At 42.4% G+C, this 144,179-nt stretch overlaps 2 protein-coding genes across 6 annotated transcripts; both read left to right on the top strand.

The window, feature by feature from the left end:
- The first annotated feature begins 13,455 nt into the window (after nucleotides 1-13,455).
- CPEB4 (cytoplasmic polyadenylation element binding protein 4) lies at nucleotides 13,456-56,870 on the top strand. Of its 4 annotated transcripts, XM_086471239.1 has the most exons (10): nucleotides 13,456-14,655; nucleotides 24,737-24,847; nucleotides 25,151-25,175; nucleotides 42,290-42,313; nucleotides 44,329-44,502; nucleotides 46,849-46,938; nucleotides 47,565-47,683; nucleotides 48,567-48,681; nucleotides 48,892-49,073; nucleotides 52,419-56,870. In XM_086471239.1, exons 1-10 carry the CDS (start codon nucleotides 13,534-13,536, stop codon nucleotides 52,644-52,646), a joined length of 2,190 nt encoding a protein of 729 aa, XP_086327365.1. In that variant the 5' UTR covers nucleotides 13,456-13,533; the 3' UTR covers nucleotides 52,647-56,870. The 4 variants fall into 4 exon arrangements, with proteins under 4 accessions (XP_086327365.1, XP_086327367.1, XP_086327369.1 ...); XM_086471241.1 differs by lacking the exon at nucleotides 42,290-42,313; XM_086471243.1 differs by lacking the exon at nucleotides 25,151-25,175 and having other exon boundaries at nucleotides 24,737-24,818.
- A 26,929-nt stretch (nucleotides 56,871-83,799) lies between these two features.
- NSG2 (neuronal vesicle trafficking associated 2) lies at nucleotides 83,800-119,192 on the top strand. 2 transcript variants are annotated; one of them, XM_086471021.1, is made up of 4 exons: nucleotides 83,800-83,928; nucleotides 97,318-97,437; nucleotides 117,315-117,425; nucleotides 119,001-119,192. In XM_086471021.1, the coding sequence occupies exons 1-4, from the start codon at nucleotides 83,800-83,802 to the stop codon at nucleotides 119,190-119,192; spliced, it is 552 nt and encodes a 183-aa protein (XP_086327147.1). The 2 variants fall into 2 exon arrangements, with proteins under 2 accessions (XP_086327147.1, XP_086327149.1); XM_086471023.1 differs by having other exon boundaries at nucleotides 97,318-97,401.
- The last annotated feature ends 24,987 nt before the right edge of the window (nucleotides 119,193-144,179 follow it).

The following is a 144,179-nucleotide window of genomic DNA, read 5'->3' on the forward strand; positions in this document are numbered from 1 at the left end:
TTTTCCCTTGAAAATCTCCAAAAAATAAACAACAAATCATTATCATTGGAAAGATGAAGTGCTGAATCATGCCTCCCACGCTTTAGAACTTGTGTTCCACTCAGTCTAATTTTTCACACTTGCTGCATAAATCTTTGAGCAGTCTCTTCCAAGAATATTCATGGTGAGGGTTGAAAAAGAGAAAGTTGTGATGAACAGTCTAACATGGGGACAATGGTTCTGGTCAATCTCACTGGAACCTAATGTTGACTTACCTTATAGGAATGGGATTTTACTTGGCCCTAAACAACCTCAAACAAACTTGAAATTGCCATGAGAAAAGTACAGTCAACGTGCAGCTGACTGGGCATATAGAAACTGCAAGAAAATGTTGAACATATTTTTAAGCATTTTAACCAGTGCCTTTTGTGTATCTGAAATGAGGTGAAAATATGTTAAAATCCCAGCAGATCTCTCTCTCTCTCCTTTGTTGCAGCCAGCATGCCCTTAACAGAGCCAGTGGGTGTAGAAATGAGAAACTACTTTTTGCTTTTGCTGGGGTATTGGGGATGGGGAGTTACTATTTAAAAAAAATACAAAAAAATTACTAACCTACAGCAAATTCAGGAAGGGCATGTATCAAGTACTCCACAGCTCTTAATTCTGAGAAGGAACTTCAATGCTCTGGCGTTGTTTTCCCCTGTGCCATTCTTATCTGACAGGTAGTATCAATTGCCAGAAACGATGTGGGTTTATTCTGTACTTTGTATTCTAATATAAATGGAGCTGAATACTTGTCATAGTCCTTTGGGCAGGGCTCCTTGCTGCTGCAGAGTTTAATATTGAGATTGGCAACAAGTTAGCTGATGTAATCCGTTCCATTACAGATATTTACGGCACGCCATATTACAATACAAAGGCAGAGGTTTAGAGACTAGAAAGATGTGACAAGCCAAAAAAGCCAACCCATTCAAGGCTGAGACTGGCACTGCAGGGGTCTATTCCCCTCGCTGTACATTCACAAAAATTTCTTTTAATGGCATTAGGAGCATATGCGATGCAAAACTCAGATCGGGCGTAAAGCAAACGGCAACTCCACTGATGGCAAACAAAGCCACAGTTACACACACCGCATCTGACTGTAGATCTGTCTTTACCATTAGCCAGTGACTCACGATCACCAGCATGTATTGTCCAAAGTCACTCCTAGGTTTCCCCATTCTTTGGCCAAACGTCACAAACCTTGGCTTATTGTAACACAGGGGGAAGGAGCAGCATAGAGGGGTGTTTGTTCCCCTTTCTAGCAGCCTCTTTATAGTCCTCCAGTAGCCCAGGAGCTGTTACATTGATCTGTGAGTTATTACAAGTCAGAAAACTATGTGCAGCTTGCTTATGCTTTCAAAGTCTTGGATATTCCCTTCTTGAATTTCTTTCTTGCTTACCTCTAAGTCTCATCAAGCCTCATCAAGCTGCTCTTTCAGATTCAAGGGTAGAAGCGGAGTGACTCCCTACCTGTTTAAAAGCCCATTTCTTTTCTACAGTTCTCCTGGAGGATCTGCTGCTTCTGTTGTGCAGAATCAGCACTTTCATTAGTCTTAATAAAGCCTCTTCTTGTGGAAGACACTGGAGAGGCTTCGCACGTTACTGAGGAATTTGTATTACAGACCATTGAGGAGATACGCACCGCACACTGCCTGGTGCATCTGATTTGAAGTGAAGAAAATATTGATAATGTGGTACGAATGCAGTGCTGTGTTTCCAATACAGCTGTGCCCAAACCAAGAGCTTGTCTCCCTCAACTTCTTAAAGTTTAAGGGAGGTTGGGGCCAAAGTGCTTAACTGAACAGTCTAGTTTTGTGTTTAGTTTTATTTCTCATGGAAGTGGCAAAATTTGCTTTATGAAACAAATGTTGTTTGCCATACCATTATATCAGTTTCTTGCCTTTTGCAATGGCTTCTCAGTGCTGTTTGTAAAAATAATGTTGCTTTTCCAGCGTATCATGTAAAGCGATTTCAGCTGCGTATTTTCCATTCCTGACCTCTGCAATGCTTGCATTTTAGACAGTTTTATACACTTATTGATTACTTGATGTAATTTCTAGGAAGTAAGAACATAGCCCTTAAATCATCCAGTCCCTGAAATGTTTTAATTTCCTCAAGTAAATAGAGCATATTTTGCCAGGAACCTTAAATGTATGATACATGGATCTGATTCCACTTTTACACTGGTCTTGTACACCTCCCTTCACTTCAGTGAAATTACTCCTGATTAGCATTGAGAATCAGGTCCAGAAAATATGGAGAGGAGAGCAGTTTAATGCCATTTTTTCTGACACTCAGTGCTTTAAGCACTCTGAGACTGTAACCCTTTCCCTTCTCTCAGTAAGTGCCCTCTGAGAGGACTGGGAAGGATTGAAGAGCTTTTAGCCAGTAAGTCACTTCAGGTCTTTCACAAAACAGTAGAGATTTGGCCATTTCTAGCTACTGGCTATTTGGCGATTATGTACAGTCGGTAAGCTGCTGGTCTCAGCCACCGGCGGACAAGTGTTCGTACCACAACCGCTGCTATCGAATTAGCTTCCTTGCTGGCAATCTGGGAAGAGGGTGAACGGAGCACGGGTCTGGTTCTCTTCCCAGGCTTTGCAAGTTTTCCTGTCAACCAGGAAGGAGAGCGTTTTACAAAGATGCTTTACAAAAGCGTATTATTTGCCTCATCCAGAATTGTCATGCTCCAGCGCCTAAATACGAAGGCTGATATTCTCTAACAACCCCGCCAAGCTCCCACACTGTACATGACTGCTACAAGTTATAAGCACTCCCAAAATAGGGATGGATTTTCACAGTGATAATTGAGAGCCATAACTTTCCACCAGGGAGGCTCTGTAGGTGGAAGCAACAGCAGAGACAGTAGTATCAACACAGTCAAGGCTTTTCACCAGGATGTTATCTAATTTTATTATACCGTAGTCCTATCAATGTATAGCCTTTCTTTAGGGGATGTCTCCCGTACGCAGTTACGGACCCATCTTTGCCAGTGTGAGAAGAACCCCAGGGAAGCTAAGACAAAGACTTTTTTTTTTATGCCTGCCCTAAGCCCTGGTTCAGGAAAATGTTCATATGCAGGACTGTGCTTAAGCTTTATGGACACTGTGGAATTGTGCTGGCTTCAGTGAACTGATGACTAGAAAAAAAAAGTTTGTGCAGGGTTTTGTTTTCCTTCAAAAGAATGAAAAGGTTACTTAGTGCTACCACCACCAAGGAAAACCTTAAACCACCACCAACCACTCATTAGCTCAGTTCTGATGTAAATATCAGAATATTTAAATGCAAGTTAAATAATCAGAAGCTAAACAGAGCAATATTCTCAGTCACTGTAAGCAATAATTGTTGTTCTTTTGGGACTACATGGCCAGAAAGACTGACTCAAAGAACACTTCTGGGTCATATTCTTATCTGGTATACCGCCACCTCAATCAAATAACGCCAGAGTTGCATTGCGGCAATTGCTGTTGAGATCAGAATCTGCATAGAGATATTCTGTCTCTCAAGTTCTAAAAGTACTGTTATATTTCAAGTCAAAGAGAAAAGAGAGAACAAATAACACAATTATTGCTGCAGATTATTTTTATGCCTGTGTGCGCCATTTAAGAGAATAATCTGTAAATGACTTATTATCAAGAAAAGTTATTTGTTTGCACTAATCAAGCCTTAAACTTGGAGGCATAATATGGAACTAATTATTTTTAACTAACTAATCAACATGTTTCATTCATAAGTTGGGATTTATCAATATAGTACATGAAAGGAGAGAACATATTATTATTTCAATTTAGATAATATGCAAAAAGCACTGTGTTTGTAATGACCTGCTTTCACTGAATATAATCAAGCTCCAAAGCTCTATTACAGGCTGGAAATAGCAGCAGCTTACTTTAATGAGATTTCTGGCTCTGGGCCCCAGCTGTTCTACGCAAGGCTCTCCCTTTGCTCTATGACCTACCAATATGTGCTGTCACCAGTAATGAGACAGGACCTATTTCCTAACATGGGGAAAAATTGGAAAGCATGAGTTCATTCTGCTCTGTTGGTGGAAACACACCCTCTTTCCCCTGCAAGGCAGAAGGAGGGGAACACTGAATACGCAATGCCCACCCCCCCCACACCCCCCCCCGCCTTGGCAGTGGAAATATGACATGAAACCCATAAGGTAGAGAACTCAAAGGTAAGACCAAAACTCCCTTCTTAACTCGTCCCCCCAGCACATAGAAGACCTATACTCATTAAGCACATACAGAATATGTCTCTCCCCTGTGAAGTACCCCAGCAGAGGACTTTCTATTATCCGCAAGGCATGGGGAAGGGGGAACAGTAGCAGTCTTAGGCTCTGAATTTTATGGATTTTGTGGAATTACGCTCATCTCAGAGCCGTGTTGGGAATGTGCCAGGAGCCAAAGAGCTGCACTTAATTTGCCTAAAATGGAGCAGATTACCACTGCTCTCCTTTTCAATAATGGAGATGCAGCCTGGAGACTACAGATTCCAGCAAGCAACGTTTCCAAATGAGCCAAGCAGCCCAGGTGCTGTGCTGGAGACAGAGCATTGCACTCCAGGACCCAGCGCCGAGGGCTGGGTCCTGAAATGCTGCAGTAAGGGGTGCTGTGACTCCTGGGTGGAAAAAGAAAGACCCACCTCATTTTGGTCTGTCTGAATTAGGCTTTCAATATTGTTCTCTCTGCTTTTTTATTATTATATCCCACACTTTTCAGGAATCCTGTTCTTGACAATGTATGATTAGCTAACATTTGGGGGGTTTTATGCTATTTTTATCCTTAAGCTGTCACTTGGATTCGTTAACACTTTGCACGTGAATCTGTTTTTTTCTAGGACAAGAAGCCAGTGTTTTTCCCCCTGAATAGCATTGTTAAGTATTTCAGGAATCTAAAATCCACAAACTATTTCTGTGCCCTGAATACAAACCTCTTTGGAAAAAGATGATGAACATTTTAGTCAGAAAATTGGAAGGTGTGTGCTTAATGCACTTTGAAATTAAATGATTTGGTGCTTTTCAATTTGTCTTTTTGCCCTTCCCAAATACCCAAAGGCACTAGCCCACTTTGTGAATGAATAGGCTATGAAATCTTATTTTGAGAAATGAAGGAGTCACTGAGTTGCAGAAAAATTATACTTAGCACCAGTGCACTTTGTAAGCCTGGACTAATTGGCCCTTGCAACAGCCCTGATGCATTCCGCCTTTATTAACAGGAATGAAATAACCGGTTATTTTATTTTAGAAGTGGAAAAAACCACCCCAAGCCCAAAGAGATTGAGAAGCTACATCTCCATAGCATAAGTGGCTTCTTTCCCACTAAATGCCCTGAACAACTACTGCCTTCCAGATGCCTCTTGGACAACTGCTCCGTGGACAGGCTGTCCTGGCACGCCTGGGGCTGGCTCGCCTACTGTGCTCAGGCTCAGCCTCCCAAATATTTGGAAAAGGGCACCCTGGCTGTGCCCGAGGCTGTGCTCGCAGGCTAACCTGAAAGGGGTTTAGGGCAGCCCTTAGCATACAGACCAGGCGCCAGAGAGGTATCTCCCTCTTGCTTCCCCCATGGATGCAATGCTGTGATGCAAACGTGACCAAAATTTAGGACCTTTCAGCTTCAGAAATCTCATCTTAGTGCAGAGATACGCTGGGCTCTCTGCGAAAGCCTGCAGCACACAGACAGATACCACTCGTGTGCTTTTTTCCTTCTACAATTTCAGAAATAAAATTATGACGTTAGCTTTCAAATTTGCATTTTAAAGCTCTGTATCTGTGTGGAAATTTTTGTCTAGCTTGAGGAATCTTTAAATAAAAAAGAAAACACATTTCCAATGGCCACATCGCCAGATTCTGAAGTACAGTGGTAAGAACACCACTGCCTTTGCAACACTACCTATTTCTTCTTCTAAATTATTTACGTATTTATTGTATTTTACATGAGCCATGGAAGCTAGAGGCATTTTTGCAGTGTCAGGTCATTCTAAAGTACATTCCATACAAAGAATAGGGCTGGAAAATACAGTTGTATGTAATATCGTTCATTAATATTACATAATTACTGCACACAAAATAGTTCTCTGGGCAGTGATAAGGATTTTTTTCATAAAGACTAAAGACTCCAAGGCAATGTATTCCATTAAGGGGTTGCTTAACATATGAGGGTATATCAATATATGGTGCCTTCATCCAGTTGCAGAAAAATGACGAAGCCACCTTAGCCAAATGAAGCCACTAGCATGTATAAGTATAATGTGTTTTACACAAGAGTTGAATGGTTTACCTGGTTTATAAAATCATACTTTGATATTGCAATGACCAAGCCGAGATATGATCTAGCAAACAGCAGTTGTAGCTGCATCAGCACAAAAATGAACTGTTGGATTTTCTCTGAGGCCTAGAGAACATTTTGTGCAGTCTTTGACAATTGCTCTGGAATAAAAAAAACTTCTCAACATGTAGGCTAATATCAGCTACCGACAGCTTGCCTGGAGTTTTTAGCTCAGCCTTCCTGGAGAAATTGTTTAGGATAAAATGTTGATGCAGCTTTTCAGGTCTATTGGTTGCCTTTATTACCACTGAACATGAGAAAGTCCTGTGTCTTATGTGATTACATTAGAGCTAAAGTAATGCAGAGTAACACCTGAGTGACTAATAATCCCCCAAATGATCCCTTTGAATTTTAGCATAGCCCAGTGCACCCTTCCTGAAGTCCCTGTGCCGTAAGTACAGTGTTAATTTTGACTTTTAATTTGATTTCCTAAATTGTGTTAATAGGCTGTAGACTGCTGTATGGACAAGATACAACAACAGTTATTGATATAAAACTGGAGGTCTGGACATCCTGATAGGGCTTCTGACATTCAAGAAAACATCAGGCCTTGTTAGTTTTTGATACACAAGATACAGTTGATAATTCTGCTCCTAGAAAAGAGATTCTTATCCTCTTTCTCCTCCTTTTTCTTTAAAGCAGAAGATGACTTTAAACGTACGGCAGTGACACTTGAATTCTCAGTTTCCCCACCAACAGTGTTAAATAGGTGCATCAGTCTGATGTTTCTGCAACCGGCAATGTGTGCAGTGTTAACGTTTGAAGTTCATGCACTGAGTCACCGAGGGTTCACCTTTCTTTCCAGACAGCGCCGTGACAGCTGTGATCAGCAGATGCACGAGAGCTGACAGTCCTTTGATTTTAAAAAGAAGAGGGTTGCTGGCATGGCATTTCCCATAAGGAGTTCCTTCTAAGCTCCGTAAGTCATTTCACTTCTGAGCTCAATAGGACCTTGGCTCGATAAGGTGTATCACAAACGGCACATCTGCTCTCCCGGAGTCTCCCAGGATAAGGGGTGTGACTGTGCTGGAGAGGCTGCTTCTTGGAGACTCAGTTTTTTTCAGGTTTAGCTAATTTTTTCAGGTTTCTGTGAACTAATTCCATTAAATTATCACTAATGATTCCACATCTGGTGGGTCACATGACCTTGTCAAGGCTATGCGGCCCACCTGACCAAATTGTTCTGTTTTGCCCTGAAGATTTTCCCCTCTGCTGTGTTTCATTGGGTGTGTAACACCGAAAGTTGAATGGGCGCTACACCAGACCCAAGCAAACCACAGATCTCGAGATCGTTTCTGAATGAGCAAAAGTGAGCCAATAGATTTTTCTACACCAGTTCAGCCATCCTCAATTTTTCCTGTGACCTGAGTCACAGTCAAGCACTTATTGGGTGACGTGTTACAGTGAGACTGTCAGAATAAAAGCAGGCTAAGAAAGCTAATCCTCAGAGGAGCGCAATGTGCTCCCACTTGTGATTTAGTCTCACAGTGAAGAGGCTGTCAAGGGGTTTGTGATCCTGGAGACTGATTCTGGGGGGAGCCTGCTTAGCGCACGGTGCCATTGGCAGTCATCAGCTAAAGCTGCCTGATGGTGTCAGCCGGAGTGGCCAGGGGAATCCTCTCCTGTAAGGCAGCCAGAAGAGTTCAATTGCTTCCAGAAATGAATCCGTTAAGTGCTGATGGTGCTTAGTGGAAGGTACCATGATGACTAAAAGTACTTCAAGTGTAATTCAGTCTGAAACCCCTTTCAGGTGAAAGGTGTTGGATACATCACGGTCGAGCTGTGGGTACCTATCTGGTGGATGTGGTGGGGAATGCAGGCACTGAATCTCACTGCTGGATGTGAGAAAATGCTACTGAGAAAATGTTCACCCTTTCTGCCTGTTGAAAATATTCTTGGATATTTATTGTTGAGGTAAAGGGAAATTTAGGATTAAATGTCTAAATTTGTTAGATTCATATTATTTTGATGCCCAAGGGTTTGTTGGTTTTTTTTTTTTAAATTATCTGGCTCTTATGTTTCAGGTTTCGTAAGCTACAGGAAAATCAGTATGTCACTTACTACATGATAAAGGTTTAATTCGACCGTACAAAGATTTGAGAGATGGCTTGAGTGATTTAAAAAATCTTCTTTATACCATTAGCTATCTGTTGAATTAGAGCAATAAGAAAGTTTTTAGGAATGCTTGTCACTATTTTAGTATGTCTGTAATGAAAAACAACAACAACAACATCTTCATCACTCCATGGAAACTAGCTTGGTTTTGCAGTGTTAGACAGCTGGGCAAGGAAGATTCTCTGCCATAAAAAAAGGTGGCACGTGAAATTCTATTGCTATTAAAAGTAACTTATTTTTAAATGTTCAACAGTTTTAAACTGATCATGTAGTTGATTTGATGATTATTTTCTGCAAAACTTATGTGGCAAATAAAAAAATCCTGTTGGTTTTCATGCATGCCAAATAAAGCTCAGACATATTATTTGAGGCTCTTTATGTCATCCAGCCATCGAAGTGGCAACTTCCTCACAGGTTGTTAAATGCACTTATTTATAGACATTACTGACCTTCTTCAGTGACTTATTCTTCTTTACTGCTAACGCAGTGACTGCAATCCCTACATATTGTTCAGGCATTTTTCCTCAGAGAGGTTGGATAAAATGACACAAATCCTGCTGGGCAGCTGATACCATCAAAATGTCAGCTGTTAAGAAACCTCCCATGGTTTCAGCAAACCATGTTTGCCAAGCAAAGTGATTAAAGTCAGATTTTGGAAGTTCTGCTCATATCACTCTAGCTGATCTGCATCTACCCTAATGCATTGCAAGGGTGTGCCTGAAATTCAATTAAGGCCATCTACTCAGTCTTTCCCAAACTATTCATGTAACAGCAATCTACCGCTGGAGCCAGGTTCATCGCTTCTTCACTGAAGTGCTTGTTAACCCTGAATCTGATGATGATAATAACAGTATGACTACAAAAATACAGAGGAAAATAATACTTAGTATCAGATGGGCTCACATAGGTTGCAAACAGTAAACAAAAGGGGAAATTATAACCCAGTAATTACACCTTCACAAACAAAGATGTTTTCACCATATGTTAACAAGTCCATTTTCACACATGGAAACAAGGTATATATGATTGCAAAAAAAAATTTATTTAATAAAATTGTTGAGAAATACTGGGTTTAGTAAAAGCATCTGTATCATCCACACTTACAATCAGGTGACTGAGTAGGCTGGAAAGAGTCTTGGAGGAAGTAGTAGTGGACACCCCACTGCTAACCAAAAATGATTTCAGGAAATGTTTCTGCATCCATTTCCACTTGATTTTTCTACTGGTGTATCTACATATAGCTATTTTATTTTCATTATTTATGGTTATTTAATTTTTAACTACACTTCTATTTTAATTTGTAGATGTGCAAAAAAGGCCACCCATTCCAGAAATGAACTACTTTACAAAATGGATCTGTAGTAGACAAACTTTTTGATGCTTGCCCTTGAACAATCCACATTGCTGTGCAAAAATGAATTTTAAAGCACATGTCAGTTTTGGACCCATGGTTGTGCCCATAGACCACATAACTGTGGTCAAAGCGCCAATCAGACGTGCAATGTGTGGTGTTATCCATCTGGTAACCGCAGCTGAAGTAAAACTGGAATTTCACTTTGTACACCTGGCAGCAGGGGACAACCAAGCCCATTGCTTTTATCCAGACTTGCTATGCCTGACGAAGTCATAATCACTAAATGTTTAATAAATAACAGAGCTATATAAAATACATGCTGATTTAATATTTTATGTTGTACAACTTGATGTAATATGCATTCACTTTCAATCCAGGACTTCCTAAAGTATATTGGAAACTAGGGCCCCTTCATTAGCTATGGGGACAGAACTTCTTCCTGGGGCAATCCTGTGCTAAGGTACCACGTTCTCAAGCCAGTTTTAGTCCAGGCTGAGGTGAAGGTGTGGTGGTCCAGGAGGAACTACACGAGCCACAGAAAAGGTATCAGAGTAACACAACAAAGCTCCTCTCTTCCCACCGCCACTCCAGCTCTGAGAGCTGCACTTCAGTGCGAATGCGTCTCTGTAATCCCCTTCCCCATAAACACCTCTATTTATCGTGCTTAAAATGTTGCAATGGCCTCACTCATCGTCCCGAAAGATGAGCCTTGCTGGCCGTCACAGCTCAAACCTCCTGCCCCTTCATTGACAAATAGGCTGAAAACCAGAAACCCCCCTCTTCAGCCCACACGATAGGTAGCAATTCCCCTCGCGCTGGGTGGGGAGGACCTGGCCGGCATGGTGTGGGCCCTGCAGCAGAAACCATCCCTGAAGAACTCCGATATACTGCCCCTTTATTTGCCTCTATCTGTTTGTATCTTTCACTGTTTAGTTTTTTGCCTTTTCTAAAACCGACATAACACAAGTTATTTGGGAAAGCCTTCAAAATACCTCCATGCGTTGCAGCTTCAAAAGACCTTCAGAATGACAATCTCAGAAAACTCCCAAAGTTTTTCACTTATTTTTAATACAACCCTCTGTCATCAGATGCGAGTTCCATGTTTCAAGAGCTAAAAAGCAAACTGAAGTCAGGTATTGTGGTATTTTCTCCACATAAGTTGCCCTCCGAACATTTTATTGCATTATTTTGCTGGCTTGCTGTTCCACACCTGAGAACACGGCGGCCCGTGCCTGGGCGGTTGAGGGAGGGGAGGCTCGCTAGAGGGGCCTCAGCCCTCAGGTGCCGAAGGGCGTCACAAACTGTCAGCGTTTCGGGTAGGATTTGATTTTTAAATATTAGCCATGATATTACAGCGGAGAATGACTGTCAACGAACACCGGCCTGGGGGACCCCCGACCAGCCCGGTCTGTCAGGGCCCAGTCCCGCCGCCAGCCCTGCGCCCAGGACGACGACCTGCCCCCCACAAAGATGGCCGCTCGCGGCGGGAACTGCGCTCCACAGTCCGACATGGTCGCACCGCCGGCATCCGTCTGACCTTTTGCCCTTACTTAGGATGGCTACCAAACCGCGGGCGACGCGCCCAAAACAAAGGTGGCAGCCCCAGGCAGGGTGTTCCCTGCCCTTACCAAAAATGGCGGCGCGAAGTGGCAGCCGGCGGGAGGGGCGGGGCGGGGCCTCCGCCCGGGGAGCCGGGCCCGGGGGCGGGGCGGGGGCGCGCCCGCCGCCGAACCGGAAGTGCCGCGCTGCCTCCGCCAGCTGGTTGTCATTTCGTGCGGCAGCTCGGTCCTGAGGAGACGGGGCTCGGCAGCGGCCGGGCGGGGAGGAGGGAGGCACCGGCTGCGGCACCGAGGCAGGAAGCGGCGGCCGCTGGGGGGGTGGGGGGAGGGGAAGGAGACAGGAAAAAAAAAGAGAAAAAGAGGCAAAACAAGGCGGCGACAGCAGCAGCAGCAGCAGCAGCGCCGGCGGAGGCTTCGCGCGGAGGACCCGTCGCGGTCAGGCTCGCCGGCTACCGAAGCGCCTCCCGACTGCCCGGAGCCAGCGTCGCGGCAGCCCTCCCCCCCCCTCCCGTCGCTCTCGCCCGCGGAGCCTCCTCCCTCCTTCCACCTCCCGGCAGCAGCGTCCCCCGCGGCGACCCTCCCGGTGCCCGGCCGGTTTACATGAGGGGGAAGGAAGCCCGCCTGGAGCCGAGAAGACGCGCAGCAGGGGAAGGACTGCTCCGAGGAGCCGCCGCCGCCGCCGGATCCCGCGCCCCGGTTAGTCCGCCGGGTCCCCCCTCCGCTGCGCCCAGCGGCCGAGACCCTGTCCCGTAATCTCCGGGCGATTTGGGACAACCGGTTAAACACCTTCCATGGGGGAGAGAGGAGCCCGGCCCCCCGCCGCCTGCACCTTCCCCTCCCTGCCGGAGGCTGCTGCTCTCCTGAGGTAAAAAAAAAAAAAAAAAATCCCTCCTGCCTTCCCCGACACCAGGACTCTTGCGAGGGAGGGGGGACACCGCGGGGGGCACCCCACAGAGAGCCGGGGCCTGGCGAGCCGAGCCTGCCCGCGCCGCCCGCCCCTGCCCCGCTGGATGCCGAGTCCCTGAGGAGGAAACCCACATACAGGCATATCTGCCCGGCCCTGCGGCCGGGGGCTCGCTCCTCTGCGGGGAACCCACGTATCTCGGTGGAGGGAGGCGAGCCCCGCACCAGAAACCACCCTCCCGGCGGCAGCGAGAGCAAGAAATTCTCCTTCCCCTTCCTCCTGCACAACTCGCTGTCCCCTCCCTTCCCTTTTCCTGAATGCTGATTTCTGAGATGAAAATCTTCCTCTTCGGACAGCCAGGACTCGTGTGAAGGACACGCAAATATTGGATCATAAATAAGAAGCGAGTCTGGCAAGCTCAGAAACCCAGCCCAAAAGGAGCAGCATCAAGAATCCACCCTTCTCCTGCACAACTCACTCCCCACCCAACACACATAGAATACTAATTTCCTGAGATAAGATCTTACCCTTTAAACAACCACACACGCGAATACACACACACACGCACACACAGAGGGTGTATATTATTACTAAAAATAATAGGTTAAACCCAGCAGCACGGGAAAAAGCCTCTTCTGCAACTCACTCCCACTTTTCACCCTTCTGAATGCTGAGATCCTGAGGTAAATTTTTCCCTTACCCACAGCAAAGACTTTTTTTGAACAGGACACAAATATATATTCGATTATAGAGATGTATTAAATTATTCCAGATTTAAATCTATTTTTTGCTGCCAAGGGGTCAGGGGACCAGACATCGTTGTATATTTTTTTTTTTCTTCCCTCTTAACTCATTTATGGGCGAGTCAAGGCTGCTGAGGAGGAAAAAAACAGGATAGTTGGAATCTCTTTATCCTTATTCCCCAGAAGCTTTTTCTCTCATTGCTGTGCATTTCCTTTAGAAAAAGGAAGCCTCTTATTTTGTGAACCAAAGATTTATTTTTCCCTTCCTCCTGGCCAAAGGAAGGAAACGAACACAAATTGACACATTTAAATAGTTGAAGAGATCTGTCTTTTGCAAAAAAAAAAACCAAACATCTTTATCCAAACCTGAAATAAATAGTGTGGAGGGAGAAACTGGAATATCTAGCTAAAACCAGGATACTTACTAATCTCGCCTCAGAAGAGGACGAGGTAAACACTAAACATCAACTTGTTCTTACAGGGAGGATTCAAACCCTAAATATAATAAATGGGGGATTACGGGTTTGGAGTGTTAGTGCAAAACAACACTGGAAATAAGTCAGCTTTTCCAGTCAGATTTCATCCACATCTGCAGCCTCCACACCATCATCAAAATGCAACCCCCAGCCCTGCTGCTTTTATAAATAATAACACAGCTGCCAATGGCAGTAGTGCTGGGTCAGCTTGGCTCTTTCCTGCTCCAGCTGCCCATAATATTCAGGATGAGATTCTGGGGTCAGAAAAATCCAAAACTCAGCAACAGGAAAAGCAAGAGTCCCTAGAAAAACAGCAGCTTTCCCCTGGTCAAAGTCAGGAAGCAGGCATGCTCTCTGAACCTGAGAAAGCTAAAACTGAAGAAAATCAAGGCGATAATTCTTCAGAGAACGGCAATGGAAAGGAGAAAATAAGAATAGAGTCGCCGGTGTTAACAGGATTTGATTATCAAGAAGCTTCGGGGCTAGGTACTTCAACGCAGCCCTTGACATCCACTGCATCTTCTCTGACTGGTTTTAGTAACTGGTCTGCAGCTATAGCTCCTTCTTCTTCTACAATAATCAATGAAGATGCAAGTTTTTTTCACCAGGGAGGGGTCCCTACTGCCTCAGCTAATAATGGTGCTCTGCTGTTTCAGAATTTTCCACATCACGTCAGCCCTGGCTTTGGTGGTAGCTTTTCCCCCCAAATTGGACCCCTCTCTCAACACCACCCTCATCACCCCCATTTTCAGCATCATCACAATCAGCATCAGCAACAGAGGAGGTCTCCTGCAAGTCCTCATCCACCTCCATTCACACATAGAAATGCTGCTTTTAATCAATTGCCTCATTTGGCTAATAATCTTAACAAGCCACCTTCTCCATGGAGCAGCTACCAAAGTCCATCGCCTACACCATCTTCATGGAGCCCTGGTGGCGGTGGATACGGTGGGTGGGGTGGGTCCCAAGGTCGAGACCACCGCAGGGGACTGAACGGAGGGATAACACCCTTGAACTCCATCTCGCCCTTAAAGAAGAATTTTGCAAGCAATCATATCCAGTTGCAGAAATACGCTCGACCCAGCTCGGCGTTTGCTCCAAAATCGTGGATGGAAGACAGTTTGAATAGAGCTGACAACATTTTTCCTTTTCAGGTGAGCACACTCTGTCATATCCATAAGAAAAACCACACGTAAGTGCATTAAAATGCCCTAGAAAGGGTCGGGTGTTTGAACAGTACAGTCTGATTGTAGGACTTCTGTGCTTGCACCTAAAAAAAAAAAATATACACGGCTAACTTGAAGTGTCATAGTGTGAATTATGCTCCAGGGTGTGCACCATGGTTGGTTGGGTTTTTTTAATAGTGGTGGTCATATAAATATCTGTTGCCCACCAGACATCTGTATTAGCCAGTTTCCTTCAGCTTAATGCACGCGTTCAGAAGTAGTCGATGAACTATATTCAGTTACAAGTAGCAAGTCTATCTACAAAAAGGAGTAAGGGCAAAAGTGCTGCCTGATGCAGTATGAAATATCTGAGGCCTTCTGAAGTATTTGAGAATGTACCACATGTGAGAAAAAGTATGAAGTGATTGTGTTTTGTTTTACAGTATCATATGGACTTGTAATGCAACGTAATTTTTGTAGTGTTTTTTGGGGAATTTTTTATTCTTTATTTTTTACATGATGATAATCAATGCAGTTTGCTTTCCTCGGTAATGGCAGCAAATTTTGGTTACAGGCCATTAAATCATCACCAAAAATAGATCTGGATGAGTGTCAGCTGGTGGTCTCCTGTATTTTAATATGGCCTTATCCTGGCAGGAGGCAGGTTGTCTGGCAGTTCAACCTCTCCTTCTAGGCTGGCTTTTTGTGATTTGAAAAGAACTGTCTAATGTTGAACCTAATTTGCAGTAAAAATTAAACCAGAAGTACTCTTCATCTGACCACTAGTTAAACCTAGCTTTTATGTGGTGTGCCTTTTGTAAACTCCTTTAGGGTGAATCCAAAAACCCAAGAGCTCTTTTACATTTAGAGGGTTGTTTTTCAAGATCTTCAAATGAGGGCAAAAGTAAAAATTTCAAAATGATCGCAGTATTTCTAGCCGTGCTGTAAGAACCAGGGTGACCTACTTTAAAATAATTTGAAAGATCTGTAGATTAAAACTGTGCAATACATCTCATGTTATAAACCACCCTAAAGAAACAGAAGTATATTTAATAATGACTTTGTGGATTCAGACATAGGAACAGCTCAGTTCTTCATCAACTGTGCAGTTTCTGTTCGGTTTGCAGGGCCTGCCTACGCTGCAGCCTTCTGACAGCAGAGCAGCTGCTGGCAGTTACTTCCCATTAGAGACCTTTTTTCTATTGCAGAGCTACTAGCTGGTTCAATGTCAGGTAGAGCCCTTGTAAATTTAGAATGCATGGTAATAATTGATTTTAATGTCAGGATTTGTAATTAATATAATGAACCTGTGTCCAGCACACTGAATGTATACACTGAAACCATTAGAAAAAGGGGCACGGCTGGACGGTCTTTTTTTCAGCCTCACTGCAGCGAGACTTGGCTCACAGTTTAATTCATTCTGTACCCTGACACGCAGCTGATGTTCAGAGTGACAGAATGAGATCAAGGGTGTCCTGGCTGCTGTGTATAAGGCCCAGATATATATACACAGCAATAGAAATATGCTTGGTTTGACATCAAGGAAATTTCAGGAAATTGGCAAAGTCAACCTCAACTTCAGGGTTGTGTTCCAAACATAAAATATCAGACACGCGTATTTTGATCACGGTAAAGAAATAATTTTTGTGTAGCATGTTGGTATTTGTTTACATAAACACTACGATGAAGCTGTACATGTCAAGACCAAGTCTGACACTCCTTCATGCCAAGAAAAGGAAAGTGTTGGAGCGCAGTGCTTTCCAGTCTGTTACTATCACTTCTGTGAAGAAAAGGGCAGGGCGGCTAAACAGGACTTCAGCGCTGCAGACCTAGAAAGATGCTGATTAATTTTGAAGCCATCTTGGACAACTGCTTTTTAGAACTTTTTTTTGTATAAAATCTTTAGCTCCTTTGGGGACTTAGTCATGTGTGTTGCAAGCATACTGAATTTTTGAATCGCTGGAAACAAATGAAGTAAAACTTGACCTTTGGTATCTTTTTATTTTTTCTTGGTTATGCTGACTGTGTGCCTGACTCAAACCAGAAATAAGGAGTTTTGCTTATTGTATATTTCTGTTCATGCATATATATATATATAAAGTACCTTTGATGATGCAATCATGCACTGGACAAGGCTATTTTGTTACTGGAATCTTCTTAGATTTCTATTTAGGAAATAATTGAAAGCTGTCTTTGCTGCAGCAACTTAATGGAGTAATTTGATACAACTATCCCTTTCATTTAATATTTATGTTTTGCTGCTTAAATCATTAACAAGTGTTGCTGCAATCTAGTGAAAATTAGTTTCTTTAGAAACAAGATGTAAACCAGCAATTGTGAATATTTGGGCATCACTTTCGTTTTTCTCAAAGGCTGTCTCTACTCCAAAGGTTGGTGAAACACAGAAGTCTGTGTTTTGATGGAAATCTTAGGGTAACCAAGTGTAAGTGCTTGTTTCCTCTTTGGAGAGGACAACATTGCGTAATGTCCCTATAAGCCACTAACGTGAACTATTGCTACTTCAAATATTTCTGCCTGTGGCCCTTAGATGCTTGCGATGAAGTGGGCATTCCAAATGGCACAGGGGAAAGGAAAATACTGTGGCGATCTGTTTGATAAGCTCGCGGTTTGATGACTGCTAGCTCGGTATTGACAGCTGCATGCAAAACACTGTGCTTCTTGTTCTGAGTGGTTTTCATTTGAAATTCTGTCTTGTAACAGTTCAGAAGTAGCATGTCTGTAGGAACCAGAGATGGAACTGGAAGCAAGGTTGGAGAAGACCAGATCTGTTACTGAAATTAAGTTTTGATACTGTGCTTTAGCCACTGGGCAGGCTTCCCCCTTCAAAGATCTTTTGAAAAGAGAAAAGCCATTGTTCTTTGTGCCTTCATTTGAAAAGGAAATGGTCTCCAAATGAAAAAATGGTTCCTGAATTAAAAAAAAAAAAAAAATTGAGTCTTTTGGATATAACAGCCTTCATGAGAATTAATAAATGAAAATGCTTTGACTGTGACTATTGCATCTTACAAAGTTACTGATACTTTTAAAGAATTCCTTCTACTTCCCTCCCAGCAGCATGAACAAACTAAGTGCTCAGTAATTGCTTTTTACTGCAGCATTGCCCTCAAGATTGTTTTGTCTTTCCTTTTGCTATGTACTCGCACTTCCTCATGAGCGGAACATCCTGCCTGTTATGCAATGCATAAATCTTGCTTTGATAGGCATTTCCAGGTTTCCAGATCTCATCTTCAAATGCCTGATGATGTTTTTTAAATGGGTCTTTGAAGGCACAAGCAAGTTAAGCAATAGTGTTCAACTTTCTGTGAAAATGCTTAAAAATCATTTGCGTTTCTTCCTGGAATCAGGCTTGAAAACGACTGCCCCTTTCAAAGAATTTTGCACATGAGAGCATTATATCCACTTGTTCAAAATGTTTTTTCCTTTCTTCTACAGTGGCTAGTTTCCAGGTATATAACCCCTTCCAAATCCATTGAGGGTCTGTGCCAGAGAGACTTTTTCTTCCCCCAGGCAGATACGGAATGTTTGAGAAAACACATACGTGATTACAGAATGTATTTTAATTCTGAGCTATACGTCATGATTTGTTTGCCCATAGAAATGGGTTGATTTAATAAGTGCGTTAAACATTCATGGGCAACTGGCATTGAAAAAACCCCTCTTGAATGCATTTGCCAATTTTTCCTCTTGAAGGAATTTTGCAAATAAATTTCTTTACCATGCCTCTTTATTTTAATGGTTTTTTCTTTGTTTTGAGGAACCTTTTCATAAATCATGCTGGCTGGTTACATAAGACGAGGCTACTTGATTCGCAGAAAGTTGTGCCGAAATTTGTTTTTATTCTAGGAACAGCAATTAATCAAAAAATTTCCGACTATCATTTTAAAATAGAATACTTGAAGTTGGATTTTTAAATATCGGGTCACCCATTTTTCTATAGCTACATCAGCTGCGTAGTAATTAGTATTTTGCATGCTGTTCCCCACAGCTAGTGATGTGTGGAATTAGAAGCACTCTAATGTGGTATGACATGCACGAGTTAAGTACTGTGGAAGTTAACACTGTTCTTGTTTTATAAACTTACTACTGACGTTAATACTTCAGCTTTGGCCCTCCTGTGCGTTTTTGACCTCAGGGTTTCTTTTTAAAGAGAGCTTTTGTTAGAAGCTATTTGAATTATGTTTGTATTTTCCTAAGATTAAAAGGAGTACTCTTATTAAGCGTTTTGCTTTGAAAAATGCATACTTAGCAGCCCAGCATAAAGATTGAGAACACAAGATATTGTGGAAAATAATTTATAGAAGATACATAAAAAGCTTAATATGTGGCTAAAATAGAACCAGACGTGTTACTGGAAATTTTTGTAAAGGTCTGTAATTTCTAACACTTAAAGTTGAACTTTTTTGGGGTTTGTTTTGTTTTTTTTTTTAACTAAACCAGAAGTGCTCCCTTCCAAAAAAAAAAATCCTATGTTATGCGTCACTTAACTTTTCCAGTTTTTTCTTATTGTTCCCTGGCGAAGCTATAAAAGATGATCAGGGCAGTGTACAGCAACATCCTTTCAGGAAAAACCTGTTTATTCAAAGCCTTTAATTCACTGGATACTGGACTGGGGAGCTGGAATACAGCATTTTCAGGGTGGTGGGAAGGAGGAGAAGCTTACCCAGAAGCATAATCAAGTCCAAATTTGCTTTGCAATTAAAAGAAAAATGTGAATCTTGTATTTCATACCGACAATATTACCTCTCCCTACATACTTTACTTTGTCTGGGACATGAGGCTTTTGAATTGTGGGTTTCAGCAAGTTTCAGGCTTCCTGTGCTATAATGAGGGCAGCAAAATGAGTTTGCTAATTTTCACAAGGATTCTGGTTTGACAAAGATTTAAATATATAAAATAAGCCCCAGTTTTACAACTACACCTACTCCATAAATACTGCTTAATCACCTTCAATACGTTGCTTAACACACTGGCATACTTTGCATTATTGTTGATGCCCTGGTCTTTGGAGAAACTGTATTTTGTAAGATTAGGCACAGCCTTAGCTACCAGCAAGTGCTCATACCTTGCCAGGCTTTACTTTTTGTACTGTTTGTTTTTTTTAGCATTGGGAGGCCTGTCGTGGGAAGCATTGAATAGAAACTCTCAGGTTCTGTAATCTTAATTGTTCAGGTGATGACGATGCTGTGGGTGAAGATTAAATATAATGAATCTGCACTTTAATACTTAAGTTAGATGTACATTTTTCTAATGCACAAGAGAATTTAGGTATGGGATTTCTAAGTGCAAAGTATGATCTTCCTGTGTGTGAAAAATTAATGTTTAATTTCTTTTGCATAAGAGGATGTCCCAGTATATATTGTACACGCTTAGTACCAAGTGACTTACTTTTTGGAATGAAATGTCTTTGGACTTCGAAAAATAAAATTGGAATGGAAATTAGAATTTAGTGATTTCCTATTTACAAGTGGCTCCGTTTTTTACATAAAATAATCTAAACATAAAAAAGTCTGTCTGGGTGCTGGTGGGGAAACCATTGTAGTCACAGAGGTGAAGTGGTTTGCCCAGGCTGTATGAATCCAATGACAAAAGTTGTGACGTGAAATCCTGGGTTCTATTCTCTGTGCTCTAATGATGAGATTGCATTACTACAAGCACTCTACATACTTCCAAATGATTTCTAGAGACTAGGACAATCAGAATGGTTTTATTTTTCTGCAGACAGAGCTGGCCAGTGTATAGTTCGAAACTGTTGTGTTTGCTGTTGTAGAATATTTGGTCTCGATAGTGCTTTCTTAACCACATCTGCTAGCTGTCACTTCTTGGATATTATTGTGAAAACAATACTGCTTATTCAAAATGTTCAATGAATGTCTTTTGAAATGTTGGCTGAGATTTTAAACATAGGCATGTATTAAGACTGCAGGTTGATTTCTTTCTTTTTGGTTGTTTGTGTTTGTGTTGTTTTTTTTTTCCTCTGTGGCCTTGTGTTCAACCTGTTGTCTTTCTGCCTCAGTTCTGCTTCCCAAGGATAAATGTGTGTGCCCTTTGAGCCCTCTCGTAAAGCAAAATTTTAGATGCCCTAAACAAACTTGTGTAAAGCCATGTTCTTGTGATCAACCTGGGTAAATAATATCCAGCTGTGGTTAACTTATTTTGTTACTAAAGTGTACATACTCTGCTTTATTCCAGAGTAGTCATTACCACTATATCTTTTATTTATAAATAAATACAAAAGTATACAGTAAGCAGTCCAGCTCGATGGAAGGCACTGTAACTTTGTGAATTGATCTATTAAAAACACCACCATATTGTTGTTAATTCTCTCTACATGAAGCCTTTTGAAGAAAACATCACTTTTTTCGTTAGTGTGGCTTATGTGCTTTATAACTCCTAAGTAACATATATCTGAGAATAGCTCACATTTAGTTACCAGTTAATGATGAGTATCTTGACTGTTATGGCTTTTTTGATGTTACGGAATTAAATGTATAGTTCCACATTTCTTCAGCAATATGGCCACTACCACTAACCTGTCATCAGTCTTTATTTTTATGCTAGGTATAGAATACATACATATATTTCAGATATAATAACGTGCTTTTGATAAAATGTGCTGACCGTCTTGGAAGTTAAGACCAGCAAAATCTGTGCTCCAGTTTTCAAAGCACTCTCACTATAAAAGGCCTTTAAATTATATAAAAATTCTAAAAAAACTACCAATAGTGACTTTCTCTGGTAGTGGGACCCTTTTAGTATCAGGGCAAGCAGTTAACTAAATTAATGTTCTTTTATAGTAAGCACTGTGCAAACCTCTGAACCAGTTGAGCATGGCATTTTGGCTGGTCTTTATTTAAGGCATACATGACTGACGTCTTTTCATTGGATAGATGTATACAGTTCTTGAATTACTCTGCATTTCCAGAGAGGTGGACTGCTGCATTAATTTCAGGAATATATCCAAATTCAGTGTAACTGTAGTAGTGGCTCTTAGTGTTGTGCTTAGCATGGTTTCCTATCTTCTAACTGATAAGCAGAGATATGGAGGAGCAAACGGTTTCAAACAACCCAGGAATGAGACTGATCTTCCCAAGGGTGTTGAGGCTGGGGGAATTCAGCACCATGAATTGACAATGATGATTAGGTATGCTGTAAGCACAGACACCTTTTGTTGGAAAGATAGGCAAGAAATAGATAGTAACATATCAGTGTTTTGAGGGTGCTCTAGCCCAAGGCAGTCTTCTCCATTGCTATGTCAAGTTACTGGAACCATTGGAGAGCATGAGTATGAATGTGGGCCACGTTTTAGACAGTCCTTTTTATGTGATTGCTGATAGCCACAGGTAGGAGAACAACCAGTTAACCTTCTGTATCAGCGTGCAGGATCGTGTTTTAGAATGTTTGCGGTATGATTAGAAGCTTCTGGACCTTATACTACAAAAGTGACAGCTAGCTGGTTCACTCAGAAGGGGAAAACTATAGACTCCTCACTACAAAAAGCCTCCATTGGAGAATGTCCCTATCAGCTAACCTGTTCAATTCTTTTTTTTTTTTCCCTCAAATGTTTAAACTCTCTGTTCTCAGTATTAAAAACTTGCCACTGCAGCAAAACGCTCTGTTCATTACTATAGCTCAACCCAACATAGCACAGAAGTTTGAGAGACAAGAGGCTATCTCCGGGTTCGCATACTCCAGTGCACATGCAGCACGATAAACTAGCCATGACTTGGCCTGGGTTTCTTCCTTCATGTCTCTTGGACAACTGAAATGTTAAGTGCTCCGAATTCAACAAAGACTTGGAACTCCTGAGGTTCTGCACTTTGTAAAATAAGAATTGTGTAGCTGTTTGTGGATTGGATTTAAGATTGATTCCACACAGAGAAACACAATACACTAGGAAAGCCAGAATGGAAGAAGGAGTAGCTACCGAGGGATGCCAGGTTTTCAGAACATGCTCCCACCTGTGTTTTAGGCTATTTTTGTCATGTTGTGAGGACTGCTGAAATGCAGAGATTGTGTTCTAGCATCCATTCCTGAGTTACACAGCTGTTGGATCCTGATGGGTCCAGGCCAGAGACCCACGGACTTTTACTCTACCCTGCTAAGGTATTTTACTGTATCTAGAGTAGTTTGAAATAGTTATGAACTAGTAATGTATGAACCAAACAATAAACTAAATACTACTAGAAAAGGAAGAAACTGGTAGGAAATGTCTGAAAGTAAACCACAGAATTTAAGAGTTGAAGTGCTCGTGGTGGTTACTCTAAGGTGTCTCAGTTACCTTGTAATATAAATGACCAAAGAAATAAATATTGTGGAGAGACCGGGCAGTGCTATGCTTTTTGTAGCAAGTTTGATATTGGGCTAGACTAATAAAGCAAATAGTTCCAAACTCAGATATTTCTAATGCTGTTTGCAGTGCAGCATATCTGGATAGAAATACTTCACCTGTTCTGTGTCAGTAATAAGCTGTTCTGAAGAGAGGAACAATACCAGAATAAGTTGTTGAAAAATGGTGGTTTGTAGTGGTCAGAATGTAACTGATGAACTTGGAAATGGATCAGGACTCTAGGAGCTAGTGGATTCCTGCTCTTAAAATAGTATTAGGTGTTTGGAATCCAAGATGACTGATGATGGTCTGATATAAAGAATGCCTCTTGCAACACTGCAATCGATACTGCTTTAGCACTTCATCACTGGAAGTAAGGGACGTTATAACTTGATACACAACAGTCTTTGTGCAATACCGTTTTTTAGTTCACCACTGGTTCTAAAAATGATCAAAGCTGGATCTGTGTGCTTTGGAGAAATTTCAGCTTCACAGCTAGGGTCAGGGACAAAAAATATATTCACTGCTTAGTAACAACAGTTGTAGAGAAGCAGTTCAGAGCAAATGTCTGTCTTGAATAGCTCACGTTTTTGTTCTTATTTGAGCAGATGCTTTCCATGCTTGATCTCAGTTCAGAGGTGAATCTCTTAGAACATGAATGAAATAGAATCTTTACAACTGATGTTAGAGGAGTTCTTGGACACAGAAAAGTTAAATTCAAGTTGGATTAATATTATAAAATTCTATCCAGATGTTTCTACAAATGTTCAAATGTCCAAATACATAGATAACATGGATAGGTGAATAGTTTTGGGAATGAGTGTGGGTTTTTTTGCCTCCATTAGTGACCTCTGATGGTACTGTAAAGATTTCAAAGTTTATATATAATTTCAGTTATTCTGAATTTGCTAATTAAAATAATGCAGTGCCAGGATATTTTATGTTGTCTTACGTTACTGTAGCATCAGATTTGTGCGATGTGGAACTTACTGTTTTAGTTAGGAAAGTCTGAATCATGCATGTGTTAAATGATGGCTTTGGTTAATATGAAGGAGAAATATTTGGTAAGTATACTTCAGGTGGTTTGAGATAATGAAAAAGTAGGACATGACACATCTTGCCTCCCGTTTGTTGAGTTCTCCTTCAACTCTAGTAATGCTTGGAATACCAAATTTGGGAAGTCAGGGAATTGAAAATCAGAGCTAAGTTGTCACCTAGTAAACAGGACTATTTGGAACACTGTTGTTTGTATGGAATACTTTATAATTCTGCGGTATGTGAACTGACTGTGCAGAATTAGATTATTTAAGTTGTTGGGGTAGTAGTTTAGGTGAAAGAAATTCTTTGTGGTTCTGAAATTTACCTTGTCTTAAATTGGGGTTGAAATACCTATTTTATGATTTCTCCTTGCAATTCTGTCTCCCAGGATAATGTTATTACTTCCTGTGAAATTATTTTTAATAAAGTTTAACTGTATAGCAAAGAATACAAACTAAATATTGAATTGGGTTTCTTAAATGATCGGCTATCATAAATACAGATCAGATTCATATTTAATAATATTCTGCTTTTCAGTATTCCTATATCAGACTGACTTTAATGATGTATGTGTTTCTGCTTAATTCTGCTGTAGTAGTGCAGAACAAAACCGAAGTTTTAATGTTTCAGATGGTCTTGTTTAACACTGTGTGTTGCCTAAACTGGCTTTGTGTTTGCTTGCAGGATCGCACAAGGACTTTTGACATGCATTCACTGGAGAACTCGCTAATTGACATAATGAGAGCTGAAAATGATTCACTGAAAGGTAAATTTAGAAAGAGACTATTTCCTGCAGTAAATAATTGGGAGGACATGCTTACTTAGAATAAGAAACTGCAGTTTTGGTCAGGAAAAGTAAAGTTACATTATGCACCTCATGCACGTTGGACAGCTCGGGTAGACATCTTTTTTTTTTCAGTTGTCTCTAGATGAAGCTATTGCAACACACAAGCACTTGAGTGTGTTTTGTCTTTATACAAAACAATGCGAAACACAAACATAAGCTGATCTTTTGTTTAAGTTGCCAGTGTGTTTTTAATAGATACAATGTGTGCAGCCTGTAAAAATGATCAACTTCAGGAATCTTGTGCAGCTCAGTGGGACGTAACTTTTTTGCTTAATAGTGTTTTCCTGCTGAAATCATAGTTCTTTCTGTCGTGGGGAAGAATGAGGTTTAACTATGTCATTTTGAGAAGAACACTGAGTATTTCATTGCAGTTTTTTTTTTTTAGTTCTTTACCTCCCTTTTTGTTGCTGCCTTGAATTGCAGAATTCTTTGTACCAAAAGGAAAAGGGGGTTGAACTGACTTGCAGTTAGGAGTTGTTTTTTGGTTTTTTTTTTTTTTTTTTTAATTGGCAAAGGTAATCTTTCTTTGAAAATACCTCAACTTAGAAAATATTCAAAGCATTGTCTACATATTTTATCTAAACCTGAATAGAAACTGCTTAGGGTATACAATTCGGAAGTCTAGTTTCTTATTCTTGATCTGTATAATGAGTAATCTATTTCAGTTTGATGGTTACTTGTATAAGTAAAAGTAGTCAAACTCTTACTTATGCTCATTATCTAAGCATTCAGTTTTGTTACCAGTCATGAGACCACTAAAAAAACCCAAAACTGCATTTGTGGTTTCTGAAAGTAAATTTCTTTTGATATCAAGGCTTCTGGTGTTAATGAAATCTGGCTTGCTTGAGTAGTGATTCTGGCTCAGAAGACAACCTTTGATAAACTGGCAATAACTTGCATTTTTTTTTGCATTCACTGTGGTCTGAAATGCAGCTTGTGTTTCACTCCCCAGTACTGTGCATTAATTCAGGGTGAAACACCAAGAAATCCACTTTCCCATTGAATTGACAAGGAGAGCTTGATGTAGATAAAAGTAATGCCAAATGAATTAAAAACCCAAAATACTTTCCTTCCTTATGTAGTGGGTGCCAGGCTTTTATTAAAGACAAGTAGTATAGCTTTCATTTCTTTTATATGCTGTCCGGCAACATCCTATGCCCCCAGCATTGTATACTGAACCAAGAATCAGTGCTCTTCCTTGACTGCAGCACCTGGGCTTTGCCCTGAGACCTTCTATTCAACTGTTTGGCAGGCCCAGCTCAGGTTTTAGCTGCTGAAATCTGGCAAGATTGTCCCCAAGGTGACAGGGCTATAGAACAAATAAAATTTCCCTTTAAATTTGAATTTAACAATGTTGGGGTCATATGTATTTATATTCAGCAAGTAAACAAGGGTAGTTCTGTACAGTATTGTGACAGGTAGTTTAAATGGTTTGAAAAGATTCTTTGCAATTGAAATATTTTTTGAGTGCTTACCGTGTTTTAAGAGTGATAGAATAAGTGTGTCAGCAGATAATATGTATAGTTCTGATACACGTTAATTCCTGCTTGAGCTTGATTGTTAATCCCCTCTGCAGATTATCTATTGTTTGTCTAAAGTTTTATGTGCGTTGTATCATACTGATCGAAACACAGTAATATCAATCAGGTATTGTTCTGGGAATTATTTCTTAAGTTCTTTATAAATTGTTCTGTTTCGGTTAATAGTTATAAAACTCTGAAGAAAAAGCCTCAAAACTAAGATGCAAAATTTAAGTGATCCTACATGAAATTCTTCATTGTGAAGTCTCATTTTTCAAGTATTTCCTGAGTAAAAACATTGTTTGCTTATAGCGAAATATGCAGTACACTGCATTTTGCTGCAGCTTATCTGGCACGCCGTACAGTAACTTAGTTGCTGTCATATACTTAGAAAAGGATCTTTATTCAAACTAGCATCTACTGTGTTGTGGTAATGCTGCAGTGATTGTCCATGAGTAGGGCAGGATTTGTAAGGAGAGGAAACACCTTTAGTTAAACCAACTGATATAGCTGGAAAAAAATTGTAACTGGCTGGTACAAAACCTATTTCAAGCCAAGTCTGAAGAAGGGCTCATAGTCACACGCCTTTTGTGTTTCTTTTTTCCATCTCTATCAGTTGGTGTATGATTATGTCTTAACACAGATTCTGTCTCTCTCTTGTTTTCACTTTTTTCTTCTTGCCTCATCTTCATTTAAACTAATAGAAAAGAATCTTTAAAAGCCTTGGATCTAGAAATCTTAAAATTTGACAAATTATGGTTTCAGTTCAAATCTTGCTTGTCATTTCAAAACACCTGCAGTTAAATAGGCCGATCCATAAGAAGTTTTTAGTTTTGCATTCTAAATGGGTTAATCAGTGCATACAATGCTTTTAAACTAAAGATGGATACTCTCAGAAAGGAAAGGCTTCTGGGTTTAGGACTTTAAAAATAGCCTGGGCAAGACACTAATAAAACATACTGTAGAGAGCAATCTCAGAATGGCATGGAAATAATTTAGATGATCTAATAGGTCTCACTGCTTTCTTGTGAGTCTTTGAGAGGCTGTAATATTGACTCAACATGAGTTTAGTGTGTAACACTACCACCACCTGCTTTCATATTGTAATAGACTTCAAGAGAAGGAGGTACTATGTTAAAATGTACCGTCAAAAGAACTTAAAGAGTATGGACATGATAATAGATACCAGTCACAGTTTGGAACCCGCTGTCTCTTGGAAATAATTTCTATCTTTAAATGGTATGTTCAGAGCAGCAGGTTTTGGATCCTGTAATAAAATTGTAAGTAGGAATTCTTCAAAATTTAACAAAATCCATTCACAGTGTGTACTTCCTGACCGAGGTGATTAGGCTGTGCTAGCCTCGGATTTGTTTAGGACAGTAATAATTATGTACTTGGATTGTCTTGCTGTGTGAAATAAATAGCATTTCCTGCTTGTGGTTCAAAGGTGAATCTGAAGTATCACAGATTCAGTACATTCAGTACTACCTTTTAATGCTTTTCATAGGCATTTTACCATTTTTATCTCTTTTTAAGGTATATTTTTATCCCTGCTCAAATCCTCTTCCTTTGCGGAGCAGCTGCCATTTCAATATGTTATTTTTATCTACACGAGTGAGTGTGCTGCATGCTGCATAGCCAATGACAGCCTGCAGAAGCCTTTCCCCAGAGACTAATTGCATCTTCTTTACAATGTATTCGGCCTTCGTGAGCTGAGCCTGGGATCTAGAGACTGATTTTTTGAATCTGGGTCTTCCAGATGGCAATTTGAGCATTACTGTAATAGTAGTAGATTGACTAAATATTTCCTTGTTAAGTGACACTGAAATGTCTTTAAATACTTTATAACTGCAGACTGTTTTAGTACTGAAATAATCCTATGCTTCAGTTTGGAATATAAGGTTATTGCCTGGAAATTATGCAAGGTGAAATGGATTAAAGAATCAGGCCAGTACATCTCCTTCTAGCACTGCAAAGCACTCCTCTAAAATTTAGGTGTGAATAGCTCAGTATCTGCGTGAATGCTGTAAGTGTGACACAGACTCTAAAGACTAAACATACTTATGCACGAAAAAGGAAGGTTTTAGAAGTAGCCTAAGTTCAGAGTATACATACAGACACTGGGAGAGAGAGTCGAACAGCAGCTCTAAATTTGAGAGATGGAAAGCCCGAATGGTGAGGACTGGCACCATTCAAGATTTTTCAGAGCAGGCAGATACACCTAACTGTATTTTGAAAGCAATCACCTAAATATTGATCTGAAAAACTATTTCAGATGTGAAGAAAGTAGGTAAACCTTATTGGATAAGAAACTGAACTAGTTGTTTCCTTTCTACCTGTACAGATTATACAACATGTTCATATTAATTGAGGAGAATGGGCCATTTGGTTTCCTATATGATCCAGAAAATGAATGAGAATCAGTCCCAATTATTGCTAAGGGCTAAATAACAAAGGCTATGATTCTTTTTAGGGAAGTGGTTCTTTATATATGCACAGGACAAAATCTGAGCTATTTTTTAAATGTTAAAATAATAGATTTTTGAGGTTTTCCTTAAATTTTAAAACCATCTTTGTTGTCATAGCAATGAGGAATGCTTCAGGATGGTGGCTAAGATCAACCTTTCTTCCCTACTCTTTGTCTGTGTGAAGAGTTACATGATCTAGTTAGAGTTCTGAAAGTCAAAGGCCTCTGGCAAACGTGTACATCTGTAGTGATGCCACAGTCCTCTTCGTGCCTCCGCCGCCTCTTGCACATGAGCGGGCTTTCACGGGGCTTTCATGTGGTGGTCATACCTCGGACTTCTGAGAGCAGCATTGGTGATTGATCTCGTTTGTGTGCCTTCTCTCAGAACAATCTTACCTAAGGATTACTCGTTTGCAACTTTTTAACGTATCCAACTTGGGATAAAATGCACAAAAACTTTTGTTTCTACTGCGCCAGGCTGTAGACAATTTTTCGTAGACAATTAAGGTTTGCCGTAACGGTCTTTGGAAACTGTTGATGAATTACTGCCTTGAATGTTTCCTACTTAGGATCTTCTTGAATTTTACCTCCTATGCAGTAACCAGGAAAGGTTAATGGGATTTGCAGACTTGAGTGCATATTAATTAAGAGGAAAACCAATTGTTTCACTATCTCAAAATATTGCTCAACTGGGTCTAATAGCAGTAAACTACAACCCATGCTGATGAAGCTGTGATGGCGGAAACACAGTCTGTGTGAATTTTATTTGAACTCAGCAGCTTCCATTCCTGTTGCAATCCACTACTTTCAGTTCGGTTAGAGTAGAAGTATTTTAAGTGCCATTAAGGAGTAAGGGCATGCTTTCCTTCCAAATGCAGCTAATATTCCAAATTTTGGGGCAATATTTGGTATTTTAATTTTTTAGTCTTTTGGTATGCTTTTTCCCCCCAGTTCCTCTCTTGGGAATAGAAAAGATTGTTGATTTATCCCTACCTTTCCAATATCTGGCATTTACCAGAAGCTTTGTTTAGAAACAGCCAGCAATCCAGTAAGAAAATGAAATCACCTGGGCAACGGGAACAGACAAATCTTCTGTTAATAAATACTGAGGTCGGACCGTAGAGTGGATTGCAACCTGACAGAGAAGCAATCACAGCCGTAGATAATGTATGATTTTTCATTCGTTGGCTATTATCTAATAAACTTCCAGCTTCCTCATTTAAATGACATTCGGGTTTGTGGCTTGAAGCCAGTGCTTCTTTGTAAGAGAAGCTTAATTTGATGAGGCTTAGGCAGGCAAAACTCAATTTGGACGAAAAAAAAAAAAAATCATGCCTCAAACTGGTAAAAACACCCCAGGCGGAGTTGGACATCGCTGGTGCGCGGTGAGAAGCCAAAGCCGGAGCCCCCCGCAGCCTGCGCTCGGCTGGAGCCCGCGGGCCCGACGGTCCCTGCCGCGGTCCCCGAGCGGCGGTCAGCAGCGCGCCTGGCACTACCAACTCCTCCGCGGGGAGGTGAGCGCCTGTTGGATGTCAGACAGAGGGGAAAAGATTTTTTTTTTTTTTTTTTTCCCTCCAGCGGCAGCCCACCGAAACATAGCTGAGTACAGTTGAAAAGCCAGCCCCCTCTGCCCGGCCGGTCTCTGGTTTAGAGGGGGCCGTCAGGACGGAGGGGGCGCACGACCCCCCCGCGGCTCCTGCCTGCGTGGGCCATCCCGAGCGCGGCCTGCGCGGCTGGCGGCGGTGCCGGCCCCGCGCTCCCGCCGCAGGTGCCGCCGCCGTCCCGGCGGGGTGAGCCCGGCCCCGGGCGGCCCATGGCTGCGGGCTGCGGCCCGGCCTTCGCGGTGTTCTCCAGCTGGTGCGAGCGGACGGGACTCGGGGTGAGGACGGGGGAGAGGGAGACGGTGTCGAGCGTCACCGTCAGCGGCGGGTCCCGGCGACTTGGTTTGGGGCGTGCTCTGCCGTGGAGGTCGGCGCTCGCGTGGGGCTTCCTGAAGGCACGGCGAAGCCTGCGTGCTCTTCCCGGTTTGTGTACTGCCGGTATTGACAACAATGGAGACTTAACATGGCCGTGTCCTCACCGGCAGCCCGCCCTTCCCCGAGTGCAGGCCTCTGACCCCTCCCCTGCGGAGGCCCCGGGCCCGGCGGCAGGGCGAGCGCAGGGGCCGGGGTCGTGTGCGTGGACGGAGACAGAGCGTGGGGGTGTGCGGGGTGTTCCTGACGGCTAAAGCCTTGAAACTAGGCTGAGTGCTAAGTGACCAAGTGATCGCCTGGCTTTGGGGCATTGTATGGCCTAAGAAAATGGGGTCAATTTAGAAAAAAGGTTTTTAATTTCTAGCAGTCTGGAATTGGCAGCATTTAGGCGGGTGTGAATGAAGGAGAATTTGCCTCTTCTTTGGAAAAACATGTAGACTGGAACACGGGTTGCCCTGAGGCAAAGGTAGAGTGTAATTTAGGTTAAGACTTTAGAGAATTTTTTCCTGATTATTCCTTGACTTTGTCACCTTAATTTTCTGTTACCAGCTGCAAAAAGCCAGGACCCGTTTATACTGTCTTAGAAATTGTGCGTTACGTAATAAATAATGTAAACAATTTCTGTCCATGTGCACTGATGCATATGATTTAAAAAAATAAAGCAGTAGTTAAGTTACTGAAGTTTGTTTTACTATTTGCTGCAAATGCTCTTATTGTGATGAAAACTGCAAAAATCCCAGGACAGGTATGCAGCATTTAAGATGGTGTAATAAATGTTTTTGCAATCATCTGGAATAATTTGGGAAATTATAGCACAATCCAAGTTATATACTGAAATGTAGCAGTTTAGTATTTGTTTTCGATGATGGAAAACATCAGTTGGAAGAGGTGAATTACAGTTGACATTAAGTTAATTCCCTTGGATTTATTGATATTCTTAATTTTAAGTGTGTGGGAAGGAGTTTGTAGATCATAGTGCTGCCCAGAGTTTGGGGAATTTTTCAAAATGATGACATTTATGTGTCTTTGGAACTGCATTCAGAACTTCAGTTTGACTTATGTAAAAAATATATATAACGTTAAATATAGTACTGGAAGAAAATAAGGTAAGGGAACAGACCCTGTTGGTTACCTATGCTGGTGCTACTTTTACGTAAGAATTACTGACTAGTTTAAATTTTCTGATATTTTATAGAAATACAGGTTTTGATAATGCAGATGTCAAACAACTAGATGTTTATACTTCACTACTGCAGGATTTCGAGGTAGGGTACTAATTCAGCTGAGGAGGAGCAACACCTTGATTTATGTTATCTGTCTAAAATGGAGCCATTGAGCAATAAGCTAGAGGGTATTAATGTAACCAGCCTTTGAGGCCAGGAAATTCCTTCCCCTGCCACCACGGAGCAGTACAAATATCCCAGGGTTTTCTGATCCTGATCCAGCTTTGAAATCAGTGTCAGGATTCCTGTTAACTTCATTGGAGTATGAGACTTACCGGGTTTTTTGTCTGATCTCAAAACATTTCTCACAGGCCCCTTGCCATGCCGTCCCATCTCCAGAGTGTGTGGAAAATTACATGCCTTTCGTACTCCTTAGACATGATATTTCCTAGGAATATATGTGCTGCAAGTGATGTGGCAGAGATTTTTAAAACACAAGACATTGAAATACTGCTAAAAATTGTAATGTCTAAATCAGTGATTTGATCTTCAAAAGTGTTACAGCCAACAAAATTGTGCTGAATTCCATGACAGCACCCTTGCTAATCTGATTTAAACCTTTCTAAGGTTTTCTTGCTTCCTTTTTTATATTTTTGTCTTTGTTAAATTAATTCCATCCCCTTTTTTAGAAGTGTGTTTAATCTTCTGCCTTGTCTAATATCACTGTCCACCAAGTGGTGGGGGTTTTTTTGGTGTTGTTTTTTCCTTTTTTCTTTTCTGAATTCTTGCTTTGATGATCTCTGACCATTCTGGATCATCTTCAAAGGAGCCTTTAATTTCGAGCTGTATTCGATGAGTAGTGTCCATTCCTTGTTTTAGAAGGCAGAGAGCTCACTTGCCTTCCCTTCCAAATTGCTGAAACTACCTGTCTTTTGTCCTATTGCTCACTTTGTTCGCTTTTTTCCTTGATGTTGAATTGTTAGCTCTTTGAGGCTTTTGTTAGCCGTGTTTTGCATACTCTCTACCATCACGTTTATCAGGCTGGAAATGGCATGAAAGGAGCAGAAAGAAAAGCCTGAAGTGCTTTTCTTAAACATGGAGATAAAGAAGAAATGGGAGGTGTAATGAGAATAGGGATGAGTTTTAGGCAAAGATAAGGAGGTGACCGATGAGGTATAAGTGTAAAGGGGAACAAGCTCCTAGGGAAGTCACGCAGAAACACTTTTTAGTAGTGGGCGATCTTTGCATATACCCAAGAGTGACTATGCAGCAGCCTGGAGTCTGATGTCAAGTACTTAAGATATTTTGAGAAAGAATTGTGATGCATATAGAATTCGTGTATTCAGTATCTACTTACTTTAATTCAGCGTTAGGTGGAATGATGAGAACTATTGATGAGGCAAATCTGAAAATACATCTTACAGTAGATTTATCCATACTTGGCTTAATGTATTGTTTGTTGGGATGCAGTACTGGTTAGTTGTGGGGGTAGGTTTTTGACAGTGTTTTTTTTTTTAACTATAATGTTGATAGTTGGACTGTCAGAGGAGTGGAGCAGTCGCCTGCTGTCTCTAGATATGCAAATATCAAGTGTCTTCAGAGGTGCAGGGAGTGGTATTCTTTCAGCTTTACTTAGAAATCCTATTAACAAGAATCCCAGCTCAGCAGTCAGATTGGATAGGTATGAGAAAAGATAGATTTTGCTTATGGAATGTGGAGATACTTGTGGTAGATAAAATCAAATATATAAAACAATTTATAATACATTAATAAATTCCCGGTAATTTATACTACTGTTACATACAAATCTTCATATTGTCATTAGTGTTAGTGCACAAATGATGAGGGAGATGGGGATAGCTTTCTGAAGGCATTCTGAAGAGCATCTTGGTTGTTCATGCATCATTTTAAATTGTTATAATGAGTATTGTTGGTGTCTGGTCCTGTATACCGTTTTGAATCTGGGCAGAGGAAATGAAGTGCTGATTATTTTAAAATGCAGTTTTTTGTTTCTCTTCCCATTTGGATTGGGTGTGGGGGAAGTGTATAGTACATTTTTTTTTTCACATATATTCCTGGAAAAATCAGTGTCTCATGATGTTTACTGTAAAAATGAAAAATGGGGAAATGTGGTGCTGCAGAGGCTTGAGCATGCTTGATGTTGACTTGCCTGTGTTACTATTTCCTTATTGTTTTGGTGAAGTAAGAGGATGCTTAAAAAAGGAACAGAGCCCTCATGTTGTATTCCAGGCTGTCTTGTGATCATTCCTTCCATGGACAAAAATAAGTTACTTTGAACCTATTATTGTACTTACAGAACTCTGGTTTTAAATCTTGCTGTATGTAAGTGTATGCCTGTGTAAATCCAGCTCTTGCAAGTCACGTGCAGGAATTCTGTTTCAGGTTATTCATTAAGGCGTGGCAGAATTTATGGTGTAGGATGGATGCTATAGGCAGATAACAGCATCTCTTGAGGGAAATGCTACATATAAAGAATCCAGCAACACAGTGCGTATGAACCGTGCCTGCAAATGGCAGGTTTGTGAAGTTGTTGCACCTTTTCCATATGTTTTTAGTTGTTCAATAAATTCTATAATAGCTTCAATAAATTGTTCTTGTCATTTAAAAACTAAGTTCTGCCTAGCAATTTTTAGCATATGACATCCCATTCTTTCTTTTCCTCCTGTCAGAAAGTCTGTCATTAGTGCGTGTTTTGGAATTTACTGAAGTTACCACGTTTGAAGTAGTTCTGTGGCTGAGAACCTGATTTGCTCTTTGTGGGCAAAGCTGTGTAATGCTTTCACTTCTCCCAGTTGCAAACTCCGCCTTTCATTTTTTGTTTCTAAAGTGAATGTAGTAGTAGTTTAAGTGTTCAAAAGATAAATGCTGCCAATTATTCCATATTGTAAACTGGAAGATGTATTGAGGGAAAAGATTGGATGTTTTTATAACTTCTTGTCTATTCTCCAGAAGTCATACATTAATATAAAATAAAGCTCAGTGCCACCAGCAGTAGGGTGCCTGCTTTTTTGAAATACACGTGTGATTCCAACTAACGTCCAGTCTCCAGCAGAGGGTTGTGCTCCATGATTTGCTTTTCTGCTTTTGGTTTCTTATCTCTGACCCTGTGGGGGTTCCTGGAGGAGGGAAAAGAGTTATATTCAAATACGTATGATATTTAAGAGTTCCACTTAAATTGATTTGCAGTAAGCCAGTGTAACGTAATTGGAATTACAGAAAAAATATTGATACCACGTAGACAAAGCTGTAGCTATGTTTAGGGTTTATAGCAGGTTTGTCTAGGAGAAGATTCTTCTGTTTGATAGTGAAGAAAACTTCAAAGTTAGCTTTGAAGCTTCTGTATTTTTGAAAGCAGTGAGACTGGATTTGGTTTGTCACCTTTCAGGAGTGGTTAAGTGGTTGTTGAAAGGTACAAGAGATCATCTCTTGAGGTTCAGTCCACGTGACATTGTGTTAGTCCGGCAGACTACCTGAGAGCATCAGCAGTAAAGGAATAGTAACAGTGGTGGGTTTTAAAGCTCTCACACAAACTGAACTGCAGTCTTTTCATAGTTAACGTTTTTTTTTTTCTGTTTCCCCTTCAGTCTTATGCTTGAGTAGCACGCTGGAAGCATGTCTAGGACTTTTTGTCTCAGTTGTCCAATCTGGGAGTTAGCTTGAGCTTCTCACGAGGTGGGTTTGAACCGATGCTGGGCTGGACTGTCTGAGTTGGAAGCCTGTGTGCCTCTGCCCTGGGGTCATGCTGTGGCAGTGTCTCTAGGTAGCACTACAGCTGGGTTTGTGCAGTGCATGGGAATGAGAGGCATTAGTGGTTTGGTTGGCATTCCCCCCCCCCCCAGATTATTCTTTTCTGGATATAACTGCAGAATCTCTTCAGTGAGGCGGTTTTACTTTAGGTAAATGAAAGCCCTAAAAACTTGGAGCTCATTGCACAAGCCTTGGAAACAGTAGCTTTCACTTTTGCTGTTTTCTCAGCTTTGCTCCCCCTCCACCCCCCTGGTTATTTGATGTATTAAGTTGTCAACAATCAGACTATTAGAAGTTATTATGCTGATAATCTGCTTTGTGCCATACAGTCAGGTTCTACCTTTTTACCATGTGAGCACAATTAATTGAACATACTAACAGGTAAAACAGTGTTACCATCAGAAGAGCCGGCGCTAAAAGGCTTTTATAGGTAAAATCTTTTCAGAGTTGTAGAAGAAAAGAAACCTGTTTGCTATTTGTATGCCGGTTGTGTTTTGTGACAATGACCTGGAATTTAAAATGAAAGATTCTAATCAGACCTGTGCTTGAATGCTACGGAATACCAGAAACTTCATTTCATTAGTGTTCTCAGTAGAAGGAATGGGTAAATACTTGTCTTCAGGCTTCTGCCTTCACTTGAAATAAAGCATGATACTTGCATCAACAGTAGTACTCTTGTTTTTTCAGCATTGTTTTGGACATTTTGGACGTAAACTAGACCTATATTTCTCATCACATGCTTTTTTTTTTTTTTTTTTACACCGTGTTTCTTTAAAAATAAATGAGGAGAAAAAAATGCAGCTTTTGGCATCTCTGCCACTTAATTTTGCAAAATCGGTACTCTAAAAGTGTTAATCCTTGATTTTACTGTGCAGCCAAATGTAATCTACTTTTCTGGTTTCGTGCTGACTTTGACATTGCTAAATGTGTGACAAATATACATTCTCCAGATGTACGTATAGAGGTGTTTAATTTTTTTAAGTGTGTCTGAGATTACAAAAATACTATTTGAATTTTTTTCATTCTTTGAAGTTTGGTAGTGTCTGAAATCCACAGAACAGGGAATCTCTCATATCCCTTTTTAGTAGCTTATTTTTGAAAAAAATTTTTAAAACAGGAATGTCATTTGACAATATCATAAAGATGGCTGTGACTAAGGTGCAAAGTTCTGAAGCAATAAGTTCACTGTCAGTGCAGATTTGTTAAAATTTTTGATCAGTTTATTCTATATTGACAGAATTTATGTTGGATCACCGGTCATGTGTTGGTGCCACTCTGCCATGCATCATCTGTTGTTCCACAGACAACATACTATGTGCTTGGGATAGTTTGCCAGAAATTAGATTGTGTGCTTGAACTGGGCAAAGTTTTTCCCCATATGCACTTGTCTTATGTTAACAGTCATGGAACTGTAGCCTAATCCTTTTGTCCTTAATATTTTAGAACTAAAGTCAAGGAATGTGTAAAAACCAGTAAGTTTTTGCCTGCCGTGCAACACTTTATGGCACTATCTGCTTTCCTGTTGAAAATGTGATCTAAGACTTAAGTTGTAAGGCTCTTTTAAATAGGAAGACATACCTTTGTGTATAATACATATAAGTAGATAGGATTTTTATGTTCTAATTTGAAAAAGTATATATACCTCTCCGAAAACACTTGCCTTGGTCTCTGAATTTCTCCTTCATATACACAGATAATTTAACCAAAGGTAGGTTAAATATAGATGTTATAATTTTCATTTTTCTGCTTTTGGTTTGGTTAAGAATATTATTAGATTCTTCACTAGTGAAATAAGCCTTGAGGTGACCTTATAGAACTTCTTGTGAAATATACTGTTACTTGTGGTAGAAACATGTGGTCCATGCATCACGTATGAAATGCATTGTGAAACATGAAGTGATGATAAAATCTAACTCTGGAGTTATAATCAACTCTACCTGCCCTCAGGGAGCAGTAGGGGAAAAAAGGTAATAAAATACTATCATTCCTATTTTAATGGCCTTGTGCATTGTGCAATGGCCTAATGTCAATCTTGCTACAATTACAAAATATAGTTTAGTGGAGAATAATTTAGAAGTAAGGCTTTGCTGTTGGAATAGCAAAACCAGATTGTACTTCAATTATTTTTCTGTAATTTAAAAATAACGAAAACATAAATATTTTCTAGAATAGATTCAAGGATATCTAGCTCACATTTAGAAATAATCCCGTGAAACTAAGATACTTCTGTTTCTCTAAAAGTTAAGTCCTAAGTGAAACAGAAGACAGACCAGCACCGAATTACCTCCCTGTCTTCCATTTAGGGGAAGAAAATGGCTAGCAGAGTAAACAGTTTCAGCAAAACCTTGAAACTGTGTTTGTGTATTGACCGTATTTGCCTTCCAACATAAGAAAGTGGCCACCTATGACCATCTACAGTTTTTTGGTTTTTTTTTTTTTTTAAATAACAGGGAAAGGTTTCAATATCGTCTTAGAGAAAACCTTATCTCCCTTTTAAAAAAAATAGGAACTCTTATACTTTTCTCCATTTATATGGTATTTAACAAATAGCTGATGATGGTATAGAGGCTTTGTTTTCCCTTCTACTCTTTACTGCTTTCATTTGCAAGAGTTTTAGCCCATTTCCCTCGTTTGTACCACACTTCGTGTTTCCCTTGTGTTCCTTCTTGTTTGTCCCTTTTTGTCCCTAAAAATCAGCAGTTAAAATCACTGCTTTGTTCATGAAAGCTTATGAAATTGGGATCGCTTCAGCAAAATCTTGTTCAGCTTGAAAATTTTTCCTAGAGCCTGCATGATTGGTGTAGAATATGAAAGAGTGTATGCAAATTGTCAGAAGTTTCCTAGTTTCCTGGAGCTGGATGGTGGGAAGCTGTCTCAGTGGTAGAGCTAATGCCTGGTGGAAGAGTGTGATTGGGTCTGTCCTGTTCTCACAGTCAGGTTATGTAAAGAGTCGACATGAATATTTGTCCCTTTTAAATCTCAAAATTTTTTCTCTGGTAACTTCAGTGATTAATGTGCACGGAAACCTGAAATTCCTTGGAGCTCACTAATGAAACTAGTCTGGTTTGATCTTTGTGAGGAAAGAAATGAGAGCATATCAATGACTCATGTAAAAGATTGCAGTGTGTTACTACATTGGCCTCTGCCATGGTGAAGAACAGATTCCTTGCCATGAGGAGCTCTTGGACTAAAGATGGGAATTAGGTACAGAACTGGTACAGAACCGTTACATCAACCTGGACTTTGCATGCCTTGAAACAACTACAGCAAGGTAGTGAGAATGAAGGTACAACCCTAATTTAATTTGGAGTGTTCGTTGCTCTGTCCATTGCAGGGTTTTATGATGTTTATATTAATATTAACTGTGGATGCTTGTATAATTCTCCTAGTTGTAATGTGGCCTTAGAAAGTTGGGATGACATCCACAGGAGATACAGATCTTGCTTGCTGGTCCTTGTGCTTTAAACAGGCTGCTCTTGAGCTGACCTTTTTATGTAAATCTTCCAGTTAATGGCACAAAATACACCTGAAATTGCAGATTCCATCCTGCAGACTGGAAGGCAGCAAGAACCGTTAAAGAGCATCGGGTGCTCAGCCTGAGCGCACTTTTTTTGCAGGACAAGCTTATAGTAAGTTTGGGGTTCAAGTGATTTAGGACTCCTGCATACATTTTTTCATGCTTCTTCAGCAGAATATCTTTGTCTTTGGGAACTGTGTACTTTGTATAGAACTGGATGTGTGATTATACACGACATGCTAACAGTCTATTTGGTGCTCTCTATAGAGAGAAGAAAGCTCAACACATCGAATTGTTAGACACAAAAGATGGGATTTTTTTTTTTTTTTTTTAAAATAAAAGAGAGAGAGGGAGATGGCCAGGAGCCCCTTAAGTGTCTCAAATGAAGAGAAGGCACAAAAATTTGAGTGGGTTGCTTATTCATTAAGTTCCTTAAAATGGAAGACCGTAAAAGCAGGAGATTTTTGCGAAAGATCATTGGCTTTCTGTATGGCTTATTTCTTACATAGAAAGGAGTGTTGCAGGGGAAACTGAGGTGACAAAATAATTGAAGCAGCTGCTAATAGCATTTTAAATTTCAGACTGATTTTATCGGAAAAATATCTCTGCATAGGTTATTAATAAGCAGTTGAACTGGTTGCGTAAACACTTTATATTTTTTAGGTTTTGTAACTTAATTCTTGCTCAAATATCTCATGAGATTAGTAAATCTGTCTGGGCCCTTTATGTAATGATCTGAAATGTTGAAGAAATGGGGAAAGGAAAAACAGATCCGAGGAATTCAAACCGATGTTATAGTTGTCTCATTTCTCAGCAGGGGATAGGCAAGCATCCTCATCTTCAGAATTAAACCTTTTTCTCTGCTTGGTAACAGTTACCTTTAAGGCTTCATTTATGTTGCGGCTTATGTAGGGTACTCCCATAGCAAAGATTTCTCTTAATATGAAATTATGAAAGCCAGAGACAGAATTGGTAATCACAGTTAGCTGTCTTCCTGGCCTGCCAAAAGAACATTCTTTAGTTTCAATGTTGTGTATTACATTGTGTGAAATTAATGGCATGTGATGAGCTCTGAATTCTGTGAGCAGAGAAAGTTTGTATCTGTGCTGTACTGGGGCAGTTAGTAAACTGTGGCTCCTGAGAAATGTTTTGAAATGTCAAATGTTGGTATTTTGTGGGTTAGATGAAGCAAGTGCAGAAAATAAGAAGCAAATTAAGAAGAAAAAAAAATTATCTTAGTATTTGGTTCTCAAAACCTCTTCACTAGTATTTGGCACTGGAAATACTTCCTAGCTGTGGCTGAGCATTTTTTGTTGTTTTCCGTACTGGTAAAGGAGAAAAATCCTATTGCCTTGAGTGGCACAGGTGGCAAAGCAGTGAGGAGTCTGTGACCTAAATTGTGGTCACAGATCCGCAGTGGGAATCGTGTCTGTGCTGTGTGCTTTGTTGCCAAGAACGGGTGTACCAAGTGATGGAGTTTGTGTGGTTTTGTTAGTCATTTAGAAACCACAAGCAAGACTTTTACAGCTTTATAGGCAGAGCTGGTTTTGAAAGTGCTTGATGTTTTCCAAAACATGCGAAGGCTTCTGAGCTTTATTAGAAATGCAGTAAGATTGCTGATTGTTTTCCATGAAAGACAAGTTCCTTAAAACTTTTTGAGGACTATTATCAGGATCTTGGATTTCTAAATCCAAAATTACTGTGGGAAAATGATACTTGTAAATGCATTCAGGCTTTAAGATTCTCCCATAAAGCCCATCCCTGTGTGAACACTCGAGAATATGCTCCAGTCCAAAGATTAGGGCTTTGTTGTTTTGTATTCTTGGTGTTAATTGTATCTCCTTGGTGTTAATTGTATCTCTATCAGCAAAAGATCAGAGAAGTAAAATGATCTTACACATGTGAAATAATCGTGAAGTAAATTGGATTGATATGATTTTTATTTTGAAAGAGGAAACGACTCCCGTTTTGTTGTGGTTTACAAATATTTAAATACTTAACTAATTGTCAAGCTCAATTTTGAATGAGGAAGCAAAATAAAATGCATGATGTGCTCAGAGTTTCTCATAGTACTTGCCAGGAGAATCCAAGTTTTGAAAACAGTTGGCCTGCTTTCAGATACAGATTTTAATGAGATTAAAAGAGAAAGAATGTGCAAGTTTGATTAGAAAATTTGGCCATATTCTGACAATGGGTCCTGGAAGTCAGCACAGAAAAATGTTCTGGTTTTTAGTGGTAGAATTGATTTGTTTTGGAAAATGAAAAGTAGGAAGCAGTGGGTAACTGTCAAATAATTACAGCGAAGTGTACAAAGTATGAGAGAATCTATACTGTTGTACGCAGACTGCAGGAGGTCTGAAAGGCAATTTTAGGAGATGTTTTTTCCTTGACTTTAAGTTTTTCACCTGGTTGTTTTCCAGTAAGAATTTAACCAAGGATTTTGTGGGTTGTGCAAACCTTTTATAGCAACCTAATTTCAAAACAGAAATTAACATCCTAGTCCTCCATTTTCCTTGTGTTAGGGCTTTTTCTACAGTTCAGATGAAGATTAGTGTTCGAGTGTGCTTGCACTTGGCCAAGTAGAGAGCCTGGTGTGTTGTAGAATGTGTCAGGAGACCTGGTGCATGAGAAGGGATCCATTTACTTACAGACGTACACCCAGCAGAGGATTAAGGAATAGATTCAAAAATAAATGTGCAAATTAAGAACTAAAATTGTTTTTAAAAAAGTCTCTTTGATTATACATATATACTTTATCAGCCTTTTATCAACATGTTTTGTCAGTAAGTAACAGAAGTGTGGTGCAAGGAAGGCCTGGTGTTGTGGGTGGTGGGGGAGATCAGCTTGTGAACACCATTTTTAATGACCTGGAGTATGAAAAGGCTTGAGAATCACTGAGTTAGTATAAAGGCGATAAAACAAGGTCTTTTGGTCCTTATAACAATGATTGAAAGGCTGTTTTCTTTCTCATTTAACATGCAGCAAGGACATATGGGAGAAGGCGAGGTAACAATATTCCTATTTAATTTTCTAATGTTGACAATGTCTCATGGGAGAAATAACATTAAGTTGTTACTAGAAGGCAAATTCTAAAATTTAAGATTATAAAGGATCAGTTTCACATAAGTTTATGTAGTCTGCATGCCATAAATAAACATATTAACTGGATTAGGTAGTGCTCCACAGTAGTGCTATTGAGGCTGAAATGATCACCATCCTTACAGTGGACAGCATCTATATGAGTTGTTACACTGGAGGGCTACGTTGCTGTGTTTGTGTGTATGTTATGAATGCCAATGCTGGAGGAGTTTATTTTGGTTCTTTTGGGTGCTGATAGTTTTCTTGGTGCAGCATAGACAATAGTGAATATATGTCCTGGCCTGCTCAGTTAAAGAACCAGGTCCTGCAAGCATGCATGTTGAATTACCCAACAGCAGCAGTAATGCTGACGAATCTGAAAAGGTTGTTTAGGTGTGGAGAGCTGCTCCCTTCCAGCAATACCTGCAGGACTGGGGTCTTATGAGATGAAACAAATGAAATGTACATCAATTGTTTAGGGGAAAATGAAATCGCATTCAAGTCTGTATTACAATATTTTTATTACAGTAGGAACCAGGTTTGCCTAGCTACAGAAATAGGCCTGATTATAGTTGACTTTTATTTTAATTAAAGGCGTATAAAGATTCTTGACATTTCAAATAAAGCAAGCTGAATGAGCCTTCCAATTTTTATTTGTATAAATTCTATGGACTGTGGATTTTTTTGTATTTTTTTTTCTTTCAACTTGTTAGCTGTTTGATTTTTTGCATGGAAAATAGCTGGATATTGGAACTGGTGAAATTTTCTGTTTTCAAGATGATTTTTTTTTTTTTTAATCAATTTATTTCAAGGGAAGGAAGGAAGAGCAGGATAAAGTAACCTTACCAATACATTACTGTGGTAGATTGTAATAAATTCTGAAAAAGCAGACATAGTATATGACATTGCAGACAAAAGGAAATGTATCTTAAAACCTGTAGCACACCTTATTTGTTTGCTTACTTTCCCTATATATTTATTTATTCTTAAAATATTTTTTAACTAAGTAGAAGTCTATTCAGTTTGTTGTCTAGATGTTGAATACCGTAACTGAAGGGTGAATTCATGGAAGTGATCAGCTTGTGTGCTCTGTTTATGATATTATGCAGTTGCATTTATAAGTCAAAGAATCTTATTTAAAAGTAATAAATATTATTAAGGAAGTCTATGGTAAGGATTATCACGGAAGAATACTGGGCTGTGCGGGGAAGCATGCTTACGACATTTTCTCTTAGAGTGAGTCCATTAACGAAACTCTGTTGTAACATCTAAGTAACTTGCTTCTAGGAACGACACAGTGTTGCTTAGTTTTCAGTCTCCGTTTACAGTAAATTACAGTGGGTCTTCCTGTTTTTATCAGGATATTTTTGTTATTTACAAGTGGGTGATTTCTGATATGTTTTGATATCAGGTAATTTAAATGTGTAATATATTTCGCTGGTAGATGTCTTGTTTTCCCATCTGCACCGTGAAATTGTATCTACTCATTGTAAGAAGCTGTTCACTGGAGAATGATATCTACAGCTTAGGTTTTAGTAACGGCTGCTATTGGTGAAGTCCCAGAAAAAAAATTGGCTTATGTTCTCTCCTGTTTTTACACCTTTTTAAAAGAAATCTAATTGGAAACATGAAATATTGTGGAAAATGGTCAACTTGAGCGTCCGTTAGAAGTTCTGGTTTGTTTCAAATTTTCATTAGTTGTAGTGCAGTTAGGAAGGTAGCAACCTTTTCTCTGAAACAGTGCATTTGAGTTACTGAATGATACTGAAAACTATAGGGTTGTATGAAATTTAGAACGTAACTGCTTATTAAAAGGGAAGATTGCAAAACAGTTCTCCTGCTAATGCAGCAACTAGTGAATTTTTAAAGAATCATTTAAACAGTGTGTGTTTTGTTCTGTTAGTATGGTTTTTTTCCCTTTTTTTTTTTAACCCCCTCTTCAGGTCAGTCTTCACTGTTCCCGATGGAAGACGGGTTCTTGGATGATGGACGTGGGGATCAGACTCTTCACAGTGGTTTAGGATCACCTCACTGCTTCTCCCATCAGAATGGAGAAAGAGTGGAGCGGTATTCCCGTAAAGTCTTTGTCGGGGGACTGCCACCAGATATTGATGAAGGTACACACAGAAAATCTTATCCAGAAAAGCTCGTTCTGGCTTAATGACAGAACTGTTGTGTGAAACTTTTTTGTCTGTTAGCTAATGAATGATTGTTTTCCAAACTCTATGAAAAGGCTTTGATATGTAAATGGGTCTTGGCATATTACCGCTTTCAGTCCATGGCAAACTTGAGATAAATCAAACTAGTTTAGGAACAATGCCACTGAAGAACAAAGTCATGTGTTACCACACATTTAACTGACTTCCACAGTATAAAAATTACAAAAAAGGGATAGTGGAGCAAAAATAAACAAGTAAATATGCCTATTGAAACTCATAAATACATTGCAATTGTTTTATAGGCACCGGAAGCCAGTAGTGGGAAAACTGTTGTTAGTTTTATAAAATTTGTATATATGAATCTGTGCAGAGCCAGTTGCATACAGTGAGGAACCAGGAATTTGTGGTGGGTCTATCATACAGATAAAGGTGACAGAATACTGCAGTTGTTGTTTTAAAAAAAAGAAAAAAAAAATCATGCACAAATGTTGTGACGCTTCACTTCACCTGAGTTCAGTATTCTGTATATATGAGCATGCTGGCATAGTGGTTAAAAGAGCTACAGCAACTATGTATCTCAAAAGTTGCTTTTTCTTAATCACAGAATGGTTTTAATACCCACTTTTTGTGTCAGGGAGGGTGATTGTAATGCGCTGCAGTGTGTACTACTGTGATGTGACAACCAGACTTTCATGTCAAACATAAGAGCTACTTTATTGCTAAAAGGGCAAATGTAACATGGTGTGTACAAGAGGAAAAATGATCTTACAGTCTCTCTCTCTGTTGTTGGGGTTTTGTTTTTTTAGCTTTGTCACCTTTGTATTTTAAAAGCAGATTGAGCACATGAATAATTTGGTCTCTGTGGACACTGGTTATTGAAGAATAGGGCCTTTCCTAAACCTGTGCTAGGAGGGTTAGCTTGAATTTTTCAGAGTTGCTTCTGTCACTGCTCTTCCTGTTAAATGCACAACTGTGAATTAGAATAAGGAGTATATGATATAAAATCTACATCGCAGCTGAATTTTTGAGGGTTGAGGGTTTTCTGATCCTTTTTCTAGAAAGCATTTTATGTATGTGCTTTAACATTAAATTTGCGTTAAGTGCTGTTCTGAAAGGAGATCTATTTTAAGAATAGGTCTGTAGTAATTATTGTTCTCCTTGGTTTATATCTTCATCAGCGTGTAACCTTAACCCTCAACAATTGCTGTATGTGTTGCCAGTGATCTGCAGTGTTCAGAGAAGCTGTCAGTACAGTGGATTGTCAGTTGCTATTTTGTTAGCAATGTCATCAGAGTGTAAACAAACTGAAAAAGACATAATTAGTAACACCTTTTCAGATTTCTAACTGAATTTTAGAATGGGGAAGATCCTCTAAATTGTGTATTAGGAGCCCCTAACAGCATGCTAGTATAGAACGCCCTGTAATAGCATGAACAGAACAGAGCTGAGCAGTGTGCCGATTCAGGTGACGCTTCAGCAATGTGAAGTTTGTTCTTTTAGTTTCAGTTTTTTAATGAAAAATTCTTGTCCAGGGAAGTTTGACTAGCAGTGGTTCAAGTGTGTTTGAGGAGAAGGCAAAGGGAATAATCACTCAATTTCAAGAACAGAATTGCAACTAGAAGACTTCTATGGGACTAGTGTATGCAAATTTATACCGGTAATTTGAGGTCAAACTCAGAATTGAAATGGATGCAAGAATTGCTTCTTGATATAGTACGGTGTTCTTGCCATCTCTCTGTGTGTAACATGACACAACTACGTCCTGCAAGTTACTCTGTGTTAGTTTGACCTTAGGCTCAGATGGTGCTTGCACACGTGGCGCTGGCGTGTGATATGAACAGTCATGGCTGGGTCTTGTGATAGTCCCTTCATTCTTTTCCAGTCCTTCTGCAATTGTAAGGCATGTTGGCAGAGCTGCTTGCTCACTAGCAGGTCAGCAAATTGTCTCTAAACTGTTTGTGGGAGAATAGGTGAAGCTGGGTTATGATAGCTGTATAGATGCAGTGACTCTATTTCTGTGGATTTGTGGGTTATCAGCTTTTATTTATACTCAGCAGCAGAAAGAGAACTTGATCTTTGACCTGTCTTGTTTTCTACTATGTGTTCTGACTTGTCATAAAGATTCCCTGTCAGCCAATAGCTGTCAGCTCTTCCCCGTGAGTGTTGCTATGAGCTGCTGAACCTTTAGGGTCACAGAATTGTTTATTTGTAGGGTGAAGCTACCTGAAATCAGTGTTCTTCAAGTGTCTTGCATTCAATTTCTTTTCATTTCAGTTTTGTGCCTTTTCCTTTCTCTGTTTACAGATGAGATCACTGCTAGTTTCCGTCGCTTTGGGCCTTTGATTGTAGACTGGCCACATAAGGCAGAGAGCAAATCTTACTTTCCTCCTAAAGGTAAATATCTCATAACCAGTAACAGGTAAGCATTTTAAAATAATTTTTCTTGATAAAACTCTATTTTAGACAAGATTTTTTTGACAATGACCCAATGTTTAAGGGAAAAAAGTTGGATCTTTGGGATTGTTATAAGCTGGTGGAATTTAGGATGTGGCTTTGCAGTTATTCTGCACTAAAAGAATTCTTCCTTAACTTCCCGTTTTTAATTTATTCCATTTTCCTTTTTCTCCCTTGTTGTTCTTAATTTTTTTAATAATAGTCAATATTAGTCCTCTTTAAAGGAACTAAATGCCCTCCACCAAAGCTGGGAAGGATTTGTGCCTTATATTAACAACCATCCTGGCAGGTTTCACTCTACAGCTGTGGCTTTTGTGTGGTTCATACTGCTGGCTTACCGTTTTCAAAGAAAGCGTGATGATCAGCAAGCTCCCTGCTTTCCTTCCTGTCTCTGCGCAGGACTTGCAGGAGGCTGCCTTGGAAACGTGTGAGAGCACCTTAAAGTTTGTCTCTTACTGTATGGTAGCATGATGACGTGATGCCGAGCATAATTTTGGGTTGAATTATCCTATTATCCTATAGGCAAATAGACAAAAGAAGTTATGTGTTTGTTTTCACTTTCGTAGGATATGCATTTTTGCTGTTCCAAGATGAAAGCTCTGTACAGGCACTGATTGATGCGTGTATTGAAGAAGATGGAAAGCTCTATCTTTGTGTTTCCAGCCCCACTATCAAAGACAAACCGGTAGGTAGAATTGTCAGGCCTGCACCACCCCTGTATGATAACCAGAAATTGTTCTCTTCAGATGCCTTCTTTCTTTCTTTCTGTCTTCAGAGTACTAGTGTTTAAATTTCTTTAAGGTGTCAAATTAAATTCTCAAAGTTTACTTATTTTTAAACTAGACTTTATGAAGTTTTTTAATCTAGTTACAATTCTTATTTTTGTTAGAAAAATGTTTGCTAAATTTCACCATTGCTGATGTAATAAATATATTTCCAGACAGGTATTTTATGCTTATTATTGGTTAAAATGTAGAATTCGTACTGTCTGAGTGTTGCATGTAACAGACAAAAAAACATAACGTGGCATTGAACTGTTAATTGTTAGTACAGGTGGTTTTGGGGCTGTGAGTCTGTGAGTAGTTGGAGAGACTTCTGCTGTATTCCTGTACTTCAAATTTGGCCAGCTGCAGGCAAATCGAACGCAGCAAGTTTTGCATGGAAAATAAACACCCAACTTTTCTCACTGGAGCCTGTTGCATTGAGATAACGCTCGTCTAGTGCTTACACTTGGCTAGAACAACACGAACAGCGTAGATACGTATGCACCAGTGTGGTTTGTGCAGCACAGTTCAGTCATGATTAGTAAATGTGTAAGTAGAGGGTGAGTTTTTTCCCAGAAATTTGGGTAACAAGGAAGTGGTGAAATTTAGTACGATCAAGTGGTCTGTCTTAACAGAGCTTATTACCATTTCATTTTGAGAAATGATTGCTGAACAAGTAGAAAATGAGTTTAGACAGTACAGCCGTTTAAGAGGTTTTCTTCTTTGTAGGATACTGTTTTAATTTATATTACTGAGATACTTTGAATTGTGAATCGTTAAAAAAAAAAGGCTTTTTGTCCATAGGTTCAGATCCGGCCTTGGAACCTTAGTGATAGTGATTTTGTTATGGATGGTTCACAGCCTCTTGACCCACGAAAAACCATTTTTGTTGGTGGTGTTCCTCGGCCTTTACGAGCAGGTACACTGCGTGTTCCGCAGCACTGGGCATGTTGAATATGCAGTCTGAGTTGGGGAGCAACGGGGGAAACCAGTTATTTCAGCAAGGGAAGTATGAAGTGTTCTTGACACTTATAGCGGGGGACATGAATACAAATGGACTGTTTCATGTGATGTTTCTAGAAAAAATTACCGAGTCTACACTGCTGTTCTGTTTTCCTTTCTGGTTTAGTGGAACTTGCAATGATAATGGATCGGCTGTACGGAGGGGTGTGCTATGCTGGAATTGACACAGACCCTGAGCTGAAGTACCCAAAAGGAGCTGGGCGGGTTGCGTTTTCTAATCAACAGAGTTACATAGCTGCTATCAGTGCTCGCTTTGTTCAGCTGCAGCATGGAGAGATAGATAAACGGGTAAGGTCTTCAAGCCTATTCTATTTTTGTTCAGTGCTTTCTCTAGAAATGCTTTTCCATGTAAATGTGTGTCATTGTGAAGACTGTAAATGTTATATCAGATTAATTGCATATTTAGGGCTAGATTGTGCCACTTCGATACAACACAGAATAAAAATGAAGGAGCAGTACAGAGCTGTTGCTTCTGGAACGTGGGAGGCAACTGTGAAGCAGACTTTCTCAAATTGCTTAGCATAATGGGAAGCATGTCAGCTGCCTTGCCCTTTTATAAGAATATTGCACTCGTCATATACTCCCACTGCAAGTATTTGCACTTGCAGTGTTTGTATAATGTCAGGGAGTAAGGTATCTGCCAAGGATGGAGCAGTTCTTACTCCTGTTCTGTGTCTTTTGAGAGGGTGGGCAGAGTCTGGCCCTAGTGTTGCACATTGTTTGCTGGGTGCTCCTAAAGACCATCGTAGTAATGCGTTGCAAACTTGTTAGTGTGTGTTACAGCCTCACGGTCATCCTTCACAGCTTGTGTAAAGGCTGTGTCCAGTTATTTTATTCCTTTATTATTGTAAATTAAAGGACTATGACAAATGGATCTGCAGTTTGCTTGCCTCTGCCCTCTTCTTCTATATAAAATGTGACTTTAACAATTACAGGGATCTTCAGGCCACAGTTTTAAGAAACTCATATCTTTTCATCCACCATTCTGGCTAATTCATGCTTTGCCTCTGGATTTTTCTTACCTGACTGTCATTATTGATCTTAATTTTATAATTGTTACAGAGGAAAATCCCCAAACTTGACTGATAAGCTGATTATAATTTCACTTCTGCTTTGGCTATAAAGCTTGGGTAGAAAAATTGTAACAACAATTTGACTGTGGGGCTGTGAATTGGAATGTCTTTGTTCTAATCTTGGCTCTGAAATAAGTTCTGTAAGGCTTTGAACAAATAATTTGGGCCGCCCTTGTGCAACTTCTGCTTGCATAAGCAGATACTTGGGTGAATAGGTCCATTGAAGCTGGTGGGACCATGAATTAAGTAAGTACTTGTGAACTCTAGCAAAGATTTGGCAATCTATTTCCTCTTCCTTCTCTCCTCTCACTCCTCATTTCCCCATTTTGTGTGTAGTTCAGAAGAAATGCAGGGAGGTAAGTGCTCAGGGAATTCATTATAAGAGGAGTTGGGCACATGAGAGAGATAAAAGTACAAAGTGGCAATACTACTTTTTATTAATAAGGTACTATTTATTAATAATTGTTCTAATAAAGTTTTTCTGTTAAAATAATTTAAAAAAATTGGTAGCAAGAAGGGATTTCCTGTAAAATTAGGCAAGGAGGTGCTGCTAAAGGGTGTGCCCTTCAAAGAGGTTCTGTAAATTAAATACTCCGTGGCTGGCAGCACCCACCACTGCGGGGCTTCTGATGAGTGCTGCCACCCTAAGCATGCCTGATGAAGTTGCTGTAATTTAAGTTTTTTCTCTGTAGCTGGGAGACTATACCTGGCACAAGCAACAATTGCAGGCCATATTTGGCACATAAGCACACACTGAATAAATGCACTGAGGACTCTGACTAATATCTGTGGGTTGCAAACTTGCACAAAAACCAGTGCTGCAGTAACAGGCTAAAGCAAGCAGAGGTATAATTACCTGTATTTGGCCTCTGAATATGTCTGAGTAGACATAATAGAGCAGGAGAATTGCCGTGTTAAGAAGACCTGCATTGCATATTTGTAGGTTTTCCTCTTAGCACTTACAGAAGACAACACTCATCAATGAATACTCAGCCTCAAACTACAGAGCAAACCAGGTGATGAATGTAGAACCTGGTGTTCGGAATATTTGTCTGCCTCTCTTCTTTTACAAATTCATTCTTCTGAGTTGGCATGGAGGGGTGTTTGAGAAAAGCAACTAGCAGCGGAAGAGGAGAAAAACTGAAAAGTGAAAAAACCGTTTATATGTAGTATAAGCACAAATGACATCAAACTACTGCAGTGCCTTGTCTGGACTGTGATAAAATTGGGTAAGTTTAAAAACACAGGAACTTGTGAATGTCCTTATTTGAATGAGCTGGCATACCTCTGAGGCTTGTGGGATACAGAAAGGACCATCCCTAAGCCAGATGCAGAGATAGCAGGTTGACAATAAAGACACCAGTCACAGTCTGGATATTTGGAAATGTTGGTGAAAACGTCTAATTAAATGAGCTTCAGAGAAAGCTCACAAACGCTTCTAGAACAGGAGCTTGTACCTATACTTTTTTAACGTGAAGTTTTGTGTTGTGCTTCTGATATGTCACATGGACCTTTCGCAGTTCTGTGGAGCAAAGGAATGGACGTGGTTACTGGTTTTGAGGTGAATCTGAGCCTTTAGGGGATGGCAGTGCTGCAGTTGTGATTTAAACACGTAGGCAAGTCTAAACAAGTTGTGCTGTAGCCAGCTTGGATACTGCAAGCAGCAAGCTTTGCCCTGCTGTCACAGAGAAAGCGCTCTGGAGTGCTGTGAGCAGGGTTTTGTAGCCCACAGTACAGCAGGCTTGGTTTTGGGAGTGCAAATGCCTAGATTAAAAGCTAGTAGCCTGCAGATGTTGCAGTGTGGATGTATCCTTGGAGCACCAGCTGGTAAGTTCCTGTGAGTCATTATCAGTTAAGAACTTGAAGAAATTTTTATTCTACTTTCTTGTCTGCTGTAATGAATTCCTGCTCATCATCTGGCCCTTAATGCCAGCAGCGTAGGTGGCCATCAGTCCCATTTTAAGCTTCTCATTTGATCCTGACGAGATTAGGTGGGTTTCCTTTTGCTGAGAGGACCAAGAAAACAGAAATGTGCTGTTTATTGAAGATAATAAATGAATTTTTTTAGAAGTTGGAAATTCAGGCATTGAAATTTGCAGATCACGTGCGTATTTAATCTGCAGTTACAGCATTGTGTAAACGCTTTACATTCCCTCCTGAAAGGGCAGGAGCTTGATTGTGCACCATTCTTAAATGCCCAGAATGCCTCAGGGTTGCGATGTGAATCTGTGCATCAGTTCTGTACCAACAGGTTGACTGGTCCTTTCCGTAAATCAGTGACAGCACGTGTGACGCTGACGGTCAGCATTGGTTTCTGGGTTTTTTAAGGATCAAGGAGGACAGTGGGAGCCGGATTGTTCTCAAGTTCAGTGGCTGCAGTTTTGGGTGTTTAGTGGTGATGATCATGTGTAATGAGGGGGAAAATTCTTGTGTGTGATGTTCACTACTACAGAACTGTGATTGCAATCCTGCTTGAACATGGGTGGTAAATAGTGTGCAACTGTCGTTATCTACATTGTTGTCAAGAATGGTAAACTTTCTTTTCGTTTTCTGAATACAGGTGGAAGTTAAGCCATATGTCTTGGATGATCAGCTTTGTGATGAATGTCAGGGGGCCCGTTGCGGTGGAAAATTTGCTCCATTTTTCTGTGCTAATGTTACCTGTCTGCAGTATTACTGTGAATATTGCTGGGCTGCTATCCATTCACGCGCTGGCAGGGAATTCCACAAGCCCCTGGTGAAGGAGGGAGGAGATCGCCCAAGACATATTTCATTCCGCTGGAACTAAATGATCACTGCAGTGCTCATATGCAGGCCTCAAATTAAGTGCACTCTTCTGTTATCCTGATTGTCCCTACCCCACCCTACCCTTTCTCTTATTCAAGATAGCATGTCCTTTTGTAGTAGTCTGTAATTTAACAATAGTATAATGAAAGAATGACCTATAATATGGGTATTTTGTAGAATCTTGTCATTGAAAACTGTATTGGGAACTCCTTTTCGTATTGGTAACATGTTGCAAGTGAGTTGCATTCTCTTGTCTTTACTACCGAGAGAACACTTAATTTCGTGCAACATTTTCTTAGAGGAGAGAAAAATATTAAGAGAATTGAAACAATAGAGTATTTTGGTTTTTTAATTAAATTATTGTTAATAAAGAACATAAGAATACTTTTATTAAAATAACCATGTAACAATAACACTATCAGTCTGTTCTGACACTTTTCCCCCAGGGAAGCCTGTTTTTGCCTCTCTTTTTGTTTCGACTTTGGATTTTTCCAGCAACAGATGAAGTTAGCATTTACCTGCCAACAGGAAAGAGCATGTTTAAAGCAACAAAAATGCATGAGCAAAGTTGAAGCAGCATTATAATAATGATCTTTTTTTTAAAAAAAAAAAGAACTGTTAAGGGTTTTGAGGCTGAAATTTTAGCTCGGTATGTATCTGACCGTGCCTCTGACTACCACCCACATCCAAATTATTAATGAGATAGGCAGAGCTTACTATATTTTCATCGAAGTGATTACATTTTAAGAATTCCTGAATGTAAAAGTTGAGTAAAGTTACTACTGAGGGGGGAGTGCACTTTTCTTTTTTCCTTTAAGAGAATCCAATTGTCTGGTTACAGCCCTAGAAATCCTACCAAAGCTAGAGTAATGACAACTAGTTAACTGGCGTTTCCTCTCCTGAAGGATAAATATATAGATTTTATTTTTGATGGCTATATATAACTCTATATCCTAATATACTAACATTCATCAGGGGCCAGCCTTTGTTCTCCATTTTGACATGAAAAAGTAGAAAACCTAAAGATACCTCAAGGATATCACTGATTTTTATTGAAGTTTTGCTATTCCATTGTGTCACACAAACTAAAATTGGCTGCTTATTCGTTTTCCATCTTGGATTGTAAAGTTAGTTTTAAATACCCTCTAACTTAGTTGTAACTGAAGGCATGAACCTAAGTAGTTTCCAAGTCTTGTTTTGCACTATTTTCTGGATTTGTGCATGAAATGGTGCAAGTGTGCGTATGCCTTTCTTACTCTTCCTGTAGAAAGAATCCCAGCTAAGGTTCCACCTCTTCAGAACTTAATATGGGGAAATAAAGAAACACAGGTATTTGAAGTGCCAACATTGCTAAGTTAATGCCTGCTTTATTATAAATAAGTTCTACCTTGAGAAGCATTAACACAGTACATGTTAATTGAGTGATAAAGAGTGGGTGCAGGGGTTTAGTTTGAAATAGTTGAATGAAGGAGTAGTTCTGAAAATTATTTTTATTACTTTTGAACTAATGCCCTGGCCAACTTCTCAAATGATTATTTAGCAGTGTGCAAACAAACGAATTTAGTGGCAATCTTCTGAACTGCCCGAGTGGCGTGGTACCATCCTAGATTCTCTCAAACCAAAGACTTGCCTCGGCACTGCTTGGAAAACATCTGCTCCGTTAAAAGCCTTTCTTGGCCCCCCTCGTCCCGTTCCCCTAGCCCAGATTATCTTTATGAGAAGCAGTTTTTATTTTCAATACAGGCTTTAATGAACTATATCGTACCAAGTTCCAAAGGTCAAAATGGAGACATTTGCTGTCTACTAGTCAAGTATAGAAAGGGAGCTGCTTTTAATGAAATCCCTGAAAATATTGACAACAGTAATGCAAATGCAGAGTGCTCTTGTGTAGATTGTCAGGGACTTTTTTTTCTCTGAAGTACATAATTATAGTTGGAATGTTCCTTTAATTTTTTTAATGCTTGTAGGTGGCTTGGGGTGTGCTATTGTGCCGATCCTACCCAGTAAACAGGTGAGATGGGTTACCATTACAAGAAATAACACTGTTTGAGAACTAGCTTTGAATAATAATTTTCCCTTTGTACATGACCTGCTGAATTTCGGTACAGTGTTTTTGTAGCTAACTTATTTTGTCATGCACATAATGTATATTTGTTATGCACTACTTTTGTATATCTTGTTTTTCCAACAGTGAGCATTTTTAGGCACACTTTTCACTGACGGGATATCTCTTTATGCAATACCTCAATTTTTCATATTGCAAAGAGTAGCTTTTTGTACTTTTATTACTGAGAGATCTTCATATACTTCATTTTTTAATATAAATAATTTTAATAAATTTTATTTTCTTATATTCTGCTTTTTATACATTTCAGTGCTCTGCATACATTTTGAATTATGGATGTTGTGCACTGGCAATGCTATTTTAGAATCTGCAGAGAAAAGAAAGCATGTTGCTTAAACATCTTAGCCCAGCACCAGGTATTTGGTGTACATATAATTTAAGAAATAGTATATGTAAAGTTGAGAATTAAAGAAGAAAAGCATGAAAGTGACAAATGACACTGTCTTTAGACCCATGAAATTTAAATGCATAAATATAGTGTAGAAATTTAAAAGTAAAGAAACATCAAAATTGTCTACCGCTTCTTACTAAGTTTTTAAAAATTATACACAAATGCAGACGTTTTTGGTGAATGTTTAGCCATTTTTAATATTAATAAAAAAAATTGATGTTAGGTGTTTGATGCAGAAATGTGTCTGCTCTTTTAAATTCTATTTAAAGAGTAAAAGAGAGCCTGCTAGGTGGCAGGCATGTAATGTTAGTATGCATGACTAATGTAAGAAACTGTTATTCTACTAATATTCACTTGTGATTGTGTGACAAGCGTGTTTACAGATTATTTGGTTACACTTCAATTTACAGGGCATAAACAATTATATACATTACTCTGTACTTCAATAGTGATTACATGTCCTTCTGATTACGTGGGATTTGTAGTTGGGGTTACCATGTAGCTCCGACCATAACGAACATGTAATTGGGTTACCGGTCTTAGGGTATCACTTCAATTTTCAAGGGGTTAATAAGCATGTAGTTTTATCACACTAGCATGGCACCGGCCATGTATTTACAATATAGTTACAGAGTAATTACATGGTTATTTTTGCAATGTAAAATAAAAGTGTTTCTGATTATTTTATATGTAAAGGAACCCCACTGCCCCGTGCTTTTTGGTATAGTATATACTTCTCCATACACAGACCTCTGCAGAATGCAAATTTAAAACTTGCAGTGAATGAATTTAGCGTTTTATAAGGATGCTGTTGGAAAGACTTGATAATTCACCCCTTTTGTTTTTGAAGAGTTAAAACCTTCTGTTAAAAGGTGATTTGAAACTTGAATGTGATGAATTGTGGCAAGTTAACTTCAAGTTATGTGCAATACCTATTTCAGACTTCTGGAAGATCTTTGCAGTGTAATTCTTTGTTTTTAATTGCAGACATTTAAAAATGTCATTTTCTACTGTTCTAGTAAATCCTCTTTCTTGCTGGTGTTTCTAAAGAAAAGAATCAGAAATCAATCTTTCTACTAATGTAAATTTGAGATTATTTTTAAAAAAAATGGAATAAAAGGTTTTGGTCATTTGCTTTATTTTATTATCTTATTTTAAAGCTACTGTGATAGCATTGTAAGAATTGGGACAATATTGTATTCAACTGTTTTATTTTTTATATTTTTAAATTTTAAAGTATAATTAGTTTTTATAATTTTCATCAGATTTTTTTGTTATATTTTTTGGAAGTGAAACTTTTAGCAAGTGGGTGTCTAGTTTTTACTAATCCCTAATATGTTTTTCCCCCAATGTATTGCTCATATTATCAGAAGGAAAAGTTATTTAAGTATGTCAGTTAATTGTACTACTTGGCTGAATTTCCATATAGTTTTTACTGTGTATGGGGAGGTTGTAGTATTTATTATAGCATTTTAAATAAGGGTAATTCATTTTTTATTAAAGTCATTTTCACGTTTAAGTTCATATTTTTGTATGTTCTACTCTAAGTTATATAACACAAGTTACTTTTTTTAAAGAGTTCATTTGTTGAAGTGCTAGTGAAAATTAATGTTATTAAATAGTTTGCAAATGACTATTTATACCAGTATGCATATAATTTTTAAATATTTGTAATGTGAGATGTTGAATGAATAAAACTTTTAACTCAATGTTTCTTCTTAACCTTTTTATTTTAAGCTTGCTGTAGAAACATGTTCCTTTGTGGCTGAAGCTCCTGGGGCTTGGGGAAGTGATTTTGATGAAGTGTACAGCACACGTCGGGCTGTATGAGGTGTGCAGTGCTTTGGGCTGAGTTCTGCAGGCCTGTTGGGGTGAAGACGCGGAGCATGGTTTTGTAAGGGGCGGTGAGGGAGGGTGTAACCACTTGAGGGATGCCCAGTGCCCTGAACACCGCGTTAACTTGGCACCAAATCAACGGGCAGTGCTGCAGAAACGGAAAGGGCGATGTCTGGAGGGCTGTAGAACCGCTCTCTGTTGAATCAGGCCGTATGAAGAACCCCTTTTACCGCTTGTGTCCAGGTGTTGTCTTTAGCGAATGTTGAATGCTAACTGCTTCATTTTGTGAGTTTGCCTGTTGAGGATGCGTTAAAACCACGTGTAGCTTTGGAAAAGCCTTTCAGCAGCTTCAGCACCGTGGTTCCGATTTTTTGCACAGCCCCAAGCATATCAACCTAGCCAGAGATCTGAAGGTGGGTCACTTGTTTCTGCTTGGTGCTTGCTGCAGCTCATTCATAGGGACAGAGATGGAAGCGAATACACAGCTGCGAAACCAAGCTACCGGGGCACGTTCAGTGAGAACGCCACCACTGAGGCACGTGTAATGCATCGTGTGAGTCAGAAACCACTGTGCAGCTGGGACAAACTGATAACCAGACTAGAGCCAGAGTAGAGCCGAGCAAGGCCTGGACAGACGAGGATTCTTTTTTAATTGTCTCATGGTTGTGATCTGATATTAACAGAAGGAAAAAGTCTGGCATTTTTAAGAGCTTGCTAGTGTCAGCCTTTAATTTAAAATACATACACCTGAAATGTCTAAAATGTCTTGTGAAGTGTTACAACTTTATGTATCTGCCCTTCAAGGACTATTCAGCAGGAGCTGTGCATAAAGGATTCAAGAGTTTTGCATCCTCAATAGGTAGGAATCCCCCGAACTTTGTTGGTTTTCTTACTTTGATACGAAGAGCTAAGCTTCAGTGAAGTATCACTGATTGGCCTGGAAGCAGCTCTGCTAAGTGGAACCGCGAGTTGGAATGTGGACGTGTACCTTGTAAAAAACTGTTGCCCGCAATACAGTACTGCAGTAGGAATCAAACGGTGCTCGATGCACTGAGCGGCTCTTTGCTGTTGGCATCTGAGCCTCTAATCTCTTGTGCCGGCGTCTAAGGAATGGTGGGGTAAATGTTAAATGGATGTTGAGTATCGTTCTTTTCTGTGGGTGCTTCAGGAACTGCAGATCTTACAGAATTGAGCTATAATGGGATTAGTTCTGCAAGACGCTTATCACTTCAATTCCCACTGGCTTCAGATGATGCAAACTTAGAAGCTAATGCCTTTAGAAGCCATTTTTTAACAAGAATAAAGTGTTTCGCTGGTGACTCTGTGCGTATACTTCCAATCCCTTCAAATGGCTATTTAAAAATAAACAGAAAATGCTGATCTCCTCTGGATCAAAAATACAGAGGGTAGAAATGCATTGTCTGCCCAGCGCCTAATGAATTCCTCGGTGCTGCCTTCTGTGCCTGCCAAACGGCACCAGACAGTATTGACCAGTTTTTAGTGTGTGACTTGGCTGGTAAGGGAAGCATTATCTCTCCGTTCTCTGCATTGGTATTGTTAGGAAATAGCCAGAGTTCAGCCTCTCCTGATGTGGTAACAAGTTCTTGACATTGTTTTCAAGTGCAAATGTTCTTTTAGAAGGCATGTGCTTATCAGTGGTTTATTTGATAATGTTTTTTAACAAGTACTGTAGACTTGAAATTTGGTTCTTTTGATGCCATGGTGGTGGAATTAGTGATGTCCTTCAGAAACAAGGCACTGCCTGACTGATTTCAATTCAAAATGCTATAAACTTAGAGGTGTTTATCAGGATATAGCATCTGATTTACAGCTGGAGATGTGTATATTCATTCTAAGATTGCAAAATACTTTGTTGAATGTTTAATAACTAAAATTCTGTTACATAGGCAGAGGCTAAAAAATTCAACTCAGTAAGATGAAATGCCAAAAGTCTGGAGCGTTGAAAACTAAAATTAATCACTCTTGGTAGTGATGGCCTTGGCTGATTCTGAATTGCTGAGAAGTAACTTTCTAGGAAAGACGATATAACAAATCCCTTTTGGGTTTCAGTTTGTCCTGAAACTATAAATAAATGCTACAGGCAGACTCCAGAAGATGGAGGTATGCCTGCTGGGTGGAATTTCAGAATTTCCACAGTACATGAATCTCAACTATTTTCTTTCAGCACAAACTGCTTGTCGAACACAGTCAGCCACCAGCTTTCTCTTGGGTGCTACTTGGCTAAATGAACTGCTACATTCCACATCAGTGAAGAAACTCCGTTTGGGTGGAGATGAGTATAACTCATCTAGTACAGATTTAATGGCTAAGGTATATTTTAAAGAGAGTCTCAGCTGTCAGGTTGTCGTTGGGCAGTTTCTACTGTCTGTCCCGATTCTCCAGCTGCTGTTTGTTCAGTGCTGTGAAAGCCTGCTCAGCCACAGTCCAAAATGCACATTGCTTGCCTACAGGAAATCTAAGGCAAATAATAGCCTCAGAAAGGATGGATGAGGAAAAAACACTGACATCTCTTCCTCTGTGTAAAATAAGCTGATTCAGTCTGTCAGTATGAAAAACAGCCTCTGGGATAAGAATATACTTGCAGCTGTCCTTGCAGTCACAGAAGTTGAAGGGGGCAGGGGGTTGAATTGGTGCTCTAAATGCATTACTGAACTCCCCATTTAAGATGGGGAGAAAGTCTGTCTGAAACTTAATGCTCTGATCAGTGCTATCAGATATCACCTGCTTTCATGACTCATGAGCTATCATTTGCTGACTTTTTGCAGGGTTTGTCAGAGAGACCATTTGATACTAAATGTTAATTTATTTGAGTATGTCTATCACTAAGGGAAGGTCCCTCAGTCACCTTGTTTGTGGAGCTTGGGAGACCATAGTGCAGTACTATTCTGTTAAGGTTCCTTCACAAAATTTGCTAGTCAAAAGTTCTCAGTCCTCCTTGTATATATACATAATATGGAAATACATAAGGTTTGTGTTATTCTTTCTGAAATTTAATTTTGGTGAGTCATGAAAGCTGAGATTAAATCCTCTGAACACAATGCGAGTGCGGGCTAACTGTGAGAGCACCTTTAAGTTTTGCATTAAAGTTTAAAATGGACTTAGTTTTTTCGCTCGCAGCTATGTGGCTTTTTTTTTTAATTCCAAAAATGTGTGGCAGGGTAAGTTGCCGTGCTTCTCATGAGAATGAACATCAGTTTTAGTTAAATGGCGGACTGGCAGTGTAGATGCAGTTGACACATGCTATGTGCCTTAGTAACTCTTCACACGGTTTTGCAGTCTGTGGAAGGGGAGCAATTCACACATAGAGCAATTCATTTAAAAAAAAAAAAGTCTCCACCAACCTTCTCCAACCCAACGTTTGAGAAAATGTTTGCTCAGCCTAAATCACCATCTCACGCTGCTGCTGACTCATGAACCAGGATCAGTTTGCTTAGTGCTTGTTTACGCCTTGCTGTGCCTGTGAAAGCATTAAGTTGTGAATGTAGCGAAGTGTCATTTCTCAGGACAGTGCTTGTCGCTTTAAGCACGTGCCCGGTACTGGCTGGTCTATGGACCACATTCATGCCAAGCGTTTCTGAATTTTCTTTCAGCGAGATAAACGTGATTTCTTGGGGTTTTGAGGAACGTTGTCATTGTAAGCAGCAGGCAGTAGCCCCCAGTTTTGCTTCAGCGGGCCAGCTGTTCCCAGGCAGATGTTGCTCTGTACACACTGGCAGAATCAACTCGACTCTTCAGTCAGTGGCAAGAAAATTTGCTCAAGTGTTGCTTTTACAGGGGGATGTCATTGGAGGAATGTGATGGCAGAACAAAGCAGTGACTGCTTGAATTTCTTTGCACAGCTAGCAATCCTTGGAGACAGAAGCCTTGCTCTGTTCCTTTTCTGGCGGCATCCTTATGTCTCTGGGGGTAGGGAGGGCGTGAATGTTCAGTATCTGGAACGGTTCTGCGCAGACCCCAGTACCATTACAAAGCGGAGTTACTGCTGAGGAATGAGTGTGTTCAGTGGTATTTATACTGGAGTTAAATAGGACTGTCTCATGTACGCAGACAGATGTACTGGTGATTACGTTAGCCTGCAGGCACACTCTGGCCTGAGATCATGTTAGATTTCAGAAGAGAGGCTAAGAAAATGTGAGCTTTCTGTGCTTGGACAGATGGTCTTAGAAGACCTACATTACTGCTGAATCTAAGGCTGATTTAGTGATTTTTGCTTTTTGTATCCTGTACTGAACCAGTATTGTTCCAGGATGTGAGAGAACAGTATCTGGTGGTTTATTGTAGGTAGGACTAAACGTCCTCATCTGTGTGTACACGCAGGCACATTCCCCAGAATAGCATTTAATATCATAGTCCCTGCAGCCTAAAATTTGGTAAAGTTTTACTCTCTGATTTGGAAACAAAGGATGTTGCTGTTAAACACCAATAACTTGCACATTTGTGTGGAAAAATGAAATGAGAGAAACTGAAGTCCTTGCCTGCCTTTTGCTGTAGCCACTTGACTACAAGGCTTTCCTGGAAACAATGCTATTTAATTCTGGCGTTACTGTCAGTGCTCATTTTGCCTCTGAGTTTCCCCCATAGTTTTATTTCAGATTGGCAATCCCCATTTAAATACTGCAACACAAAGTTCTTCTAAGCCAAGGGTTTCGGTCTCATTGACTTGGGTTTTGATTATAAAGTCTATGGATCTTCTCGGTGATTTGAAAATCTCTCAAGGGGAGGCTCAGGCTTTTATGTAACAAACTTAGTTTATAGTCTGGTAAATATTTTTATGCACAGCATGGAGAAATGGGAAAATATGCCTCTCCTTATGACTGGTGTGGATGAAGTGATTCCCACATGTACAGTTGGTAAAGCAATCTGCGATAGGCAGGTTCATTAATATGAAATGCAGGTGTGTTAAAATGGCAGCTGGCCATTTTATCTCTCTGCTGCACTGCGTTATTGCTTACATAATTAACTGTGAGATCCATCGTAAATTATGAAATTTTACAAGTAAGCAAAAGCTGAAGGCATAATGCATTGCTTCGCTTTACCAGAAGTGGTGAGTTTTGTTTTTATAATGATTTCTAGTTATACTAATAAATGGTCCCCAGTGTATTCTGTAAAGTAACCACATTCTAATAAAATACCTCACTCCAGTGACTCTTATTAAATATTATGTGAAAACGAAGGAGATACAGTAATTGTTTGTGCTACTGCTGGGGGTATAATTAACAAGGTTTGACTGTAGCTGTTGTCAGAATTAGCATACTTTCCCTGTAAAAATCCCTGTTAACAGTGTTAAGATTCGTATTTCAGCTGTATTCACAATTTGCAGTTGATCGAGATAATACAATACTTAATAGGCAAACTGCCTTGCCTGAATTATGTGGAAGCAGTGTGTACTTTGTTTAACCGCATTGCAAGAATCCTCATTAAAAAAAATGAATCTCCAACAGCAGGAGGAGTTTCCTTTTTGTAGGGGATCACTAAGGAATCAGGGAATCACTAAATGTGCATGAAGCAATGTCCCATCGGCTCCTTCCTTCCTTCTCCTTGGCATAAGCTGTAGGCTTGCTACCACCAAAATCTACCCTATTTTAAAACAATAGTCAGGGTGAATAGATGATGATGTGTACTTGGCCAAAGTAAAACTGAAACAATAGGATTCAGAAAACAATGCAAATTCTGAGCTGGAGAAGCTGACATTTGAATGCAAAACAAATGGCATGGTGAGGTGCAGGCTGAAAGAATCTGGTCTATTTTTATCTAGACAGTTGAACATGTGGTGAAAAGCTGAGATGTTTGTTCAAAGTGATAAATACAGAGATAGTGACTAGCTGGTAGTCAGTTCACACACGTGGAAAGGAGGATGAAGAACAGTGTGCAGCTAAAATAGCTGAATTTTCCAGTTCTGCAGATCACTCATAGATTTTAGATGGCATTGATTTTTTTTCAGTAGCAATAGATCCTAAAAAGGATCTGAACTGGATTTGCGTTTGAAATCAAATGCCTGGCGATGCGCTGTTGGGAAAAGTGGGTAAAATGAGCCACACAAAGCATGTCTGTTTGTATCAGTAGGGTGGACGCACATTCCGTAAATACAGATGCTGAAAAAACCACAGGTTTGGCAGTGCTGATGCCCTGACGGGGGCCGTAGGAAGGAAGCAGCCTGCCAGTTGAGAAAGGGCACTCCTGGTCAGGAAGATACAGCAGCAAGTGCGCACACACAGTGCGAAGACAGTCATGGAATGAAAACAGGTACTGTTTAGGTTTATGTTCCTGTGTCCACAGTATTGTGTGGCGTGGACTGAGTCTTACGTATTTCAGCAAAAGCAGTGCTGTCTTTACCACGGCTTTGTGATTAATGGTCATGATGAAGTTTGCACTCCAGGATCTGTTTTTAATGAAGCTACTCAGTTGCCCCTCTCTGGGCTTAATATCCCCAAACTGAACTCGCTTGCTGCTACCTCACTAAGCCAATTTGTTAGCTCAGGTCTTGCAGATGAAGAGGGAGTCCCTGGTGTTTGGGGGTTTTGTTTGAGATCGCAGTTGATCTCAGGGCTACTGACTCGGTGGTTGCATCATATCTGAGACTTCCTTTTTAGCCTGAACTCTTTGGAGCCTGCAGTAGATGCCTTTTTATCATTGGGGAATAACAAATTACTCTGGCGAACTGTCAGGCTGTGCCTCTGGACTTGTTTTCCTCTTTTTCAGCTGCATACAAAAAAAAAAATGCCATTTTCTGACAGCGTATGAAATACCTGGCGATCCTGGGATACTTCGCAGAGTGCTGTGGGTTTTTTTCCCCTGTCCTGAGCTCCTCGTCTTCGTGCCAGGTGGCTCAGGAGCAGGACACGGGCTTGTTCGGTAGGTAAGGCTGCCACCTCGTGGGGTCCGTCTGCACAGCACCCTGCCCTGCCGAAGGACGAGGGGACAGCGGCCCTTGAGGACTTTCAGCCTCCCCAAAGGCTGGGGAAAGGCTCCAGTTTGCTTCGTGGTCTTTCCGGATCCATTCTCAAGGGTGACAAATTGTCAGCGCCATTCGTATGGCTGGTGTTGCTAAAAGAATTAGAGAAAGGTCTTTTTGTAGAATTTATTCTTTCTAATTGGTAATGCTTTCCCTCCTCTGAGCAGCTAAGTGTGCTGAAACTCTGGGAAATAATATGGAGCAATATTTTGGTGCCAAAGCAAAAATCAATGAGACTTGTGCTCTTAAGTGGTTTGAGAAATCGCACTTGTCCCTGGCCGTATCTCATAAACCTGCTGCTGCAGCGGGGCACGTCTCCATAGAGCACTTCCATTGGGAAGGACTCCCGACTGCGATGGGCATCCCCTCAGTGTCACACAGCGCGCGTGTACACCTGCTGTTGCTTGAAGGAGAGAGTGACAACAGGTATTTAATGGTTCATCAATGTTCAGCAGGTGGCTGGAGCCACCCACCCATGCACGAGCAGGTAAGCTGTTGGGAGTACACCAGTGTGAAAGTTCGTGTCATCAGTGCAGGAACCGCAGGAGCACTCGTACCAAAGAGATGCCATTTGTTCCTCTTCTGTAAATTGCAGCAAACACAAACAATAAATCACTGCCTTCAGCCTGGAGCGCCCTATATCCCTTTATCAACAATTTGCATGAAATATATCAATATATGATTCAGGCAGCATACTTTGTGCCAAACCCTAACTAATGCGGGCTAAAAGCAATCTTGTGGTGGAGCAACTTGCTACTGGGAGAGAGAGACTGGGCTGGTACAAGGCCTGCTCCTGCTCTGCACTGAGCTCGCTGTTCCTTCCTGCTTGGAAAAGTTCTCTCTCCCCTTTTCACCATCCAGCTGAGACACTGAAACGGGACGATGGGGATCAGAGAGGACAGGGCAGGAGGGGTGCTCTGCAGGTCCCCCCATGCCACGCCTGCCCAGAGGAAGGGGCCACTGGTGCTGTGCACCCCCCAGCGTGGCAGCCAGGACGCCTGCGCCCCGAGCCCCTGTCCCTCCTCAGAATGGCCTCGCCCCCGTCCTGCCCCACGGCGGATGGAGCCCGGCTGCAGCCAGGGCAGGCCCCGCGTGCAGCTCGTTTATGTCAACAGCTTCGGCTCCCACCGCTGCGGCGCCATCATCCGCCTCGGCAGGGGCTGCCGACAGGCTGGGGTGGGCCGGGCTGGGCCCCCTCTTTCCCAGCCGAACCCCACGGGGGAGGCCAGGAGGCAGAGGATGGCCTCAGCACCAGGGGACAAGGCCAGCCCTGGTGGCAGGGCGCAGGCCATGGCGGGCTACGGCACGGCGCAGCCTGTCAGCCGCCATCACGGTATGTGTTGCTGAGCTGGGGGAACCTCTGTGCCCCCACGGCACGGAGAGCAGGGCTGAGCCCCTGCCATGTCCCCCTCTGGCGGGAAACGGTTTCCCTGCAGTGCGTTGTTGATACTGTCCCATTAGGGTCTTTCCTCTCGAGCAGACTGTGCGCGCTGAGGGGTGAAGGTGGCACAATTGTTCTTTTAACGTGCCCATTGCATTCGGACTGGGTATTTCGGCAGGAGGTGGGACATGGTGTTAAACTTACATGAGCAAAAAACATATTTTTGCCCCAAACTCCTACGCTGTTGAGCTGCAGTGTCTCCATCATGTAAGGTGAGGTGGCTGCCTGCAGTGCAGCCTTCCCCATCCTTTCCGGTGATTGTGGCAAGGCCGAAAATAAGCTGTGTCCAACACTGTTATACACTGAATTTCTGGGTCCTTCCTGCCTTTTCTCAGGAGATTGCCTCCTAACCAGAGAGTCACAGTGCTGCTGGCTCCCTCGTTGCTGCTACAGCTCAAAGATGTTTCTTAATTTTCTTTCTTTGTGGCTGGCACCAAAGAAAGTTGGGATGGGCATGGGTGTGGGTGCCTTTTCTTATAAAAGCAAACAAAAAGGATTAGGCAGTTTTCCACTGGTTGTGATCTGTTATGAAATATAGCTCTGCTGCTCAGGGTGAGATGGAGTGAAAATGGAGGACGTGACCTGGCTTCTGGAGAGGAAGCCGGGGTGTGAGCTGGAAATGATGAGTGACACAGATAGGGTGGTCCTGAATTTTACTAACTTGTTGCTCTTGAGAAGTTTTCATTTTCATGTATTTTTTTTTCCTCCTCCTAAAAGCCATTTTTCCAAAGATGACAAAGTGAAACGTTACATTAGACTGTAATTAAAAGCACTAGTTCTGCCGGGTTATTAAGTGATGCCAGCCCGTGGCTCAGAGGCAGCCTGTGACTATCAGTAACTCAAAGCCTTGCTCCTGCGATGTGGCTGCCTTGGGTATCTGGTGGTAGGGCTGTGATGGCCTGGAGGATGCTGGTTTGCCTGAAGCCCTGCTGCAGCAAGGGATGAGCCTGTGGCTATGACCATGTTCAGCACCCCCACATGGGTCACCCTTTTGCTGAGCTCATGCCATGCCCAGCAGCTCCTCAGAAAGCTGCCATCCTCACCCCGCTGGGAACACACCTGAGCCCTTCTTCCTTGTGGCTATCTGTGTCTCGAGTTCACAGCATCAGCCTGCCATTCTTGCTTCCTTTTTCTAGTGCTAGCAGAGGTGATTTGTCTGGTTTCTTGCCTCAACCTACTCACCTCCTCTTTAAGCTCAGGAAGAATTTTAGTAGCTACCACAGCAAGGGGAAAAAGAAGGAATTAAAACTAGTTTGTATTGCCCAGCAGCTTGTTGTCTTGATTTTTAGTAGCTGTACAGTTTTGAAATCTGTTTTGTGGCGTTTGAGAGACACCCACTTGCCCCGTGGTTATAATGGAGAAAATAAGCAAGGCGATAGTCAGCACAATGTAAGGACTGATATCCAGTAACCTGCTGGGACCAGAAACAAGTATCCCTCTGGAAGATCTACAGCTTCCTCAGGAATATATTGTAAACACTCGGAATATGTTTTCTAAACTCTCTTCCTAGGTGACCTTCGAGATGCGAGGGCTGATACCTTTGACTTTCCCTTTCCTTCAAGAAATGTTGATAAAGTAATTAAACGGAAGAAGCAAAAGGTATAAAATGTGGCAGCTGAATTATCTGCCTTTGCATTTGAGAAAAATCACTTCCTGCTTGTTCTGTGTATGTCTATGTGAGAGCATGAGGGAGATTAAAAGATCGAGTTGGTAGTCTGTTACTGAAAACCTTACTTACAGAAAAGAAAAATGGTATGATCTTCTCTCTCTGGAGGCCTTAAAATTCTGGCTCTCATTCAATAAAGCACTTAAGTCTGTGCTTACCTTGAAAAATGAGAGTATGCCGTTGACTTAATGCCTGTACTGAAATGCTTTGCTGGATTGGGGCCAGGGTGTTGCACACCTTGCTGGGTGAAACCCAGCAGGAAAAAGTTCTGCAGCTCCTCTTCCTCTTACGTTTTAAGCAAAGAAATCCCACAGGTTACAAATAAGCAAAGGCAAGACTCAGAGGTATTAAAACCACACTAGTAGCAATGCAAAATTACTTTCTTTTTCACAAATGTATTTCTGTTCCTGTTCAGTAGTTCAACAAATGCTTGAAAATTTAAAAGGCACATTTATTAAAACAGTAACTCATTATGAGATTTTGTAACGTGTGAAGTACAAGTAATCAGCTAGACTATAATATAGTAATGTCACAGATACTTGATTTAAAACCAGCAAAATACTACTGACTTCAGAGGAACAGCTAATAACATACTATAATATCGCTCTTCTAGTACATTAAATTGTCTTCAAAAAGAATGAGGAATATGTATTATGTTTTAGCAATAAATGTCCATGAGAAAGGAATTATCTTTAGATTTAAACTAGTTTCACGGATGGGGTCCAGCAAAAGTCATAACGTTAGCATGTTAACAGCCATTTATAGTTGTTAGGCTGCCTCTCTGTCTGAATGCCTTTGTCAACAGTTCCAATTTAGTATTTTCAATGCACAAGTTCGAAATGTGCCTGCTATAGATGGAGCTTTATGCCTCTAAAATAAAGGTCATCAACATCTATAAAACAGATGAATATGGATTTGATGTGAAACAGGCAAGGCTGTTGCTGTTCTGAAATCCGAGCATGGGCCTGAATTATGCTGCTGTTGAGGGACTACAGAGGAAAGTTTTTGCTTCTGGAAAAATAAACACACAACACACCCACACACACACATGCACATTTTGAATTATTTTGAAGGGAGTTTAATAGCTCTACACGTATTTTCATAAGCTCTTCTTATCTAGAAGGGCACTTCACAAGTCCTGAATAAACAAGGGTTCTAGGCAAGGAGGAGAATGTCTCATGTGGGAAATTGTGGACTAATTTATAGTTTTTGACTTTTAAATAGAGGTCATTCTTCCAGTATATCCAAAGTATATATCCCTCCTCCACATCTTTCCCTTCCCTCAACAAAAAAACAGTCATAGTCATTCATGCTGGAGAACTCAAAGCTCTACCCTATAGATGTTTTAATGCAAACTTTTTCTATGCTTCACTGAGAAAGTTCGATTTTATCTTTCAGTCCAAAGTCTGGCTTAAGGTCTGGAAAGTAATTTCAAAAATGCTTGAGGAAAATGAAAAGTTCAGAAGTCGACTCTTGACTTGCACTCAATTTAATGGAGAAGGTAGGTAATAAACTGAAAAAGTTTTATTTTACTAGAGAAAACAAATTATTAATGCAAGTGCTTTAACTTAAGATCCCTAGGTTTAAGGTCCATTCAGCTGGTTTTTTGGGGTAGTAGGTTTTACAACTCGCAAATTACAGAGTTTACTGCATACTTTAGACACTTCTAGCCGTATTTGAAGAACCTCTGTGTGTCATTGAGGGTCTTATATGTATTAATTTGGAGGAAGGATGGCAGAAGTGTTTGCTACAGCCTAACACTAAAGACGTGAACTTAAAATAGCTGCAGGTTTTTCTGAACACATGAAATATGTAATTAAACTATTTTTCATAGATTAGTCTAAGGCAGTACTTGTATGAATAATAATTTTTTTTTTTTCACATAGGAAAATAGTGGTTGCTTTCATACGACAATAAATAAATTTGATCCTCCCCAAAGGTAACTGTAACACCATTTAACAAAACCATCAAACGTGTTCTCACACTGTGCCCTGGATACAGCTATTTCATTACTGGAAAATGACTCAGGAATTAAAACTGCTGCTCTGCATTGAGCCAACTTCAATTAGAGACATTGTAGTTGCTGCACAATTTAAGATAATACAGTGTACGCTTACAAATGTAATTGGAATTTCCAGCCTCACAGTCTGTTGAGTTTTTAGGAAAAAGAATATACCGATCCATGAAGAGTTACCAGTCAAGTAAAAAAATGACATATTCACCCACAGCACTTCTGCTTAGCTCACATCTCTGTTGATGGAAGTTTTCCACATGTAGGCATGTTTGTTAGGGTATATACCAAAATGTATGCCCATTGTTCCTAGTATCTTATTTTTGCAAAATGTTGTATGTAGATTTCCCCATATGCAACAAGAAAATACTCCCTCAAAATTTTTCTTCATGAGAACAAAAGAAGTGCAGTTCTGGTTCAAAACAGAAATCTGTGTACCCTAATGAATGTTCTGCAACCTACAGTGGATGCTATTGGAATAGTAGAAGAAATTCCACAATACGCTGCAATAACATATTCCACAATTATTCTGCAAATATTCTGCATTATGTGGAAAAGCACTTCTGTTTGCTTTAAAACCAATTCCTGATTAATTCTGGTCTTATGAATGCTGGGTATTAATTATGTGCTATTCATATTCTTTTCACTAATCAAGATTCCCTTGGTTTGTGTCATATTTCTATGCTGAGAAGTTCCAGCCTACTAAATCTCTCCTCATATGGAAACTGTTTCCTGACTCTGGTAACCCTTATTCTCTTGTCTTTGTCATCAATTTAAAGGCTGTCCACTTCTCTATATGGTGCACTGTTCATCCGTATTATTGCTCATTTGTTTGCAGTAATGAGAGTGAGAAATTATTTGCAACCACAACACTGTCTCACACTCATGCCTGTAAGTGAGTACCTGTGATCTATAAGAATTCCATGGAGCTGGGCAGGGGTACCCTTCCTCCTGAACGCGCCCGTTCCTGCTAGCCAGGAGGGGGGTTGGTGGAGGGGGTGTGACTTTTGCATCAGGATCATCTTAGGACTTCTTCTGCTGTAACATCTCTTGCAGAAGCCACTGTAACACTGTGCTGCTTTACCTAATCTAAAGGGTTCGATCTAGCAGCTTCCACGTACTTCCTCCTACAGCTTAGATCATTGCACAAGCTTTTGTGCGCAGCTGTTAACAGATACGGTGGATGTACGTGTAGAAGATCTATGTATATGTAGGACACTGGAGGGAAAAAAAAGTCTTCTAGGACTTTTGTTTGCTTCCTTTCAAGAAAAAGGAGAACAAGAGACAAGGAAAAAGGAGGAGAAGTCTTTAACAGGTGATTGCCTACAAAATTTCAAGTTATTGTAAAAAACCCAAAAATTCTGCTGATATACAATCTCCTAGGTGGATTTAACATCCTAACAGCTGCTAAACTGCTTTCCTGTTTATTACAGATATGCAATGTGCTGCTTTGTCAAGCTTGTATTTATGGACAGGGCCCATTCTCTTTTCAGATACTCATTTCTTTTTGTCATCCAGAGGGAGAGCATTATCTTTATAAACAATTTCCAGTGACTTAAAAAACCCAAACAACCAACTGTTCCATTCAGAGTGAAGATGTGACCTTTGCCTGTCAGAGCCCTCCCAGGGACTTTCACTGAAACAGTTTTGCAAAGCTGCAAATACAGGTAGTTTATTAAGGTGACAGACATAACAAGTACAGACTTGCCATTGATAAATACACTTACTGCAAGAGCGCTTTTACCCCTACAGTAATGCTGGCCAAGTTCTCCCGGTTCTCCTCACCAGGGGTGAGGGCACAATTCTTACCAAGAAGGCTTCCCTATCTTCGGTGGATGAAGAGGAGCACAGCCCATCGACCGTCTCTTCTAGATCTTCAGTCCCTTTCTCCCCGTTTTTACCCCTTATTCTCCCCTTTTTATTCTCTCATTCCTTGTTTCCCCTCCCATGGGTTACGTATAGCATGATTTAGGTGGAGAGTTGAGTAACACAGTCATATATGTATAGCATGATCTCTGTAATTCTCATGAACATAAGCAGGGGTGTTAACTGTAATATTAATTTTCTAGGTAGTTAAACAAAGGTTTCACTCTGGGCATCGTAGCCTTCAAAGTTTTGTGCTGAAACTGTTTTTCTGCTTGGCTCCTCGCTCTTTAGCTGAAACAGCCATCTTGCCGCCGCAAGGCTCCCTCCTTCAGCTCTTCTCTCCCCTCGCAAGGTCTGCAGAAGGGAGCAGCAGATACCAGCATTCTTAACCTGTTGCTGTTTTGCCAGATGAGCGAGTTGCTCAGCTTTTGTCCTTGCTCTGACCAGGGCGTGACAAACACGTTGCTTTACTTTGTTTAAGTTTGACCTTACAAGCCTGGCATTTCACCACACCAACCCAACCCTATCGATCAACCACCCCCACTCCCCAACACCTACTATATCCTTCATTATAATTGTACCTCATTTTTCAGGAGATCTAATTGAGAATCTACTGTTAAGCTCTCTTTAGGTGAAAACCATAAATTCTAATACCTTCTTTCTAATTAGCAGATTTTACATAACATCAAAACAAGGAGATAAGTCTCCTATTGATCTGAATTTTTCATTAAACAAGAAGCAAACGGAATAATTCTAGTAGACATTTAGATATGGATCAACAAATCTGAATAAACCGGGTTAATTTTAATCTTTTTTTTATTAGTTTAATAAAGTTAGAAAATTAATGCTGCTTTTTATTGCCTCTATAAATAGTTTTCTTGCGAGAACAAAAATCTACTTGAATTCTAATGCTACCTATTTACTCCTTGGAATATTGCAATTAAGATTAGATTCGGTGTGACTGAAAATGACAATGTGCCTCCACATAATATTCTCCCACAGGCAATGACATGAACCAAAATTCACAGAATGAGGCATCCTGCCTGGACAGGGTATGTATGTAGTGCATTAATTGCCAAGCAAGCTTAATGCTAAAATATACAAAATAATCGTATTTAAAAGGTGCATTGATATTGTTTAATGCTATTCATAAGTAACAGTTGTGTGCTTCAGTGTTACTGACATTGGGCTCAAACGTTTTTCAGTATTTCAGTCATATTTGGGAAGCAGAACAGCTCTGTCCTCGGCAGGAAGGGCTGTGCGCATTGCCAAGGCTGGGAGGTAGATCCTACCTTTTCATTGAGCTAAATCCTTCTGTGATGGTCTAAAGTAAAATCTGAAGAATCTGAATAGTGTCTCTATTTGTCACACTTTATAGCTGACTTTTTTATATTAAAGGGTATGCACCACTTTTGTAATCTTTTTTCTCTAGGAGAAGTCTATCTTTGGCTGGATATAGCATGAAAAGAAAGGAAGATTCAATCCAAAAGGAAATATAAAACTAGTGAAAGTTTTTATTTTTATCTAGTTCTTACTGAAGTCGGTGGCAAGACTGCAAGTGATTTCCATGAACACAGGTTCTCTGTTGTGTGTTTGTTTGGCATATGTGCTTCTACTGTTTAAGAGGTTTGTTTTCACAGGGGCTTATACAGCTCTGTTGCGAGACATTTCAAGTCATTAAGTGTAGTGTTTCCCTTGGCTATTAGTTTTCAGAAGCTTTTAAATGAGCATAATATTGTGACAGTTTGCTTGCAAAAGAATGGAGATACACATTTAGTGTTGACTCTGTATTCGTATCTATTTTTTGTAGCTTGTTAGCATCATAAACAAACACAAATTCAGGAAGGCAGAACTCCACACAAGATATAAAGAAACGCTTTTTCTTACTGATTTGAATAAATTTGACTTTATTATATTAAAATAATACACAATTACCCTTCTGTTCATTCATCCATTTATACATGAATCCCAGCAAGTATCTTGAATATAAAAGCAGGTGAATGTTTTCTGTCTTACTGTTCATCGTGAAGCACATAACGATACCACCATAATCAGAAGGTATTGTTTATCTGACTTCAGTAACACAATAGAATTTTCTTCTGTTACGGAGTTTCATACCTGAACTCTTGATTTATTGTTAAACCCTTTTAAACTAGCAAATTGTGTAAATGGAACATGAAGACTGCATAAAAGTGGTGTGTATATGGATTTCATCTCTGTAGATAACACATTCACCTGTCACAATTAGATGTCCTAGGCTTCAATAAAAGGATTGTTTTCTCATTGCATAATGTCTTATTGTTTGCAGATATAATGACTGCAACGTCAGAGCGTTGAGCTTTAATAACATGCTAGTGATTGTGTCATTAAGCAGCAAAGCATTTGGAAGGGTTTAATCTCTTTTCTTAATAGTAAAAACTGCAAGTATATAACTGGAATGTGCCTTTTTGATGACAGCTCTGGCATCAAGGTTCTTTTCTGATTTGTGGTTGAGTAGTATTCTGATTTTACTTAAAATAGTTGACATTTCAGCTTGGAAAAGTAAGTGGGAAAGCAAAGGATTCAATCAAGATGTGATCATTTTTCTGGCAGAGCAAAAATGTCATAGTTCTTTGGTATTTTCAAAATACATGTTTGGAGTCACGTGTATTTCTGTTTGGGTTTTTTGGGTTTCTGGTTTTTTTGTTGGTTTTTGTTTTGTTTTGTTTTGTTTTTCAGTAAATGAGATGCTCTCCCTGTTCCCACAGTTCTATCAATGAAATGTTTGGACGGGGAGTATTTAGTTTATAATCCTGGACTGTAAATTGTAGAGTTGTTGCTCTAATGTTTCTTTTCTTGTAAACTACAGCTGTAGTTGGTACCTTTACTGGCACAGACTTAAGGGGCCCTGGAAATGAAGCTTTTATTCCAGATGCTTAGTTGCTACTTTTACAGGATAGATGAGATCCATTAACCTAAATCTCTGAATGAAATTCAGCCAACTCATTGAGAGTCTTTGGATAAATATAGACCTTTGTCTGTGGGACTACGCTAAAGCATTTTAAAAGGAAGAAATTGTAAAAGATAAATATGGCCTTAGATCATCCCTATCCATATACCTCCAATCTGAAATGTCTGTACAGGTTGGTTGCCAGCAGCTGCCAGGGCTGACTGATAGTGTTTTACCTTTTGCTGCAGCCACTTTATGTGTGTAGGCGCAAAGGAAGACTCAGACGCTATAAAACGGTTTGATCTATTACTGGTACACGTGTGGGAACGGCAGAGTGCCAGCTTCCCCTGGGACCAGTGGGGTGCGATAGTCTAGCCCCAGCACTGCCCAGCTCCAGTGGCTTTGCTAGATTTCGTAGGGATTCAGAGTAGCCTGGACTTAACATGCTGTGCTGCTGTTTTCACCCAGGTGTGATTTGAGGGGAGGGCCTATGCAGCATCGGCCTTGCCATATGGTTTTAGACTTGTTAACATCCTGCTAATCAAGAGAAAGAAGTAACTGCTGACTTCCTTATTGACCCCAGAAAACCTATTTTCTTGCCTACTTGTGTTAGCCCTTGTCCAACATGCCTCTGTTCTGCTTTCGCCTCACTTCCAGCTCACTCCAGTATGCGGTTCGTGTCCAGAGGCTGGTGAACAGCAGTGCTTTCTCAGCCTGCAACGTGTGTGAAATCACAAATAAGAGCCAGCAGTCCCTTCCCCAGAAACTCTGTGGTGGTGATGATGTAATTAATTGGTTGAGAGCTATTAATAGAAAAAACCATTCAGTTGGCAGTACTTTGAAAGGGCTCTTACATTTCAAATCACTTTGGGCCAGAACAGCTGATGCAGTGGGGCAAAAAGATGTGTGCTGATCCGGGTTCAATTTCCAGCTCTTTGGGTGATGAAGTCTAGCTTTCTACTGTAGTGACCAGATTTCAAAGGTACTGTTGTTAATAAGGGTAGTCAGAGCAGTTAAACTGCTGAAAAAAAAAAGAGTCTGGAGATGAACCTAGCTCAAGATATACAAGCCAGACCAGCTGACACATACACCATCACCAACCGCTCAGACTCCTGTAGTAATGCATTCTTTTTTTTAATTCATATGACCATTTCAGCATAAAACACAGAAGAGAAAGTAATTGTAGTGTTGCATTAAAACATGCTTATATGATCCAAGTAAGTAATATGTTCGACCAGAAAAAAAAGGGTCAGTTTATACAGGAAAAACTTTATTCAGACCCTCTTTGTTAAAAGGAGTCAGAAATAACTAAGGGAACCTCAGGGCACTAGATCATGTACTTGAGATTCAGAAAACAACCGATCCTCTTCTGAACTCCTTAATCATTACTGCAGAACCAAAAGCAAGTGTCATACTGTCCTGCTGTGGTTCCTGGGAAGCAGTGTTGTTTTTTCACATTCTTCATAATGCACATCAGTTATCTCAAGTTTTTAATAACAAATCTCACTTGGAGTGTGAACTGAAGCAGATGTGCAAATATAAAGGTCACTCTTTGTCTTTGCTTTGCTTTGTTCTTGGTACATAATTTACCTTTCTATGCAGAACAAAAACTCTAGCTTACTCTGAAAGTTCGGAAATTTTTTATCTCAACCCTGTGAAGAGTTGCCAAGAGATCTGAGGAGGTACCTTGCGGTACAGAGGTGGGAGGGAGCAGCCAGGGCACACAGAGCGGCTGAAGGCATTGCTGCTGAATTCTTATTATCTGTAAATAATAGTGTCAGCCACTTGTCTCGAGATCTTAAAGTTGGTCTGAATAAGTGTTCTTTTGTACTGTGTTTCATAAATACAAATGATTCTATATGGAGGTAAGCAATGGAGAGTAAGGTCTTCGGTTTTTGTATTGCTGTTCCATGCTAGTTAGAGATTTATTGGTAAAACTAAGTTTAGCTGGAAATAGCACATCTCCTGGGCCTGAAATGATTGGATTGAAGTTACCCTGTTTGGTGAGTTCTTGCCAAATTAAGCTCCTCTGGTTCCTGAAGCACTTCTCGGCAGGTCAGCCCGGGCAATGCAGGAGCAGTCTGTCCAATGGCACCAAGGACTGTCCAGGGCTTGGGGGCTTGAAACTCCAGCCGGTGGTCTTGGGCTACCGCTTCCAATCTGCTGCAAAGCTAAAAGCAGGAAAATCCTGGGCGCTTGAACTCCACTTTGATTTCCATGTCTGGAAGCACTAAGGGGCTTGGCTGAAGCAGGAGTGCCAGAGCTCCTGCACTCCCTGACGTGGAGCTCTGACTTCGGACAGGCTTCCCAGGGCAGTCCTCAGCATCAAGGCTGCATTGGAGCCAGAGGGTCTTGGGAGCTCCCACAGCTACTGCGTGGAGCTGGCACTCACAGATGCTGCTGCTGTTGCCAGAGACTATGTCACTGATCAGCCACAGGCTTGGGAACTTGGGAATTGTGTTTTGGAAGTGTTTTGATGTTTCTGAAGTGACCTTTCTGGGAATTTCCACTTTGTGGGCATTCTCAAAAGAGTTTGTTTCCTGCTTGATTTGGACCAAAGCCACTGATCCAGATAAAACCTCATTTCCTGCAAACGGGGGCTTGGCTTGCCAGGCAGCTCTTCTGCTTGTGCTCTATCTGCTCTGGTGTTGTGGTGAATCATTCCTCTGCCCTAGCAGCAGAGGTTCTGCAGTCCCATGGCCTGCGAGGTTATCATAAGTTGGCCATTACCACATAGTCAATCACCAAGGTTAATGATATTTCATTGCTGATTCCTTCCATGAAAAGATTTCAACTCTTTTAAGCAAAACTTGAGAACAGGATGTGGAGTGTCTAACACGGTCAGATTTCGGGAAAGTATAAGGTGACCTTTGTCTTCACTGAACATTTACATCCAGTAAATGCCTTTGTCTTTAGGGCCCTCTTTGGTAGTCAATGTTCATGTTTTAACTTCAAAGCTTCTAATACAATTTTGCATGGACTCTGACTAAAGAATAGCCTTCAGCAGGCAGTTCAATTCTGGGATTTTTTTGGGGAAGTGACTGAAAGGAAATTTTGGGCATATGTGACATTTTATGTGTGCCTACTGGTCCTTAAACATAAAACAAAACAGGTTGCAGTTTTGATTTATAGCTCTTCTAAGTAATTCTCAGTGACATGGGCAGGTTTGTGTATTATGTGTATCTTAATTGCATAAGCACTTCTGTAACTATGATGATAGGAATTTGCACAGAAACCAAAGCAGCCGTACTTTGATCAGTTTCCAGCAAATTGAAGTAGCAGGGGAACCTATCGCTTAAGTGGAAGCTTACTTTATGAGGAAAAGAGCAAAATTTATTGAAGCATATTAGGGCCACAGTGAATTTTTAACAAATATTCACAGGAAGTTGCTCCCTTGTTAGTGACAGCATCACGGCCGTCTGATCTGATGCAGAAGAATTCACCTTTGAAAGTTTCTGCCTGCCTTGTAGCTAGTGAAAATCAATGTGGGTACTTGCAGTTTCACTTTGTTACAAGCAAAAGATATGGAGGCCCCTAAGGAAAAAGGGAGTGTGCCTTGGTGCAGAGAGAGGTCTGTCTTCTGGAAGACACTGCGTACTTTCACCTCCCATTGACTGTGGCACCTCTTAGAATGGGCTATATTGGGTCTTCTGTGCTGGATGTATGGAGCAGATTAATGAGAGGACCTCTTCTTCTTTCTCTAAACTGTGAACCCACATCTGTCTCTCACCCCAGTGGTTCATCTGAACTGCGGATGTTGCTGGGCTGCTTGTGAACATGTCTGATTTGTGTAGTCTCCCAGAGATCGTGACAAGAATACATTCATGCTGTGAATGCGTGAAATTTATTGCACGTCTGGCATTCCTGCATAGACAAGGAATGGAGGCAGATTAAAAGGGCTGTGCGGGAAGGTTCACTAAGGCACTGACAAATTCTCCTTCTCTTCCCGAATCTTTGTAATCTCTTGTATTTTGAGACGAATAATAAATTAACATGGCTTTTTTCCTGTTCTGCTGTATGCTTATTTTCTTTTCCTAATGTGTGTGTGACAGGAAGTCAGTGGCACCGATGTAATTCTGTATAATGGATGAGCTCCTCCACAGCAATGACTACGAGTAGTTAACCCCAACTTAAAATGTACATGATGACGTTTTACGCCCCTTGATATTTTAAATTCTTTCAACTATGTAGAGGGTAAAAATTCTTGAGTAGGGTGCTAATTTGTCTGTGATGTCCCAAGGAAAAGTACATATAGGCCCTCCTCGCTTGACTCTGTTGTCCCAGGCTGAGCAAAACAACAGGGGATGAGCAGCGAGCAGCAGTTTGGAGCACAGGCAGAGAACAGAGACTTGTCCTTCTATAACCTCTACAGGTCTGCAGTTTCCTCCGGCAAGCATTTTAGTGGCAATAGTCCCATATTTTGGGTTTAGGTTGAGGTTGTGGTGAAATTCCTTCCCATGTTGATATGCTCTGTCTAAATGTTACTTTCCATCTACATCACGGTGTTTTCTCCAGAAAAACACAACTCTGCATTCCGGCTGTGTACATTGTCAAGTCACAAGACTCAGATCAGGGCTGGGTTTGGCTCAAACTCTCTCCTGAACTTCTGCATTGGTTTTCACTGTTGTATTAGACTAATTTTGAAATGAATTAACATGAATGTTTGAGAAACAAACATGATCTTTTGGTAGAAGAGTCTGAGGTGGATGATGTTACTCCTAGGATTGCCCTGCCTTGTCCACCGTGACCGGTCTGGCTTCCTGAGACTTTGTGCTCACTTCATGCCTTCAAGTTTTGTAGTTTCTCAGTAACTCCTACTGCCTGTTCACATGTTTTCAAACACTCTCATTGAAAGCCTGATCCCAGTTTTTCAAGATATGAAAACAGATAAAAAAAATGTTACTTAAAATAATAAGCAAGAACACTATAGGAAAAAATGCATAATGTGCAGGAAATGTGTTTTACGTAGAGACAATGAGCACAAGAATTTCATAAATCAAGGAGCGAGTAAGGAAAATAATATTCATTAACAATGAAGAGAAGTTGATTTATACGTTCAGGCTTGAAGTGGGTAGAGGTTGAACTACTCTGTGACTGACATTTTTGTTTACAAGTTGCAGAATTTACAATACAGTAAAACATTATACCCAAGCCCCATTACAAATATTATGCCTCTTAATGACAGACAATAATATTCAGTGTAATGAAAACAGTACTTCTATTCTGATTTGTTTAACTAGAAATAGAAAATAATGTATTGTGGGAGGCATTAAAAGAATGAAAAGAAGCATATATATTCTTGTTGACAGGAGAAATATATTGTTTATTTCTCTGGAGTCTCATATTGCTGCTTTGTCTTATTGCCTATCACTGAGCTGCTCTGTGTGGGTGGAAATGTCAGAGTCTGTATTTGCTCTATAAGAAAGCCCGTATGTTACTTCTTGATTTCTCATATTCATTTGGGTTTGCTTTAATGCTGTCCCTAGACAGTGTTCACTTTTAGGATCTTGCTGGCAACTTTAGGCATGAAGTTTTTCCATAAAGCACCCTGCTACATAAATTTACTCCTGGTAGTTTGTCTGTTTGTGGAAGAGGCATTTTGCAAAGAGGTATTTTCAAACTGCAATAGGGCATACTGACCCGAAGTAGTTACAGGGCTACTTCGGTCTTGTGGAGGAAATGGAAGTTACTGGATGTAACGCCAAGGAGGGCTTCGAGAGATTCAATATTTCTCTGCACATCTCCCTCCACCACACTGCCAAAATTCTCAGATGGTGCCACTGAAAGACGTTGCTTAAGATGTGCTTCTACCCTGAAAAGTCATAAGGTAAAAGCAGCATCTGCTTATGACAGTTCTTGCTGCTAGTACTCAAAACTAAAGGTCTTCTGAAAAAGTGGCTCTAACTGCCAGTGCTCGAGTGCTGTAACATTGAACTGCGTTCTCTGGGTTGTATGGAATGTAACTCCAGCAGAGTTTAGTTCTGTTATCAGTAGATTTGCAGCTACATGAAAAGTATTTTACAGTGGTAGTAATGCACAAGAAGGAATGGGATTCTCCTCATTGCCCCTTAGCTATGTGACTCTGAAGAGTATTCAAGTACAACCAACGAAAGTTAATATATTACACTCGGTGAGCATATTGTGTCGGAGCAAGTAGACGTGCTGAGCAAGCAGATAACCTTATTTGCAACCTTATTTTTCATTGTGTAACCGCACTTCCCATGGGTTTGCACAAGTGATTCTGGAGATTTAACGTCAGTGTGTTTGTGAAGTGTTGCTTAAGACATCTCTTAAGTCAGAGGATCTGCCTAGGTGTCACTAGGGTAGTATTTTGGCTAGCAGGATATTCATTACCAGTGTTGATGTGCATGATTTGGTTTTCAGATCACAGACTGCATTTGCAAGCTATGAAAGACATCACTTTGCTTTTCAACAAAGCGCTCTCATGTCCCTTGGTAATTACCAGATAAAGGTGGAAAACCACAATGCCATTTCCATGGAATTACAATGCAATGTTTCTTTTGCATTTTTAAATAATATTTCCTAGTCTGTCAGTTGAAAATAACCATTTTGCTGACTGAGGAGCTAGAGTAGTTCAAATTTATGCATTCGGTAGAAGATAACTATAGAGTCTGTGAATCTCTTTGGATGGTCAAATGACTTCGGATGATACAATCTGTGATATATTGAAAGCTGGTGAAAGAGTTGCTGTAATTGCACTTTCTTGCTTGGACCATTTGTTACCCAGGGGGAGGCTGACAGAGCTGGGGTTGTTCAGCCTGGAGAAGGCTCAGGGGGCTCAGAGCCAGCCTCTTCTCAGTTGTGCCCAGTGACAGGACAAGGGACAACAGGCCCAAATGGAAACACAGGAAATTTCATTCGAACGTAAGAAAAACTAATTTACTATGAGGGTGGCTGAACACTGGAAAAGGTTTCCCAGAGAATTTGTGGCGTCTCCATCCTTGGAGATACTCAAAACCCCACTGGAAATGGCCCTGAGCAACCTGCCATTGCTGTCCATGCTTTAAACAGGGGGTTTGCACTGGATGGTCTCCAGAGGTTCCTGCCAGCCTCAGTGATGCCATACATGAATGACACAAAATGCTCTGAAAGGAGCCTGGTCCTCTAGGACCAGAGGGCTTTGGCTCAGGATCTGGAGAGTGGGTAACATCTGGGATGAGTCTGGGCTTCTGTCGTCATTTGCAAAGTATGTGCTTTTGGATTTTCTTACAGCCTCCACATTTTGAAGGTCCTAATTATTATCCTGAGCCAAACTATCAGAGTGACATTCATCTCTGTGCAGAGAATAAGAAAAGGATTTTGCAGGGTTTATAACTTGTTCTGTCTTTGCACAGATTCTAGCCCGAATCACAGAACGTTAGGGATTGGAAGGGACCTCAAAAGATCATCTGGTCCAACCCCCCTGCCAGAGCAGGACCACCTAGAGTAGATCACACAGGAACGCGTCCAGGCAGGTTTTGAATGTCTCCAGAGAAGGAGATTCCACAAGCTCTCTGGGCAGCCTGGGCATTGATGGTTGATTCCTGGTGCTACTATAATATACAAAATTATATTGTAGTAGCTTAATCAGTAGTCTCCAGTGACTGGTTTTATGTGCTGCTTCAGACATGGAGAGAGCAAGTCCTACATTTTCCCTTGTCTGTGGGATGCAACCTGCCAGCTTTCTTTGTCGGTATCTATTCTTGGTCTAGTCTGTAGCAACCTGGAATTGTAGTTACAGTGAAAATCTCGTTGAGTCTTGAGCTGAACATTCCTCTGATGGATGGGATCTGAGGGGATCTCTCCTACTAAGCTTAAGAAATCTTTCCTGAATTGGAACTTCCAAAACCTTATGATGTGATTGATATTTTTTTGCAGATGATTCTGAGAACATCAAAAAGCTACCTGTCAACAATTTTTAACACTGAGAGAAAGTTATTCCTTATTCTTAAAACCACAGAAAGTCTCTTGGATGAAATTTACTGTGGAAATTTGGCCTTATGCAAAAATGTGATACAAAAAACCCCAACCCAAACGTTAAAAACTGGTGAAGCTAGTGGAAACAGGCTCTTCAATGGACCACGTAAGGGGATGTTAGCAGCAGGTAGTTTTAGCTGCCCCACCTCTGCTGAGTGCCACTCAGCACTTGTCACCCTAGACATTGAACCGCTCTACCCCGAACAAGCTCATCCCAAGGCATTCAGCACTTCCACTTGCTCTGCCTGAGTATGCCTTTAAATGAATTTTCACAAGTGGGTTCTAAAAGCCTTTATTATGGAAACAGTTCATGCCTTTTAGGAGTATATTTAGGTCTTGAAAAAGATGCCAAGCTGCAAGCTCTGAAGGCAAATTCTATATTTATAAACAAATCAGGCTAAAGTCATCCCAAAGTATCCTCTGTCTCCGAGCAAAGTTGCTTCAGCCTCGTCCCCCGCAGGCGTTGGGGAGCTCAGCGATGCCGGCGGGTGCGACTGCGGCGGCTGGCAGGCCCGCCTGGCGCTTTGTGGCAGTACCTCCCCTCCTGGCAGTACCTCCTGCGTTACCGGGCTGGCTTCTGGGAAGAGCAGGAGCGTCCGCACAACGGCCAGGGCCTCGTTCCTCTCCTGCCATCCCGGCACTTTGGTGGGCACCGGAGAGCAGAGCCTGACCCTGTGCAACGCCCTGGGGAGGTCAAGAGCACCGTGGGCCGAAGGAGGAGGGGGGAGAGGGGCCCAGCGGGCCCAGCGGCAGCCCCAGCCCCGTCTCCTCGCAGCCCCGCAGCCGCCCCGCGTCTCCCTGCCCCCCCCCCCCCCCCCCCCCCGGCCCCTCGGTGACCGCCCTTGCGCCCGCGCAGCGCGCTCTGCCAGCGTCACCGCTTGCCCGTGGCGCTCGCGGGCCTTTGCGCGGGTGCGCCGCCGCGCGCAGGACCCCTCCGGCAGCCCCGGCCCCGGCCGATGCCCTCCCGCGGCTCCGCGCTCGGCCTGCAGGGGGAGCCGCCGCCCGCCGGGGCGCGCGCGGCCGTGCGCGGCGGGGACGCCAGGGGGTGCCCGAGGCCGCGCGGCGGCGCGCGGGGGGCGCGGGGCGGGCGCGCGCGCGGCGGGCGGGCGGGCGGCGGGAAGGGAGGGGGGGGGGGGTGGTGGTGAGGCGCGGGGGGGGTGGGGGGGGAGCTGCCGCCCGCGCCCGCCCTCAGTCGCGCTTGCGGAGCCGCAGCCGAGCGCAGGGCGCAGCGCTGTCCCTTCAGCACCGCTCCCCGCGCCTCGGCACCGCCATCGCGAACTAACGGGAACCTTTTCCCCGCTCGCCTCCGCCTTCCCCCGCCCCGCCCCGCCGCAGCGCCCGGGCCGAGCCGCCGCCGCCGCTGACCGCGTGGTTTGCAGTAAGTAGGGGCTCGGGGGCGGCGGGAGGGGCGCGGGGCGGGGGGGGGGGGTGCCCGCAGCCCCCCCCCCCCCCCCCCCAGCATCCCCCCCCTCCCTGCGGCGCGACCCGGAGCCCCGGCGCCCCCGGAGGAGCTGGGAGGAGGGGACCCCCGAGCCCCCCAGGGGTTTGCAAGGGAGGATTTCTATACCCTCAGGGGGGCTGCGAAAATAAACGGGGGGGGGGGGGGATCAACCCCCCCGGGGCCAGTGGGAGGTGCGCCCCGTCCCCGTGGGTGTTTGCGGTCGTTTCGGTGGCGGCGGCACTGCCGGTTGGTGATGCCGGTGCGGTGCTGGTGCGCTGGGAGCAGCCGCGCTTGGGCTCACGGCGGGGGTGGAGGGGTGTGTGTGGTGGTTAAGGGGTGTTTGGGTGTGAAGACAAGCCGTGTGCGGTACGCGGCGCAGCTGAAACCCGGGCGACCGATGCGCTAAGTCGAACCGAGCCGGGTACGGCAGAAACCCTCCGCTACCCTGGTGACAGCGACCGTCTTGCCGGTTTCAGGTCTGGAAAGCAAGGTCCGAGGATGGTGAAGCTGGGGAGTAATTTGAACGACAAGAACAGCAAACAACCATCCAACGAAGATGGTTTTCAGACAGTTCCTTTGATCACACCTTTGGAAGTAAATCACCTGCAGTTCCCGGCTCCGGAAAAGGTAAAACACAATCGAGTGGGGCTCCTGCATGACTGCGCACACAGACGTGCCCCTTGGTTCTCAGTGCCTTGGTGACTTGCTGGTCTCTGATGGTATGAACTGTGGCATAGTGTTCATTCAATAAATAAAAAGGGGTTATCTTTCATAGTGCGTTTACCTGTTTTAATGTGGCAAATAAGCATGTAGGTGTCCCCCAACTCCTTCCCTCCTCAGAAAAACCCCAAATATTCCTTCATAAATACAACTGGAAAAAGCTTAATGTGTTTGCCTTGCAAGCGCTGGAGAAACTGAAGAGTGGTTTTCAATGCGTTATTATCAGTAAGATTAATTGCCTGCTTTGGGAGTAATGTGGTAACTCTTCCAAAATAAGCAGCTATTTTAATTATCTCAGCTAAGGTTTGTTTTCTTCTCCGTGGCTTTGCAAAGCTTATTTGGGGATGCTGATTTCTGTGAAGAGAGCCGCTGAGTTCCCCCGTGCACGGGGTGGTGATGGAGCAATCCAGGGATTCGTCCCCCCGATTGGCTCCGGCCAGGGGACAGCTTTCTCCTGCCCACTCAGTGCTCTCAGAGCCGAATGCAGCACTAAAATGTCCAGAAATGTGCATCGGCAATTGGCTGCGGTTTGGTGGTTTGGGTTTTTTAGATGCAGTATGTACTAGTACGTCTGTATCGATGGCAGTGATGATGTGTATCAACATAACCTGATGAGGACATGATGAGACCGTAAAAATCTGTGTGCCCCAACACTCGTTACAAAAACAAAGCCCGTCTGCAATGTAGTTCCCAGATACCACAGAGATGGAGCCAACTCACCCGCAAGTACAGGCAGAATGATTAGATCTCACAGGATAATGGAATAACTGTAAAATTAACACTGATGATTATTGAACATATATCCCGTTTTTACTGTAGTACAAAATGAATTTTCTCCAAATACGTTAGAAGAACATGATGATGGATGTGATAAAACTGTCTAGATAGACAAACTGTTTATTTTATGGTAGAGCTGAGTCAACTGCCCTGACATCCTGGGAACCAGAGCCGTGCCAGACAAAGGAGCTAGTTTCATCTCCATGTGCCTCATGGCAATCAGGATCAACTTTGCTGCATTCAGGAGAGTTACACTTCCAGGAATTGTTGTGAATGAAAGGGTAAACCAGCCTTTATCTATGACTCTGATAAGTAAGGTTGAGCAAAATAATTCGGACAAAGCAGTATGAATGCCTGAATAGCTCAGAGGAAAGCTCAGATGTGTAAAAGTATCTCATTTGATGCTAGTACCAATGGCTTGTTGAGATCACACAGCGTCCCGCGACATGAAATTGAAGTATCAGGTGAGACATGGGTAACCTAACAAAAATCCTTTCAAGCTAATAAAGTGGTAATGAGTGTTCCCAACGACCACCGCGATCCAATTGTCTGTTGGTGAACAAACACTGGAGTGTATTGGGCTGGTGTGATCTCTTGCTGATTTTTCTGTTTAAACATGCCTACATCAATAATTCACATGTTGTTAGGTTACATTACCTTCATTAGCATACATTACTGTCAATGCATCTACTGACATCCATATTTTTCTTTGCTGGAAGAGCGGGAGGTATCTTCAGGAGTGCTAAGCGTGATTCAGAACTCATTAGAGTCAATGGTATTGATTTCTGCAGGCCGTGGTTCAGCTTCTATGTGCAGTAGGCCTGGAGTTCCGTTCGCAAGGAGAGGTTATTTATGATAAAAGCAAAATAATTCACGATCCGTTTCCTTTGCTCTTTGTGGAACAGATTCTGTTGGGGTGAGTTCACCCTAGGGCAAAGGGTCTGCTTAAAGACCTGCTAATAAGGAGCTGAGCCTCAGGTGAAAAGCTTGGGCAAAGGTTAAGCGATAGGGGGAAATTTCAGCTTTGTACTTAGGAAAGCAAAGCTGCTACTGAATTCAGTCAGACTGTGAGCCTGAGGAAGAGTTGACATGGATTTCAAGTCTTTCAGAGTGTATTCTTGTTTGGACTTGCCTTGCAGTCAGGAGGCAGGGTTAAAATACCACCCTAAAATCGATTTGACTTTTTTCTGTCTATTTCTAAAACCTGCCAGCAGTTGATTTTTAGCTTGGGAGATGAGAGCGTAAGCCAAGGTGCTTTCTGTGCCTCTTGTATGGGCTGCTGCATAAATGACCAGAGCCAAACCAGCTTTGGTGTTGGGGTCTGGCTGCAACAACTCAGAAGGGCTTTGCTTGCTCGTTTTCTTAAATGCAAACCTGCATTTGTCTTAAATCTGAAATGCAAACCCATTGCTGCTCACAGTTAACCACAGGGAGGCAATGCTCCCGGCCCGGCTCCCTGCCTGCCCCGCAGCAGCTGCCAGTCACATCGCCTTGGCTGCTGCAACAAAGAGCTGGTGTGCCCTGGCATTTTCCTGTCAGTGAAATCTAGAAAACAAACAAATAAACAAGCAAACAACCCCCTCCTTGCTAAATACTCCCTCTCTGGGCTTCTCTTCACCATTAGAGGGTACTTCATGTAAGAAACTGTGAGCTCTCAACCTGGATCTAACCTTGGGTCCAGGGCAATCCAGGGTGCATCAAAACCAGAGCAAGGAGGTTTGACTGCAGCGTGGGCTGCGTACTTGCTCCAGCTTCAGTCTGTCTGGTAAAGGAGGCGTAGTATCAGCTTTGGCTGGTGATCCAAGCGTATACTAGGTCTGTGCTGGGCAACGCAGCTGCTGTTACATGTGTATTGCATGGCAAAGGTTTGCAAGCTCTGTTAATTTATAGGCTTTTTTCTAGTTGAGTCTTAGTCACCTACATGCATGTTGAAGAAAACCAAACCTGTTGTTTGTCAGTATACATAGCTTTGCAGATCCTTAAAAGCACCCCATGGAATCTGCAGACTGAAAATTGTGGCTGATTATAAGAAATCATGTGAGGGGTGAGAGGGGGAAACACTTTCTTGAAGGTATGCTTGAACTTATTGTCTGTCCTTTTGGGGATGCTTGCCTAACAGGCTTGTTTTTCAAAGTGCTGTGAGCTTAGCAGCTCCCTCAGACTTCCACCTTGATGCTGTTGGAAAAATCCAGGCAGGAATTCAGGAGGCTTGAATTTGTCAACTTTTTTTTAAAAATTATTTGCCATTGTACTATTTCTTTTTCACAAAACGAGGATGTCTCCTCCCAAATCTTGTACTATTCCTCCTGCAGCATCAGCATTCTCGTTGTTCTGTCAGCAGTTGTATGGCTGCAAGGGGAGAAATGTACCCGGGACAGTAATTTCTCCCCTAGGGTGCTAAGCCTGCTGTGTATTTGTATTTATTGACTATCTTCAAGCACTTCCCTTGCTCCCTGTTCTCTTGCTGGGGCGGCATTTACAGAAGGCAGAGACAAATGCTCTTAAATCGTTTGTGCGTGGCCTTTTTGCTGAAATCCATCCCTGTAACAGGAATAATAGCCATCACCAGTGACAAGCCTTTGACCTGACTTTTTATGTCTCTGAATTTCATTTCTTCTTATTCAAAAAGCAAAAAAAAAAAAAAAAAAAAGTCTCTTTTCTTTTAGGACCAAAGGGGAAAAGGCTTGCTGTTCACTTGTTTTCCTAGGCATAGACAAAGTGCTTCGGCTGTAATTGTTACGTGTCTCTGCAATGATAATGCTAAAAGATATGCAGTTTTTCAGGGACCATACTGTTTCACTGAAATTTTAAATGAGACCAACAACTGGGGACCATTTGGTCTCATAGGCTTGCTTCAGTATAATCCAGCAGGAAATGCCTCTGTTCTGGCAGTAAAAATCCTAATTTTACATAACACAAAAGTGCATGAAATCTATTGTCAGGGCTGAAAAAAATATCCGGCATCTCTTTTGTGGCGAAGGCTGCAGAAGGCTTATCATGCGGTCCATTGTTCTTTATTTTGAATGCATCTGGAGGCTTGAGAAAGAATTTCTCTGGTGACAAATTCCTGCCATTCCAATCCAAGAAAGAAAAAAATAGATGTAACTGCTCTTTTCCTATCTCGTGCTCCTGCCTCTTGCCCTCCCTGGCCGCACCCCTCTCTGAGTGGCCGAGGCCGTGCATTTATACAGAGTAATCAAGGGTTCCTGAAAATCAGGAGGGTCCCTGGTGTTCACAGCCTGTCCCTGTTGGTTTAACAGAAAATAATGTTTTGTCCTGGCCAGCTGAGCAGGCTTAATTGCTGGTACGCCGGGTGAGTGCTTTTGTACCTCGGGGACTACTTGCAGCTCTGTCCTGAAATACTGATGTCAGTCTGCCCTCTGCGAAGCCCAGCAGCCCACGGAGGCCCTAGCCAGCCCGAAGGCACGTGCCGTCAGGGCAGCGTGGAGCTGGTTTCGGGGTGCTGCTACCCGTGGTGGGGCAGAGGCAGCTCAGCCTTCCCTGCCGCTGTCTGGGGGGCTCCTGACGCAGCTGGGGGTGGGCGTCCATGCTCCTGCTCACGCTGCTGGTGAGCTTGGTGGGATGGAGCAAATGGCAAAAGGAGAGACAGGGCAGGGCTAGTAATTGTGGCAGTTGAAGGACAGAAAAGTAAAAGGGAGGAGGGGGATACAAAGGGAAAGAAAGCGTGAATAAAAGAAAGGAAGGGAATAAAGAGAGAGCATTGCAAATATGAAGGACCGGGCAGGCTGTCTCGCCTTTCCCCATCCTTTCCTTTCTCCACTTAGGATACTCTGCCTCATCCCCACAAATATCAAAGTCTGAGCCTTCCTCTTCTGTGACATTTGTCCCCTTCCTGCACTGTGCAAATCTATTTGTCCTCTAAATGTTTATTTGAATGCAAACAGCGCCTCTGTTCATTAAGCTGTAATAAATATTTGCAGCAACGCGCACTCTGGCAGTGTAGGGTTTCTGGGGTAACCTTTTTGATGCAGTTTGCATGTTTTGGACGGCCCTACTTGAGGTTCTTGGCAGTTCATGCTTCTCTTCTTTGGACATAGCTGCTGTCGGGCTAGCCTTCCCCTAGCACACTGAACACCTCTGCTCGCCGGCGAACCACTCGCGGCAGGACTGCACTGCAATCCAAGCATGTGCTCGCAGCCTTGGCAGACACCTGGGCAGCATTCAGCTGCCTCACTTGCATACAGATAACGTGTTGCTACTGCAGATCTTCACTACAGAAAATCTCAGGATTTGTGTCGCCTGTGCAGAAATTTCTGTCCCTAACTGATAGCGCTGCTATCAGTGGCTGAATTCGGTGGCTTAAAGCTAGCTCGTGCCTGTTTTGGTGAGCTCCGTTGCCTCCCTTAAACCCAGTTACCTCTGCACTGCAATTCCTGGAGCTGCATTCTGCAGAAGCAGCAGACATGGACACGGGAAAAGTGTGTTAGGGTATGGATGTTTGGCTATTCTTTTTTGTAACATGAAAGCCCAGTGCTGCAGGTGGAAGTTATTTCAGCAAGACCGTGAAGTGAACCCCACATACCAGTTAGCTACTGGTCTGGAAAGCAGGACTGGGCAGGATTCTTGAATAGTCTAAATCAGTGTAGTTTAGATGAAATCAATGGAGCTCTGCTAATTTACCCTGGCCAATTTACCATCACTACAGCTGAGTGATTGATTCTTTTGTCTGCTTTGCTGTACCCTCTCCTGGCTGAACTTGCTGAAATCAATTTTTGTCACCCCTTCACAGCCTCCTGTGGGTTCCTGATGGTTATGGTCACCTAGGGATTTGTAGGGAGACTTTGCTGAATAATTTCCAAGCTCCCTTTGTGCTTGCGAGCTATGCCTTTCCCTTCTCAGCTCCTTTCAGCTCCCAATGCAGCCTTTGCATTCTGTGCTGCCTTTCATCGGTGATGCCAGGGCTGATTACATTTGCTGTCTTTGTCCTATTGTGATGTTCCTTATGCCTGGAATACCCTCCTGGCACTGATTCAGGACACCACTTTTTTTCTACCACCCTCTGTGAAACTCATTTCCAGCACAACACCCATTAGATGAGCTGATACAGAGAAAAAAAAGCAAGAGTGTTTCTACTGACTGTGGCTTTCTTCATTGACTATGGATTTGATCCTTGGGCATCTTTTTCTTACATGTTACTTTTTTTTTTTTTTTTTTCTTTTTGCTGCTTGATATTGCAGGCATTTTGGGTATTCAAATAGTGACTAGGATGCCGTGGGGACTACCATTACATACAGCCCAAATGCCAATTTTAATACTAATCTCTGGGAAGTCTGCCTGCTGAGCTGTGTTCGTCCTGTAGATTTGGAAGCATAGCTGCCTCTCCCATGGGATGGGACAGAGCACCTAGTTGTCTAAAAATCTGGGAATTTGTAGCATGGTGATTGCCAGGCAGTCTGAGATTACTGGTCCATCCAGTCCAATGTGTTCTGTTTCTAGCAGTAGCCAGTGCAAGAGGCCGAAGGAGAAACAGAGGATGCCGCGGTAGGTGTGGATCTGCTCGTATCTATCAATGTTTCATCCTAAGCCTGTAAAAAAAGAGATTGTTTTAAGGCCTGAAACATGATTTTTCCATCTCTTTTCCTATACTCTTTTACTGCTAAGTATTTTACCTTCAGCTGCTATTCAGTTGGCAATGTGCACATCTCATTTGCTCTTTGAAGCTGGCTGTGCGTGAGGATCAGAGCTTGTAGGTCACTGGAGAATTTTGTGTGTGAGAAGGTGGTGAATTTTAGCCATCCCTTGGCTTGCTTGTAGCACATAAGCATAGAAACTGACTGTCACAGCAGATTTAGTGCCAAGACTGGGCATCACCATTTTGCTATCATCAGTAACCTGGAGAGCATGCTACAACTGGGACTTGGTCTCAGGTGTTTCTCAGCTATTGATGCTCAGTTGGGTAACAAAAGCAAAGGAAGCCACGATGTCAATGCCAGTGGTAAGTTTATATTTTCTGTTCTCTCTCTGCAAGGAATGAAGAAAGGCATGGAAAGGAATGAAGCCGAGAGTCTCGTTTTCATTTAGAAATGAGCATATGGAAACACACATGGAAACTTGATGGGGGTGTTACAACCATTTTGTGGGACTACAAAGTCCAGCTTTGAACTTGGAAGAAACCTTTCTCTTTGGTAGGAGAAATACATTTTGTTTGTCTCTTCTGTCAATCTGACAGCCACTCTGAGTGAGAGACTCTTCATTATTAATAATCCCGGGAAGTAGTATTTTAAATTTTTATGGTTTGCACTTTGCAGCACCTGAACCACAATATATTACATGCACTGTGGCAGTGAAGTGGGAATTACAGCAGGGCTGCATGTCCTTTTCCAAATGAATAATTTAAAGTTTTCACAATGCCAATTATGTTAAATATTATTACTCATTTCTTCAGGGAAAACCATACAGCTGAAACACAAATATAAAGTGGCAATAAATGATGTTACATTTAGCCAGTCTGAGACAAGACTCAGAATTCGTATCAATTCATTTTCTGAAACACTTACTTCATCTCATTGCAGGAAAATCCTTTTTAAGGTTCCATGCTTAATGTGGTATTTTTCCATTTGTCACATTTCACATCTACCCTGCTCCTTCTTCCTCAAAGCAAATGCTTTTAATATCGTGCACTTGGTTAGAAGCTTGCCTTCTTTTGTCTTTCAGCATCCAAAATCTCTAGATTTCCCAGCACTCTCCTATTGTTTACTTTCTCAAGGTTGTCGATGATGGATTTCCTGCTGGTGTACGCAGACTCTCATCTGTTGTTTCTCACCTCAGCACACCTATAATTTTCCAAAGCGTCACTACAGAGAAGGTGCCTGGTCCTGCATTCATTAAAGCTGAGGAAAGGTTTCCTATTGATTCCAGTGGTGTCACTAGCATTAAGCCTAGAATATTAAGTGCATTTAGGTTTAGGACTCGATAAATGTCTTAGCAAACAGCATCATTAGCAAAATCTTGCTTGTGTGGAGCAGCATGATAGATATGGCTTGTTGTCCTGTCATGTTTGGGTTTTTATAACTTTTACAGGCCTTTCTCTATATAGTCTGCTACTGAGCTCTTGCAGAAGTGTTTGAGGGATTGGAATGAGGTACCAGAAGATGCAAGAAAGAGAACAGAAAGTAAAAACCTTTCAAGACATGGAGAGTGTTAGTACATCTGCTAGCCTAGGATGGCTGAGGACAACAATTCTGCAGAGAGCTGCCATTTTCCATAGGGTGTCTGACTTCCTACCCACCCCAGCCATATCTTGTTAGCCCCTAATCCCAAGAATGTTATATTTATATGGAGAATGTGCTGGAGCTACTGTTATCACTCAGTTAACAAAAACCTAAGGTGCACTGTAAGTAGCAGTGAGCTGTGGTCTGTCTTTCTAACTCAACCACCAATTGCTGGTGTGACTCAGCACATTACTAAGCTTCTTTTTTTCCTCCTTTTTTTCCTACTCCTCCATCAGTAATAATGGGGATATGGGGTCCTGTTGGTACGTAGAGCACTTTGAGTGGTCTTGCCAAGGAATGCCACAGGAGCCCTAAGCATCAGTTTTATAACTGGCTGTGGGAAGGTGACTGAAGCCAGCTTAAGCTCTGATCTGGCCAAAGCGCTTAAATGCACATTTAACTTTAAATACCTGACTAATCCTGCTGATGTTAATAGGACTACTTGCATGCTTAAGTGCTTTGCTGAATTGGAAGTTAATGAGTTCAAATGCTAGATAAACTTGGTTATGGAGGAAGCTGCAAGGACTGCAGTGTGGATTCCTGTAATTAGATGTGTCTTTTTGCTGGTCTGTGGAAGCCTTTTTAGCTCTTCCTGTATTCTTACAATCAGTCTGCAAACTTCATCTAGGAAACAACTTTCCATTTTATTTCGGATGTAAAACGAAGAAGGTCTCATGTAATTTATTTGTGTCCCCTTTATTGCTTCTGCCATAAACAGCACAGTCTGTGCAACTTAAATGTGGAGGGTCTCTGGGAAATAGTGTGAAAACTTTTAAGAACAGGTCACGGCAGCAACACAATTTGCAGGGAGATCCCCCGAGCTAGTACTCAGCTAGGCTCCATCCACAGTACAGACTTTAAAGGACTACAGATGGGCTGGGCTAAGCTGGCAGGGAGGCTGCTCTCTTTGGTGGTCAATCACAGCACACAAATTGGGGCACAGGCACAAGCTGGTGCTGGATCAGGGCCTAGATAACAAAAGACTGACAAGTGTCTGAACAAGAGTTCAAAAGGTATTTTTCCAGAAATCGTGAAGGCTCGGACAATCTGAAAAGCTGATGGGACTGTTCTTACTTTTTAGTATTCATTTCCAGGTGTGCAGGTTGCTTCATGAGATGACTAAAGATAATAATTCTCTGCCCCAGTAAGCTCACGGTTAGGGATGCCAACCTAAACCAGTCAGACTCTTCTTGCTGTGAGGAGTATGAGTTAAGACAAGCCTTAGGGAGCATGCGGGAGGAGGCGAGAGCTAAGGAGCCAAGTGCAGAGAATAGGCAGAATGGTGTTTCTGAAGTGGGGGTGGAGAGGGGACTAGTTGCCTTTTTTGGGACTATTCAAGAGCCTACTTGTCCATTTAAGCACTGGTTCGATTGCATTTATTGTCTGTACTCAGGAGGCCAGAGCACAGCCAAGCATTGCTGCCAGCTCTGGAAGTTGCCCCCTTACAGCAATTGGTTTCCACTGTAACAGCATTGCAGAGAAGGGATCAGTTTGCTTTGAATTGCAACCGACACAGGACCCCAATTTTATACTCCCTTTTGCCGGTTTCAATCAAGAATAACTACTGAAGTTAGCAGAGCTACAAAAGGGACAAGAAGAGGGAATGAGGATCGTTCTGTTTGCTGTGGTTTGTAATAAACGCCAGTAGCTGTCCCAGGAAACCTGTCGTGGTGTGAGATGAATGTACCTTGTTTGCATTGAAACAGTGGGATCCTGGGCTCTGATGGAACTGCTCTGGGGCAGCCGGTGATAAATGAACGCTGATCATTGCACTGACTGTGGAGTCAGTGGGGTTTTTATTACTGTACCTCCAACAGCAATTTGGTTAGAATTTCTAGAAGACTTTACTGCCAGGAATTTTTTCTCAGTGACAAAATGGAAAGAAAAGGTGAAAAAGAAGTGATGGCAGGGAATGGGGAATGGGGGGAAGGCAAATCTTTCCCTCCCAACCAAAATCCGAAAACTGGAAAATGAAAACAGACCGACCAACCAAAATAGGAAAACCCCAATAATGCTAAAAATATAGAAAAAAAATCTTTATAAGATTAATTAATTAATTTTCTAAATTTGCACTTAAATTAACACTTTGTGCTTTAGGAAAGTTCTTTTAGGTTTCAACCAGCTCTCATTTAAACTTCTTTCAGAGACACTCACAACTGACATGTGCATGGGAGGCTGTCAGTGTAGCAAATGCTCTGCTGAAAACTGTGTGTGTGTGTGGTGTGGTGTGGTGTGTGACTGTGTACTACCATCGGAGAGTTCACTCCTGTGCCTGGGTACTGCTAAGGCAGCCCTGACTGGGGTGGTCTCGCTGGTGCAGGAGGCTCAGGGAGTGTGCTGAACACAATTCAATTTCCAGAAGCCTTTGCGTGGGCGTCCTGATGGCAGCTTGTTGGCTGGAGAGGGGGTGAACATTGCTACAGAAGTGGGATTCATGCTCAGGCTTATTTATTTAGACTGTAGGGGACTGAATAAGAGGTAGCTCTTTTCTTGTAAACGTGCACCCCGTGCCCTCAGCAAAATTGCGTTTTTATCGTTACTGCAACAATATTGATGCTACCCCCACACTACAGGTTTTCTGTTTGTCCTTTGTCATTTTATTTCTCTGCTCTCCTTTAAAGAGGAGACCTTACTGACTGCCCGGTCTTTCTTCTGCTGAGTAATTCCACCAGGTGTCTGATAAAGATACTTCTGGAGAGCAGATATTTAGCTTTTGCAACGCCAAAATGTGTTTGGCAAAGGTGCTTCTTACCTCCGCCACTAAAGCCTTTTGATACCACTGCAAAACCCTGACTAGCAGGATGACTGTGGCTCTGCGCACACAAACATTTCACTGCTGGCACAGTCAGCAAATTGTGTTTCAAGTAGCTTCTGATCTGGCTGGGGACTGAGCTTACTTATTTATTCACAGACATGATAGACGTTGCTGCTGGACTTGATTCTGATCCCTTGTGAAGGGCTGTGTGGGTTTATTTTCAGTATCATGCTGTATCCCTGTAGGCAGCATAATTCAAACTTTCCTGCTTGCAGGGTATTGGTTGAATGTAACAACAGTTTAAAAATGCCCATAAGAAAACTGGTGTTAATGACAAAGAATGGAAGAAAATTAAATTATGTCTAGAAACAAGTAAGGCTTTTATTTATTTTTTTTTCACATATTCTGACTTCATGGTCCTTCATTAAGACCTAACGTTAGAGTTTGTGGAAAAGCTCTCACGTATATTTAAAAATTTTGTCTGCAACTAAGATCGAGCAGGAAGCATGAATTTGGGAGAACTGGATATTGTGACTGGTAGGTTTGAAGACAGAATGAGTGCAGTTTCTGAACACTGGTGGGTAGGTGCTGATGGCTGACACTCTGTAATTGACTGTCCTGGGTTTACAAAAGGCCAGCCAGAAGACTGGGGAGCTAGGGGCCAGCTGCATGGAGTCCTGAGTGCACTTGTCTCCTTTTGAGTGAGAGTATGAGGTCATTGCTTGTTTATAACTCAGCTAACCTGGGCCGGTTTGCCTTGGCTGGAGAGGGAGCTTTGCTTTATTTGGTCCACAGTGTGCTGGACTGCATTTCAGAGCATAGTGGGGTTTGATTCAATAGTAGGTGCAGAGTAGGGTTAGGGTTCATCCCAAACCTGCTGAATCAAGCTTGTCCCCCTGTGTCACTTCCCATCATCTGTGAGGTGTCATCAGAAATCCTGCGTTCCAAAATGCTAATATAAATATATTTGGGTGGTTTTTTGTCCCCTCTTCTTCCCTAGTCTTAATGTTGCAAATGCTACTGTAATAAATATTATTGAGAGGGATTCACTGAAGGATGTAAATATTCATCAGTCTTTAATGATTTGCATTTGAATCCAGAAAATTGGCTTATGACTCCTCACTGATTTTCTCTCACTCTGATTTTCATATGGCATTAAGTGCCGGAGGATTAAATACCTGGGATTTTCTCTGATCGAAACCAGACTTTGCTGTCTTCATTTGGAAGTAAGTTCTTCATTAGCTGGTAACTCAACCTTGTGCATCACTTAATCTTTTTCAATCCTTCAAGACTTTTTGTTTCTAACAAAGAGCTTTAGGATCACTCTTGTCACTCTCATACGAACCAGTCACCGCTGCTGGAGTGTTTAATTTTCACCTTGACAAGGCTGATGGCTGCGTAGTCCTGCAATTCAGAGTGGGAAGCCAAAAAGTGGAAGTGTTGGCCCTGGAATCGAGAGCTTTAATGTTCTTTCTATCCTTTTGCGTTTAGCCTTGCAAATGACACCAAACCCTTGTATGCTTTGTGGACCTTGTCTCTGGGTTGGAAATCCTGTGCAGAAGCGCAGTGATAGTGTGTGCTGACAACCACAGCTCCCTCGCTAGGGATGAGCTCCAGCTCTTGGCCAGTGCTGAAGACAGGGCCATTTTGTCTTCTCTTGCATTTTCCAGCTAGAGTAAGATACTGGTGGCTGTGCGGGCATGCTCTCACGACGCTATTTAGCTGCATAGGCTCGTGGATGCGTAGTCTGCTAAGATTCTTGTGTATAATGTGATGGATGTGCTCACTCCTCTGAAGGGCTGTTAGTTTCAGAGTACAGTCCCGATGCTCGTCCCCTCTGGGAACAGTTGGCATTAGATGTTACCTTTTCTGTGTTTGCAGTGGGTGCATTTTGCCCAAAATATTTAGGGTCATTTTAGATTACAAATAAATTCAATGTAGACTGACAATGCAATTTTGGTAATTTGACTGTACCCTTTTAAAAGCCACTTATGGCTTCTCCGTTGGCGTAAGACGCCTCATTTTTGTAAGATTAGTAGGACCTGGATTAGTCAGCAAATGACACTGAGATCTTCTGGGGAAAACCCAAGGTGGTAGTATGAGATTAATATTGATAATCTGGAGCCTGAATAAATGAGACACCAAATGGACTAAATTTAAATTGGCTTCAGTGGAACTTGTTAGGACGGGGCTTTTAATAAATGAGGCTCTGCTTTAGGACGGGCTGTTAGTCTACGTGTTCTGCCTGTTGAATACGATATAAAAATTATATGCCTAGTCCTAAACAAAAGTGGGTGTCAAACATTTTGCTGTCTGCTGTTTTAAGACTCGTGATAAGCTCACTGTCCTAGGTCTGTGTATCTGCCTGACTATTTACCTGTTTCTCTTAGTTCCTGGGGTATGATGAATCTGTTAATTTATGGTTCTAAGATACTTGTGTAGGTCCAGGGGATGGTTTATATAGAAAAGCTTAGATAACAAAACAAAAAGTATGCTGTGTGCAGAAACCTTAAAAGTGTTGATATTTTTCAGGTAATTGTGAAAACAAGAACAGAATATCAGCCTGACCAGAAGAACAAAGGAAAACTCAGAGTGCCCAAAATTGCTGAATTCACAGTCAGTTTCACTGATGGTGTAACAGAAAGACTAAAGGTAAGAAATGGTTGTTCTGCAGCCTTTTGATGCAACTGCCATTCGTTTTAAAATAACTGAATCAAAGTGACAGTAAAGACATAACAGATTTAGCACTCCACTCATCACTAGGGTCAAAGAGAGGTTTACCTGCATGGGTGTAAACCTTTTTTTTTTTTTTTTTAGGACAGGCATGAAAATATCTTCATAACTAGATCTAAAGTAGGAAAAGTTTTCCTTCTCCCAGGAAAAGTTATGGAAATATTTTCCGACCCAAACTGAAAGTAAACCAAGTTTGAATCTTTTTTCTTCTCAAACATTTGTTTTTAAAAATAATTTAAAAAATCACAGTGAATATTGATTGAAACACTTTGCTTTGCCTTTTAAAATTCTTTTGTCTTGTAGTCAAACAACTCTTTTCATATTTGAAATATTTTATTATTATAGATTAAAAACCATTTCAAACTGAATTTAAAAAAAGATATATTAGACAAGGATCCAAGCATATCCTGTCCTATAAGCAGTTTTGGTTCACAGGAATTGGAATTTTCTGATGAAAAATGTTTCCTTGAGAAATTTTCAACAGGCTCTACTGAAACATGGAAAGAAACTCATGAATTATTGAGTGCCCTCGGTTCCTGTTGACTGCAGCATATTAGAATGGTTCAGTTCCTCCTAAAATTAAATTCCAAGCATGTAGCTGCTAGTATTTTCTCCTTTTTCATTGAGAAGATACAGCACTTTTCCTAAACCGTGGAGCATGGGAGTGATAAAATTTGAGTTCTGATTTCACATTTCCAAAGTCAGAGGAAGTATCAGTCATTTGAGTAGAAAACATAGGGAGTAGGCGGTGCCTAGCTATAGTCCTGCTCCTTGAAAAGCTAGAACTGGGCTTTTAAATTTTTGTGAAAGGGTACTATCCTCAATAATTAACAGGAATCAAGTCAAGGAACTGAGTAGTCTTTCATTTGGCCCAGTTGTTCTTAGTTTTGTAAGAAATAAAGAAGTTTATTATAATTATTTTCTAGTCATTTAGAAGAAAACTATCACTTTTAAAATTGGGGTGTGATCCAGGAAAAATGGTTACCATTCATCCTAGGTAGACTTCAAGATACGGCATGTTCAACTCATTGAAAGGAGAAATGATTAGCTCCTCTCTTCTGCAGCACTACAGAATGGCACTGTTTCTTTTTTTTCCAGAAAGTCACTAACATATATTTCATGGACAGGACAATTCTGTTGCTTTCATCCAGGATATTTAAAGCTATAATTTATTCTTAAGAGGTCTGTTAATAAATGTTTATAGCTTCTTGGAGGGTTTTTTTGGTGGACATCACATGTTTTGATCTAAATTACTTAGGTAATTTACGTAAGTAAAAGGGCTTACATGCTGTTGATTTTGACTGAATTCTCCACTGATCTTATTGCGTGCGTAGTACCTATTTACCACCAATAGTGACTCTCCATTGATACCACTAGTAAACTAAACAGAGAATTAGCCACAGTTAAATCCCCAGTCTTGGAAGCCACAGCAGATATTTTCCAGTGTGAACAATGTGCAATTCAGAACCAGATGCAATGTGCCTGAGAAACAACAGTAAATGTAGAGTCTCCTGGAATGATGTCTTGGGCCTGTTATCTGCAATAAATGGCATTGTTGATGTTGTAATGCTGCTTCACTGGGTGTTTAAAACTTAATCCTGCAGCCCTGAACAGTGTTCAGGTCAGTGTAAAACCAAATTTTAATCCCATCAAAAGATCTGGCCTTGTTATTTAAAAAACAATCAAGAACATCTCATCCTTACACGCTGTGTATGCTGGAGGCCCCCAAATTAGATGTATAGCTCATCCACTGCTATGGATAAATCTCATGTCATCTACTCCTTCTATAGATTACCTTATTTTTCCCATTCTTCACACACCCAACTTGCTGCTGCATTCAAACCCCTCCTTTCAATGTATTTTTTCCTCTCCCCTTCCTATTTTCACCGTGGTTCTCCCATTGCTCTCACCCGTGTGTGCACGAGGGCTGCACGGCAGCAGGCGTGGGGGAGCCGAAGGCTCCAGCTGTGTGCCCAGCGCTGGCAAAGGTTTGAGCTGCCCTCCCGCTTGCTGCACGGTGCGGGTGGCTGTGGGAGCTGTGCCTCTCTGTGCAGCCTGGCAGCATGACAGTTTCATTTTTAAGCTGTTTCCTTTCCCTAAAGTCCATATGATTTCCATTCTCTGCTCTTCAATGTCAACTTATTAATCACTTCAGCCTCTCGTCTAATACTGGATAAGACTATAAGCCTCTCCCTGCCTGCTTTTCGTAAGGCTTCCATGTAACGTATTAGGTTTGTAGTATTATTTCCTGACAAAAATGAGCTGAGATAATAGGTAATATTTCATTACCTTTTGTACTTCTTTTTTATTGCACCACATTTTTATACCAGTGCATATTTTTAGCAAAGTTATTAAAATTATTGCCCTCTGGTTATAAGCAGGCCTATTATCTGGTACTGATGAAATCACTTTACATTTGTATTTTGTAAGAGGAAATCGTAGTAAATACTTAACTTTTATTATCTCAGTTTGGCTACACTTTTAAAAGCTTAAAAAAAGAGAATATAAATGAGATCATCATATTTTCTTTTGCTGGCTGGCTGCTTTGTATAGCCTTCCAGTTGTGGTGAGTTGGAAATATCATTCACAACTTCTTGCTAACATGCTGATTAAAATGAAAGTATTCATCTGTACTTGAGCCAGGCTGTTGGTAGCTACACACTGGCAGAAGCAAGTAAATCATCCCATTGATTTCTGCAGGAGAAATGATGGAAGGAAAGGCCAATAGTCCATCCAAGTGTATATGGTTCATTGGTTTAGTTCACTCCAAATATGTGAGAGCCATATGGGTAATGCATGTACAAGTAGTGTGAGTCCACAGTGATGCTTGAATACAAGGGTTTTCTTAGGGAGCCATTTTGCTGCTACAGCTCTACAAATCGATGTGTCAGGAGCAGTACATCTCAGAACGTGGTAACTGTATGTTGGGGAAAGAGACAGGACAGTAAGAGGATGTGAGGAAACAGCAAAAGGTCCTTTCCTATCCGCTACTGGAGAATACAAAGTGAGATGTCTCGTATTTAATTTTTCACCCAAATGGTAGAATTATCATCAATTCAAACAGAAATATGGCGAAGTGAGTGTCATTAATGAGTGTGTGTGGAAAAATACTGCTGGAGTCTATGTTTATGACTGTGCTCCCCACCCACTAATAACCTCTCTGGAGGGTTTTTTTAACATTTCTGTTTCAGCCTGTGAAGTGCTTTTCTTTCCTCTCTACTTCTGGTCATTTGCTATGGGAATGTTCTCAGGGAAGAAGGAACTCTTCCTAAGTTCTTGGGGTTTTTTTGTGAGTCATGTAGCTGCATTATACAGAAGAACAGGATCTCTGGGGGAAATTTTGGGACCGTATGAACATGGCAGTCAAATCCACAGATGCCCTTTATTCTGCCTTTTGGGTATCTTTTATTGAAGAGGCTAATGAATTATTAGACAACTTTCTCGGATGAGCAAGCCAAAGCCAGAATTTAAGCTTATGCATGCATATTTTTCATCCATCCAGAATAGCACAGATCTGAGCTCTTTAATTATCGTAAAGAAGAGACTGTCCCTAGGCAACGGTTCTTATTTCACACTACCTCTTCCAGGAATTTTAGATAGCTTCTGCAACTTGTCACATCTCCTAATAGATGAGATTATGATTCCCTATAGCTCAGCACACAGTGTCCTGGAAGTTTGACCAATTAGGCTTACTCTTCAGCTGGGTGAGTCACCCCAGACATACTTTATAACAAATGTTTAAATAGTTGTGTGTGGATGGGTTACAAGAAAATGATGTTAAAATAACATAATGGTTGAGCCATCCATACATAAAAGAAATGTCTTTTATTGTTTTACTCCTCCACAGAGAAGCAATGACAACATTTTTTCTAAGCTGACTGGCAGTGATTTATAGACCTTGCCTCCTCCAGACTGTTTATGCCTTTGGAGTGTGTCCCTCTAGGAAGTGTTTGAACTGCAATGATCTTACTTTGCAGTAATGATGTATACCAAGGTTTCTCAGTCTGGTGGGGAATGGTGTCTGGTGTTTGCCTTCCATTTTGCATGCTTTGAAGGTAGCTCATGCTTTGCCATCCAGTGATGACATCAAGGTGCATTAGAAAAGGTCTGCAAATACGATGACTCTGTCATGTTCCTTTGTGGGACAACAGATCTAATCCTTTGCATTTGAGGTAGGTCTTACTATTTCTTTTTGCCAGGTTACAGCTTTTAAGAGCAAGCTCTTATATGTGAATATCATCATTCTCGTGAGTTTCTGTCCTTATTTCTCTCTGTCAGTACTGAAATGAGATGAAATGCTCTTTTGCTTTTCAAGCAGATTATCCATTGAATGAAGTCTTTTTACTTCTGGAGGACAGGATTTCTAGTGCCTCCTTCTGTCTTCCAGCCAGTCCAGATAACACAGAAATCAACCAGAAGCATTTATAAGGTGAAGAGTGGGTTTCTACCCGCTTTCTTGACTGTCCCTTAGCTGACGCTTGTGTTCAAGGCATCAGCACCCTGCTTAGATGAAACAAGCTGGAGAATAGTTGCTGATGGATTTTTTTTGCTTGATCGAGTCAAACCCAGTGAGTGTAGGTAGACCTGTGCTAGCTCTGAGTTTGCCCAGATTTTTCTAGCTCCAAATAGCACCCGAAAAGTACTGGAATGGTGTTTCAGTGAAGGCTTACAACACGGAGCGTCAGGTTGTCACACGTAACTGCTTGTCAGTTACTGGTTTTGCACAAATTGCTCGCTCTATTACACAAGTAAATTCATGTGCAACCGGTTTGACCTCTGTTATCACTAAAGGCTGTAGAGCTATTCATTACTGCTTTTTCAGGCAGACAATGATTTAATGACTGTTAGCTGGGTAATAGTTACCTACCATAGTTATCTGTCTTCACAGGTCTTTCACAGTTCTTTCCTTTTCATGGATCATTTTCTTAAGAAAGTTGAAGTTACCAGTCTTTCAGAGTTGGAACAATTAATCTATGTACTTGTCTTTAACAGAGCAAGTTGGGAGTGGGTGTACGGGGGAGAAATTGAGATATTTAAGATGTTTTCTTATGAGCAATTTATCTACCTGAAAAAATCATCTGCAAGTATTGATCATTACTTCACTGAAGAAGACTGGGAACTTCACTCTTTTTACTACAAGTTGGCAAGCTCCATTTTCAGACTCACTGGCTGTGTAATCCATTCCTGTTGAGTATGCAATGACAATGTATTTCTTATTATTAGATCAATCCTCTCCTCCCTCCACCCTGAAACTGCTCTGATACATGCAGATCCAGTAACCAGTGGATGCAATTATTCACCACACTTTTCATCAGGTTCTTAAAATATAGTGGAACCCATTCAAATATTTCTGTTATTGAAATGCTCATACTGAAACAATTATTTTCCTCTGACCTAATGTGAAAGACTTAGAAGAAATTCCGTTTGTCTCCAGCCACACCCTCCAAAACAGACATTGATGCAATAATTGCTCCTTATCAAAACCAAGCCAGTATCGGAAACACTTGGCTCCTAATGAAGAAAGATTTTTCTGGGCCAGGGCCAGGACTTGATTTCCTGTTGGTAACAGCTTTGCTGAAATAGAAGGTGCTTCCTCTGCTTGCACCACTAGAATCTGACCCATCGAATCCCCAGGGTATTCAGCTAGATCTTGTAGTGGAAGGATCCTCATGTGACAGGCATTTTAATTCAGAAGAAACGGAAATTCCCGGGCTTGTATGCTTGTGGACGAAGGTGGGGAGCAGGTCTTGATCACTTTCTTTCTGTAGGCAAGATCCACTGAGATGTGAGCACAAGGTGTCTTGTACAGTGAGGTGCAGAGAATGTGGCATCTGGATGGCCAAATGACTGCACCATGAGCATAGCTTTGAGAAACACCTCATTTCCCTGAATGCATACATTTATCTACCTATCCATCCTGCCCTTGTTTTAAAGGGCACATCACCATTGCGGCTGTGTAGGTGGCAACTCTCCCTTGCTCCACTGCACACACATCCAGCCCCAAATGTAGCATTCCTCTCTTTCTGCTCCCTCTGCTCCCCCTTCCCAAACTCCCCTTCCATGCCATGGTTCCTGCGAACTTCTCTGTAGGATGTTCTGCTTTCACCTGTAGGCTGTTGCTTTATGCTGATAGTTCTTCCTCTAACCTGCAAAGGAATGAATCCCAGAAAAATGGCATGGGGCTTTTCATTGTGCCCATTCAATAGCTAAACAAATGTAAAGATTCCTTTAATTGTTAATTTACCACAGGGCAGAAGTAACTCAGAGAGAAAGGACTCCTCTGAATGTGAGCACGAGAATTTTCCTTACTGCTTTTTAATACTAACAATAACAACGTTACCATGGTGACTGCCACATCACATTGGTTATCTGGAAGATGCAGAGTGGCTGCTGAAAGATCCCATTACACTGACTAATGTGAGTGGTGCTCGAGGGAGGGAGCATGCTGTAATACACAGAGATTTTTCTCACTTTGGCGATAATTGCTAGTGTGGCTGAGATGTTGTTTCCAGGCTGCACAGCATTTGGATGATCTGTGTGATCCAGGAGAATAAGGGACAAAGCAGAGGAAAATCAGGAAGGTGGCAGGCACAGGGGAGCAGTGGCAATAGCATTCAGGCATCTGGTTGCACTGGCACCAGCATTGGGGATGGTGTAATGGTCTCCTCTTGAGCCTTGCATTCAGAGAGGGGCTTGAAGAGGTGTCAGTGTGAAGGGTTTTTTTTCAGTCTCCAGGGACTGATTTGGAGGCTTATTCACTCCCTTTGGGAGTTCTCAACTATCATCAGGCAATCTCCTTTCCTAGTGGGCTCAGATGCAGTGAGCATGTTCTTTTTTTTCAGGAGTGTCAGGTAGCCCTCACTTCACCCAAGTCTTCTCCAGACAGTGATGGGGTGTCTTGTCTCTGGATTTACACTTTGCCTTGTCTTTGGAGGCTGAATACTCTCCAGTGCAATGCAGAGCATCGCAGTTTCTCCTTTCTCGCAAATCCACTGCCCAGCCCTGCCTGGCCTTGTGTCTACTTACATCTGATGCAAACTAGCACCTGCATGGATTCAGGCTGTCACTTGTGTGTATGAAAGAAAGTGAGAAGCGTTGCTTATCATCTTTCTGCCTGAGCTCAGAAATCGTTCTTCTTTTCCTCTGGCTGTAATGGGAAGAGAAGAGGCTAGGTCATATCTGTCCTAGTTGGTCTCACAGCTTGCATGGAGGTGGATTGATGGAGCCATTTGTGATCATCAGTGACAATTCAGATCTGTGAGGGTGAACCGAATGTAGATTTGTGGCTCAGCTGCCAGAAAACAGATATTTCTGATCACATCCCCAGGTATGGTACTATAAAACCTGCAAGCTTTTCCCTGCCTGAGTAAATGTCTGGGGTTTTTGTAAGAGTTCCCAGCTAATACCTGGTTTTCTGGTACAAGCTAGGTCCCAAGAAGGTAAAGCCAGGAAGAGTTTCCATGTTGAAAACACACACGAGAGAAGTGTACTTTGATTTAACTGGAGAGCTCTATATGACTGGGTTAGGGACCACCTAGCAAAGCAAAGGAAAAAAAAAAAGGCATGGCTTTTATAGAAAATGGATCATTCTTTAAAGTGTATTCTTGGTTTATATTCTTTTTTACAGAAACACATACGCATACTCTTTTGCAAAGTCATAAAATACACCTCAAATACATTTTGGTTTTACCATCCGCGAGCACTGACAGAGTAATCAGCTGAAGAGATTTGTTCAGGGTTATTTTTTTCCTTTAACTGATTTTTGGAGAGAAGAAGAAAGCTAATTTCGATGCAGAAAATGACTAAAAATGGAAATCATAGAGAATATTCACATGACTAAGGATTTGTGGGGTTGACCTGCTGAGTCTAAGTTCTCCAGACCATGATAAGTTGGAGGAAGAAGGGAGTTACAGAGCAGAATGCTCAGCTGACCCTTTGCTTTGGAACAAAATGCTTGAAAAAGGTTTTCATAAGTGACTGCATGGAGGGAGATACCCATTCCACCAATTATGAAATGTAATTGCAGTTTGCATTTAGTCTGAATGATTTCTTACACTGCATCTTTGTCTTCAACAATACAATACCATGTTTCATTCTGATACCTCTGCCACCCCCACAGTAAACCCTATTTGTTGGGTAATTTTCTTGTCAGCAGTTGAGGTGGAATGAAATATTATTAATGCTAGTTTGGCTGATGTAGCAAAAGGGAACGAATGGGATGGAGAAGGAAAGAGTTTTCAGCTGACTGAAGCCAAGGCAAAGTTTATTGACAGTCCTGAAGTGCCTTTTGAGTCTTGTAGCCAAACCACAGAATGCTAAAAAAAAAAAAATAATCGGGGAAGTGAAATGCTTCACTCACTTTTTTTTTTTCCATGTCATGTTTCATTCTCCCTATTTATAATGCAGCACAAGCTGCTGATTGAATGTTAAACAGACCTGAGCTCCCTCTTGTTAGTACTTGCAGATGTATTAAGCCTGTTGGGTCAGATCCATAGCTAATGGAACTGGCCTTATGCCTTTGAAGGCATGATAATCACCTAGATTATTCATTTTTGTTGTTTGTTTTTGAAAGAGTAGCTTTTGTAAGTAATTTGCAGCAATAAAGCTTTACATTTCTAATTTAAAAAGGAAAGGCTTTTAATTCTTAAGTTACCCAGGGGACCCTTTGCTTACCAAGTCCTCACTTTGTCCTTGTATGAAGCACCCACATAATCAGAATAAGTTTTTTAAGAGAAATGGGTGTACTGGACCATGAATGCTGCCATGTTATTAGCTTTATTTCCTGACCCGTGATGGTAGATGTAGATGCTGAAATACATGTGAATGTGTTGACCTTCTTGAAGGAACGAACTTCTGATTGATTTTTTTTTTTTAACCACAAGAGTGCACTGAACAAAGGTGTTTTAATTTGTGCAAGCTTGACCTTCGATTTCGTTTTTGTCTAAGAAGTCCATGGGACTGGGGAGTGGAAAGGGAATGTTATCTTGTGCCCTGGCATATAAAGAACTTAAATTTTTAAATCCAGTCTCCTGTTGTTGATGGCTAATGAGGAAAATGGTAGTGTCACATGTAAAATCAAAACATAAGAAAGTGGTGGGAGAGGCAAATACACAAGAAGACGTGCCAGGAGGAATACTGTTTTGTGCCATAGCTCAGTACGTCGATACTCAAGCCTGAAAGGGTTGCTTTGAAAATTGTGCTGCTTGTGGAAGAACGTAATTCCATAAAGCAAACATATCTCAGCTTTTCACTAGAACCAGCCTAGTCCTTGGCTGTGGGATGGTATTGGTGCTTGGGTTGTTTTGTACACATGGGCCCAGGAAAAGCCACGCTTTTGGGGACTTAGCTGCTTGCAGCTTTCGGTGGATCTTGCTGGAGTGTCTGTGAGTACCAGTGGAGAGCAAGTTGTGCAGCTGGACCTGGGTGTGTGTCAGGTGTTGAATAAAGCCAGCAGCAGAGCAAAAAGCTCAACCTCCATTTCCCGTCTGTTGCTGTGTGCTGGTCCCTGGACCCATTCTTACTTAGGGCTCCTAATGCTTTCCCTGCACCGAATCCAATGGGAGGGAAGTGGGGAGAGGGGCTGATTTTGCATGTATGAGGCTCTTCAGATGTTCAGTCTTGGCAGGCAAAGGGTAAGCAAGGAGACATTTTATTGATGACTTGATTTATCTTGTGCTCCTGTTAATGCATTTAAAAAGGGCCCTTGATGAGCTGGGGCATCCATTGTCATGTCCCACGTGAAGTGACTGGAGGAATTGTCACAGCCAAGACTTTGCACAATGCAATGGGAAGTTGCAGCACGTCACTGATGAAGGGTTAGCTGTACAGATGAGGTATCTGTCTGCTGCAATCCCGCTAATTGAAAATAACATCTCAGATTAGTGATCTGGAAGGAAGCCTCTCCTAGCATTGCTCAGCTGATGAAATGGTATGTCAGGTGTTATTAGGACCATGGGTTTGGGAAGAAAAGCACCTTTATAAGAAGTGTTCCTGGCTCACCCACTTGTTTAATTTTAGGGTTTTGCTTCTTTTCTTTTGAAGTTAGCAGAGTCACAGAAATAAGGAGGGAAGGTTTATGATAGTTGAAAAAGGAAGAAAATCTTCTTGTAGGAGGTGAAAAAGACCTGTAAACGCCTGTATGGTCTGCCAAAAAAGGCCGTGTGTTTATTTAATGTTCCTAGAAACAATATCCTTGGTCCTGTGCTGTCCTGGCTGTTCCTGTCCAAGTCACTTTCCAACTCCATCAACACCAAGAAAACTTGTAACTTATGACTGTCCTTGCTCACTGCAGGGGAGTTGGACTAGATGACCTTTAGGGGTCCCTTCCAAACCCAACTATTCTATGATTCTAGCATCTCAATATACCAGCCTGTTCTGATGAAAGATTTTTTTTTTTTTATGGCATTAAAAGGCAGAAATGAAAAAGCAAACCAAACAGACCTTTTTAATTACCTAAGTGGAAATTCACTAATATTCAGTGGTGGAAGCATCCTTATTGAAAATTGCATTTTAGAACTTCCATAAGGAATGGGGGCTTGGAAACCAAGCCATGAATTTTCCATTCAAGGGGTTTGACTTGGCACAGAAAGACGTCATGCAGACCGCAGCTGGCACCAGACACAGTTAAAAAGATCTGAGGCTATTAGTGCCTAAACAGCCGCTAGAAATTATATTACATGATGGAGACTGGCTAATATAATTGAGCCAGCTAGTTATTGTGTGCATAATTTAATTATTTGACAAATTGCTTAGAAACATGGTGTTCTTGTTCCACACTCGTGCTGTACTCACAGTATTACAAGGCACAGAGCACAGGAATTGCTGGTGGGTATGTAGTCATCTCAGAAGACAGACATTTCTTTTTAAGATTTGCGAACTTGGAGAGGTTCACCTGTGTAGTCATGGTAAGGTGGTGTATGCAGAGATAGGTAGAGCCAACTGGGACATGGCTGGGATAGCAAACTGGCTCAGAGGCAGCTAGTGCTGTTTCAAGTGGATACCTTTGAGGCTTTAGGGTAGTTGGAGAAATGACCCTCTCTTTTCTTTACGCTGTGAGTCTTTCGGACTTTGATTGCTAGGCTGTGCAGGCTGAAAGGAACCCGTGAAATACTGGAGCAGATGTGAGATGTTTTGGACCCCAAGATTATACCATCCTTATGGCCGGTGTTCAGTGTTCTTAGAATTGGAGCCAAATTGGTTTATGGTTCTGAATTCTAAGGTAAAGGACCAAAAAACCCTCAAACACTTAAGCTTCATGTAAGAAGCCATGCAGCACTAAGGAGTATTTTCCTGTAGCTCTGAAGATTTAGATACATGACTAAGGACATTTCCCTCTTACAAAGCACCTCTTAAGAGATGCTACTTGAGAATCTGGACACCATCTGGAATAAAGCTGTGCTATAATAATAAAGGACAAATCCTACATCTTCTTGAACAGTACTAAGCAAATATGAAGACTCAATTGTGTTGCTTTTTTTTTCTGTTAGCCTTTCAAAATTTCAGAGGGTAAGCTGTTGCCATAAAATCAGCAAAATCAGCAACTTATTACAAAAAAGATTTTTAACAATTGGAAGTGAAACATCCTTTTTTAACAAGTGCAGCCAAATCATTTTTACCTGCAGAATGGATCCGGCCGTATAACAGCATGCTGGGCAATGCACCACACCATTTCTTTGGCTGAATCGAAACAGTGGAGCAGCTCTTCTTGGGGTGTATTTCAGACTCCTTATCCCCCTGGTCGATCCATCTGAGTGTCCTGTCAGCCTGTGTCTCCCTCCCTGCTTACATGCCTGAGTTTTCTTACAATAGCATCCTGGATTCAAATGATGGAGTGGTTGACACTTGAATTTCATCCTGGCATATAGGTGGGAGGCAGCCAGGATAGATAGCTGGATCCAGGAGCTGGGAAATGCTCCTAAGTCTTTCACTTTAGCTGTAGCTTCCATGTTGAGATCCAGTGTTGTCAATCTTGCATCTAACTATCAGTTGGAAGAAGTTATGGGATGAAGGGGAAAAAATTACACTCTCAAATTTTTCCCTGTGAAGCAGAAATCTTTATAATGAGATCATGAGTGTTGAATGTATACTGAGATGCCCTTCCAGCTGAAACCTTTCTACGGAGCAGCAGGACCTCTGAGACTGGCTCTGTGGCAATTGGATTGATGAGTTTGTGATTTTTTTTTTTCTTGCACGCAAGTTATCTAGGTTGTCAATGGATTGATGGGTTTCCAGGTGTAATGGCATTGCCATAAACTATGGAAAGAGTATGTTGCCTATCCAAGCATAGCTCTTATGCCCTTCTGTGAAAATAACCTTGGAAGAATTTCTGCCAATTTTGTTTATAACAAATTTTGCCTCATTCAGAGTCTTTCTTCTTCCACAAAGAGAAAATTAGAAACAAGATAATTTCTTCAACTGAATTGTCTATTAAAGGTCACAAAATTTCCCAATACCCAGCAACATTGAAGATATCTTGCAGAACCCAACATGGCATTGGCAGTGGCATCCTTTCCTGATAAACCTGAATGTGAAGAGGGTGAGACTGCAGTGCAAGAATGGACAGAGACATCTGGCTTCTGAGGTCCCTTATTCACATTACAGCTGCTAAGACTAGGAAGACTGTGCAGAATTTTGTAGGGATTTTTTTCCATGGTAAATGATCTTTACCTGAGAATTAAACTGATCTCCTTCACAGTAACACACACCTGTACACTCTGAGAGTAGTAACTCTTCTCTGGGTGCTGTTTGTCTTGCTGGTTTTCCTATAGATAGCAATGCTTTTCCTGGTTGTGGCATCTTCTTGGCTGTAGTCCTATTTTGAGCATGTATAAGCATATATATTGCATGCTCCAAGCAGTGGGAAAGGTGTCCAGAGTCAAACATTTATTTGCCAGGTTTGGAGAAAAAATCATGCCTGATATCTAAGAAGTGCCACCCACGCTGATGAAAACCCCTGCTTGCTTGCCTCTCACAAGAGTTGCGTGAGCACGGAAGAGATATTCTGTGCTGTTTTCTTCAGACAGATTGATAGAGATCACATCATCTGTTTGCATCCTGAGAATTACTCCACTTAGGTGGCACATGGAGGGTGGTTTCAAATGCCTGGGCACCCGGGGCTTACACCTGATCCACAAACAGCAGGTGGTACTTGCCGAGTTCCTCCAAAGCTGGACCGAATGCAGCCTTTTCCCCCCAAAGAAATGACAGCACGGTGATTTTGCTAAATGAGTTTTAGACAGCAGATGATAAGGCTGCTGCCTGCGTATGAGCAGTGATGGGTTTGAGCACGTGGTTTCGGTAGTGGAGCACAAGGATTGCAGTGCTCAACCAGACTAGCTGACCATCTCATCTGGAAACCCATTTTAATGGCCCGGAGGTAGATGTATCAGAGCAATGTGTGAAAATCCAGAATGGACAATTTCTTACCCCTCTGAAGACAGCTGAGCCTACAGGAGGTGCCTACTGATTCTAGTGTCCTGTAGGAAACTAAAGGAGATTTAGACATCTGACTGCCTTTGTGGGTCTGGGTCTACTGACTGGTTTGTGCCATCAACTATGAGAACTTGGTTGGGGAAGAAGGGGCTGTGCCTTTTGTTTTATTAAGCGCTACTCCAAGCCATGTGGAGGCTCTCCATATGAATGTCTCATCTTTTTGGAATCTTACTGAGCTCCTTCTGCCAACCATATTGTACAGAGTAAATTTGTTAGATTAATTGTGATTAATTCCATAGATTAATTGTCGTTTAGGTTAGAAAAATAACATTTCACTTCTTCAAAAGGTATTGCTCCACGATTTTGTAGGATGTCATTTTCTGTGTTTCACTGTGAGGTGGCTTGTACTTGAATGTCCACATTATTTTCTCTCCATATCAATTTCTTTTTTTTTAACATTTTTATGCTGAATCCTCACAGTGTGTGACACCATCAGCAGAGTCTGTAAACAAAACATAAAGGTGGAATGACAAGCCCTGACACCAGGGCCGTGATTATAAGTTATGTTCCTCCAGCTGCTAAGGCAAGTAATATGTGGCTTAAGTGGGACTAAAACCACACCGCCCACAACTCACCAGCACAGGTTGGATGCTGAATACTAATAGAGAGGCCGTCTGCATCCAGTTCCCAGTGGGAGAAAAAATATTTGTCAACTCAGTTCAAACAGTGCATAAATTTGAGGGGAACTGCCATCTGCTGACAGACCCTTCCCCCATCTACACTGCCTGAAAATCCTTCCTTATGAATATCTGCTCTGTGCAGGAATATTCCCATCAGCCTCAGTTCAGGATCCACCTTTCTCTGCTGCCTTTTTCCTCTCAGGTATTTCCAGAGAATTCAGGTTTCCCCGAACTCTAAGGCATGGAAATACCTCCCTGGTTTGTGTGGCAGTCGGTACCAGTACCAATGCTGGTGTACGGGCTCAGTGGATTGTCAGTATTGCTGTCAAAGCCCCTAAGGCTCGATTTTTGGAGGGACCAGCAGCTCCCTGCTTTTGTTGACTTCCATGGGGAGTGAAGGGTGCACACCCTCTCTGAAAACTTAGGGCACAAATCAGAAAAATTTTGCCAAGGAAAACAGTGAGGAATAAAAATGTAGAAACCTTGCAATGGAAAAGGCTATTAAAAGAATGCCCTGCTGATTGGATGTGGCATTGTTCTCTGGTTTGCTTTTAAATAAGGCTTTTTATTGTAGCTAGAGAGGGAAAAAGGGAATTTTGATGAAAAAACAAAATCATGGGCAGCTGTTGAAATCAAAGAGAGTAGGAAGGATACTTCAGTGGACAGCATAAAAGCCAGGTTAACTGGAACACCATTGCAATTAGATATCGTCTCACTGGAGAAAAACCTAGTGGCAGCTTATGTCTGTTGCTGGATGAGGATATATCTTTTTTTTTTTATCCGTCCTGTTGTGAGAATGCAACACATACTTCATCTATGGGAAAGGTGGGAAGGAACCATGCCAAGTGTGCTGTTGTTGATGGGAGGCTGACATCTTTCACAGATGTTAAGGGCCTCTTTCCATGTTTCATGGAGGGTGGGGAGTTTTTTGGTGTGGTAACGATGTTCTCTCTTCTCCATTCCAGCAGACACTCCCCTCTTAAAGGAACCTTTGGGAATCATATAAGACTTTGGGGAAAGGGCAGGCAAGTCCTCCCCTTCTTTTACCCACTCAAGCAGTCACATGTGATAGATTCATGCCTGCAGCACTTCTAGGTTTTATCTGCTCACTAATTTTTATTTCCCCTCTGTGAGTGTTTATATTGCTTAGAGACTGCCAAGGTTCATGTTAATCATAAAAAAAAGTGGAGGTTTATTAGGTATTGCAGCTCTGTGATTCTTTGGTATTTGAATGTTAATGAAGCTTTGTATGCTCTGGAATAGCTAGAGAGGCGGATCTTAGCTCTGGTGTGGCAAAATGTCCAGGGGTGTCTTTTTCTTCCCTTTCCTCTGGGTTTTAGCATCTTCCATGACATTTCATCCCAGAGCGATTTTACGCTATGTGTCATCGTGTGTAATATTGTGTCACACTGTAATTTTGCAAGTGCATGACACGACAGGAGGGAGGTGAGAATGGACTCAGTTGCACCCCAGAGAGGGGGCTGGAGGGCTCAGCAGAGGGACCTGCTCCTGGGAGGTAATGAATTGGGTGTCAGCACTTTGCCAGAGCAGAGCAGCAAAGCAGAGGGGAATTTATTATTTTTAGGGGCCCAGTGGGCAGACAAGAGGAAAGGATCCAGTCAAATCTCATTACTAGTGGTCATTTCCATAGGCTGTGCGTGTACGTGGGATTTAACAAAAGAAAGGACATACATTCTCGCTCCAGACAGCTCAGTTCTTTCTTATTCTGAAGGCTAAAGGAAGAACTTGGCCATTTTAACTGGCTCAGAGTGAGAAGCCTTCAAAGCAACTTTGGTGGCAATTCTTGGGGAAGGCAGACACAGAGTCATTCCGGGTGAGGGGGAGATCTGACAGTTCAGGGATATTCCACTTCCACAACCTCTTTTCTGGGTGCAGTCAGCCCTGATGGAGCCCTCTGGGATGGAGGAAACACTGATGCAGAGGGGGAGAAATGAACCAGGTAGACGTTAGGGCAGGAGGAATTGTAGCACCGGGTGTATGAGTCCTGCTGATGTGCAGCTCTGCCTAGTCCTGATGATGAAGGTTGTATTTACTAAAGAAAGCTAGAGGATGAGCAGCTTCTTATTTCTCAGGAACAAGAGGCATTTTTCTCAGAGATATGCTCTATGCATTCCCAGGTGGCATTCAGTGTAATTTCATTGCACTTTGTCCCTTCCTTTGCCCTGAGCACAAGTTTGTTCCATCAGTTTAACCCAAGCAAGATTTCTTTTTTCATTGTACATTGTATTTAGGGCAGAGCAACCAAACTGGAGAGATGAGCGTTTCTTATTTTCTGAATTTCTAGCCAGGGCTGCCCTTTAAGCATTGGCTTTGACAGAGCAAGATGCATATCTTGCTTTAGTGTCTTCAAACCAACCTCAAAGGGGACTTGTGTCATTGTTATTTTTGTATTACTACAGAAATTGTTATTGGGGGAACTCCCAGGTCTGAGACACTCCCCTTTTAAATGGGGAAGAGTTGATGAACATGTGTTCTACAGGGGGAAAATGCTCTTCCACATTGACCTGCCAGAGCTGGGTTGTGATGGGTCTTTTTGAAGAAGGGTCTTTTTTCCCCCGGTTTCCTGTTGGAAAAAGTAGAGAGTGTTGCCATACTTAATCCAGGAAGTCTCTCCTTTTGACTGTACATTTTCAAAGTGACTTTTTTTTTTTTTCCTTCATTTTTTCAGGTATAATATAACTTCTTTGAGGGGGCAGAAATCATGGCAAATTCCATTCCCAACTCCCTTGAATCCAACTGAGACTTCTTTCTCTTCACCACTGTGAAAAGGGATATGGCTTTCCTAGGTTGCGAACCCATGGGCTACCATAAAGCTGCTCTGAAATGTTTCTGTTCAAACTTGTAGGCAAGTGGGCTTTGATGGAGAGGAGGTGGAGCCCATACGTTCCTGGTCAGACTAGTGCAATGCATACAGCTGTACTGCTTTTTTATGAGCTACCTTTTCAGCCCACCAGGACTCTCTTACACATGTTCTCTTATGAGATCCAGCAGTAAATGCTTCTCCCTCTGCAGCTGCCTTTTGCTTAATTGACCCATTTTGCAGAAGATTAGGCCCCAAGGAGGAGGTTAATATGAGCAGTTATTCTAAAAGGCGGGTTGGGGCTTCAGTGACCTGTTCATCATTGGAAAAGCCTGTTAGCCCCAGTCTTCTTACCTTTTTACACTTTATTCTAAAATATTCTGACTTAACAATGAACTTGTGAATCTCTCCTGCTAGATATAGTCTCCACTCCTCTCTCTTTCCTGAGATTTGAACTGGATGTGTTGGGTCAGATTTAACACCATGCATGCAGATTTACCTTCATTCTTTCTTTTTCTCTTAAGACAGCCACCAAAATTGTAGCTCTGGATCTTCCACCATTGCAGGTGGCATTGCTAGGGCTGCTTTAGCTTCTCTGAGTAATAGTTCCAATGTGCTGTCACCAGGCAGTGCATCTTTCTGTGGGACTGGTGAGGGCGAGGAGTCTTTTCCTGCACTGCAAACAATTACAGTGGCCCCTTTGAGTCTGTGCCGGGATTGTGTATCATACAGGTTCTCAGAATTACAGCTGCTATGATGAACAAAGGAGAGAATTAGAGCAAAATTAAGTATGAACCAATATTAAGCAATTAGTATACCTTTATTGATATAATATTACTAATATTACACAATATTATTGTGATACTAATAGTATTATATTGATGAATCCTGAGATGTGGCCAGCTTGCTCTGTAATAGCTGCTGTTCCTGACAAGCCTGTCCAGCATACTGTAGGAATTATCTCTGTATTTCCCTACTTTCTACCATCACCCATCAGTCTCCCATACATTAGTTAAGGAACAACTTCTGCCTGTACCTACTATTCAATTTCCTTGAACACCCATACAAGAAAATAAAGAGGATTGTGACATAGCTGTAACAACAAAAGGGTGGATGAACCCTGAATGACTAGATGGAGCTGAAAAAATTGTGGCTTTTCCTTGCTAGGGCAGTGAAAGATAATGATTGCCTTTAGTACAGGTAGGTGCAGCTCTGATATTGGCATGTGGGCATGTTTTGGAGGATGAGCACATGTGTGGTCTGGTGGTAGCGTGCCTGCAGCCAGGGTCAGGCACACAGTCCCTGCCGTGTCCTACCATTGTGGTTCTCTCAGTGGAAAGCTTTTGATGTGACTAGGGAAAATCTGCAGCCCTGAGCTCGGCTTCTGGTGCCGTGATGAGAAAGTGGGATCTGAAGCAAACAGATTGAGGTTGTGGGTAGGAAAAAGCCTCATTGGTCACTATCCCTCCTGTAAACCCATGCCTGACCTCAAAATTTTGCTGTAGGAACTTCCTTGGCGTGAGCTTTAACAGGCTTACTGAGCGCAGGAACATTGCAGCCCCTTCCCCATCCAGGCAAACGTCTTGCAAAACGTTTGCTGCTGGTGCTCAGTCCCAGTGAGCCAGAGCAAACTGGGGAGCTGCCACAGCTCCCTCCCTGTGCTGCTGGCCCTGCAACAGTTTTAAATGTTTCCCCTACTGCTGTTCCCACCCCCATCATCTCTGTAAGTGACTTCATTTGATTAGGAACTCTAGTTTGCATGGTAACACTGGAGCCCCAGGGATTATGATTTTTTTTTTCATTCCAATCCAGATCAGTGTGAGAGAGCAGTCTCCACTAGATGGGTTGCTGTAATTTAAGCAGTAAAAGTCCAGAGCCATTTGTGCTGCATTTGTGGAATTGCCAGCTGGGACCAAGAAAGCTTTGGGGAAGGGGAGAACAAGATTGCATTTGGGACCCTTGCTCTGTCCTTAGGGAGGACACAGCTCAGCTAAACTCAAGGATCAGGGCCTCAGTCCAGACACCTGAATGGGGCCAGGAAACTTGCTGTGAATGAACTGTTTAAGAGGGACCTGGAAGGGCTGGAGGGAAGGGAGTGACAGCAAAGAAACAGAATGGTGCAGCAGTGTAACCTGCTTGGGGATGAGGAGAGGGGGAATATTTGAACCCCAAAGAGGGTATTGTGTCTGGTACTTCTAATACCAGCATCTGCTCTTGGACATGCTGCGGGATTTACACGCTGGGCTTTGTTGGCGGTCGGGGTATTCTCCTATAGCTTTGATAAATAGAGAAGGATGCCCTTTCCCCACCCTCCCTTCTGCAAGATTCTCAGGCACAACTTATCCTTGTCACAACGCCCAGAAGGCACAAAGGGATGTGTGCTACAAAGGCTTATTCTTCCTACCTGCCCACCTGCCTCTGCTACCAGAAAAGCCAGATCTCACCATGATTCTGAGGCAGCTTATCTGATTAGATGCCCAATGTGGACTCTGGCTGCTGGTGGGTCCTGCTGGGCCAGCAGATGATGCTGCCGGTTGAACAGCTGAGAGCATAGAGACACAAAGCCACTGAGAACACCAAATGCCTCAGCAAAATCCATACATTTGCAAGGGGTTAAACACGGGAATGTGCACTCCTGAAGGTCTGGGGTGGGGGGGTGGGGGTGGGGGAGGGGGATGGAAATGATGTGAGAATTCAGGGCTGTTGGATCTAGCATTCATTCAATTACCATGCTTAGTTAAGTACTGCACAGTGGAGTGAAGACTGCAGTCTGTTAGGATGGCTGTTACTATAAGTCATTTAATTATGAGGTTGCTCATGTGCCATTTTAACATATGTAGAGTAACATTATCCCTCTTTTGTAGGTCACTATTCTCATAAGTCTGGCTCTTGCATTCCTTGCCTGCATAGTGTTTCTTGTGGTATACAAAGCCTTTACTTACGACCACAGTTGCCCAGATGGATTTGTTTATAAGGTAAGAAACTTCAGATGGATGAATTGCCTGAGATAATGATAGACTCTAATTGACTACATGGTTACAGTCTAGTCTGCTTTTTTGACCAGGCCAAATAGAACATTTGGCAAGAATGTGTTGAAATGGGAAAAGTGTTATGGGAAATGTGGACTTGCATCTGCCTCTGTCAGCTACTGTTACACTGTAATTGTTGGGATTAGCATTTGGTGAACACTACAGACAGATGTTCAGGAACAATCCCTCATATTTGTGAATGGATTTATTGCAGCTGGAATCCCGCGTTTACTTCCCACACATTCAAGTGACTGAGGTTTACTGGCATACATTTTAATGCAAAGCAAACTCCCAGAGTGCTGGTGTGTGCGTCTTTTGTGAAAGAAATCCAAATTTGTCCGTATAGTTCATTTTTAGGTGCTTTTGAGCCTCTATCAAGAACACAACCATGAACTTAGTTGCTAAAACCCTGCTGCCCAGTGATTTTATATCGAATATTCACAGAGAACTATTTGCCTGGTTGAGATTTAAAAAAAAAACCCGACCAGATTTGCAAAATAGTTCACTGACTCCTTACTGTGAATAAACCCATAAACTCACGGGAGTCTTGACCACACTGGGGGTAGTCTGTGGGCTGGAAAATAGAGTAAGGATGTTGGTGTATTAGTCATTGTGCATTATTCTCTTAGGTTATAGAAACATGAAGTTAGAACAGAGTCATGAATTTCAGAATCAGTTCCAAACCTGAACTTCTGAAAAGACTAAAGGTTTTGGACTCAGATTTCAGTTATTCATATTGAACTGGGAGTTGGAGTATCTCGTAATTTAATAATAATTGTACCTGGGGCCCTCTGTGTCCTTGGTGCTACTCTGACTCCGGTGAGTACCAATCAGTCCGACATTTGCTACCATTTGATTGCTCTTTTACGACTGTTGCAAAGCAAATTGTTTAATCTGTGCAGTTCTTAGCACACAAGCGTCTGCACTAGGACAGTGGCGAGGCATGGGCAGTGTCCGCACAGACAAGAAGCTCTGGCAGGGGCTGGTCGGTTCGACTACGCTTCCTACGCCCCCGGCCGAGGTGGTCATCCTACAGGGCAGAGATAACACGCTGTAACAGAGCAGCACGTAAGCAGCTTACTCTGCCTCTGCCTGTCCTCCACTTGTCTGAGGATTAATTCTGGACTTTGCTCTACAGAGCTTTCAGTCCAGCACGTGACAAGAGCTGCTCAGCCAGCCCTGCTTGGACCCCAGCAAGGAGCCTCGGTCTCTGTGCATGCCAGAAATGTACCAAACCAGTCAGACCTTCATTTTACAGTTCCCGTTTCCCATCCATGGATGAAATCAGCCTGCAATCAGGGTTGCCAATAGCAACAGGTTTTGAAGGCTGCTGCCCAACTCTAAACTTTGTGCATTCCCATGGCGCTGGAAGGCCGGCAGGGCTGTGCAGCAGACGCTCTTGCTGCGGCAAGTCTGAGTCCAGCGTCACCCGTGCAAACAGCTAACCCTGAGATTTTTAAAGCGAGAGCCTGAGGCTGGTGGGACCACTCTTCACTTCTCTCGCTTTCTACCCCTTCCCAGCACAAGCGGTGCATCCCGGCCTCGCTCGACGCGTACTACTCCGCACAGGATTCCAACTCCCGGGGCAGGTTCTACACCGTCATCAGCCACTACAGCATGGCCAAGCAGACCAGCTCCCGGGCCGTATCGCCCTGGCTGTCTTCAGGATCGGTAAACCACGAAGCCAAGGCTGCCAAGACAGAAGGTCATTAAAGTTAACGAGTGCTGATGGGCAAAGCGGGAGGGTGGGGGGACAACACCATGTCTATAATGCATTGCTCTAGCTGAGGGTGCTGTGCTAGCAGCACGACAGGAATAAATAAAACTCAAGTGCAGGAGTCATCTTAATGGATATTTCTTTTCGTGCATTGTTCTCGTTGATTTGTAACTGAGTCGAGCTCTTGTACAAAGGCATGTTTGATGTTGACTGTACCTTACAATGTAAAAATATTTTTAAATCATTGCTTAACTATTTGTTAGAAAAAGAAATTAAAAAACAAAAAAAGCAAATTAGATAAACAGCCAGAGAGGATAAAAGCAGCAAAGAGAATCCCACAAAGTTTTATCATTGCTGGAAAGCTGTGACAGAGGCTTAACATGCAGTGACGGAACAGCTGAAATCCTCTTGAGAGAGGGGGTAGGAAGAACCCGGCACAAAGACGTTGTGATGTTGTTTAGCTTGCCAAAGGGAGGACATTTTGCTGTCAAATTGCATCTAGCATCAGTGTTCATTTGCTGATAGAGAAATACAAGCATCCCCTCCTCCCTCGAACATACACACATGCAAACACACATGCACACACCCCCCACCCCGTGCAGTGGCCTAAGTAAATCCAAAAAGATCTAGGCATTCGCAATGATCCACCACTGTGCTGGTGATCTCGGCTGGGCTCTGAGGCTGAATTCCTGGTTGCTGTCTGGATATGGAGCAGGATGGAAGCAGACAGAGGCTGCTGCAGTGAAATCATGAATATACTCTGAGCCCGGGATTAGGAGTCAGGAGATCAGGGTTTTATTTCTGCTTGTGGCATAGATTTACTGCATGACCTTTGTCGATTTACATGAGGCTTCACCCTTTGGGACCTCTGTCCTGAGGGTCACCAAGAGACAAAGAAATGCCATTATGAATTGAAGAGCCTCTCAAGAGTAATGATAGTATACAACAAAATTGAGCCTCTAACTTTTCAGCCCCTAATGAAATCTCACCCATGAAAAGGGGTGCTCCTGCTTCCCCCCTTCAGCTTCAGATACTTCAGTATTTAATGTCATTCGAGGCAATTAGAGAGGGATGGCCATAGCATGCTCTGAGAGTACAAGGGTCCCATCAAATCTCTGCTTGCAAACACAGACCAGACCCCAAGCTTAATCCAGCCCTGGCCGATGTAAAACATCCTCTCTCCACAAATGGCATGTGCAATTAGTGCAGACTGGTGGGATTTAAAAAAAGAAAAGGATTCTCTCCTTTCAGAGCTGCCAGCCATTGCTGCAAAGCAGCTCTGCTCCTCGGTAGCACAGGTAGGGTGAGAGTGCACAGGGAGGACAAGGTTCACTTTTGACTAAGGCTGCTTTTTCAGATTTGTGGCTGGACTGGGATGGAAATTAGGAACTGGCCCCTTCTTCCCCTGCGTTGGGCAGTTTTGTCCTCCATTTTGCATACATAGACACTAGAGGGTGTAAATGAGGGCAGAACTCCTCAGTCCTAACAGGCGTCATGATAAATAACTGTATAGTGTAGCTAAAAATGTAGTGCCAAATGCCATTGTCTGATTTCCTATCCTTCCTTCCCCTTCCACCTGTAAATTCATTTCTCACTCAAAATGTACAAACCAACCCCTCCACCAACAATCAGAACTCCAGCAAACCACTGAACAGTTTATAATTTTGTGGTGTATTTTTTGTCAGTAGGTAGCAGAGACTGAAGTATTTTTTGGTGTAATTCTTGAACTTTTCTGACGGGATTAAAATAAAGCTAGATGTGACTGAGCGTCTCTGTGACTCTGGCAGGTTTTTTTTTGTCGACTTGTGCCGTGGGCTGGGAGGTGGAGGGTGGCAATGTGTGCGTGCCTGGTGCTGCCGAGCGTGGCTGCAGCGGAGACTGCACCTTTGCACAGGACCCGAGGTGATTCTGGCTTTCAGGAGGCATTTTCAGCACTTGCTATTTTCCCCTTGGAGTTTATTCCTTATGTTCCTGCCCATTTTTCAATTGCAAATACAAAAGTAGTAAGTAAAACTAAGCTGATCTTCTATTGGTGATTCTTCACTTTACGGGAGGACCACTACTCATTTCCCATTTTAAGGCCCACAAATGATAGAAGCTTTGGCCGGCAGCAAGGTCTCCTTTGCCAACTACTCCTGATGCAAGTGTTCGTGTATGCGGGAGCAGGCTCTGTGAGAAGGGCTGTTAGAAAAGGAGCGCTGCAGGGAAATACAGCTGACAAACCAAGAGCCACGGCTGAACTTTGAAAAGTTGAGCTCTGTATCCAAACTCTGCAGCTTGGTTTCTAACAAAACCACAACTATATTCATCTCACATTGTTCAGAAAGCAGATTGTATTTCCTCAAATCCTTCAGCTCTTTGAAATGGTATGATACTCTGGCATTAAATTGGCTCATTCCCAAAAGCTAAAGAACGTTCTATAAAAACCTTTGGATGACTTTCATTCAAAAAAAAAGTGTATTCAGAGTTGTGAAATTGAGCTACTGTAGGAGAGAAACCACTCTGGTGTTAGAGGTCACCACCAAGTACTTGTGAAATATATTAAAAAGGATTCAGTGCGCTTTGCGGAACTGAGTCACAGGACAATTTGATCATGGTATTTCTATTGCCACTTTCCCAGTAATACTCTAACCGTATGTTTACTTTAATCTAAAAAACCCAGAAATCAAATCATTTGAATTAAAACGTTCTAGCTATTATTAGATAAGTGAGTCAGTGGGGATAACCATTCCTATTTAATAAAGGAAAGATCAAAAACTGTATGGAGCAGAATGGAAAAAAAAGACCCAAGGAAGACTCATGGGAGAGCAAAAGAAACCAAACAACCCAACTCCAGCTGCAAGTTCCATTACTGTGAATGCTGTTATTACCTTTTTTGTACAAGCTGCAGTAGAGCTTCCAAGATCCACCACATATTTTAATCACAGTAACAGAGAGAGAGAGAGAGAGAGAGAGAGTAAATTGAAATTGTAGTACGTCTTATTTCAATCTTTAAAAGCCTCCTTCAAGGTTGATCATATGTTTCCAATGCTGATTAAAGTAGCGTATTGGTGATAGTGCAGTCTCATTGTGGCTGTCATTGCTCTGTGAAGTCTAAAGCTCTACAGAATAGTGGTTTTGTGAGCTAGTGTCTGGGCAAGGGCTCAGTCTCAGCTCTGAGTGGTATCGATGAAAAGAGCTTTCCCTGTGCTTCTCCCAACATTTATGTGATGGCCAAGCCAAGTCAGCTCCAACCTCTTAATCTGTGACTGACCCTGCTAAAGCATGACTCCCTCTGGGTGATCTCTGGTCTATAATTATATAATATATATATATATATATTTTATATGTAATATAAAATTATATATATATAAAATACATAATCAGATTGCTGCAGTGGGCTCAGATTTTGAATTCTCCACCAAAATATGCTTGTGAACCACTGGGACTGGGGGAGTTGATTTCTTTTCTGAGACAGTAACGCAGGAGATGGGTGCCTGGAGTGTTTGTCCTAGCTGGACATCTCTACCGAAAGGGATGAACACGAAGTGTGAGCGCATGAATGAGCTCATCTTGCAGGGACAAGGGCATCCTGAACAGGCAGTAATCCTGTGGAATGACTGGCAGAACATGGGAAAAAAGAGCTTTACTAAAGGTGTGGTGATGCCATGATGGGAGCTCAGCTGCCCCCAGCCTAGGCTTGGGAAGGGAAGGAAGAAACTGTGGCTATTGGAGCAGCCTGAGAAAGATCCAGAGCAAGAGAGAAAGAAATTGCTACCAGACAAGACACGGAAGCAAGCATTGCTTTTCTGTCGTAACCCAGTGACCTTAAAGCACTATATCCTGCTCGACTAATACAGACTGTCTTGGTTTGGAAAATCTGCCCATTGTTGCTACAAACATCTGCTGCCTGCAGTGTGCCCCGAGGGGAATCGCTCCACCACTAATTCAAATCCTCTTGGACTGCCTTCGAAAACAGTGTGAGAAAAGGAGGTGCTGACAGCAGGACCCTGCGGCTGGTGGGGCACGTGACTGGCAAAACCAGAGGTGTCTGTCCAGGGTCTTGGAGGAGACTTCGTGCTTTGGATCCTCATTAGAAAGATAGCTCAAGGTGCTGCCGGTGCCTCTGTTACAAGATCAGAAAAAGAACAGTCCCTGTCCTTTTGCATGTGATTTTTTTTCCCCCTTTATCCTCCTCCGTGCTTGCCAGCTGTTTCTGGTTTGTAATAATACCTCAAGTGATAAGTGTAAGGGTCATGCACTGAACTGTCTACAATCACATTTTATACGATTAGTCAGGGTTTTTTTTAAAGCACCCTAATTATTACAGTCAAACCGGATTAAGCTATTCGTCTAATAGATTTTCAGTTCCTGTAAAATAGGCCAGAGAAAATGACTTACGGGAGGGGATGGGGTGAAGGGAAGGCTCTTTCCTTCTGTCTCTTTGGCCTTGGCTTTTTTAAAATGCCAGCAGTGGCAAGGGCATTACAGGGATCCCACTGAGAGTGCTGGATGAGTGCCCAGCAAAGTAAGGGGTCTCTGGTACTCAGCTCCCCTTCTCATCTGGACTGGTGCCCTTTGAGGGGCAAAAAAAGTAAAATCCTTTCGATTGAGAATGTTACTTTACTTGGCAGGGTGGATAACAAGCCATTTGATGGGTTGTGGGTTGCTCCATCATGGGAAATAATCCACAGCAAGTTGAAGTACAGGAAGGTGATAAACACACTGGCATTATGCCTGAACCACTCATCAGCGGGAAAGCCTGGGCAGGATTAGTGCTGAAGAGGCTTTTGTCCTGCAGACTATGAATGGTAAAAGCAGGGCGAGAGGAAGTGGAAAAGCCTCTTAACGGCAGGTTACACAGTTCATCCTGGCATGGCCAGTGCCCTGCCCTGCTCTGACATGACGGGATTGCTTGAGCCTGAGCCTGCTGCCGTGGCAGGACCCATCTGCTGGGGACGTGCATCGCTTCCCTCCGCCGGGGGCTCCTGCCTGCGTGGGGGGGGCTGCTGCAGCTGCCAGCAGTCCCCATTATGCAGGGGAGGGGGGTTGGAAACAAGACGCCCCGTGGCTTCCCTTGCTGATAATACAAAGCGTTGGGCACTACTGGTGTGAGCTGTAATGAAAACGCTGCAAACTGAGGCAGCCCTTAATAAAACATTTACACCACTTGAGCAGCGGCGTTTCAGATGAATCGTGCGCCGAGGCAGTCGGTGACGGATGGTGACATCATGACTACTTACTGCTCCCCTGCCCTCATCCATCGGCACAGCTTACTGAAGGCCAGTGTTCGCCAGCTGCGAACCGCCGTGGCGAGTCCAGCCCTTCGCAGTCCCAGAGGATGAAAAGAGCGAAGCTCGCGCTGCGTGGGGCTGCGAAGCCGCGGCAAGCCCAGCTCTCCTTGAGTCTCTAGGTCCGTCTCAGCACGTTGCTTTAAGCAGCAACACAATGCAAACCGAGGGAGGTACTGTCTGCTGCAGCAAGAGGAGGGATGCCCAGCGACGTGCCACCTTGTGCCAGCAGCTTTCCAGCCAGTGCTTGAACGCCGTGGCGGCACCAGGCCTCTGCAGGGGCTGCTGCTGAGGGCTGCACCGGTACCATCGCCCTGCTGGATGAGTGTGCAGCTACCTACGGCCTTTGGACAACCCAAAAACCCAGGCTCGCAGGCCCTCGCAGTCGCTAAGTATCTTCTCCGCAAGCTGCTTTGCAGGCCTGTGGGTGAACCCTGCTCGTCTGGGCAACAGCCAGCGCAAGGTAATTAGCTCGCCCTGTCACTCAGACACGAACAGCACTGCAGCATTGCACAGGTTTCTGCTAAACAGTCACTTGTTCTCAACCCCTCCAATCGTGGCTACATTTCAACGGTGGGTAAATTGATTTCTGTGTATATTTTGTATGCCAGGTTATTACAATTACTCTTCAGGATCCTTTGGGATGAAAGGCTATTATAGAGATGAAAGCTCATTAACAATAAATATAAAGGGTCAAAACTTCCCATAAAAATGTATTAGAAACAGGTTCTAGTTTGGAAATGTAAATATAGCATTTGGCAGCGGTCCAGACTGGCTAGTCTGGTGTGCAAGACAGCTTAATCCACTGGGATGATGTGGCTATTTTTATAGCCGCCAGTAGAATTACTGTATGACTTACAGAGTTTTGGCTGACTGAAAAAACAACTACCCCCTGCCATCAAGAAACAAAGGAATTATTGGGAAGGAGGTGAAATAAGATAATTTCTTCTGCTAAAAATAGAATTTTTGTAGTAGAGCTGGAGAATCTTTGGGAATTTACAAGTATAAATGTTAAAGAAAAAAACAAAAATAAAGGGGAAGGGAATTTTGAAGTGGTAGTGGTAGGAATAAAAGTACCTAAACAGTGAAAAAATCCCACCTTTTTTGCAGATACGTCTTCATAAATTCATAAATGAAGGGGAAGCTGAACCTGTCTTTTCCCAGAAAACATTTGATCCACCAACATTTCAATATTTTTCTGTACAAGTACCTTGCACAAACTCCAGCTACCTCATGCGCACAGGAGTGTGAATGAGCTCATCATGCCAGTTTATGGGTCACCCCCCGCAACACACAGCTTATTGGAGGTGCCGTTTTGTTTTGCATGGTCTCAGCTGTTATTGTAGAGTATTGTATTGTGGTCGTTTCTGTACTGAGAGGTTTTCTAGGGACTCTGCAAGGAGGATGCAAACCAACACACACGGCAATGCTTTGGAGATACAGACTGCTCCATGCATTTAAGCAGGACCAGCATTTCAAATGCAACCTCGCTAGCTGGTGGGTGCGAATGGCTGAGAGCAGGTTACAGGTTGAACAAGTTCATTTGAGTAGAGATTTGGTTTGATGCTGCAAGTAACGGATATTTCAGACGAATCATTTTTCTCAATCTGATCCTTAGGCTGAAGGACCAGGGGAGAATAACAGAGGGAGAGAAGTGGGTTTACGATTTTTGCTGAGGAAGAGGCAGTGTCAGCAGAAGTGGGCTCCCGTGGGACTCCAGCGTTGCTGTTCAGTGTGAGCTGACTCAGGCTCCAGTTCATGGAGGTGTCACAGTCACTTAACCTTTAAAGATGTAGCATTCCCTCCTTGTTCCACGTTATCCCTTGAGAAGGTATTTTTCTGATAGTTTTGATCAATTGACATAATCACTGAGACCTTAAGATGAGTAATTAAGATGTTAAAGTCTTTGGCTCATATAAATGCATGTCTCATATGAGGAGCAGCTGAGGGATCTGGGGCTGTTTAGCCTGGAGAAGAGAAGGCTGAGGGGAGACCTTATCACTCTCTACGACTACCTGAACAGAGGTTGTAGCGAGGCGGGGGTTGGTCTCTTCTCCCTAATAACAAGCAATAGAACAAGGGGAAATGGCCTTAAGCTGTACCAGGGGAGGTTCAGGCTGGATATTAGGAAGAAATTCTTTACTGAAAGGGTTGTCAGGCATTGGAACAGCCTGCCCAGGGAGGCGGTGGAGCCACCATCCCTGGAGGTGTTTAAGAGACGGGTAGGTGTTGTACTTAGCGACATGGTTTAGTGGTGTGGATAGAGCTAGGACAAAGGCTGGACTCATGATCTTGACGGTCTCTTCCAACCGAAACTGTTCTATGATTCTGTGATTCTAAATTACATTAATCTCTGCACACTCCACATTCGTGCTGTCACCTCGCCTTGCAATGTACCCCATTATCTTTTTACTTCTGTGTTTTGACCTGGCTTAAAAAAATTACAGTGAGGCTTTTTAAAAAAAAAAAACAACAAACTGACCAGACTTTAACCACCTCAAACTAACTAAATAAAGAAGGCGAGAAAAATCTATTCTGTTCCTTATTCAGCACCAGGGTTTTGTTGCTTTCCCTCGCTGCATTCAATCTGCGCAGCACAGTGGTCACTGCCTATAAAGAACGGATGCCTGTCTGTCTCTTCGGCCCTTTTATTTCCAGTATATTTTGGCATGTAGATGACAGAGAAGCTGTTGATTTTTGCACAGACATATATTAATTAATAACCTGCCCAATGGAGTTAGCATGAGACATGAAATTGTTGGATCCCTACAACAGCTGGTATTTTGTAGGTCTTGGTGGTTGCTTCTGTGAAAAGTTGTTACAAGGCCCATTAAAACCACAGCAGGATTGTGAGGGTTTGGGTGCACCGTCAGAGTCTGGGAGAATACAGAAGGGCACAGCCAGGCTGTTAACTGGCCTCTCTGCCAAGGTGCCTCTGTGTATGTGTGTGGCATGCGTATATCTACCTGCTTCTGGCTATCTGTACACACACAAGTGCTCCCCACAAAAAAAACCCACATACAAACAAGAAGAGGCAAATCTGGTAAACTGTAAGTATGTTTTCAGAAAACACCTCCTCCCATTACTGTTGTAATTACTTTAAGGGACAAACAGCCATAATCCGCCTGCTAGAACTAATTCTGATTCAGTGGGGATTTACTGCTATTAAAGAAATGGGCCTTATACTGTTTTGTGGGCCCCATATATGCTGCATAGAGAAAAACCTGAAGGTCCTAATTGAACTCAGGGTTCCCCTGTGCTCTACAACCTCTGCAAACATGCTGCATAACAGTGCCTCAGAAGGATGTGATTGAAGAGAGCGGGCGGGCGGCCAAAGGAGGCAGGAGCGGTGCCTGCACAGAGATGAAATGACTCGCCCAAGGGCCGAGCGATTCCTCAGTATGACGAGGCTGGAGAAAACAAACCCACGTCCTGAACCGGCCACTGGGCAGTGAAAAGTCCTGTTGGAGGTGAACGGTTTTAGAGTGACTAGCGCAGAGGAGCTGCAGCTGTACGAAGGACCCTCCTGCTCAATGCCCCAGGGGAGGTGTGTGGTGAGTGGCACCATGTGCCCGCGCTTCCCAGTTTATCCAGGGATTCTCAGCAAGTGTTTATTTATTTCAGTCCTTTTCTCTAGCAAATGGCAGTCACTGTGGTGGTCAAACACTGTGAGGAGAAAATAAACTCTGCAGGAACAATAAGCCCCAGTACCTGAGCTCATGGTGTGTCTCTGGGCAAACAGAGAATGGAAATGTCAGCTCAGAAAGCAACGGGTATCCAGGACTATTTTCCTTGGTCATCACCCTGCCAGCATGGCTAATACTGCACCTGATTAAAATGCACAGAACACAGTTATCTGTAACAATTTGTTGATTAAAATTAATAAATGAATGGCACTGGACTAGACAGAGCCGCCTGCTAATTGGTTTGGAGCTGCAGCAAAATTTTGTAGCAGGTTACAGCCTGACATTGCATTTTAAGCATCAAGAGTACAGGTAGTTCAGCCCACAGTCTGCCCCCAGTTTGATGACACCTGTGCGATTAAGTCAGTCAAAAAAGAACTGGGTTTTAAAAATGTAAGTTGAAAAAAATGAAGAACATTTCTTCACCCTCCTGCCAGTCGAAGAGAGAGAGGGAGATGCTAAATGGAACAATGAAGAATTTCTTTATCCTTCACCTTTTTTTTTTTTTCTTTTGAGGAAAGCGGTGGGACTGTCTTTGTGACCCAGGTGAGCGGGCTGCACACCCGCCTTGCAGTCCTGGCTGCGATGGCGCCAGTCCCCCAGCACAGCGCTGTGCACGTGCCTGACTCAGTTTCCCCATGTGAGGGAAACCGATGAACCACATTAGGCTGCAGAAGGGAGGTTGGTTCATGTCAGGGAACAAAACGTAGAGGGCTGAAACACTAGCAGAAACTGTTGTGGGCTTCGTGTCACGTCAGTGAACGCCTGTGTGGAGTAACAGGCGTTTATAGGAAAGACCATGTAACCGACAGAGAAACAGCAAAGCCCTCCAAAAGCTAGGATCAAACACCTGTTATCTAAGTCTTTGCACAAACACAGGGTAGAATAGATTATATTTCCCCAAAACTGGCTGCTTTTGAATAGTAAATGTGTTCATCGTGAAGTTTTCACTTTCGGGTGGGTTCATCTACCTCCAAATTGTTTTATCCCTGGATCAGTGTGGGCTCTTTTCAGCAGAGCACCAGCTGGTCAGACACAAGACCAAGGGGGCAACAACCCGCAAGGGAGCCTGGGCCACCTGGGGGAGTGTTTGTGGGGATTACCCCGAGGAAGGGCAATTGCGGGGTGTGGGCAGGCAAACCGGGTGAGGCCACCCCTGTTACCCCAAAGAGCAGCAGCGGGAGGAGCTGTGTCCCGTCAGACACACTCCACCTGTGCAAAGAACAGATCTTCAGATAATGCCAGATGCTCCCAGAGGGGAACGGCAGCTTTTCTCCTCCCGACGGGAAGTCAGGAGGTACTCAGCAGCTCCTCTGCACTTCCAGGACCTATAGCCTTCCCATTTGCTCCTTGCGTTAGCCAATCCTTTCTGACCAAGATTAAGTGAAAAAGTCTGTATGAGAGATGGGTTGCCACCAGCTACAGCGCAGTGCATGCAGCATTTGCAAAGCTTCGCTGCCCATTTCCACAGTGCAGAGGGGGTTGGAAGTGCTGTGAGTCCCACGGCATTCCGGGACCTGTGTGGAAACGTGTGGGGCTGGGCACTCACTCCTGTGCCACCACCCAGGGCTGAACTGCAGCACTGCGTTGAAGAGCCATGCATGATCTGGCTGATCAAATAGAATTTCTCCTCCCTCCCTTTAAAGTCTGCATGTCTGTGAAAAAAGGCACTACATAATGGTCAGACAGCAGTCCTGTATTACCTAATTCCATCTCAAATCCCACCATTGGCTCCCTGCAATCGGGCCCTCAGGGAGAGCTGTGTAAACAAAACCCACAGCCCCATGGTGGAAGAAAGGCTTTTCTGTGAATCTGAGTGACAACTTCATCTGAGTGTATTTAAACCTGCCTCTATTCTGCAACAGATAATAAAATTATTCCTGGAGGAACCCTTTAAAATTTATGCAAGGCAGTGAAATATGGGAGAGTTGTGGTAAGGGGGAAGTTTATGGGCTAGAAAGAGAATGAGAGTAACTGGAGAGCAACCAGGATGGTATTTAGAGCTTTACATTTCAGCAGTATATACATTGGTCAATATAGTCTTAGCAATGACTACCGAGCACAGCATGCAGAGCCCTGCACCGAGATGAAGTCCGGAAGCGGTTGCTGTCAGCAAAGTCCCCATGCCCAGACCTGCACTGCTCTACAACGGGGAGGGTTAAGCAATCCTGTCAGGAAGAAATCTAACAATTATTGAAGTCATGAAACAGACAAGGAATTGCATCCTACTCAACTGCTTCCTTTCTTTGGGCGCTGTCTGGGCTCTACTTTCCATGTCCTCTAGGCTCAACTGTGAAGTCTGAGAACTTAAACTGGGAGACTCAGTTACATGGTGGGAACCTCAGATGCAATGCATGAGGCTCCCCGTAACACAGCCCGTGCAAGTCCCTCTGCAGTTTCATCCAGCAAAGAGACTCACGCAGCGGGGCCAGGAGCACCGTGCCCAGCGGCACAGCCCAACTGCCCGTCAGCAGAAGGCAGATCCTTAGGCTCAGGGCACCGCATGGACCCAGTCACCCGTTCCAATCCGTCGTGTTTGCATTTAATGGCAGGTCTGGACTCAGCCCTCTCTCCCCCTTGCCTTCAGAAAGGAGTTCTCCCTCGGCATTAACCTGGCACAAGTTCCTAAGTCCCAAGATACGTATCAGAGATGGGAACAAAAAAAATGTCTGTTTGTGCCATCTGTGAGCAAGGGAGAGGATGCCTGATAATTGCCAGGAATGCTGGTAATCCAACAGCTTTTGCCTGTATGGGTCTTTAAGTCAGATTTGCTGGCTCCCCTGAGAATACACACATTTAAATGATAATGTGTTATTTTTGTGCGGTTTTTTTAAATTTTCTTTTTTATTACCGAATGGCAGTTGAGAGCTGCCGAGGCAGAGGAGTGTTCCTGCAGTGTGGGCAATGTAATGCATTGAAGCGACATGAACTTAAGTTTTGGTGCGTATTTAAAATCAAACAGCACAAATAAGCTCTTGAAGAGCACTAAGGCTGTGGAGAGGGTGCTGTTATCTGGGATGTATCTGCTGTGAGTAATTCCACCACTCACAGGAGCGAGAATCTCTCTGAAATCACTTGTGCAGGGACTAAACAAGACAACCTAATTACTTTCAGAGAGAGCAGTTTACATCATGTAATTGGGTAGAAAGATGAGAGAAAGTTAGTTGGTGTGATTAGGCTGCTGGTCTGGGATCCCTGATTACCTCTGCCTGTGATGCATTCTATGTCAGGGAGCTGCCTGCTGTAAGAAATAAAAACCATCACAGTCATTTTAGGAAAACAGCCTGACGCCACATTCTTTCTTCTTTGACGGAGAAACAACACCTCGAGGTTAAAGGGAAAGGTAGAGGCCCGTGATGCCATGAGGGACTGTTGTGTCTCGCTCTCAGGGGCTGAAAAACCCCTTTGAACAACCGGTGTGAGCGGCACGGGTGGGAGCAGGAGCAGGTGGGCGGCAGAGCCCAGGGCTCAGCCCTCTCCACTCACAGCAGTGGGCTCAGCAGGGTGCGAGCAGGGGATATAAAATTTCAATTTGAATTCTATTTCTCTGGACTCTTTGAAGACCACTCAATTCAGCTTCTACTGGAAAGAAGAGCATTGTAATCGAGATGAAATACTCCTGTTTTTTTTCCCTTTCTTTCTTTTTTCAATTTATTTTCCTCCCTAGCTACGGCATGGCTTCATTTGCTTCAGCAGAAATCACTTCTGTGCTGCCCTCCCCTTGTTTCTAAAGTCTGTTCTTTATTTCCTTTCTGTGTATCAGGACTTTATAACAGCACAAGGAGCACAAGGCAAATATCCTCTTTCAGACCCAAACAGAAGGCCTCTCAGTCACCAATTCCTTCAGACACATGGAAATGAGAAAATGCAAACTCAAAATCTGTGGCTGATACAAAACATTTTTCCTGCAGGTTTAACTGACCTGGATTGGGGCTGGACACCCTGATCAGGGGTTTTCCTAAAGCCAGGCGCAAGCATCCCATTTTTTCCCCGGTGAAGATCAGGGGTGCTCTGCTGAAGGGTCTCACCTGCAGCTGGATTTTCTTAATTTTAAGTACTTAATTTTTTAATATTTGTGAGACATGAAGTAAGTCTGTGAGGCTGCAGTTCGAGACCTACGTAGCTTGCCACTTGTAACCACGTGTCCCCTGCCCAGGCAGGCTGCCTGGTGCAGGGCTTTAGTTCAGAGAGTTGGCGAGGGCTGGAGCTGCAAGACTCTCTGCTTAGAGCAAGAAGCCAAAGGAGCAGGATCTTTCGCTTACCTTTCAGCCCATGATCCCATCCACTTGGACTGAGAATGCCACTGCCAGCTGCAAGAGCAAGGCTTGGCTCCATAATTGAAAAATTACATTTAGAAAAAGCCCACCTGGGTATAATCTCACATTGACTGTAAAGTCTGGCTGCAAGGAGAGAGAAGTTTAGGAAAGCTTTCATCGTTGCTGTAAGACAATGAGTGGTGAGGTGTATTAATGGCTCACCGCTTAGGCTGCATGTTCCTCGGCGATAACAGCAGACGTATAGGCATTATCGGATTAATTATCGATGTAATGATCCTGTACTATAAAAAAGGACCAGATACTATATAACCCGGAATGACTGCGAGCACCTGCTGACAAATGGCTCTATGGAGAAATAAGAGGACGTTAGTCTGATCCCCCTGAATATAGAGCGTGCCAAGGCTATCAAACATATCCCAAACCAATCCTACTTCCAAATTGTTATGGTGGCAAACGGGTGAGCGGTGACTGCGGAGGCATGTAGAAAGAAGAGGAGTGTTGGTGCCCAGGGATTTTCTGTGATGGTCCTTACACACTCCATCAGCTGGCTCGGTGCTGCTTTCTAATTTGAATTCAGTCTGGCAGCTCCTGGGGAGTTTCCTTTCCTGAGTTTGAAGGCAAAGCCCGCTGACAGCAGCAGCTCGCTGCAATGTGGAAACATGCCATGCCATGGGGAAACAGCAATCAGTCCCAGCCCTCTGAATTTCTGTGGCTGGTGTCCTGGGTTACAGTGTAAAATGTGCCAAAAGGAAAAAAATATATTCTATTACCATCTTCAGGAGCTGTTGAGACCAGGTGGGGCGGTGCTCCCTGCCTCCCCCCTCTGGACTATCTCCTGTTACTGGGCACAACAATGCCTTATCGCCTGACCCATCGATAACTCGCTCCTGGGCTATCTCCTGTTAATGGCCCATCAAGGAACGGCCTCACGACTCCCCATCCCATTGTGAGATGCTCCGCCCGGGGAGGGGGGGGAAGGAGCCAAGCAGTCCATGCCAAATAAAAACGGAGATTTTGAACACCCTAGCAGCCTTTCTTCCACTGGATTCCCAGAGGAGCTTTTCCCCCCACTGGAGTTCCAGAGGACAAGAGCTACCTGCCGACCACTGGACCTTCGGAGGAAGACCAGACTCTTTTACCTGATTGCTGCTTCCACAGAACTACATCCATCACTTCAGGAGGACTGCAGCCAGCATCTTATCGGACTGCTACTGCCACCCTAACAGGGTGTCAGGTTGTATTCCTGACTCTGTCAGTGTAAACCAGTGGGTTGTTTGTTTTTCCCTGCCTTGTGTTATATATATATATATATATATTAGTAAAGAACTGTTATTCCTATTCCCCATATCTTTGCCTGAAGGCCCGTTAATTTCAAAATTATAATAGTTTGGAGGGAAGGGGGTTGCACTCTCCATTTCAAGGGAGGCTCCTGCCTTCCTCCACAGACACCTGTCTTTTCAAACCAAGACAGCTGGCCAGGGAAGAAGTGTGTGCCCACTTCTGCAGACGCTATCATCTGGGGTAATTTTTCTGGAATGATAACTCAGGCAGGGAAGAATCAGCCCTTCACCAGGGAAATGATGAGTTTTCTCCAAGAATACCTGCTGTATATCCAGGCAATTATCCCACAGCCATCCTTGGTTCTGAAGTTGGTGTCCAAAATTTTAGAACACCTGAACAACCACAATTAGGTCTGATGCCACAGGGGGACTAAACTCTTTGGAAAAAGAATCCCTGTAGCTCCATCCCAGTGGGAAGGAGAAAGTCTCAGCTTCCTGAGGAGCTGCTGTTCACCTACCACCATGCCAGGTCCCCGAGGTGGGGAATGTTACCTTAGAACAAGTTCTTGGATGTGTTGAGATCCACAGAAAGTCTTCCATTTACTGAAAACCTCTAGATTTCTTCTTAGGTAACTTTAAGAAATAGAATGACTATTTTGAGGTAATTTCAGATGTTTCAAAGGCTTTTCTCTGGATCCCGTATGATGCCAAGAAACCTTGCTTTAGGGTTTATTAGTGAATAGCACTAAGGATGTATTTTTAGCGTTCTAAAACATTTTTCAAACTGTTTTTGGTAACACGTTTACCATACACAATATATATGATGGAGTAGAGTGGCTGAAGAGAATTTTCAGCTTGTTGTAATAGTCAGAATGATTTACTTGCAGCTTCACCACTAATGAATACTACACTCATCCCAAATTAGTGTGAGCCAGTTTTTTGTCGCATCCTTGTATCACCCTTCAAAACTGTCTTGCTAAACTCACTTGTAGTTCTCTATATATCCTAGGGATGCTAAGGACAAAGCCAGTTCATATTAATGGAGGATGTGGCCCTCTGGTTTTTAATGATTCACATCTTTAATTTTTTTACTTTGTCTCTATTCCTGCAGTCACCTGCAGGTTTTGAAAATCACAATGTAAACCCAAACAGTTGCTTTGCTGGGCTGCACTAAGATCTATTCTTCTCATACAGTCCTATCATTTCTCTCCTCAAAGGCCCGTTTATGCCAGCTATAACTCTCTTTAATAGTGTTGTCCATTTTCAGCAGTTTTTCTACTCAGGAGCTAAGCAAACTGAAAGGAAATGATTTAATTTAGGGAGGTGTAGAATAAAGAGCAACCATTTCTCCTGTTCATTAAAATATTTTATTCTCTGCTCTCAACACCTACGTTTTGTCAAAATATCAACACAAGGTACCAGAATAAACACTTTTATCCTATGGTAGTTGTATTAATGTTCAGGATTAAATCTCTGGCATTCCAGAGAGAAAGTGTATTTAAAGGATTGCTGATGAGGCCTGAAGCATGACCCATTTTCCTCTGACCTTGGTCTGTTTGCCGCAGCCGTAGGAGTCTCAAACTGATCTTCATTAATTTTGCTGCCCAGAGGAGAATTTCCAGCCTGTGGAGACTTCCCTTCCCAAACCCTGCTACCATGGCAAAACAGGGTGCACAGGCCCAGCATTTGTGCATGGTGCCATAATGTTGGGGGGGGGGGGGAAACCCAGTACTTTTTGAAGAACATCTCTTTTTTTAAGTGTGTAAAGATTATGCTGAACAGTGTGTGTGCGGGAAGGAGGAGGTGGAGAGGAGTACAAAGTTGGAGGAGGGGTTGGAAATGGAGGATGTTTCTTTGACACTCTCCTTTTCATATCATTTCCCTTTTTGCAAGTACTGGAAACTTTAGCACTTCCACCCACCCCTGGCGAGGCGGGTAGGAATAAGAGAAAGATATTTTTTTTGTTGCCTTTGTTCCAGCTTGTTCTGCCGTGCAGGGACTACATCAGCCTTAATGTCCTCCAGCTGTTAATCAGAATTATATACAGGATATTAAAAAGCATTTGTGCTTCTCTTAACTACAGGAGTCTCCAAATACCGTCAGACTGCTGTCTCTCCCAATTAGTCTCAGTGGCAGCTCCAGGCGTGTGCCAGCCCCAGTGCAGCCCATCGATGGAGAGGGGTGGACAGTGCACAGCCCAGGCTCTGACCAGGGTGTGAGAGAGAGCTGGAGGAGGCAGCTCTGTGGCATGAACCCCCCGGTCACTTTGATGGCTTGTCAAAGACGGCGAGAAGCTTTCTGCCGTGCTTTGCTGTACATGACCTTGTCTGTGGAGGTTGTATTGCAGCCCACCGATATGTGGTGGAATCATCCCAAAAAAGTCAATGGTGGGGGGGTCGTATACTGGGCTACAGTGATACTGCACTTGATCTGGGAGTAGGGAAAGGGAACTGTGCCATAACTTGCCTTTAATCCTTCAGATGCTGTAAGTCAAATGCAGAGGTTTGTGATAGGGGACCAAGTGACCAGGGGCCTCCGTCACATGTGGTTGTGGAAAAAACAAGAAGGCAGAAAAAGCAAACAATAACCGTGACCAGTATTTGCAGCGCAGCTGCTGGACCTGCGTGCAGAGAGGGTGGAGGGTGAGAGGATCCCTGCCCACCTGAGAGACAAGAGTGAAGGAGGCCTGGCAAAGTTAAACAGCCTGGACAAGGCTATGAATAGCGCCATGTACAGGAGAAGGGGGAGCAGATAAAAATCCAACCCCTGAATCACAGTTGCAGGATTGCAATCACAAACACTGTGTACCCAAAGTTGAACAGAAAGTCCACAGGCCAACTCCATCCCCAGGAAGAATCAAGCCCAAGCTGACACCCACGGTCCTGGATTTGGCTGTTGGTGACACAACAAGGTGACTTACCCTTTAGAGTGAATGAGGCAGCTGTACAATATACCTATTTATTAACCCAGCTTGCAGCAAAAGCCTGCCATTTTTATACAAGCACATATATAATTTAACAGAGTCCCTTTCAAATAAGGAGCCCACAGCGGGAAGCCTTGACCCTCAAAGCACTTGGCTAATATTTATAATCCAAACAAAGGATATACAGTCACTGCACTTTTGTTTACAAATCAGACATTTGTGCACCTTGCATAGGCTACTAAATATGGTTTTGAGGATAAAGCTGTAGTAAATTGTACCAGCTAGCAAAACATGAATTGCTGAGCGTGGCGTTTCAAGATACTGAAGCAGCGAGCCTAGTCACTAGGCTAGGAGAAAAGGGAATGGCTGTAAATGTGCAATGTGGTAATACGGCTGGGAGCGCAAGATCCTCCAGTGATGCCATTCCTGGCTTTCCCTGTTCCCAGTTTGTGTCACTGCCGACACAACCGTAAGCAGTCATAATCAGTCACTAACTGTTACAGGGGCACAAGCATGGGGCAAGGTGAGCCAAGGAATCCTGTCAAAATCTTCCTCCAAGTTTTAGATGCTGGCATCAATACAGCTCTCAGAAGGGCTTGGTAGATGCAGTTTCTCAGTTGTGCGGTGTGATACCTCTTTCGTGAGATCCTAGGTGTGTGCAAACAAGTGGTACAACTTACGCTTCTCGTCTTTTTTTGCAACCCTTACCAAATTTCATTCATAGCTGCAGATGGTCCAGGTTTTTCTTCTGTTTCCAACAAAACACACTAATTGACTGGCAAAGCCCACATTACATTTACAATGTAGTCCTCGTTTAGTTTTGGTACTAGCGAACCAGCTAGTTTATTGTCCATCTCTGTTATAGTTTACCATCATTATATGCTGTCATTCTGCAGCACCCACAAATCCTCTCCTCTGACCTTTCTGTCAACATAAAACATGTCTTCGTATAACTTCACAATGGTGTTATACATTGTGAGTTTCTTCCTCATCCTTCTGTTTACGCTGTCCAGTTTACTCTTGCATCTGAATATCATATATATGCTTCTTCCCTTGTCTGCACTGTGTATGTTACACCCATGAATTTAGATAATTGAGATTTAATTTTACATTACTTAACAGTTTTTTCCTTCTGGGGTGCTTTTAAATTATTATAGAAGTAAATTCTCTCAGTGTCTCCTAACATCTTATTAAATGGTTGCCCACCACATTTGTGAAGTGCTTATTAATACCCGCACTTGTTTGACCTCAATATTCTTCCTATATATTTCAGAAGAAAAAAAAAAAAAAAGAAAATGTGTGCAGTTTTAGCCACAAAACTCATATCAGCTCTGTAATTCCAGATTCAGTACTAAACGAAATGTTTTTTGCCACTCTTTTTTAGGAATTAAATAGTCATTCTTTGTATGTATGAGCTCAGAATCCAGTATTTAACTTTGTACAAATATTGTTATTACGGATGCTGCTGCAGTTGTTCTTTCCTTCAAGGAACAACAAGAAAAATCCTACCCATTTCTATTCCTGGTATAATTTAACTCCCATTTGGCAAAAGCCCATCACTGTGGTCATGGCACCGGGCAGGATGTGCTGAGCAAGGAGCCAACACAAAGAAGAAAATGTATGGTCACGGCACCAGAGCAGCAGCTCCAACAGGGGATGGGGTGTCATGAGGTTGGGGTCCCTGACCCATTTCTTCCCTGGAGCTGCAACCCAACTATTTGCCTCACCAACGTGGTTGTTTCTGCCTGAGAAGGGGTGAAAGGAGCAGCCCTGTCAAAGCAGGTCAGTTCGACCCAACCACTGAAAGCAGCCACCTTGGGAAAAGCAGTAAGAAGCAAAGCGGGCATCGCATTTCCTCATCTGCAGGTAGGGATAACAAATTTGCACAGCTTTAAGCAGCTGATCTCTTTGGTTGGATGTCTCTCTGGAAACTGAGTTAGCCTAATAATTGTGATTGGCAACGACTGCTGCTCACCGGGGACAGTATTAGCAAATTCTGCTTATCAAGGGCACATTTAGGTACTGCCATATTATTGAAAGCGGCGCTCACTTAGCGGTGCAGATAACTGGCCCTGCTCCTTCCATGTCTTTGTAACATCCTGACCCTGCCACTTCCAGAAGTTGTACCAGAAACCCAAAAAAGAAGAAAATGTGAAAACGCAGCCAAAATGAGCTGCCTAAGCAAATAGCCAGGGAGATATCGGGGATGGCTTTTTGAAGGAATAAAACATATGAAGAAATGATAGCTTAGTTTGAGTTTTATTTATAATCCCCGTTTTTCTCTGATTTGCAGGAATTTGTTTCCCTGTGGCCTAAATTCAGTGAGTTTTTAAAAGCATCTTCTTTCAGACTGAACAAGACCCTAACAGTGCATTCCTACCCCTATGCCTTAACTGAACATGTATTTAATCTGGTGCTGAATCAGATTCCTAATCCAGATGAGGAGACGGGGCTGATGCCACCGATGGCTGGGCTGGAGGGAGCTGAGGATGGAGGAGGCAGCTGGATGTGGCACAGTGGGATGGACTGCAGTAACCAAAGTTTCGCCTCATTCTAGAAAATCCAACCTCATGCAGTGTCTGATGGATGGACTCCCATGTTCACCTGCCTCAGCAGGGATCCTGTGGGGACCCAGTCCCTGCGGATCCTAAACAGCTCTGAGATCCTCAGAGGAGAGCTGTTCTAGAGGAGAGCTGTTCTAGTTGAACAAAACAGTGTTACGGCCGAGGGGTGGGGGGACTGTTTCCCAGTTGCAGGAGAGTGGAGGAGCAGGGGTAAGCATAGGACACCACCCTGGGGAGCTTCTTGTAAGGCCTTGCAGAGCTTTAGACCCAGAGCAAAATTCTGTGCCACTGCCCTGTGTAGTACTTCATGGAGGGCAACCTTGCAGATGAATTCAAGCCACTCCTCCGTGGTCCGGTGAGCTGAGTGGCACCAGCAGTGAGGCACCGCACAGCCACCTCCGGGGCTGGAGGGGAACTGGCTGCTTGCTTCTGTCTCTGCCAGACACCAGAAAGAGGCCAGATTTCTTTGCTGTGGCATGGACTGGGAAGAAAGATGCTCAGGGTGGAGGATATCTCCCCAAAGAGCAGTCCTCAGGAGGAGAGGTTTTATGTATTTCCCCTGTGCAGGTGAGAACAGCCAGAAAAGAAAGCTGAAACAACACTGCAGTCATGTTATTCATGGAGGCTCTGCAGTTACTGAGCTTTGTAAGGACAGAGAGAGCACCCAGGAGACATTGCTGCCACAGGGACCATGAACCTGGGGATCTTTGCTACTCTCAGAAATAGAAAATTGCCATTTTAGAAGGTAAGGAACAAGAGTTTTGGCTGAAGAAAAGCGAACTGTAGTATGGGGTTTAGGGGATGGGAAAGTGAGTGCCTCTAATAACCGGTATTTCTCCCAGGCAGGGATGAAAAATATTGTGTAAACAGGGAAAGCTCAAATCTCTCTGAACTGTTTGCTGCAACGCCTTTTCACCTATTGCCTTTGCATGGGGCTGCCCATTACAGAAATGCCATTCATTCAAAACCTCCCTTTGCTTATGACAATTCCTCTGGGTTAGGAAGAAACAAAATGATGTTTTACCGCCTCAGTTCAGCTATTACCTGCTGTTCAGCCCTCCAGAGCCAAGCACTGGAACTGTCCTTACAAAGAAAGGGAATGTCGAAATTAAGCACGGTGGTTGGAATACAAAATGAAAAATGTAAACCACTCTCCTGCAACTTTCAGGATAGCTGATGGTGAAAGCTTGGATTTATCTAATGGGCCACTTTGATCATTGACTTCACACACTGTCTCATCCTGCAAAGGGCTGCATGTGTCCTGCGATGAGCGGAGGATCTTACACTCCCCGTGTGGAGCTGGGGACACTCAACATCACACAGAAAGGGGTCCCCAGAACTAATTTGATCCTGACAAAGAATTCTTGTAGAGAAATAGCCCTATAGAGCTTTGCATGCAGTAAGGTAATTAACAGATCGTAGGACCACTTGGGACACTAAAGACTAAGCCTACCCAGTAGACCAAGAGGGCTGTAAATTCTGCCAAGGCTAATTCAACTGTGATACATTAAAATAAGAAGTGAGAGAACAGAAATAAATAGGTTCAGAGTTTCTCACACAGCAGCTCTAAGCTATTGCTTTTTTCTACCATCTGAAATCTTATTAACCTGCAAGTGATTTTTTTTTCACCCCCCGTTTTTTTTGATTGCTTGGTTTGTACTACATCCAAACGACTCTGGGGTGTATGACTTCCAAGAAAGCTTTTGAAGTAGTTCATAAATGCAATAGAAAATAGTTGTAAACAGTAATTGAAAAAGGTAAGAAGAAAGCACTGTCTGCCTTTTAAAAAAGCATTGTTCACTAGGAAGATCAAACGTATATTCAGCTCATTTTGCATAAAGGAATTAGGAGGAGAAATATAAATCCTCTTGGTCTTTGTCCTGCCTGTCCAGGTGAGATGCCTTGGGATACAGGCTCTGCTTCTTGTTATGGATACAAAGAGGGCTGAAAAGATGGAGCTCTCATTCACCTTCTTGATCTAATCAGCATAATTTCAGTTAAATAAATGGAAAAGCATCTGGCCGAGATCTCTCCCTGCAGAAGAACCACTGCAGAACGGAAAGCAGTGGTCTCCCCAGGTGCTGGAGGAATGTAGAGGAGCCCTGAACAGCTGTCAGTGTAATGTCCTCTGCAGCATGGGCACTGGCAGCAGCACAGCAGGTGTTGCCAGGAACAATAGGCAGCAAAGGCACTTCTCTGTCCCTCGTAAGGTTTCTGATGGCAAACCCTAGAGGACCGCTTGGGTCCTTTTGCCACTCCATTCCCATTAAGTCTGGAATTCAACTCACCCTTCACAGAAACGATGCCTCCTGCCCCCCATCCATCTTCTCCAGCTTGTTCCCTGCCTCCCATTCCCCACCTCCTGTGCCCTGATTTGGTGCCTCCTGCTGTTGCTATTTCCCCCTCCCCTCTTCGCAACAGTGGGTCTGTAGGAAACGCAAAATCATCCAGAGCATTTGCTGTTTGCAGGCCACTGTCGCACAAAAGCAGCATTTAGGTCACCAAGATGCCATGAACTGCCAGCAGCTGTTAAGAAGATATTTTGCAGTGACGTATGTCAGAAATGTCAGCTAACAGAAGCTTTAAAATGAATGTTTTAAAGGAGTTAAAGGACACTTTCAAAGGCGATCTCCTGCAGTTATAGACCCAAGTCATGAAGTGGCAATCCTGCTCGAGACCCAGATTTCCATTTGCCTTAGTTCTCATTTAACCCTTTTTTAGGAACTAATGGCTCTGCTTATTTTTCCAGCACAAGCCCTTGCTCAGTGCCTCCAGGAAAAACAAAGTCACAGAAACTTATAGAAAACCTTAGGAGGAAATATGTGGAGCTGTCTTCTTGCTGTGTTACAGCAGCACTGAAAAGATCCAGATATTTTGTTGCTAGGTACTTCATGCATGCATAATGTGATAAACCAGAGCAGGGACAGAGAAAAGGCATTTTGGCTATTCCCCATTAATAAGGCTAGGAACTTATGTCTAGAGAGATGCGGCAGCTTCAAAGATCGGGCCAGGGGAGAGAGAAGCTGTGAAGAGAGAAGGAAGAATTGAAGCCAGATCTCCCAGGTCCCTGCTCAGGGATTTCAGTCTGTGACCCTGAACACACTTGAGGTGGGTTGGGAACTCACAGGGAAGTTCCTGTCTTGTGGGATCTCCCCTGTAGTTCCAAGGAAATTGAGGGGAAATGTTCTCAAACTGGTACCTCCCTGCAGGTAAAGCAAGAACTCATTAACCAGGACTGCCCTGCAAGAACCCAGCGGACTCTGGTGGCCGAATTTGGCAAAGCTTACCTAGACTGCTACCACTAGTATTTCCACTTCAGTGTGCAAAAAGAGTCCTTATCTCTTATCATTCACTCAGGCTGATGTATTTCTATTTTTGTCACAAAAATATTTTCCAATTCTTCCTCATATGCTTCCTCCTCGCAATCCCAGAGCCGCTGCTGCTTGCCTGAATGCCCATCAGACATTCACTCTTAAGTCTGGAGGCGTGAGGAATAGCTGCAAGGGCAAATGGATCATGGAGAAAATTGTTTTGCTTTCCTGACATCTCTATTTTCTCATAAAAGGTTCAGACAACTTGGTGCATTGGCTGAGGACATCTGTTTGTATGAAATACTACCGCACACACCTGTCTCCTGGCATGTGTGGGCGCGCAGGTGTCATGTGCTGTTAGATTTGCTCAGCCATCAGAGATGCAGTTTGTCGTCCCCCTGGGGACAAGCTATAACTTTCTTCATGTTAGAACATACTGGAGACATGAGACCATATTTTATCCTTTTTTTTTTTTTTTCTGATGCTGATCAAAACTACTCTTACTGTTGTCAGTGGAGAGGTTTTCTTTGGTAACATCAACATTTGATACCACATAACTTCCAAAAATGGGACATGGAAGAAAGGCCAACTGGCAGGAAAACAGCTGTGTTATCTTAAAAATAAAAACTAAAGTAGAAATTTTGGCTCTTTCTTTGTTGCTGGCTTTCCAGTGATGCTATTGTGCATTGGGCTTGCACGCTACAAGATGGAACAGGCAGTGCATTTTTAATCTGATAAATAATCTGATGGCCCAAATTCCTTCTGCAGAGTGAAAATGATTAAGACTTTTAGTATCATTTCTAAATTAACATCTTTCCTTAGCTTTTCTAAATCTCCTACCACTATGCTGTCTGGATGCCAACATAAATAATCCTTTCTCCAGAGCATCTTCATAAGGCTTCAAACGTTTATGGAAATAAAGAAAATAAACCTAGTTATTGTCTGAATAATTACTTGTTTATTGATGGAGACAAGTATGCTCATTTTTCTTGCTCTCTGGTGATTAGATTATGATAAACTGTGACGTTTAGTGATAAACTTGATATGGTTGGTTACATACAGCTTAAAAAAGTGGCTATCCAATTATTCTTTCATGTGCTGGCAGAATGCGTTAACCACCTGTGAAGGATATTGCAACGGTTATGAAGCGAACAGCACCCTCTTCCCTAAGCGGCAGTGACAAATGCAAAGGTCACCTATGTTCTCTGGTCCGTGGATATAATTTTTGTTGTCTCCCTTTGCTTTTCCATGTTCCAGCAAACATGTGAAAGCCCAGGTCAGAATGACAATGAAGATTGTGCATTGACTGAGTAGAGGATGAGTGTAGAGACAGTCAGGACCAAACTGGGAGTACAAGAGAAAGCCAGTTTCACACAGTACACTAACTGGTACACTAAGCGCCATGTAGGCTGAGACCCAAAACATCGTTTGGAAAGAGCTCATTAATGGATCCCAAAGAAAAACTCTCCAAGTTACTCCTTTTGGTAGTCAGATCTGAAGGCTCTACTTTTTAACCCAAAACAAGGACAAATCTGCAAACATGCAGCGATTGCGATGAGGTTCACTGGACATAAACCGCACAATGATCAAAACCAAAGCAATGCCCCTGTGAGGAATGAGTGTCTCTGAGCCACACAGGATTAGCTGCATTCAAAGAAACAGCAGCAAAGCAGCT

Source organism: Leptosomus discolor, chromosome 10, assembly GCF_034619465.1.
Source record: "Leptosomus discolor isolate bLepDis1 chromosome 10, bLepDis1.hap2, whole genome shotgun sequence".
NCBI lineage: Eukaryota > Metazoa > Chordata > Aves > Leptosomiformes > Leptosomidae > Leptosomus > Leptosomus discolor.

Excerpts from the sequence above, each read along its gene's own strand:
- CPEB4 (XM_086471239.1), top strand. The coding sequence starts at position 13,534 with ATGGGGGATTACGGGTTTGGAGTGTTAGTGCAAAACAACACTGGAAAT. Across the intron at positions 24,848-25,150 it reads GAAAGAGACTATTTCCTGCA|TGGGACGTAACTTTTTTGCT; the intron begins GTAAATAATTGG and ends TGTGCAGCTCAG. Across the intron at positions 46,939-47,564 it reads ATCTTACTTTCCTCCTAAAG|GATATGCATTTTTGCTGTTC; the intron begins GTAAATATCTCA and ends TCACTTTCGTAG.
- NSG2 (XM_086471021.1), top strand. The coding sequence starts at position 83,800 with ATGGTGAAGCTGGGGAGTAATTTGAACGACAAGAACAGCAAACAACCA. Across the intron at positions 97,438-117,314 it reads GTGTAACAGAAAGACTAAAG|GTCACTATTCTCATAAGTCT; the intron begins GTAAGAAATGGT and ends CCTCTTTTGTAG. Across the intron at positions 117,426-119,000 it reads CAGATGGATTTGTTTATAAG|CACAAGCGGTGCATCCCGGC; the intron begins GTAAGAAACTTC and ends ACCCCTTCCCAG.